Source organism: Notamacropus eugenii, chromosome 6, assembly GCF_028372415.1.
Source record: "Notamacropus eugenii isolate mMacEug1 chromosome 6, mMacEug1.pri_v2, whole genome shotgun sequence".
Taxonomy (NCBI): domain Eukaryota; kingdom Metazoa; phylum Chordata; class Mammalia; order Diprotodontia; family Macropodidae; genus Notamacropus; species Notamacropus eugenii.
In genome coordinates this window covers 344,848,598-344,987,446 of record NC_092877.1, presented here as the reverse complement: position 1 = coordinate 344,987,446, position 138,849 = coordinate 344,848,598, and the positions used below count along the sequence as shown (strand labels likewise).

The 138,849-nt window shown below is 40.8% G+C and overlaps 3 protein-coding genes and 1 long non-coding RNA gene across 9 annotated transcripts in view; 2 read left to right on the top strand and 2 right to left on the bottom strand.

Annotated features, from left to right (window-relative positions):
• The window catches only part of KCNMB3 (potassium calcium-activated channel subfamily M regulatory beta subunit 3), a 17,608-nt gene extending 7,176 nt beyond the window's left edge, over positions 1 to 10,432 (bottom strand). The window contains exons 1-2 of the mRNA XM_072618426.1: positions 10,123 to 10,432; positions 969 to 1,163 (exon numbers count right to left, since the gene is read on the bottom strand). Coding sequence (XP_072474527.1) covers positions 969 to 1,163; positions 10,123 to 10,184 — 257 coding nt within the window. The 5' untranslated portion in view covers positions 10,185 to 10,432. The remainder of the gene's footprint in view (positions 1 to 968; positions 1,164 to 10,122) is intronic.
• A 15,643-nt stretch (positions 10,433 to 26,075) lies between these two features.
• Positions 26,076 to 63,637, bottom strand: LOC140510097 (uncharacterized). The gene is made up of 4 exons (XR_011969088.1): positions 63,549 to 63,637; positions 36,948 to 37,030; positions 26,541 to 26,630; positions 26,076 to 26,164 (listed from the first exon to the last, which is right to left on the bottom strand). It is a non-coding gene; the product is annotated as an uncharacterized lncRNA (long non-coding RNA).
• Positions 63,638 to 63,785: 148 nt separating this feature from the next.
• ZNF639 (zinc finger protein 639) lies at positions 63,786 to 77,614 on the top strand. Of its 3 annotated transcripts, XM_072618424.1 has the most exons (7): positions 63,786 to 63,952; positions 69,713 to 69,800; positions 72,783 to 72,864; positions 73,601 to 73,669; positions 74,612 to 74,722; positions 76,201 to 76,335; positions 76,412 to 77,614. In XM_072618424.1, exons 4-7 carry the CDS (start codon positions 73,612 to 73,614, stop codon positions 77,551 to 77,553), a joined length of 1,446 nt encoding a protein of 481 aa, XP_072474525.1. In that variant the 5' UTR covers positions 63,786 to 63,952; positions 69,713 to 69,800; positions 72,783 to 72,864; positions 73,601 to 73,611; the 3' UTR covers positions 77,554 to 77,614. The 3 variants fall into 3 exon arrangements, with proteins under 3 accessions (XP_072474525.1, XP_072474524.1, XP_072474526.1); XM_072618423.1 differs by lacking the exon at positions 69,713 to 69,800 and having other exon boundaries at positions 63,809 to 63,952; XM_072618425.1 differs by lacking the exons at positions 63,786 to 63,952; positions 69,713 to 69,800 and adding an exon at positions 64,256 to 64,455.
• A 25,561-nt stretch (positions 77,615 to 103,175) lies between these two features.
• Positions 103,176 to 136,631, top strand: MFN1 (mitofusin 1). 4 transcript variants are annotated; one of them, XM_072618419.1, is made up of 19 exons: positions 103,371 to 103,479; positions 104,358 to 104,526; positions 108,288 to 108,408; positions 111,339 to 111,474; positions 115,738 to 115,900; positions 117,116 to 117,240; positions 118,420 to 118,528; positions 119,452 to 119,559; positions 120,320 to 120,473; positions 120,620 to 120,687; positions 126,322 to 126,443; positions 127,362 to 127,488; positions 127,591 to 127,695; positions 128,380 to 128,482; positions 128,774 to 129,003; positions 129,879 to 130,031; positions 131,233 to 131,429; positions 133,719 to 133,853; positions 134,898 to 136,631. In XM_072618419.1, the coding sequence occupies exons 3-19, from the start codon at positions 108,294 to 108,296 to the stop codon at positions 134,965 to 134,967; spliced, it is 2,220 nt and encodes a 739-aa protein (XP_072474520.1). In that variant the 5' UTR covers positions 103,371 to 103,479; positions 104,358 to 104,526; positions 108,288 to 108,293; the 3' UTR covers positions 134,968 to 136,631. The 4 variants fall into 4 exon arrangements, with proteins under 4 accessions (XP_072474519.1, XP_072474520.1, XP_072474521.1 ...); XM_072618420.1 differs by lacking the exon at positions 103,371 to 103,479 and adding an exon at positions 103,714 to 104,123; XM_072618418.1 differs by lacking the exon at positions 104,358 to 104,526 and having other exon boundaries at positions 103,176 to 103,479.
• Positions 136,632 to 138,849: the final 2,218 nt, after the last annotated feature.

Here is a 138,849-nt window from a genome sequence, read left to right as displayed (position 1 = left end):
TCCTACTGACACCAACATCCCTCAGTGACTTGGAAATTGTCCCTGTTAACATTCAATAGGTCAGGTACAAACAAGTGAAGGTGTTGTCTCCAGAAGGCCAAGGGCACTGTATGACCTTCAGTGGGTGACCCTCCCTCATTAGGTCTCAGTTTCCTTAACTGTAAAATGCAGGGGTGGTACTGGATAACGTCAGAGGCCCCTTCCAACACTAGCATTCTATGATTCTAGGCCACTAGGAAATGGCCATGTTTAGATAGTCTGTTATCTTCTTTGAGCACAGGTCAGCTAATTAGCAAGAGAGATTCCAAGAGAATTGATCTAATGGTGGAAGGGCCCTCAGAAGTCATCTAATCCAGCTTCCTTGTTCTACGTAACGCTGTGAAGAAGGGGTGGGGAAACAGTGGCAGAATAGCTCTCCATAGCAGCCAATGCCATCATCGCAATGAATAGTGTTGAACTCAGGGTCAGGAAGACCTGAGTTCAAATTCTACCTGAGATACTTACTGACCCTGGACAAGCCATATAACCTCTCTCAGCTTTTTTCCTCATATGCAATATAAAATTGGGATAAGAAAAGCATCTTCCTCATGGAGTTGTCACGAGGATCCAATGAAATTATGCCTGTAAATGGCTCTGCAAATCTGAAAGTGCTGTATAAACACTAGCTGTTATCCTACGGACACCACCCCTCTCTCCAGCTTTGATGCTCTCTTCTGTACTTCCTCCAGCCTGTCTATGTCTTACCCAAAGTGTGACTCCTGAACACTGCATGCCAGACGTGGTCTGCCCAAGGCACAGCAGAGTGGAGCTTCACTTCCCTTCATTGGACACTAGGCCTTCCTTCATATAGCAGGAATGGCATTGTCACCCTTGGCTGCCATAACTCATAATTGGCTCTTACTGAGTTTGCCCAGCCCACGAGCAGTGATGCACACAATGAGCATTTCCTTTGGCTGTCTGTTTCTTACCTGAGCATGAAAGGTTTTAGAATGGTGACTCCAAGCAAAAAAAACATAAGGACAGAGAAACCCATCATTGCAAACCCCAAGAGAATAGCTCGATCTTCTCCTGCACTGGAGGGCAGTTTTTTCTGTACATCTGGAGCAGGCTCTCCATCACCATGGTTTTTCTTTTTCCTCCTATCATCAGTAGAGAAGGCTGACCTTTAACAAGATTGATTAAAAAATATTATTTTTAAATCATCATTATAATCTTATATAAATATATAATTTACAGTTCCTCCAAAGAAAAGAAATATTCCCATTTGTTGTTATTCCCCAGGTAAGATTATAAATGAAAATAAAGTAAATCCATACACGTATAGGTTATATCACATTGATTATTGTCTTGGGGAGGTTGGAGGGAAAGGAGGGAGAAAAAAATTTGGAACTCAAAATCTTATAAAAGTGAATGCTGAAAACTAAAAGAAAAGAAAAAAGAACTAGGATTCTATGAGGATGAAATGAAGAATAGATTACCTCTGTTCCCACTAAATGGCAACAGAATTCCTACCACAGTGCTTTGCACAATGATATCTAGCTCCTGGGGCAGCTACCCAGAAGCAAAACAACTGACACAAATAGCACTAAATTTGCCTTCTAATCAATTTTATAATTCATGGTGTGAAAGTAATACAACAGATTCAGATGAATGGAAGGGAAAATTGCTTACAAAGGTATCTTAGGGACAGAATCTTATAGGTGGAAGGAACCTGGAGATTTCATTTTTTAGTTTAAAGCAAACTCTAGGGTCCCAGGCTCCATCTCATACAGTTGCATAAAGGAAAATAGAATTGAGATTTTTTATTTGCCCCTGTTGGAACAGGTTGATGCTATCTCTGGAAGGAAGATGGAATTGAGGATTATCTCCCTAGGAAAGAGGGAGGAAATTCTTGTTGTAGCAAATGGGTAAGGTGTCTATAATTTGGGAATTGCTTTATGAACAGAATGGAGAGAAGGGAGTGGCAAGCGAGCTGTAAACCATCACCCCCAAGGTTACCAGAATCCTGAATCTCCTCTTTTCTATCCTCTGAAAATGTTTAACCTCCATTTGGTCTCTGTATAAAGCACATGACATGATAAATAAATGAATTTGGTAAAAATAAATGAAATTTTAAAAGTAAGAATTTAAAAAAAGGAAAGAAATTAAATCCACACTAATTCAGACTAAAGGAGGAGAAGACTGATCTAAATTAATACAAAGTTTTCATCACAGAAATTTTTTTTTAATGAATGCAATTTTGTTCCTTTCAAGAAATAAACTCATCTGGTTGTTTAATATGATATAGAGAAAGAGTCAAAAGAGCCTAGTTCAAATCCCAGTTCTTCAATTTATTACCTGTGTGACCTGGAACAAGTCACTTAACAATGATGAGTCACAAAATGTAAAATGAAATAGTTTGACTAGATGACCTCTGAGGTCACTTCCATCTCTAAATCTCCATCTCTCAGAATCCCTAGTTTTCTTCGGGAAGTTTTTCATTGTATTCTCAGCTACTAGTACATCTATCCTTCCCTCTGCTGAACCTACCCATCACTTTGTATTTATTTTTATATCTTTTTTGAAAATACTTGCATATGTAAATATCCAGTCTAATTTCCCCCCCCAAAATTTCCTTGTGTCTATTTTGTATTTGTATCTCCAGCACCTAACATGATACTTGGCACACAGCACACACACACACAAATACATGTTGATGAACTGATTTTGTACATACTAATATATGCATATGTGTTACCTATTACCCTCCAACTTGACTATAAACTTCTTCAGGAAAAGAATGCGTTTCCTTTTTGTCTGCCCAGCAGAGCATCCCACACGCCAGTGGTTCTTAATAATTGCTCGTTGTGTGATTGATCCTAAGACTAAACTGGCAAATATGACCTAATAATAACAAACAGCTTAAATTTATGTAGCAATCGCAGGCTTTTTATACGATCACTTTTACATTCATTATCTTATTTGTGGTTCCCAATCACTTTGTGGGGTAGGTGCTATTATTTTCCCCCATTTTTTAAGATGAGGGGACTGAGGCATGGAGAGGTTAATGACTTGCCCCAGGTCATGCAGCTAGTATGTGAAGCAAGATTGTAGTGAAGGTCTTTCTAGCTGCAAGTCTAATAGTCTGTCCTCTACGGCACGCTTCTTAGGCATTCTTAGCTTTTTATGGGAGAGATATCTCTTTTCTGAGTACATGTAGTAGGTAATTGCTCCTAAAATTGATCTACCATAACACAAAACATAACAGTAAAAAAAAACTAGATTTTATTATGCTTAGGCATAAGTTCATATCTGAGACAAAAAATAAATGTGAACAAACACTAGGATTCTAATAAGGGCTCTTATAGATAAGATTACATCAGAATGACAAAGAATTAATCCTTTTGCAATCTTGTACATTACTCTAGACCATAAAAGTTAAAGAAACAATAGATTCATAAATGTCATAAAAACTGAAACAAACTTAAAGTTACAATCTCATACATCCCCTGGGGAAACAAACCAAAAGACTCCATTGGTAAACTAAGTCAGGTTATAGATTAAGCCACATTTAGAAGGTTCACACACAATTAGCTGACAGAGGAGAAGATTTACATGTCATCAAGACAAACAAGAAAACTGATGTCAGGGACATTCTTCCTTACACAGGTAGCTAGGGGAACTAACAACTAAATCAATTTGGGGAGCTCCATTTTTGTTTATATCTATCCAACAGTCTTCCCTTAACACTATTATTCCAGAAGTCAGGTTTTGGCCAGGTGAGATTAATATTACACAGGCCAGGCTTTCAGTCAACTAAAAGTTGCACCAAGAATGGCCCTGAGGCTACATAATGAAAATTAATAAAAGGAAGTCAAGAATCAAAAATTTCCCATAACAACTACACTTGTCAATTTTTTATCTAATTCCAAATCAGTGCAAATGACTTTTTAAAATTTCTTTTCTTGAAATCCACTAACTCATTGTTTGTTGAATTATGAATTGATCCAACCATTTTGGAGAGCAATCTGGAATTATGCCCAAAGAGTTATTAAACTACCTATATCCTCTGACCCAGAAATACTACTACTGGGTCTATTTCCAAAGATTATTGGGGGGAAGGAAGAGAACCCTTATGTTCTAAAATGTTTACAGCAGCTCTCTTTGTGGTGGTAAAGAACTGGATACTGCAGGGATTCCCATCAACTGGGGAATGACTGAACAAGCTGTGGAACACGATTGTGAGGGAATACTCCTGTGCCTTAAGAAATGAGGAACTCAGTATTCTTAGAAAAAACATGGCAAGACTTGAATGAAATCAAGAAGGGTGACATGAACAGAACCAAGAGAACACTGTACAAAGTAACAGCAACACTGTTTTAAGAATGACTTTGAACAAATAAATTATTTTGGCCATTATAAATACCCAAATTAATTATAAAGGACACATGGAGGAAGATGCCATCTGCATCTGGAGAAAGAATTGATAAATAGAAGCACGTATAGAATGATTTTACACACACACACACACACACACACACACACACATCTATTTGTATCTAATGGTGGCCACCTCTAGGGTGGGGGGGGGAGAGAAAAATAGAAATTTACATGATAACTTTGTGTGTGTGTGTGTTCATCCTTCGTTACTGAAGAAGATCATGCCATCAGAGAAATGATGACATGACTTGCACTTGACTTTGTTTTGAGTGAGGGAGGGCTGTGCAGGTCACCAGCCTCACTTCTCCTCCAGAGCCATCTGAATCCAGTGACCAGATATTCATCAGGATGACTGGAGATGACCCAGGATGAAGCTATTGGGGTTAAGTGACTAATGACAGCTAGTGAGTGTCAAGTGTCTGAGGTGAGATTTGAACTCAGGTCCTCCTGACTCCTGCACTCATGCTCTATCCACTGCACCACCTAGCTGCCCCTGAAACTTTATTATATATTTATATAATATAATATAATATCTATATTATATATTTAAAAGGAATAGCAAGTTGTATATAGTAGATTTGCAACTTCACGTGCAGTTATCTTTTTTATTATATTGCGTTATAGAAAGGCTTCTTTTATCCTATAAATTAAAAAGAAATACAAATCTGGGAGGAAATCTAGGGTTTATGAGGGCTATTAGTATATTACAGTGATACTCAAGTGACAGCACATAGAGGGAGGTGGGGAGGACAAGGCAGTCTTCCCCCCACCTCTGAAGTTCATAGGATCATGGTTTAGAGCTGGATGGCCAGACCTGAGAGACCATATAAACCAACCCTCTCATTTTAACTAAGGCTGTACTGCCCAAGATCATCCAGGAAGCCAGTGGGAGGATTTGAACTCAGATCCTTGTCAGTGATCTTCCTACTGTGAATGCTACCTCCGGCATCATAGAATTTCAGTTAAAAAGGACTTCAGAGGTAACCTAGTCCAAAGCCCTCTTTTTAATAGATGAAGAAGCACAGACCCAAGAAGGTGATGTGACTTGCTCAAGGTCACAAAAGTAGGAAGCATCAGAAGCAGGATTTGAACTCAGATCCTCTCCTTCTCCAGTGCTCACTCACGAATGCCCTTTCACGACATCACATGCCATGTAAATATACCCTTCCTATGTTTTAGGCAAACCCTGCTACTAGAGCTCAACAGAAACTCTTCGGATAGAATATTTACGGAGAATAAATTTCAGGTTCCTCCCTACTGTGCCCCACAACAACTTCACTTTCATTTTTTCCTCTGGTATATTCCCTCTAGTATGCTCCTTCCTCTTCCCTTGGCAAGATCTGCTGGCTGTAGAGATTACCTCAGGGAACATAGGCAACCCCACTGAAGTCCCAAGAGTCCACCTAAGAAAGCCCTGATTCACAAGTTGACAGGATCCACAGTAATCTATCTATTACAGACCAGTGAGTTAGTTTTGAGATTTTAAAAGTCCCTTGTTTTTCCTTCTTAATCCCACCAGGAAGAATGGGCAGAGAGAGTAGAAGAAAACAAAATTCAAACATTTATACTGCATGAACAGATCTGAGAAGCAAGTAACTTGAGAGGAAACCAGTCTGAAGTTCTGGATCTGATCCCAGATATGAAACTGACTAACTAGGTAACCACAAGCAAGTCCTAAGATCTCAAATGCTGGAACCTTTTGTCAAGACGCTACGTGGTACTGTGGACAGCTCCAGAATTATGCCAAGACCTTTGCAGTGGGTGTTCTTAAAGATCCAGGGTGCATTATGGGAGGAATTATCTCCTAATAAGGTCCTGGTGGTATTCTTAACATTTTATCATGGTATATTCTGGCACCAGCATGACTAAATAACATCTGTTAGGAAGTTATTATATCATGTTCCCCTGTCTAAAATGTTCACCTAAAGGCCTTTTGAGAAATGGTCAGATCTCTGGCCCCTCCAAGTTAATAACATTTCGTGTTTTGTATCCACTTCTCACTAGAGAACTGCAAAACAAATGTTAAATGTCAAAGGGGAGCCCCAGTGAGGGCTTTACATAAAAATTATCACTTGCTCTCTGGGAACACTGGGGTAAGATAGGGGAAGAATATTTTTATGTTCCTTTGGCAGAGTCCTTTCCTCACCATCTAGTACTTTCCCAATCCCTCTGTACTAATTTGTATATACCCATACATGGACATGTTGTCTGCCCTGGATAGATTGTAAACTCCTGATGCAGTTTCTTTCTTCTTTGTATCCCCAATGTCTAAGACATTTTAGGTACTTAATAAATGCTTCTTGATTGACTGATTAACAAAAACTAAAGAATCTGTTGTCTTTGGTTCTCTCCTAGCTTCCCCAGTCTTACTTATGGAGCTGTAACTGGGAATTCTGGCAGAAATTAGGGCAAATCAAGTGAGAGGAGAAGATGAGACACACCTCAAGACCACATTATGTCACAGTTGCCACTGATCTAACCCTAGTTAAGAAAGGCGGGTTCATGGAGAGGCAAGTGGTAGTAACAGGATGCCTGAGGGAGAAGGTGACACTCAGGCCAGATGAGGCAGAAGGAAGTACTTCCTATTCCAAATTCTGACATGGGAAGAGGGACAAAATGATTCCTTCTCATGGCAGTCCATCATGCTGCATGGTCCTTCACTGACCCTACAATGCCCAAGAGGACTATGAGGAGAAAGAAAAGCATTGCCTTCACTACCATCACCAAGTCACCATCCTGGATCAAAGCTCTTCTTGCCCCAGTAGGTTACATCTCTGCTTACTTGAAAAATTGGAACTCACCACTTCTATCATCATAGGATCACAAATCTAGAGTTAGAAAAGACCTAAGGGATTATCAAATCAAATCACCCCATTTTACAGATAAGAAAACTCAGGTTAAGTCACTTGCCAAAGGTCACACAGATGGTAAGTAGCACAAGGAGGGTTTGAACTCAGGTCCTGGGATTCAAATCCACCAATCTTTGCACTACCACACTGCCTCTCAAGAAGATTGTAGCAAGAATATAAGGAAGCATATAGGTAAGTGATTCCATAACAAAGAAGCAAACTGGACTAGGTTTTCCAATCCAGATCTGAGGCCCATGTTGTTAATGGGACATTACTAACCAGATGTTTTCTGATTTCACTGAAAATCTGAGAGTAGGAAGGGACCTAAGTGGTCATGTAGTCTAACTCATACCCAAAGGAATCTCCATTATAACAGACCTGACAAGTGATGGATTTAATACAACTAAGGTGAGTGTCTGAGAACTTCAATAATGTCTTCTAACCTCCTTATCTTAACTGGGTCCTTCGAGGTGCAGATGGCCTCTCCTAGGACCCTGAAGCTTGTTGTTGCTAGGCAGAATAAGAACAAGAATAGTAGTTGTCTGTCTTTACCCCTCTCAGACTCTGGACTTTCCCTACCAAGCCAGAGCAAGCAGTCTTCTTACCCCTTAACGTTTGCTCCATCCATCTGGCCCCTTCTTTTAATTGGCTGAAGTTCCTCTGACAGGTTCCTCCCAGAATCTTTACTTTAAAGAAAGAGCTCAGGTCACTCATGTCTGTACTCCTCTCTGGACTCCCTAGAATTTTTCTATACTTTCTCCTTCCCCTTTTCAACTTCTTTTTATGTTGTCTTTCCCCATTAGATTGTGAGCTCCTTGAGAGTAAGAACTGTCTTTCTTATTGTACTCATATTCTCAGTGTTTAGCACAGGGTTAGGCATAGAGTCAGAGCTTAATAAACATTTGTTGACTTAACTTCCTTTCTGGGCTTATCTTACAAAGATTCAGAACTCCCTCAAAATGTGACCATTTCTTCATTGGGCTCCCTATGGGAGTGGGAGACTTCTGAACAGCTGATCTACTGAATTAATAATAGTTCTTTTTTAATTGTTTATAAGGCATCTGAGACTTTACCTAGTAATCATTTCTATAATCTATTTCCTTAGTTTGAAAAGAAATTATTAAACAAATTCTCTCTTTGGAAAGAGCAGTACAATTCATCAAACTGAATTGGGAAAACTCTGTTGTGGGTTAATTAGTCATTTTGGGAGTGAGAATGACAGAGCATTTGCTTTGGGCACAAGCTTACAACTAATTATATTGTAAGCATCCATCAGAATTGGGGTCAGAATAACAGAACTTGTTTTCCTGCCTGTTTTTCTAAAACTTCTAATGTCAAAGGGTAATAGTGTTCACAGACTTTCTACTTCCCTATCATATAGCAATAAAGGTCACTTATTTTTCAGAAATGTTGTTTTCCAGGATTTGTTTTTATTCCTTCCTCTATCCTCTCTCTGGCTCCTACTTGCCCTTATCATTTTTCTCCAATTTCTCTTTACCTTGCACCCTCCTGCCCCTTTGACTGGGCCCTCTTTTTATCTTTCCCAGTCTCCTATATATCTGTGTCTATATTTAAAGGATAAAGTATGTGATATTCGAGAGGTAACTAAGAGCTTTGGAATCTTACTCATTACTTTCTCTCAGTTGGTCACAGGAGTGAGATGGTTCTTTGGCCTCCAACCCTCCAAGCTGTGTAAGCCTGGGCAAATCACTAAGCCTTTGGAGCTTCAATTTCCTCATCTGTAAAAGGAGAGTAATACAACCTATGCTACACACCTCACAGGATTATGTTTGTAAAGTGTTTTGTCAGTCTTAATGCATCTATCTAAGTAATACTATTTATGAGACATGACCTATTATAGTCCCTCATTTTATACCTAAAAATCCTGAGGCTCTGAAAGGTTATAACTTGCCAAGGGTCATATAGTTGGTAAATGGCAGAGCTGGGATTTGAACTTAGATTGTTCTGCCTTCAAATCCAGTGTTCTTCCAATATGTGATTGGACTCCTAGTTCCATCTTTGGTCTTGACCCACTGATACAATGGGCAAGTCTTATGTTCTTATTCAGGCGATTTAAGGACTAGAAAGTTATGTTACAGGAGCTTAGCTTGTATCCATTTAATGCCTGCCCAACTTCTACATTTGGTGCCCTCCTCCTCATTCTTCTACTTTCCAGTGAGCCTCGTTATCAGCCAAGGGAGTACAAAATGCTGGGACAGAACATGTCTCAAGGTTCTCAGCATAAGGTGAAAGAACCTTGGTTTAGTTGCACTCAACAAAAATTTAAATACCTACTATTTGCCAGACATGGTGCTAGGTGCTGAGGATGCAGGGACAATGACAGAATAGTCCCTGTCCTCAGATATCTTACATTCCTGGGGGGAAATAACATGTACATATGCATAGATAAATCAATATAAATACATATTATATGTAAAAGTTGATCAACACACATTATTTAGTAAAAACCTACTATGTTTAAGACAATGTTAAGCACTAGAGATAAAAGGCAGAATGAAAGTCTGCCCTCAAGAATTTTTACTGTGGTGGGGAAAAACATGCACTGGGGGAAAACCAGCTTCTACATGGATGAGGAATTGCAGAAATTACCCAAAGTCAATTCAAAATAATTTCTGAAGTCCTCAGTTCTGAAGTCGCATTACCCCTCAAAGTGTAATGCCACCAGGATGAAGTTCTTCCTCTATCCTCTCCCCTTCTTCCCCACATAGGAAAACCCATCAACATCCTTTAATGTGCAGAACTGGGGTTAATACAGTCAAGCTCTTCCTATCATTCTTGGCTCTTGTGCAGTTCAATGCCCTTCTGCATCTGGAGAGAATATAGGGTCGCTTACCTTCCCTGGAGCCTTCGGCTGCCCTGCAGTGTGATCTGAATGGGAACGTTGAACGGCTGCATTAGGCTGGAGGCTGGGCACAATGGACTCCTTTCACTTGAGTCATGGCCTCCAAGGGAGCAGGGGAGGGTGAAGTTTCAGACCTAACGGAAGTGCAGTCCCTGAGGAAGCCATCAGTTACAGGCTCCGAAGCAGCCATCAGAAGAAGCCACTGCCTCGCCCAGTTCTGTCCACCTCCTGCTATGTGGGGCTCCTTGGTCTCCTTGAGAAGTATGAACTTCCTGCCTGGACCTTGGCATGCCACAGGTCCCTGGTTCATTCCAATTAGACATTTTCAAAGATGTTCAAGAAGAAAATGGTCAATTTTCTAGACATAAAGCTTCTACCCAATTATTGTCTAATTAAAAGCTGCTTTTCCATCACCTGTGTTTCTGCTCCAGCAACCTGATGCATCACCATGGAAACTAAACTCTTGTGGAAAGTTAGGAGACCACAAGGGACCACTTTGTAGTTGGTGAGGAATATTTTCAACTCAAGTTTAAGGGGGAAGGGACATGTCACCCTCACCACATTAGTCTGTTACAGTAAATAGTTTAGAAGGCACTGCCTCAGAATCACCAAAAATTTAAGAACTTACAGTAGTCAAATAAGTTAAAATATGTAAAGTACTCTGCAAATCTTAAAGTCCTACAAAAATGCCAGCTGTTGTTTGTATTGCTGAGTGCATGGATACAAAGAGAAGCAAAACATATGGTCCTTATGGCCCTTACCTTCAGAGGAGCTCACATTTTTATGAGGGAGACAACATGAAAATAACTTTGGACACACAAGGTATGCAGTGTTCTGTTGCTGTTCAGTCATTTTCAGACATGTCTGACTCTTCATGGCTTCATTGGATGCTTTCTTGGCAAAGATATCTGGGTGGTTTCTCATTCCCTTCTCCAGCTCATTTTACAGATGAGGAAAATGAGGCAAACAGGGTTATGTGACTCGCCTAGGGTCACACAGCTGGTAACTATCTGAGGCCAGATTTGAACTCAGGTTTTCCTGACCCCACTCCTGGTTATCTATCCACTGAACCACCTAGCTGCCCTACGTACAGTGCAAATGGTACATATAGTCTGTAAGAGGCTCTAACATAAGCCCAGCGACCCTGTTGCCATCTCTCCACTTAGGGATTCTGGAGAGTGGCTCCAGGGAGAATAGTGATGACTGTGGTAGACATTCTGTAACTGGTTTGGGTGAACCACTTCCCATGGTGAATGGGAAGCTCTTTGGTTGGCTGCAGAGGCTTTAAAAAGACTTGAATCCGCTTCAGCCCACCTTCTTCATCTCAGTGCTCTTAGGGGACCTTGTTGACCCCTCTGCTCCTCTCCCTAAATAGAGATGCCTGAGAACTTATTCCAACTCTCCCCTCAGGCTATGAGACCCTCTGAAAGGGCCTTGGACCTCAGCCTCCACATTTCATCCCCAGATCATTTTTTTTTTTTACTAAGTGAAAGAGGCCATTCTCTGCCTCATTTCTTACCTAGCCTTAATTACTGAGTGGCCGTTGCCTCAATCAAAGATCTGTTAAAGACCTTAGCTTAAAAAGACCTGGAGTCAGGAAGACCTAAGTTCGAATCTGGCCTCAGACACTTACCAGCTGTGTGACCCTGGGCAAGTCACTTAACCTTATTTGCCTCAGTTTCTCATCTGTAAAATGACCTGGAGAAGGAAATGGCAAACTACGCCAGTGTCTTTGCCAAGAAAATCCCAGTTAGGGTTATCAAGACCCATGAAAGGATGAAACAACTGTACTTATAGAGAAGCGTTGTTCCTAGAATCCTAGATAATTGAGTTGAATTAAGTACCTGCTATGTGCTAAACTCTGGGGGTACTACAAAACAAAACAGTCCTCTCAGGGAGTTTCCATTCTACTGGAGTGAGGAGGGAGGTTAATAGGAAGACGAATGCATCACATATACATACAAATAAATACAAAATCATTTCATGGAGAAACTAATAGCTGGGGGCATTAATCAGACAAATCACTTCTGCCTAATGTATAATGCTGTTGAATGAAACCATATATTAGCTTTATGAAATTTTCAAAAGTATATTTCCTTGTAAATCATCATTTATTTGGTGCATTTTGCACCCTTCCCATTTAGATTCTAATCTCTTTCCTAATTTTATCCCCTGAAAATTCATATTGTGGATTATAAATTAGATTATTTTTAATGAAATTGAAAATAAAATATACAGTGTTAAAACTCTAGGAAGAAGGGCACTGCTCCTAGTGATGTATGAAATCACAATGCCTTCACCAACTCTTCTATGCCTAATGTCTCTACAAGTGACGCTCCCCCCTCAGACCACATTGGGAGAGTGGGTAGACCCTCAGTATTTTCAGATACAAAAGTCAAAGAATAGTCATACTCTTGGACTGCAACATAAAACCTCACACGGCCTCAATTCATTTCCATACTCACTTATAACCATTTATTTTATAACAAGTACTATGCTAAGCAATAGAGATATAAAGACAAAAACACAATATCTGGAAGTAGGTAGTTCAATGGAGAGTGCAGAACCTGGGGTAAGAAGCACCTGAGTGCAAATCAGGCAGTTTTGTGACTCTGAGCAAGTTACTTAACCTCTGCCTCAGTTTCCTCAGTTGTAAAATGGAGTGATAATAATAGCATCCCCTTTCCAGAGTTGTTGTAAGGATCAAAGGAGATAATATCTGCCTAGTTTCTAACAGTGCCTGGCACATAGTAGGTGCTATATAAATTCTAGCTGACTGGATGACTGACTTGGAGCTATAACTGTGTTTGAATCTTGCCTCTGTCACTTACTCCCTGTATAACCATGGTCTAGACACCTTGCCTCTTGATAACTTAATTTCTTCCTCTGCAAAACTCCTGAGATCCAGGACCTCAGAGGCTATCTAGTCAAACCCCTTCATTTTACAAATGAGGAAAGTGAGGCAGATGTTAAAGAGAGCTGTTAAATGAGAGAGTTGTTCAGTAACTTGCTAAAGGTCACATAGGGGCCAAAAACTGGAAATTGAGGGGATGCCATCAATTGGGGAATGGCTGAGCAAGTTGTGATATATGCAATGGAATACTGCTGTGCTATAAGAAATGATGAGCAGGGAGATTTCAGAAAAACCTAGTAAAGACTTACATGAACTGATACTGAGTGAAGTGAGAAGAACCAGGAGAACATTGTACACAGTAGCAGCCACAGTGTGCAAGGACTGACTTTGATATACTTAGCTCTTCTCAGCAATGCTAGGACCTAAAACAACTCCAAAAGGCTCATGATGGAAAATGCCATCCACATCCAGAGAAAGAATGATGGAGTCTGAATGAACATCAAAGCAAACTATTTGCTCTCTCTGTTTTGTTTTTTCTTTCTCATAGTTCCTTCCATTTGTTCTAATTCTTCTATACAACATGACTAATGTGAAAATAATAAGAATGTATATGTAGAACCTATATCAGATTGTACACGTCTTGAGGAAGGGAGAGGAGAAGGAATTGGAGAAAATTTAAAACTTACGGAAATGAGTGTTGAAAACTAAAAATAAATAAGAAGGAAAAAAAGGTCACATAGGGAATGAGCATCAAAGCTGATCTGAATGCAGGTTCCTTAACTGTAGAATCGGGGCTCTGTCCATGGTGGTGCACCACAGCTTCCCGACATGAAGGACCTCTAGCTGTGAATAGTCTCAGAATTACAATGATCCAAGACAGTTCCAAAACTTAGGATGAAAAATGCTATCCACCCCCAAAGAAAGAACAGATGAAGTCTGAATGCAGATTATAGCATACTATTTTCACTTTCTTTTCTCTTGGTCTTTTTTTCTCTATTTTTTTTTTTGTTCCGTGTTTTCTTTTGCAACATGGCTAATATGGAAATGTTTTGCATGACCATACATGTCTGATCTATCTCAAAGCATTTGCCTTCTCAAGGAGGGAAGAGAAGAAGAAATGAGAGAAGGAATTTGGAACTCAAAAATTTCTTTTAAAATGAATGCTAAAATTGTTTTTACATTTAATTGAGAAAAAATAAAATAAAAATGCCCTTAAAAAAAAACAACAACAATGAAATGAATCTCTTGGGTCATTCTAGTCATGAGGATAAGGAAAGAGGAAATGAATCACAAGGGAGAGAAAATCCTCAAAGGATCTGGGTAGGAAGGAATCCCTGTTACAGGGATATTTGTCAAGCAATAAACATTTATTAAGCACTTCTCATGTTCCAAGCACTATGCTAAGAGCTCAGGATACAAAAAAAAAAAAGAAGGTAAAAGACAGTCCTCTCCTCTACAAGCTCATATTTGGAGGAGAAGCAACAAGATGTAGTGCATAAAAAGTTGGACTGGGAGTCAGGAAGACCTGGGTTCAAATCCAGCCTCAGATACCTGCCAAATGTGTGGCCCCAGACAGATCACTTTACCTCTAGATGCCTCAGTTTCCTCATCTATTTAATAAGGAGGTTGGACTAGGTGGCCTCTGAGGTCCTATCCAGCTCTAGAACTACCATGCTAGGATTCTTTTGATTTCTACAATTCTGCTTCAAACCATGAAAAACTTTTTGTTGCCTCTAAGGGAAGGCTCAATGAAGCTGTGGTATCTATGTCTGAGCTCTGTGAACAATGATATTCATAGCTAAGAGGTGCGACGGAGAAAGTGCCAGGGTTGGAGTCAGAAAGATCTGAGTTCAAAGCCAGTCTCAGACACTTTCAGTCTGTGACCCTGAGCAAGTCACTTCATTTCTTTCTGCCTCAGTTTCCTCAACTATTAAATGAAAATGATAGCACTTGGCTTAAAAGGTTATAATGAGACTCAAATGAGATATTGGTAAAGTGCCTGGCACCACATAGTAAGAGTTTAATAAATGCTTATTCCCTTCTCCTTTCCCCTCATATGACTCACCCCACTGATTAGTTCTCTCTCTCTCTCTCTTCTCTCTCTCTGTCTTTCTTTCTGTGTGTTTCTTTCTGTCTCTCTCTATCTGTCTCTCTTTCTGTGTCTCTTTGAAATTACTCTGCATATAATCTGTAGATGCCCTGTGTATTCCCTGTCCACCCTGAGTTGTAAGTTTCTTTGCGTCTTTGTATCCTCAATATCTAATGATTAGGGAAGCTAGGGGTTGCCATGGTGCATATAGCCAGTGGACCTAAAGTCAAGAAGACTCATCTTCTTGAGTTCAAATCTGGCCTCAGACACTTACTAGCTCAGCAAGTCACTTAACCCTCAATTTCCTCATCTGTATAATGAGCTGGAAAAGAAAATGGCTAACTGCTCCAGTATCTTTACCAAGAAAACCTCAATGAAGTCTCAAAGAGTCAGACATGACTGAACAACCTCAAACATCCCCAGTACCTAATGATTAGGGGAGAAGGATTTCACTCACATAGAGAACTCTCTGATGAGGAAATTCTTTTTAAAAAATTAAAGAATGGCATAGTTAGAAGAGCACTGAGAGTTTAGAGACCTGTCCAACATTACACAGCTAGTACGTGTTCAGAAACCTAATCCACAGCAGGTGCAGTTTCTGTGTTTTAGGTAACTCCTGGAGAGAAAACTCCATCCAACCATACAGATCAGCACCTACTCTATGGTTTATAGTATTAAAGAGTTTCTGGGGTATGGAGCAGTTAAAATGACTTGCCCCAAGTCACATGGCCAGCATATATCAGAGGCTATACCTGAATCCACATCATTCTGACTCCAGCTCTCTATCCACTACAGCATGCTGCCTCTCCCAATTAATCCTTTAACCCCATCTTTACCCTGATTTGCACATGTGCAAAATTGGGCAAATACAACTTAAATTGTAGGAAGTGGTCAAGGCCAATTCATGCCTATAAAGTGCTCTGAGATCTCTAGATAAAAAGTGCTTGGCTTGCAAAGCATTGTGGTCAGATGTTGTGTTCTAAATTTTCAGGAGTCAGCGGGCACATTCATCTGCGTTTGGCATATGGTTTTTCCCAGAGAAGTGGAAGACCCCTCCCTCCCTTTCTCTGGGAATGAAGACTACACATGCTCCTTCTTTTTCATTCAGTCCCAACTGCTTCTGATCTATCATTGGGAAGAATGGACTGGTTGTGAAATCCCTTAGTGTTCCTGAGCACCAGTTCTCCTCAGAGTGGCTTTTCAGACAGACAGCTGAGTAATTTAAAAAACTAAAAATTCCTGGAGAGAGGGAGGGGGCGTGTGTATGTGCAGGCAAGTAAGAGAAGCCCTAACTGCTCAATCACTCTGGCATAGTCTCCGATTTGGGCCCATCTGCTTTTGCTTCAGCAAACAACTGAAGCTGTCATAGACACATCCTTATCTGGAGTGTACATTCTCTTTACAGGTAAAAGATAAGCAAGCAGTAAAGGAATATATTCTATGTCCCACAAACATATAGATTCCTGAAAGCATGCTCTTCTCTTTTTGTCTTCACTGGGGAAATGGAAGGGAATAAGTATTTGTGAAATACCTACTATGTGCCAGACACTGTGTTAAGTGCTTTACAAATATTATTTCATTTCATATGAACAACAACTCTGGGAGGTAGGTAATATTATGATCCCCATTTTACAGTCAAGTAAACGAAGGCAGAGGTTAAGTGACTTGCCCAGGGTCACACTGTTAATAAGTATCTGAGGCTGGATTTGAACTCAGGTGTTCCTGAATCTAAACCCAGCACTCTAACCACCGTGCCATCTAGCTGTCTTTGTGGTCCTAACTCATGTGCTGGGAAACTGTCTCTGCCAAGACTTTGAAACCTGGCTTTCTATAGAAATAACCTGATGCTTAAGCTAACAGGATCATTGTGGAGTTAGAGTTTTTGTTTTTCTCAGCAATGGAGAAAAGGTACAATTTTTGCACAGCTGCTGGAGGGTTGAAACAGGAAGTCTACCTTGGGATTAGACTCAATCCCGTATCATCTATACACCAGGAAGCAAAGACAGAAATTATTATTTTAATCAAGAGAGAGAAATAAGAGAGGAAGTTCAGAGCTTGACAGAAAGAGAAAAAAACTGCCAGCAATTAGAGCTAGCCAAAAGAGGCCAGGGCTGCCCTGGGAGGTATTGAGTTCCCCATTAGTGAGTGTCTTAAGGCAGAAACTGGATGACCACCTAGGGATGTTGTAGAGGAAGTTCTTATTTCAGTATGAGTTGAACTAGATGGCTTTTGAGGTACTTCCCAATTCTGTCATTCCATAATTTTGTGTGGGTTTCTACTCTCCCTTCTAGACTGACTATAAACTCCATTCTGTTTCTCTTAAAGAAATGCTAATGAAGTCCTAAGTAAAAGGTGGTTAATCAAAGAGCAATATTTGAGTTAAGTTAAAGAGACCTTTTCAGAGGTTGTAAAACAATTTATTCACAATACCAACTCAAGGAGGCAGTTACTGGGGGCCTTATTACCTAATTCTTTTTTTCCGACAAAATAATTGAGATTGAGGAGATGAAGTGATTTACCCAAAAGGTCAAAAGGTAAAAGGCAAACCAATCCTGAACCAGGAAGAGATAAGAAAATGGACCTTCATCCTTTTTCAGAAATTGTGAAGGTCTAGGGGTGTGGAACTCAGCATCAAGTTTTGAATTAGTTTTGCTGAAGTGACTTTTTTCCCTATTCTCTTTAAAATCTTTATTACTGGGAAGGGAAGAAGAAGGACATATTTGGAAATCATGATCATATAAAAACAAAAGATATCAATACTTTTTTAAGATTAAAAAAACTGGCATTCAAATAAGGTCCAGAGCTATTTCTACTACAATATGGAAATTAGGACAACTGCTATCTTTCCAAACAGTGAAAAACTCTGTCGTACTTTTCAATACCTGATGCATTCAGGTAAAAATGAAACACTAGGCAACCTTTGATTTGCAGTGATAAAGGAGTAAGGACAAAAGAACAGAAGCACAGATGTGAGCTAGCATCTCATATTTTTCAGAAGGGGAAGATGGAGTAATGGGAAGAAGACTGAATTATCACAGAAAAGTTCTGAGTTTGCCTCAGCTCCCCTTCTTAACTACTTTGGGAAAGTCATTTAACTTCTCTGAGATTTCACTTCCTCTTGATCCAAAATAGAGACCAATAAATAATACTAGCTAGAGAAGATGTTGTGAGGAGCAGATAAGGTCATGTATGGGAAGTAACACTGTCAACGTGAAGCACTGCACAGATGTGAGACACTGTTACCATCAATAATCCCCCAAATGTACTTGTATTTAGTTAGGACTGTTTTGTTGATTTCTTTTTAATTAAATATTTTCCTTTTCCCCCCAGGACTTCTCGTATATTCCTGAGAACCCAAGAGTGTAAACATTATTTGGTAGAAGCAATTTAATCTCTGGAAGCTCTTAATAGAGAAGGGTTGTGCATAAAATTACCAAGAAAACTGAATAATTCTGATTTATGCTTTGGATCTCCTGTTTGCTTGTCACCAGAAGGAGAGACTCAGATGCCCTAGGAGCTCACTCTAAACCAACGAGAGATTCAAGAATGGTTTGATGGGATCACGGACTCTACACCATGGAACAGACCTCAGCTCAACCTGTAGTAGGATGACAACCCCATAGGGAGTAAGTTACCATACATAAAGAGCTTTGCAGTTCCATAGACATGCTGGCTATCATCAACAGCAGCATCGTTATTATATATTGGACAAATGGTTGCCTGGTTTCTGCTTAAAGACCCCCTGAGGTAGCCCTTTCTCCTTTGGGATGATGGTAGTTGTGCATATTTGGAATAACCATCCCAAATATTCACACTGACTATCTGTGCCCATTCCAAGCTTACATTGATCTGATCAGCCACAGTCGGATACACTGAAACTTCACTTTATCACAGTGATATCATTTTGGTCCTCTTCAAGAATGAATGACAACAACCAGGTGTTAGGAAGCTTTTTTTCTGACAGCAAGCTTTTTTGCAACTTTTGCCCATTTCTGCTGGTTCTGCTGTCTGGTGTCAAGTAGAACCAGTCCAATTTCTCTCTTCTCCATGATGGCCTTGCAGACATCCAAAGATGGGCTTTCATATCTCCCTCAACCTCTCCTCCATGTTATGAACATCTTCAATGCCTTCAACTAACTGTGACAAGGTCAATGGTCAAAGTCTTTTGCCATCCTGTTGGTCTTCCTTTAAACACTCTCCAACTTACCAACATCCTTCCTAGAAAGTCATGCCTAATACCCCAAATGTGATCTGACCAGGACTGATCAACTAATCAAGAGAAATCAGTGCTGGACCATTCCATAAAACCATAGAATCTGGGCTTGAAAGGGTCTCAGAAGTCATTTAGTCCAACCTATACCTGAAAAGGAATACTGTCCAAGCTGAGGTGTCAAAAACCCGGCCAGTGGGCTACATGAAGGCAGCTCCTTAGTGCCACTGAACCAGATTGAAATGTAATTGGAAAATATTTAGAAAACTAAATAAAAATACAATGGAAAACAGATAATCTTCATTTTCTAAGCCAAAATGCAGTCCACAGAGATCTTTACGTATGGTTTTGTTTTTTGTGATTGTTCAGTCGTTTCAGCTGTGTCTTATTTTCCATGACCCCATGGACTTTCTTAGCAGAGATACTGGAGTGGTTTTACATTTCCTTCTTCAGCTCATTTTACAGATGAGAAAACTGAGGCAAAGAGGGTTAAGTGACTTACCTAGGGTCATACAGCTAGTAAGTATCTGAGGCTGTATTTCAACTCAGGTCCTCTTAACTCCAGGTCTGGTGCTCTATCCACTATGCTACCTACCTGCCCCTATGTGCCCCCCATTTAGTGTCCCCCATTTCTGTTTGCTTTTGACATCGCTGATCTACAATGGTCATCCCAGTTTCCACTTCAAGGCCTCTGCAAATTAAGCATTCACCATCTAAAGGAACCCATTCCACTTTTAGAGAGGATCATAGGCTTTAGAGTGGGAAAGGTCCTTAGAGTTCATATCCAACCTCCCACTCTCATTTTCTAGATGAGAAAACCAAAGTCCAAAGAAGCTAAAGGACTTGCCCAAAGTCATATAGTAGCAAAACCAAAATTAGAATCCAGATCCTGTGGCTCCCAGGTCAGCGCTTTTTCTACTATACCAAGGTGTCTTCATAGTAATGACTCACATTTCTATTACTTTTTAAGGTTTATAAAGCATTTTGATCAGAACAACCATGTAAGGTAGACACTGCAAATATTCTCATCTTGAGCTGTCTTTATGCATCTCATCTCATTGTGGCTTGTATAGAATCCTTATATTGTTAAAGATATTGTATTTTTCTTCTTTTCTTGCCGATATTTTTTCCATTTCTATATTTTAAGTTTCAAATCTGTCATTCTCTTTCAGGGCTTCTACTTTGAAGACATTCTTCATCATGGAATCTGAGTTCCATACCTTGCTATGTGTCTTCTCTAATTCCACACTTAAAGCTCTGATTTCCAATCTAATTTCTACCCTAATATCATCTTACAAAAGTTTTCTCTTTTGAATCATTCTAGAATCTCCCGCTGATGTTCGATGATCTGAGGAGTCCACAGAATTCTCTTTTTCATCAATGTCTTGCTTGTATAATATTTATTCCATGTGTTATGGCTCCTCTTTGAATTTGTGCTCATATTTTCCTCCTAGCTTCATAAGCCTTTCAATTACTTTATATACTTGAGAGCTAGATGAATATCCAGGCTTTCTCTCTTGGGTTGGTTTGGTTGTTTGCCTTTCAGATTTTTTTCTTGTGTAATGAGGGATTGACTAATAAACCATCTTTATGAGCCTGAAGAGCACATCAGTGTGCTGGACTTATGCCATTCTCTCTAAGAAAGAGTTTGGAGGCCTGCTTGTAGGAGAATCATAATGAAATGTAATAGGAGTGTCATGGAGAGAGTGTGGAACATCCTTAGATATTCTGTGACTGGGCCTGGTCTGTTAACCACGTGACGGACAGCAGCCTCTTTCATTGGTTACAGTCCTAAAACGAGAACAAGAAAAATGGGGTGCCTTCTAAACACCCTGACTGGCCCCAGCCAGCCTCTCTCTATTCTTGGTTGGCCCACTACTCCTAGTCTGATTCCTCCTTCCCTGAAAACAATGTTACAAGAAGAGACTTGGTCCCTCTGAGGCCAACACCATGGTTCCATGAATATGAGCCTCAGTACTTTATCTGTTTCAATGTTCATTCTTTCATTTAAGTGAAGAAGATTAATCTGGAGGCTTCTATCCTGTGATTTTCAAAAAGTCAAAAAAAAAAAAAAAAGACTGGGAATCCAACAGTCAAGTCCATGATGAGTGCTGAAGTCAGCTCAGCACTGAGACCTTGAGGAGTGAGGAGCAACCTCCAAGACCCAGTTCAGCAACAGCTGAGAATGCAACTGATCTCTACATGAACCTGGTAAAAGCAATGCTATGTGGAAACTCTACTACATCTGAGTCCATTCTCCCCCAAGGAAAGGATTGATCCCAGCTGGGTTTATTTTCCCTAAGTCATGAAAGTCTCTAGACATTCCACTCTAGGACTCTATACCACCCATCTTTCACTATGACCCCCCCCCCTCCTCCTGTTTGAACTTCCTTTCCTTTCCAGGACTAGATAAAATCAATGTCTTCCATCTCTTGCAGGCTGAAGGGAACATTCAGACTGAGTCACCACTGCCTGCATAAGTGGCCTTGGAAGTTCCAGCCCAAGCCTAGCCTGGGTTAGGATCTGGAACACTGAACAGAAGCTCAGAATATCAATTGTTACTTAGCGAGGCTTTTATCTTTTGTAATGTTACTGTTTTATGGATTTAGCTGTCTTCATAGATGGTGCCTATTTCTTCTTTTTTCAGATTCTTAGTTGAAGTAATTTGCAAAACACAACTACTCTGCTATCTTGCTTATCGCATGACCCCTATTTTCATTTCCCAGAGAAGCCAATTAACATGCCCACAGTCACATGGCTAGTGACTATCAGAACTGCAATGTGCACCCTGATTCCTCAGACCCCAAGTCCAACTGTCTTCTCCAATATATCACACTGCCTCTTACAGCTGTACTTCCTCAGGATGAGTCAGAAGCCTTTCTGTACTTAGAAACTTATTATTAGTGATTCAGCTTTCATAAGATTCAAGTAGTGACCTCAGCTGTGGTTAGAGAAACACTAAGCGTTGCTAAGCACCAGAGGAGCTGACAACAGTGAAATCTGATTTATTATATATAGATGTGTATCTGCATCCACATCTATATATAATCTCCTAAAAGAGAATAAAAAGTTTCTGTTGGAAAATGTGAATTCATGAATGAAAGAATGACTAAGAAGAACAGGATAAAAAAGGAGTTTGGACACGCCCTTCCCAACTCGGCCAATGTTCCCAAAAGCCCAATTATTACCTGTAACGAACACCCCCCCACACATTGTCTTTATTGTGCCTGAGCAGGGCCTCGTCTGAACTTCAGCAACAGCCTTTAAAAAGCGTTTTTGGTAATGGCTTTGAAACTAAGTATCTCATAGTGTTTAAAAGGTTTTTTTATATAGCTCAGTGATTTTTAGAAAAATTGATTATACTTTCTTCTCAGCACAGAGAGAGAGGGCCATGGATGTAGAATACTACATATACTGTCAGATATGGTCCATAGATGGCTTTATTTCACTTGGCTTTTTCCTTTTTACATTTTATGGGAGAGCAGATAATACTGGGAAATGACAGTCTTAAAAGAAAAAATTATGTATGTATATATATATATATACATATACATATGAATGTATGTATATAAACATATACATGTGTATACACATGTGTATGTGTATGTTTTGCATATTATACACACATATACATGTCTGTGTCTTTATCTATACATGCATGTGTACATGCACACATTTTGAAATAGACTTTAAAAGCTTTGGATAGAGACTGAACTCGATGACCTTTAAGTATCATAGATGTGATGGTAAGTGAGCAAATTTCATCCCATCTCAAATATCATATCAAACAATTCCATTTGGCAAACCCTTCTATTTTAGGACTTACCTGGTAGAAGCTTTACAGCTGCTTTTTTCCTGTATTTTATGTCTCTAAATTTCCCCTGTGGTGTTACAACAGTTAATCTTCATTAGTAAGTTTTCTCATTCAGTCCACAAGGTTTAATAACTAACATCAATGTAGCCCCCCTAAAAAAATAGGTAAAGAAATACCTAGGAAGTGTTCTCCAGGGGAGTTTACATGCCTTGGCCAAGGTAACTCAGTAGAGAGCTGGGAATTCAAATTGAGGTCCCCTGATTTCAAATCCAAGGTTCTTTCCACCATACTCCTCGTACATAGTTCCTTACCCTGATGAAGCTTGGCTCAGGTCTCAGAGGGCTATCAAACCGCCTTGAGTTCCTGAAAGACACCCTCCACAGTGCCCAACACTTCTGTCATCTGTGAGGCTGGGGCCAGTCCCATGGGCAGCCTTGCTTCCATAGGAGGGATGTGACAATGGCCACCTTAGCTCCATCCATACAAGCCTGGAAACAACTCACACTAATTTGGAATGCAGGGAGATGGGAAAGAGCTTTAGGCAGTCCATATCTCATCAGTGATCTGGGGAAACAATGCCAATTGCTTCCTGAGTTTCGAATTTACTTCTGCCAACTTCAGACATGGCCAGTCCCTCAGAGCTATGAGCCAACTTCTTGGTAACATTGCTCTGGCGTCTCTGGAGCCCCCTTCTGGGGATCTTGCAGTACAACAAGTAGTTCTGGGTCAGTTGGCCACCCCATGTGTGTTTGGCCAAGGTCAGGCAATGCCAGTAATTAGGTTCTCAGGGTGCTGGGGGCAAGAGGTTGAGATCTGACTTGGGATCCCAGGGAGCATAAAGAAAAGATCAGGTCAAGTTACACATGTGAGGTTTATTGGAGCAAAGAAATTCAAAGGTATAGGATGCCAGTGAGTGAGGCACCTGCATCATAGGTACCTGCAGGGGCCCAGATGGAACCCAGTGGGATCCCACTTCCTCCTCCCATCCACTTAGAGTGTGAGCTCCTCCAGAGCAGGAACTGCCTTCTTTCTATATTTGTACCCCCAGCCTTGACACAGTGATTGGCACATGGCAAATGCTTAATAAATACTTTTACATCAATGCATGGGTGCATTCATTCAATAGCCTCCCAACTGGTCTTCCTGTTTCAAGCTCCATCCCTCTCCAATCCAGCCTCCACACAGCAACCAAACTGATACATAAAAAGGACAGGTCTGAGCACATCACTTCCCTGCCCAAGAAGTTTCTGGAGTTTTCTGTTGTTGCCTTTAGGACAAAATCGGAACTCCTCTGTGTGACACTGAGTGCCCTGAACAGCCTGGCTCCAACTTATCTTTCCAAATCCACACAATCTGCATTCCCACCAGACTCATCGACTTGCCTTCCCTCATACATGGCACTCCATTTCTCCTGCCTCCATGCCTTTGTCCACGTGATCTGCTTAGGTTTGAAGACCCTCTCCTCCTAATCTCTACCTCATGGAGTCCCTATGTCTCTTCAAGGCTCAATCCCAGTGCTACCTCCTGCCAAATGAAGCCCATCCTTATCTCCCCAGTTGTTAGTGTCCTATCTTGAAATTATTCTGTATTTACTCTCTCTATATTTTGTATTTATCTAGCTATGAAGATGTCATTCCTACCTCTAGTCTGCAGTAGACTGTAAACTCATTGAATACAATGGCTATTTGGTCAAAAAAAAAAGTCTGGTTTTTGTCTTTTACCCTGGAATGGTGCCTGGTACAGAGTAAATACTTTCTTTTTCAATATTTCATTTTTTCCAATTATATGGAAAAGCAATTTTTAACACTGATTTTTAAAACTTAGAGTTGCAAATTCTCTCCCTCCATCCATCCTCTTCTCTGAGAAGGCAAGCAATTTGACATAGATTATACATATGCAGGTATGCAAAACATATCTCATATTAGCCATGTTGTAAAAGAAAACATAGACCAAAAAAGAAAGAAAGTTTTAAAAGTATGCCTCAAAAAACCAGTATGCTTCAATCTGTATTCAGACTCTATCAGTTGTTTCTCTAGAAACAGACAGCATTTTTCATCATAAGTCCTTCAGAATTATCTTGGATCATTATTTCTGGGGATAGCTGTCATTCACAGTTGATCATCATACAATAGTGCTGTTACTGTGTACAATATTCTCCAGCTCTTCTCACTTCACTCTGTGTCAGATCACTTAAGTCTTTCCAGATTTTTCTAAAACCCTCCTGGGTTTTAGAAACCCTCATCATTTCTTACTTCACAACAGTATTCCATCATAACATATATCATAACTCGTTCAGTCATTCCCCATTTGATGGGCATCCCCTGAGTTTCCAATTCTATACCACCACAAAAGAGTTTTTATAAATATTTTTATACATACAGGACCTTCTTTTTTTAAAAAAAAAAAATCTCTTTGGGATACAGGGCTAGTGGTGGTATTGCTGGGTCAAAGTTTTATAGCCCTTTGAGCATAGTTTCAAACTGCTTTCCAGAATGGTTAGATCAGTTCACAATTCCACCAACAGTGCATTAGTGTCCCAATTTTTCCACATCTTCGCTAACATTTATTATTTTCCTTTTCTGTCATATTAGCCCATCTGATAGGTGTGAGAAGAACCTCAGACTTGTTTTGATTTGCATTTCTCAAATCAAAAGTGACTTAAAGCATTTTCCCCTGTGATCACAGACAGCTTTGATTTCTTCTTTTGAAAACTGCCTGTTTGTATCCTTTGACCTTCTGTAAACAATTTCTAAAAGCAAGCTGCATTGGATTTAACAGCAAGAGTCTAAGATTTCATGAAGGAGTAAGAGAAGCAGAGAACACAGGGTTTTGCTTCAGTCACCGGTTCCTATGTCACATGGACAAAAAGAAGGGCGCTTTCTTGAAGTCATCTCCATGACCAATCACAGAAATGGGCACAGGAAGGGATGTTTTACAGATGAGGAAACTGATGCCCAGAGCACGGGAAGTGACTTACCCAAGGTCATGCAGGTAGTTAGGATTTGAAGGGAGGTCCCTGGTTCTTATGCCTTTCCTAATTCACTTCCAGGCAGTGAAGACTCCACCCTAGAAAATGTGTCACAATGAAAAGAAGTAGAAGCTCATCAGCTCCCACCACAATACCCCCCTAATGACTCAGGAAAGAATAAAGTGAATACGAAATCAAATTTGCCTCTGGGTTAATCATCAATCATTATTTCAGGCCACCTTCCAATTCATGAGATGTTTAATGATCCACCCTCCATGAACAGCCTCTTCCTGAACACCGGGAAATGGTTTTCCCTTTGAGCCTATCACGTGGTGTGTTTATTTACAGAGTGCACACCACTGGCCCTCAAAGGATCCGCAGATAGTCATCAGGCCCCACAGAGCTGTCAGCCCTGTTAGTTAACTCATCTTACTCATCAGAGCCAAAAGGGCTAGCTAGGATATATCATCTTACCAGGTTAAAGACGGGGAGTCCAAAACAAACCTCCATAGCCTCCAGAGAGCCTGTCTCCCGGTGTCAGAAGCATAGATCCATTACTCAGTCCTGGAAGAAAAAAAAAACAACCTGAGTTTTCTAAGTCCTGCCAACCCTCTTCAGAATCAGAGTCCAGGACTCTGCTGAATGTTTTTAAAGGTCTTTAGGGAGATTGGGGGATAGGGCACCACCTCTCCCTCAGGAATAATTTGAATTTTTCCTTTCAACGTCTTCTAAACTTCTGGAAACTGTAGCTTGACTAACACATGACTCCAAGCACAAAAAAAGTTAACTGGTGTAGTCTTTTCTAAATTAAAGGGCCTGGTCCATGGGAGAGCCATCCTCAGAGCCTCTGTGTGCTCTGCCAGCCGCCAGCCCATGGGAAAGCAGCTGAGGAGCTTGCTTCCAGAAAGATGTGATGATGTGTGCTAGAGTGAGGGTATTGTGGAGATGAGGGTTGCAAGTGGTTACTTGTGGGAATCGAGTGAAGCACACTCGTTCCATCTTGTGACCCCATTCTGCAGCTAGCTTACTTTCCATTCAGTTATGGATCTAGTACAAAATATGCCCTGTGAGAAAATTTTAATTGTGGCAATTGGGGGAAAAGCCTTATAGTACTATTTGAACCTACTCCTGTGTGACTGGGAAGCTGCACCACCTCTCTCTGCTGCTTAGAGACCCTTAACTAAGGACCCAGGTTATTCTGACCAGACCAAAGATTGATGCAAAGAGTCTTCTCACAATGATACTCCTCAAGCAACCTGTATGTCTTGTCTGAAAACTGGTCCCATACTGATCTGTTAGTTATTGTTTCCATGTTCCTTTGATGGTTTACAGACACAGGGAGGTGGGGGAATGGGACACCTCTTTTTCTGAATTCAGGGAATTGCACCTGTTCCCTCTCCCCCTTCCAACTGGAGGGGGAAGGGGCATCTTGTCTTACTGATCTGTATCTTGCCACTGGACTCAGATGATTCCAGGGGAGAGAGTGAGGCTAGTGACCTTGCACAGCCCTGCCTCACTTAAATCCAATTCACTTGTAATTCACTTGCAAGCCATGGCACCACCTCCCTGAGTCTGTAGTCTTCTTCAAGAACAAAGGACAGACAACAACAACTTGGAAAGTCCCCAATCTTTCTTCCAATTAGAAATCAGAAGATCTAACATTGTACTGTTTCCCTTTAATTAATTGGCCTAATTTGATTGTTTTTAATGTATAAAAGACTATCTCTGATTAGAGAGATGCAAATCAAAACACCTCTGAGGTATCACGCCACACCTATCAGATCAGCTGACATGACAAAACAGGAAAATGATAAATGTTGGAGATGTGGGAAAGTGGGAGCACTAATTCATTGTTGGTGGAGCTGTGAGTTGATCCAACCATTCTGGAGAGCAATTTACAACTATGCCCAAAAGGCTATAAAACATGCATACCCTTTGACTCAGCAATACCACTTGCACTATATCTCAAAAAGATCATAAAAATGAGAAAAGGACCCACATTTACAAAAATATTTATAATAGCTCTTTTTGTTTCAAGAACTGGAAATTGAGGGAATGCCCATCAATTGGGGAGTGGCTGAACAAGTTGTGGCACATAAATGTAACATAATACCATTGTTCTACAACAACAGGACTTCAGAAAAATCTGGAAAGACTTACATGAACTGATGCTGAGTCAAGGGAGCAGAACCAGGAGAACATTGTACACAGTAACAGACACTGTGTGATGACTGACTTTGATAGACTTAGCCCTTCACAGCAATGCAAGGTCCTGAAACAATTCCAAAGGACTCATGGGGTCTGAATGCAGAGCGAAGCAGGCTATTTTCTTTTTGTTTGTTTATTTTTTGTTTTGTTTTGTTTTCTTCTCATGTTTCCTCCCATTCATTCTAATTCTTCTATACAACATGACGAATGTGAAAATATGTTTAATAGGAATGTATGTGTAGAACTTATATCAGATTACATGCTATCGTGGGGAGGGGGCAGAGGAGCGAAGGGCAAAAAACTGAAAACTTATGGAAATGAATACTGAAAACTAAAAATAAATAAATTAACTTTAAAAAAAAGAAAATTTAAAAAAGAAATAAACAAGCGCCAAAGGTATCATCCAACAAAGGGAGTAAATAAAAATGTAATAATTATTTGACAGAATCATGTTTTTTAAATTATTTGTGAGACTTCAAAATGTATTCCTAAAAGCAATAAAGAATGGTTTAATAGATTAATAAATTTCAGTACTTTGACAAAAAAGTCTATCTCTTCCTTTATTCAGGGTCCAGCCCTCAGTTGAGGAAGGGTCCTGGCCCCAATTTGTTAAGCAATTGACATCCATTGCTAAATAAACTGATAGGTTCATAAGATATAACCTTTGTTTCCTCAGCCATTTCATCTTCCACCCACCTCAAAAGGCTCTTCTCCCAGGTTTGGAGTGTATACAAGTATCTTAATAGTTTCCAGTCTCCTTACTACATGAAGGAAAGTAGTCTTTGGATTGGTGGTTCACCCAAAGGCTCTAACAAGCCATGATATTTTCTCTTTCCTGGCTGCCTACATTCCAGCAAAGAGTAAAGCCTTCCAGTGGAGACAGTGGCCACTACTATGATCCACAAGTGTGCAGTCTTGCTGTTAACTTCTCTCTTCACTGTATCAATTGCTTTGCTTCTAGGTGAAGGAGACTGGAGGTGACTACAACCTTAGTGAGCTTGGAATACAATAATATTCCATTACATTCATACAGCACAACTTGTTCAGTCATTCTCCAACTGATGCCCATTCCCTTAATTTCTAGTTCTTGGCCACCACAAAAAGGTCAGGAAGAGCAGAAGCCAGAAATCTGGTAGTTGGAATCCTGCCACAAAATTTGCCAGAGGCTTAGCATAGGTGGGGATGTAGCACAGGCCCTGAAAAGTGATCCTCCTTGACTTTCTCCTACCCCTTGGGAGCTGAAACAGACAAATATCCAGTAGCTATACCGCATATGGAAGTGAGCTTTGTCAGACAAATGCTCTGTAGAAACTGCTTTAAGTCTGAGCCCATCCACCTTCCCTATTACCGGAGGTGGTCCAGGGGAGGGTGTTATTTGTACTTTTATACTCACCATAACTTCTCAGTAAATCTCATTTTGTACAAGCTAATTAATATTAATCAGTTAAATGAAACTAATAACTGGAAGGTTTTGATGATTTAAGGGAAACGCTATCACTGGCAATTAATGTTGGAGGAAAACATACTGAAATGGGGGTTCACACAATAGCTTTAGACAATCATGCTCAACCCCCTCAGAGCTGCCCCTAGAACTCTGAGGGGAAAGATGCAGCTGTGCTCTTCGATGGGAGTGGGGAAAAGGCTATGCTTTCATACTTTAATGTATTTGTGATGTCATTGACAAAAGCACTCCCTCCAATAGTACTGATAGCAGTCCATGTCCTACATCTCTTGTCTACATCTTTGCATAAATCTCCTATAAAGGGTCCACCAGGGCAAATACTCCAGGGGCTTTCTTTATATCTCTTGATAGCATGCAGACTATCTGTTGTTTGTCACTTGTCCTCACCCCAGGACTATTCATCTTTTTTCTGGAGGGGGCAGACATTTTTCTGATGACATCCTTTACTTACACCGCCTTCTCCAGTTCCTCATTTGTAATGTGTTTGCCACCTACTTACACCCACCATGCCCTCTGGCCAACCCTCTCTTTCATGGCATTGGAGACAGTAGTATTCAATGACTCAGAACTACATCATATCATTAGAAAAATACAGGGATGAAAAAAATGAGTGTTTCAGAGAGAACCTTGGGGTCATTAAAAGAACTGCATCAATTCCTAATGTCAAGAAATAGAAAATATGGCCTTATACCTTTAGTGTACTGTACTAGACTTTCACTGGACCAAGACCTCATGCCACTGAATTAGACACCCAAGAAGAACCTAGAGCAGATCATCCTCCCCCAGTCATATAGCCCACCATCATCTGCCCCAGACCAGTTTGTGACCAAGGGCAGGTCATTTAACTCCTCTGATTCTCCTTTTTCTTATCTGTAAAATTAGGAGAAGGGGTGGACTCAATGATCTCTAAAGTCCCTTCTTGTTTTAGATTTATGATCCTATAACCCCGAGTGAGTCATTCACATCTGTTCCCTTATCCTTAAAATGAAGAAGTTGGATTTAATGACCTTTAAGGTCTCTTTAAAGCTCTAAATCTATTGTGAAAGATTGTGATCTCAGGACTCCTGATCTATCCTGAGAGCATAATGTCTACCCTGTTACAGTGGAACAAGCACTGGTTCTAGATTGGTTCAAATTCTGCCTCTGACACTAGCAAGATTACAAGAAGTGTAACAAAATTGTAATCTTGGACAAGATGCTTAAATTCTCTGGGCCTCAGTTTCCTCATCTGGAAAATGAGGAGGGTGGAAAAGATGGCATGTGAGTGAACTTCCAATCCTGTTGCAGGTCTATGGTGCTATGATCTGTCAAAAAGGCGCTTGGAGCAGCTGTGCTACCAGCAGGTTGAGGGTTATTTTAAACCGAGAAAATTTCCTTAGCAACATGGGCCTCATTTGCAGCCGCATCTACAAGGTTGAAAATAAAGCTAGCAGGTGCACTGAAGGGCCCTCCAGCCTCTAAGGCTTCCATTAAATGGGCCAGAACTGAAGAGTCAGCATTCTCTGTTTCCAACTGGCTGTAGCAGCAGGCAGCCAACAAACAGCCTGATTTCAGCCACCCATGGTCAGGCCTGTCTGAGCTCGTTTCTCACGAAAGCCTGATTTTCTGGACAAGAAGAGTTGGTTACCCTGCTAAAAATCAGAAAACTATTCCAATGAAAGCATTCTTCTCAGCCAAAGAATTAGCGGATAAAGCTTTAGGTCTGGGGTCAGGAAGACCTGTGCTCAAAGCTAGCTTCAGACACTTACTAGCTGTGTGACCCTGGGCAAGCTACTTAACCTCTGTCTGCCTTGGTTTCTTTAACTGTAAAATGGGGAACATAATAGCAAGTACCTTCCAGGGCTGTTGTGAGGAAAATGATATGTTTAAAAAGTGTTTCTTAGTCCATTTAGTTGGCACTTCATAAATATTCATTCCCTTTCCTTCTGGAAGGAGAATAAAGCTCATGGGACCACGGATACCTGGCAGAGAGAAGGGTCCCAAGTCTTGGGGACAGTCCTCAATGACATACCCAAAAGAAACGGTGAAACCTGAGCTTTCCTTCTTTAAAATCACTGTTTGTCACAAGTTCAGAGCCCTCCATATACACTGACTTTTGTGGACCCCATTCCTTTATCTCAAGAATTGTGTGTTCATCCTTCGTTGCCAAAGAAGACCATGCCATCAGAGAAGTAATGACATGACTTGCACTTGACTTTGTTTTGAGTGAGGGAGGGCTGTGCAGGTCACCAGCCTCACCTCTCCTCCAGAACCATCTGAATCCAGTGACCAGATATTCATCAGGATGACTGGAGATGACCCAGCATGAGGCACTTGGGGTTAAGTGACTTGCCCAAGGTCACATAGTTAGTGAGTGTCAAGTGTCTGAGGTGAGATTTGAACTCAGGGCCTCCTGACTCCTGCACTGATGCTCTATCCACTGCACCACCTAGCTGCCCCCTTTAGAAGAAAGCTGATACAAGATCAAAAGAAGCTTCCTGGGGTGACCAGAGCCTTCTAGGCAGATAGGCAGGTACCACTGCTAACTTTGGAGGTCCTATAGGCAAAGAGAGATTGGAAGATGAAGGGATTCCAGATTTAGAGCTCCTGGGGACCTCAGCTGCCATCCACTCTAGCACTCTTGTTTTACAGATGAAGAACTGGTGGCCCAGAAAGATTAAACAACTCACTCAAAGTCATACAGCTAGACAGAGAGATACAGACTGAGGGAGACATAAAGAAAGAATGCAACAGAGACATATTTTAAGCATTTAATAACGAGGCACTGGGGTAAGTACTACAGATGAAAATATAAGCAAGGTACTACCTACCCACAAAGTCCTTACATTCTAATAGGGGTTTAGAAAAATAGAGTAAGTACAGAGAGGAGAAGGAGTTGGAATCTGGAAAGAGACCAGATAAGAGATAAAACATGTCTGAGGCCCTTCTTAAGATTCCAGGGAGGGAATTCATTCATGAAGGAAGGAAGACCCAGGATAGAGGTTTCCCAGAATGTTGATGCAATACAAGAAAGGACGGAAGTAGAATCCGAGAAGAATTCTGCTCCCCAATCGGCACCCCTCACACATACCACACTGACTCCCTCCTTCCTGATGATGAATCATTAGTGAATTTAGAAGAGTGCATTATCCAAAAGACTCATGATGGAAAATGTTATTCACATCCAGAGAAAGAGCTATGGAGTCTGAATGCAGATTGAAGCAGACTGTTTTCACTTTCTTTTGTTTTTTTTCTTTCTCATGGCTTTTCCTTTTGGTTCTGATTCTTCTTTCACAAGATGACTAATGTGGAAATACATTTAATATGATTGGACATGTATAGCCTATATCAGACTGCACACCATCCTGAGGGAAGTTTTCAGATTCAAAATCTTATAAAAGCGAATGTTGAAAACTAAAAATTAATTTTCTTAAAAAGAAGAGTTCATTATTCCCACAACATCTATTTTTTGGTCTAGGAGGCTGAAAATGTTCCTAATGAGTTATTAAAATGTCAATTGCAAAATGGGATTTGGGGCTTATGTTAATTCATGCCTGAGACTAAGTCCCAAAATGCTGCATTGTAACCCTAGCAAGGACCCGGTGGGATACACAGAGCCTTCCTACTTTAGCTACACTAGCCCCCCCAGAGCTGATAACATAGCAGGAATTTGAGGTTACTTGGAGATTTTCCTTTCTGATTTGTTTTATTTTGATTTAGCTCAACCATGGAAATAAACATGGAACTATAGCACTAAAAGCCATAAACAGCATAAATCTAACATTCTGACAGAGGTGTAACTAGGGTGTGATGACTGGATCTTTTTCCCAGGGCATAACGATAACACTTGTTGTTTTTCAGCAGCATAAAAACAACCTAGCTTACCACTTAGCTAGCATGAATAATTACTTAAATGGGAAGCTACTAGATGGTAGACTGAGATGAGCACCTTCCAAACCTGTTCCTCAACTCATGTTCAATAGCCTTGCGTCAGTAACCCAGGATCTTTATCTTGCCTTTGTGTGGAGGGTGCCACCACCACCACCCCTTTTTCTTCTCCTCCCCCTTCCACTCTTCACACATACACACCCTCCACTCTACTTAAGTGAGGATGCATTTCACTGCACTGGCCCTAAGCATAATTTGCGATACTTGCCCCTACACATAAATTCCTTGGGACAGCCTTGTATTCTAGAGCAATAGTGAGGTACATGAATTAAAGAATTAATTGATAAATTAATTGATGGATTAATAAATCATAGGCATTTATTAAGCACTCAGTGCTAAGTGCTGTACTAAGTGCTGGAGATACAAATCCAAAACTGAGACCACCCTTGCCCTCAAAGAGCTCATATTTAAGTGGCCTCCAGGTGGCGCTCTGGGTCAGGTGAGAAGCCACACTGCAGAAGGTTTCAAAGAGAATGAGATTGTTGTTTGCTCTTCTCCCCAAAGACCACTGGGACATCAGGAAGGTGACACCATGATCTGAGGGTGAAGTGAGTGAGGGATGTGCGTCACCAACCTCACTTTCTCCTCTGGAGCCATGTGGGTCCAGAGGCCAGATAAAGGTCAGGACAACTGGAGATGGTCCCCAAGAGAAAAAGGTGTGAAGGCACCAAGGTACTTTCAGAATTTAGCTGAGAAAGGAGAGAGAGATCCAGGATGCAAGCCGGCTGGGCTAGGAGGATGCAAGGACGGAGGTTTACTTTTTATCTATTTATTTTAAGATGGCAGAACACTCAGGCATGTGTGTAGACGCAGTAAGGAAGAAGCTAGTAGACAGGGAGGGTTTCAAGACTAAAAAGAAAGAGGGGGCGACATAGAAAGCACCTCATTTTTCAGCTGAATTGCTCTCTACAAAGTTATCAGGGATCTCAAAACGCTAAATGTACGGCTTTCCAGTCTTCATCCTCCTTGACTTGTCTGCATCACTGGACACCGTTAACCCTCCTGCACAGTCTCTCCTCTCTGAGTTTGCATGACTCAGCTTACTGAAGGCCAGCTTACTGAAGTCAGAGCGGGATACACGTTCTTCTAGCATGACCTCTAGGATGAGAAGCACCATGAAGCTGGCATAGATTTTGCAATCAAATCTAATCTAGTCAACAAGCTTGTATGCCTCCCAAAAGGACTGAATGACAGCCTCATGACCATGTGATTGCCACCTGCAGGAAAATGCCATGCCACCATCATCAGTGAGCATAGTCCCACCACGATGAACCCCTGAGGAGGTCAAAGAAAAACTTTATAAAGGCCTGTAAACTTTCATCATTAATATGTCAAAAGAGGACAAGCTTGTAATTCTGGATGACTTTTACACCAGGATAGGAACAGACGACTAGACATGGCAGTGGTCCTTGGGAGGAATGGAGTTGGAAACAGCAACAGCAATGGTCACTTACTACTAAAGATTGTGTGTCTCAAGACCTTCTCATCACCAATACTTCATCCATTTACCTGAATGCAATAAAACTCCATGGATGTACTCTCACAGCCAACATTGTTATTTAATAGACTATGTCATTGTAAGGAGAAGAGACAGGCAGGACATGAGAGTGACCTAGGCAACATGTGGCATAGAGCGCTGGACTGATTATAGACTTATCCTCTCCAAGCCAAACATTTGAATTCAACAAAAGTGGCAGACACAAGGCAAGACAACTATCAGAAGACTCAACATCAACAGATTAGAGCACTTCACGTGTGAAGAATTTGTTGCTGACTTGGAGGGAAAATGAACCAACACACAATTGGCAACAGGGGATCAGAAAAAAAGTGAGCAGCTTTCAGAGATTTGGTACATGGCACTGTATTTACTCATCTGGGCCAGAACACTTGCAAACATCAGGATTAGTTTGATGAAAGTGACAGAGAAATTCAGAAGTCACTAATTGAAAAACAAGAATTTCACAGGGTTTACCAGCAGGATAGTTCATCCATCTCTGAGAAGGCGGAGTTTAACTCCATCAAAAGTAAAGTGCTTAGAGTGGTGCAGGATTCTTGGTGCAGAAAGGAGGTGGGTGAGATTTGTTTTATGCTTATAATAACAATCCAAATTACTTCTGCAATGCACTAAAGGCCATTTTGGGGTCAAAAACCTTTCGTGCATCTCAATTATTCAGTGCTGATGGAGACACACTGATCACTGCACTATAAGGACAAGATCCTGGAGAGATGGGTTGAACACTTTCATAGTGTTCTCAACAGACTGTCATCAATCAGTACTAAAGCTTCAGGTTGAAGTCAATCCCTCTCTAACCAAACTTACAACTGAGGGAGAGGTTTCAAATGCCATTAGACTCCTCTCGTGTAGCAAAACACTTAGTGCTGATTCCTTTCCTGCAGAGATCTATAAGACAAGGGGTCCACTGTTCATGCAAAAGCTGACTGAAATCTTCTGGGTTGTATGGCAAGAAGAGATTTTCTTCCAGGAGACAAAGCATGCCTCCAGAGTCCATCGCTATAAAAGGAAAAAAGTTGTCCTGTATCAACCACAAGGGGTACTCTCTCTTAGTTATTGCTGGAAAGATTTGTGCCAGATTTTTGCCTTAATTAGCTGATCCTTCACCTGGAAGATGGTCATCTACCTGAGAGCCAATGTGGTTTCAGAAAGATCTGAAGAATGGTCGACATGGTGTTGCTGCCCAACAACTCCAGGAGAAATGCCCAGAGCACAACAGAGATCTATAAACAATGTTCATTAATCTGACCAAGCCCTTTGATACGGTCAGTTATGAAGGATTGTGGAAGATCATGGCAAAATCCGTTTGCTTGTACACACCATGCTTGCATGAGTTCTGGGTAATGGATAATACTCCCAAGCTTTCCCTGTCAATGAAGTGTGTTTGCTTCCATGATTTTTAGCATGATGTTTCCAGTAATTGTTGTCCTACACCTTCAACAAGGATGAAAATGGCATCAAGGTCAGCTAAAACACTAATGGTAAATTATGTAACTTTAAAATGTTATAAACCAAGACTAAAGTGGAAGAAAAGTTGGTGTGTGACTTTTTATTCACAGCTGATAATGCACTCAATTCAGCCTCTAAGTCTAAGATGTAACAAAGTATGGATTAATTCTCTACCACTTGTGCTAATTTTAGCTTGCCAATTAACACCAAAAAAAAAAAAAAAAAAAGAGGTTCTCCATCAGCCAGCACCACACCATCCATTCACAGACCCAGTGGTTACAGTAAATGGAGAAATATGAATACTACAGATAAATTCATTTACCTTGACAGTATACTTTCCAGGGAGGTATACATAGATGAGGTTGATGCATGCATTGCCAGAGCCAGCTCAGTATTTGGGAAGCCCTGAAGGAAAGTGTGAGAGAGAAGAGGTATTAGGCTGCCTGCCAAACTGAAGGTCTACAAATCTATAGTGCTGACCTCATTGTTTTCTGTCTGTGAAATCTGGACAGTCTACCAGTGCCATGCCAGGAAACTGAATTGCTTCCATTTGAACTGTCTTAGAAAGATCCTGAAGATCACCTGGCAGGATAAGGTACCAGACACTGAGGTCCTTTCTTGAGATGAACTCCCAAACATTCAAACTCTACTGCAGAGAGCACAATTCCAAGTGGCTAGCCATGTGTTTCAAATGTCAAAAGTACGTTTGCCTAGACGACTATGTTACAGAGAACTCGCAGAAGGCAAGTTTTCACATGGAAGTCAGAAGTGATACAGGGACACTCTCACACTGTCTCTGAAGAACTCTGGTGTCATGAAAGACATGAGAGACAGTGGCACAAGATCACCCAGTATGGCATGCCCACATTAAAGAAAGTTCTGGGCTCTGTGATCAAAGCAAAATTGCAGTAACTCAAAAGAAATGTGAGATGTGTACATTTAGAAACATCTCTTTCCAAAATATTCATACAGATTATTTGTGCTCCACCTGTGGAAGAGTCTCCTGAGCTCTTATTGGTCTGATCAGCCACAGTCAAACACTCTGTCCATTGGTCCCAACATAATGATGTCATCTTAGTCCTCTCTGAGTATGAAGGACAACCACACAAACATCTTAAAACCAATGTCCAAAACAGAATCTATCTTTCCTCCCAAAACAATCCCTTTCCCAAATTTACCTATTGCTGTCAAGAACACCACCATCCTCAACAACTAGGACAGTCCTCTTGAAAAAAATTGGATCTGAACTGAGCACTGAAGGAATCTGAGTCAATTTATCCAGATCAACAACCTCTATCCCCCAGCTACAACAGGAATGAGAGCTAGAAGGCACTGCAGAGATTATCTAATCCAGTGCTTCTTAAAACTGTGGGTCTCAACCCCATATGGGGTCCTGTAACTGAATGTGGGTGTTGTGAAAAATTTGGCTATGGTAAAAGGTCTCTGAAAGTCCAAAAACCCAAAATTAATTAAAATCAGATATGTAACGAATCCAAGGTGTTTCTGGTGGTGCTTGCCTGTGTTGTACGACACAACTTCCCTGCAGCCTTGGTTCTGAACACACAACATGCGCACTTTGGACTAGGCATGCTATCATGCCATGTAATGCCAACAAATGCTCCTAGAAACACCTCGGCTCAGATTCAAGACTATTCCATATTATGCATTGCAGTGTTTTTATTGAACATACAAAATCACTAAATTAACTCTGGCTTAGGATGAAGCCAGAATTTCCAATAATTTCTGAAATGGCCCTAAATATATTTCTGCCATTTTGTACTTACATATTTATTTGAAGTGACATTCTCAGCATTGGCAATTATAAAATCAAAATATTGATCAACTCTAAAAAAAACACTGAAAACATCTGGCAGTATTAAATATTCCACCAAGATTTAATTTTTTATGTAAAAATAAAAAAGCATATCCATCTCAGTATGCAAATTTCCTTTCATCTTTAACAAATGGTAAAATTATATGCATACCAAAAAATTGCTTTAAAATAAATTTCTTTATGATTTATTATCAGCAAATGTTTGATTTGTATACCTATTTTATATACCTACATACCCAAGTGAAAGGGGGTCACAAGTGGAAAAAATTTAAGAAGCCCTGACTAGTCCAACCCATTTTACAGATGAGGAAACTGAGATCCTGAGAAGTCAAGTGACTTATCCATTGTACAAGATTATACAACTAACATGAGGACAGAATCAGGATTTGAATTCAAATCCTCTGATTCCACAAACATCACTAATGTTTGGTTAGAAAGTACCTCAAAGATCAGAGAAGCATAAGATTGTTGATCCAGAGTTGGAAGGGACCCTTCCAGGTCATCATTTTCAACCCCTTCATTTCACAGATAAGGAAACTGAAGCCAGGAGAGAGGTCAATGATTTGTCCTGTGTCACAAAGAAGTCAGAATTTGAACACACAAGCTCTGACCCCTGATTTAAGTACTTCTCCAGCTATCCCACTTTGCCTCCCTAGCAGCAGCAGCAAGGAAGAAGGTGGATAATTTGGGGTGCAGCAGCCAGGAAACATCAGACAGTCTGGGCCATTCTCATTTGGGCCTGCTTGGAATTGTTTCAGGAGGGATCCTGACCCTGGGAAGGCAGTCATTTAACAGATTATCTGGCTAAAAGGAATGCTTTTCAGGAAAAGGTGCTGGGCAGCTAATTTTCTCTGGGGCACCAGAGTGGAATGGGCTGCCACAGGAGGGAATAATAATGATAATAGCATTCAGCATTTATATAGCCCCTACAATAGGTCAGGTAGAGAGCTAAGTGTTTCACAAATATCTCATTTTATTCTGAAAACCACCCTGGGAGTTAGGGGCTATGATTATCCACATTTTACAGTTGAAGAAACTGAGGCAAACAGAAGCGAAGTGACTTGTCCAGGATCATACAGCTAAGATGACCATCTGTCAGGTACACTGTATTGGGAGCTCATTTTCAGGTGTGAATTAGGCTGGATAGCCTGTGACATCCCCACCTAACTAAAATTCTGTAATTCTGACTCATCTATGGGTTTGACTAAATAAACTCTGAGAATCCTTCTTCCTCCGAGATTCTCTGACCAGCAGAAAGGAAAGAGGGGAAAAGCAAGCTTTAACAGTCTATATGCTTCATTTATTTTGAAACTTCTTTCCAAGGACAATATAATAGAAACATCTCAGTTTCTTTTGTCAGGAACTTTGCAAACACTCTTGCTCTCCTCATCGAGTCCCCCCAGCCCCTCCAAGTCACTCTTGCTAACCCACTTTTGTAGGTAGGAAATTGAGCCGCTAAAAGGTCAGGGCCCTGGTTCAAGGTCATATCCCAAATCCAAAACAAACTTTGGCTGGAGAAGACTCAAGATCTTGTCAGTTGCCTGGCTCTCTGAGTCACAGTGCCTCCCCTGATTAACCTACATTTTCCAAGCAAGAGATGAAGTCTGAATTTCAACTAGAATACCCATGTTAACAGACTGATAGGCTCCACTCGACAAGAATAAATCTAGCATTTTGTTCAATTGGATACCAAAGGAAAATGAATATTTTCCAAGCTAAGGCACTGCTCCTGTTAAGGCCAAAGGGATTCGCAAACAACCTCAAGGTGACCCAGTCAACCAGTCAGCTACTGCAAAGGTGAGTTTTTTAACCCACTTTCTGGGAAGAATTCAACAACATGACACACAACAAGAACAGGACAGTGGGGATGCTGGACAATACCAAAAACAATTAGACCTCATCTAGATAGCCAAAGGCAGAATTATACAACACTCACTAGATTCTCGTCATTGAGTATTGGGGGTGTTTGAAATAGGCCCATGGTGATTCCAGATATCTGCTGATGGAATGAATCTAAGGGAATAGGTTAAATATAAGGGTTCTGGAATACCTGGAAACTTCCCCCCTCAGACACCTATGGGCTTTGGGACCTCTTAGCCTCATTTTCCACATCTATAAAATGAGAAGAATAATAGCACCTGCCTCGTTGGATTATTGGGAGACTCATGATCTGTTTGTGTTGGGGGGGGCAGGTCTTATGCCTCCCCTCACCATAGGGCATGCTCAGAGTCGCCCTTACCACTTCTGCAAAGCCTTAGGTAAATATCATCTCTTATGTCCCCAACAGAATGAGGACAGAGACTAATTCATGATGCTCTACAAAGAGCAGTGAGCTCTGGAGAAAGTAGGGGAAAGGTGAACTAGAAAGCACAAGATCTGAGTTCAAATCCCAACTCTGCGATCTGTGAGCTTCAGTTTCCCCATCTAGAAAGGGAGGGAGTTGGACCAGGTGGCCTCTCCTGTAACTTCTATCTCTAAACGTGAGACCTTATCATATTGGACACAATACATATTGGCAAGTGCTTAACAAATGCTAAATAAATTAAATCAGTAAAGTAAAAAAGTCATAGGATGGCAGATATTAGAAAGGTCTATACAGAGAGAAAACACTGATTTTGCAGGCAAAGGCCCTAGGTTCAGATTTTGGTTCTGCGACCACTCTGTGAGACTTGAACAAATCTTGTCCTGTCTGGGCTGAGGTTTCCTCACCTGTAAAATAAGAGGACTGGGAGATCAGCCAAGACAGTGGAATCAGAGAAAATGTTACAGCCCAGTTCCCTTGACACTTACACCAAGGAAGGTCTCAGGTCAGAGCCGGGCTGAGTAAATGGAACACAGAAGGTCATCTTTTTAGCCTAATTCAAGTCACACTTGGACAGCAACTAGGGCGATCCAGGACTGAGGAGTCAGACCCCAAGAGAAGGAAAGGACCATGGTGCTATCATCTAAACCAAAAGGGGGGATGTTCAAGCAAGGAGCAGCAGACAACTGCTGCATCCTTGCTCTGACCCCAACAGCAGGACACCAGATAAGACAGGTGAGGATCATACAAGGCCACGGCAGTCTCATCGAAAGTGCACAGAACCTAACCCTAACACAAAGTCCCAATCTGGGAAGAAAGCGTAAACAACAACAACAACTAAACAGGAGCAACAAAAAAGACAAAGGACTATTATGGTGTCAGGAATAACCAAAACACAAACTCAGAAGAGAATGACTCCAAAACATCTACAAGCAAAGAAAGGGAAGGTGGGAGAATACAGGAAGGGGAAAAGGAAAGCTTTCATCCAAACTGGTCAAAAGAGGGTTGAAAATACACTTAATGTAGAAATAAATTCAACTGAACGGAGAAATAGAGAAAGAAGAAAAGGAGGAATAAGAGGAAGGATAAATTCAGGGAGGGGTTAGTTATAAGCAAAACAAACCCTGATCTCAGAGTGGGGGATAATGAAGATGGGTTTAAAAGTAAAGAAAGAAAAGGTAAAAATCTGTGATAAAAAAAGAACCAAGGAGAAATGAAAGGGCAAGTATAAAAGAATAAAATAGAAGGAAATACACAATTAGCAATCATGACTATGAATGTGAAAAGGATGAACCCATTCATAAAATGGAAGATGGTAACAGGATGGATTTCAAAGCAAAATCCCACAAAGTGAAGTGTATAAGAAATATACCCAAAACATATGGACTCTCATAGAGTCAAAATAAGGGGTTGGAGAAAAAGTTATTATGTCTCACCTGAACAACAACTACAAAAAAAGACAGGAGGGGTGATCATAATATCAGACAAGATAATAGCAAAAATTGACTTTGTTAAAAAAGATAAACAGAGAAACTACATATTTCTGAAAGGTACTATAGAGTATGAATTAATTTCAATATTTAGTATATGTGCATGATAGCCCATTATTTCTATACTTAAAGACAAAACTAACTGGGTTACAGGAAGAGACAAACAATAAAAATTATTTTAGTGGGAAACCTCAATGCACTCCTTCTAGAGCTAGACAAATCTGACCAAAAAATAAACAAGAAAGAAATAAAAAGACCTGAAGAGAATTTAGAAAAGTTAGATTTGCTAGACCTTTAGCAGTTATTTAATGGAAATAGAAAGGAGTACACATATTGCTTTGCCATGCAAGGCATCTTTGCAGAAGATAAACAAGTATTTGGACAAAAAATCCTCACAAAAACGCAAAAAAAAAATTCAGTAATGTTAAATACATCCTTTACAACCCATAATGCAATAAAAATTACACGTTAAAAAAGGTAGTTGAAAAAATATTGAAATTAATTGGAGACTAAATAAGTTAATTCTAAAGAATTTGTGAGTCAAAGAAAAAAATCACAGAAGGCATGGATAATTTCACTAAATATCATGACAACAATGAGATAACATGCAAAAATTTTTAGATGTGACCAAAATTTTTCTCATGGGAAAATTTATATCTCTAAACACTTTCCTCAACGAAAGAGAGAAAACATATCAACAAATTTAGCATGTGACTAAAAACACTGGGAAACAGATATTTTTAAAACCTCAATTAAACATCAGAATTGGAATCCTGAAAATTAATTAAGAGATTAATAAAACTGAAAGCAAAAACAGTGCCCTAGGGGTGGAGCCAAGATTGCGGAGTAGAAACACACAAATATGCTACCTCCAAACCCACAGCCCATGAAATATCTGTAGTAAAGAGCTGCCAATAAATTCGGGAACAGGAGAAGCCACATAACAGCAGAGCTGATAAGATATCTGTTCCAGAGGGACCTGCAAACCTCTCGCAAAAGGTCCGTAGCGCTGCGGACGCGGAGCCCAGCCCAGCCCTGCCCCGGCCTGGCACCGAGAGGAGAAGATCCGAGTGGACTTCAGGGACGGGATCTCCAGCGGCCACGTGGGTCCCTCCACCCACAGGTGACGGGGGTCAGTGAGAAGGTCTCTTTGGTGGGTTGAGAGGGGAATGGGGTGCCCCCATACTCAGGCCCCCTCGGGAGGCAACAGCGGAGGCGGAAGCAGACCAGGGCTCACCAAGCAGGCAGGAGCCCGGATCCATTGTTGAAGGTCTCCTCATAAACCCCCTGAGGGAACTGAGCCTGAGAGGTGGCCCTGCCCCCACCTGAACACCTGAACATAATCTCACACTGAATAGCAGCCCTGCCCCCACCCAAAGCCCTGAGGCTGGGGAGCAGCATTTGAGCCTCAGACCCCAAGCACTGGCTGGGAGGATCAGGAGGCGAGGTGGGTGTGAGGAGAATATTCAGACCTCAAGTCACTGGCTGGGAAAATGCCCAGAAAAGGGAAAAAAACCAAGACCATAGAGGGTTACTTTCTTGGTGAGCAGGTTTCTTCTCCCCTCCCTTCTGATGAGGAAGAGCGGTGCTCACCATCAGGGGAAGACACGGAAGTCAGTGCTTCTACATCCCAGCCCACTCAATGGGATCAGTTCTGGGAAAAGGCCATAAAGAGCTCAAAAAATTTTCAAAATTGTGTTAGAGAGGTGGAGGAAAAACTGGGAAGAGCAATAAAAGACTTGCAAGCAAAGTATGAACAACAGATCAGCTCCCTGCTAAAGGAGATCCAAAAAAATGCTGAAGAAAATAACACCCTGAAAAATAGGCTAACTCAATTGGCAAAGGAGATTCAAGAAGCCAATGAGGAGAAGAATGCTTTCAAAAGCAGAATTAGCCAAATGGAAAAGGAGATTCAAAAGCTCATTGAAGAAAATAGTTCTTTCAAAATTAGAATGGAGCAGATGGAGGCTAATGACTTTATGAGAAACCAAGAAATCACAAAACAAAACCAAAAGAATGAAAAAATGGAAGAGAATGTGAAATATCTCATTGGAAAAACAACTGACCTGGAAAATAGATCCAGGAGAGAAAATTTAAAAATTATGGGCCTACCTGAAAGCCATGATCAAAAAAAGAGCCTAGACATCATCTTTCATGAAATTATCAAGGAAAACTGCCCTGATATTCTAGAACCAGAGGGCAAAATAAATATTGGAAAAATCCACCGATCACCACCTGAAAAAGATCCAAAAAGAGAAACTCCTAGGAATATTGTGGCCAAATTCCAGAATTCCCAGGTCAAGGAGAAAATATTGCAAGCAGCTAGAAAGAAACAATTCAAGTACTGTGGAAATACAATCAGGATAACACAAGATCTAGCAGCTTCTACATTAAGGGATCAAAGGGCATGGAATAGGATATTCCAGAAGTCAAAGGAACTAGGACTAAAACCAAGAATCAGCTACCCAGCAAAACTGAGTATAATACTTCAGGGGAAAAATTGGTCTTTCAATGAAATAGAGGATTTTCAAACATTCTTGATGAAAAGACCAGAGCTGATAAGAAAATTTGACTTCCAAACACAAGAATGAAGAGAACCATGAAAAGGTGAACAGCAAGGAGAAGTCATAAGGGACTTACTAGAGTTGAACTGTTTGCATTCCTACATGGAAAGACAATATTTGTAACTCTTGAAACTTTTCAGTATCTGGGTACTGGGTGGGATTACACACACACACATGCACACACACATAGAGACAGAGTGCACAGAGTGAATTGAAGAGGATGGGATCATATCTTAAAAAAATGAAATCAAGCAGTGAGAGAGAAATATATTGGGAGGAGAAAGGGAGAAATGGAATGGGGCAAATTATCTCTCATAAAAGAGGCAAGCAAAAGACTTATTAGTGGAGGGATAAAGAGGGGAGGTGAGAGAAAAACATGAAGTTTACTCTCATCACATTCCACTAAAGGAAAGAATAAAATGCACACTCATTTTGGTAGGAAAACCTATCTCACAATACAGGAAAGTGGGGGATAAGGGGATAAGCAGGGTGGGGGGGATGATAGAAGGGAGGGCATGGGGAGGAGAGTGCAATTTGAGGTCGACACTCATGGGGAGGGATAGGATCAAAAGAGAACAGAAGTAATGGGGGACAGGATAGGATGGAGGGAAATATAGTTAGTCCTATACAACACAACTATTATGGAAGTCATTTGGAAAACTACACAGATTTGGCCTATATTGAATTGTTTGCCTTCCAAAGGGAAGGGGTGGAGAGGGAGGATGGGATCATATCTTAAAAAAAAATGAAATCAAGCAGTGAGAGAGAAATATATGGGAGGAGAAAGGGAGAAATGGATTGGGGCAAATTATCTCTCATAAAAGAGGCAAGCAAAAGATTTTTTTAGTTTGGGGAAAAAGAGGGGATGTGAGAGAAAAACATGAAGTTTACTCTCATCACATTCCACTAAAGGAAGGAATAAAATGCAAACTCATTTTGGTATGAAAACCTATCTTACAATACAGGAAGGTGGGGGACAAGGGGATAAGCAGGGTGGGAGGGACGATGGAATGGAGGGCATGAGGAGGAGGGTACTGAGGTCGACACTCATAGCGAGGGACAGGATCAAAAGAGAGAATAGAAGTAATTGGAAGCAGGATAGGATGGAGGGAAATATAGTTAGTCTTATACAACACGACTATTATGGAAGTCATTTGCAAAACTACACAGATTTGGCCTATATTGAATTGCTTGCCTTCCAAAGGGAGGGGGAGGGGAGGGAGGGAGGAAAAGAAGTTGGAACTCAAAGTTTTAGGAATAACTGTCAAGTACTGTTCTTGCCTCTAGCAAATAAGAAATACAGGTAAAGGGGTATAGAAAGTTATTTGGCACAACAGGATAGAGGAGAGGATGGAGACAAGGGCAGAGAGGAATGATGGAGGAGAGAGCGGAGTGGTGATGTGGGCAATTGGAATGCTCGGTGTTTTGGGATGGGGGGAGGGGACAAGGGGGGAGAAAATTTGGAACCCCAAAATTCTGTGAAAATGAATGTTAAAAGTGAAATAAATTAATTAATTAATATTAAAAAAAAAAAACAACAGTGCCCTAATAACACTAAGTGACTTCTTTAAAAAAAAATAAACATATTAGCTAATTTTGTTTTTTTAAAAAGAAAGACAAAAATCAAATTACTCAAATAAAAAATAACAGAAGAATTCACAACAAATGAAGAAATGAAAGCTATTACTAGAAACTATTTTGTCTAACTGCATGCCAATAAAACTGACTTCAATGAAATGGATGAATTTTACAAAGATATAAAATACCCAAAGCAACAGAAAAATAAGCAGAAAATTCAAACAATGTCAGAATGTCAGAAAAATGTCAGAATGTCAGAAAAATGTCAGAATGTCAGAAAATATCAAAAAAAGAAATTAAACAAATCATAAGTAAACTTCCAAAAACAAAAACCACCAGGACCACCTTCCCCCAATAATCCAATATTGCACAAATTATTTGCAAAAATAACAAAAGAAGGAACCCTATTGCCAGGCCTAGAGGCCTGAGGGCTACCCGAGTCTTCTTACCTCACCTCCCGAGGTCTTCGGTTGGCCAAACCGGATGCTCGTATGAGAGAAAGGACGTTCCAGAGTCGAACAAGGGTTGAGCTTTATTTCAGGGTCTAGTTACAAGTGCAGGGGAATTCTTCCTTAGGAGGGAGTGAAGAATCTCCCAAGGAGGCAAAGATCTTACAATAAGAGATTGGAAGTAGAAGTGTAAGTGGGGAGAGAGGGGGAGGGGAGAGAGGAGAGAGGAAAAGCGGAGCCTTGTTGTCCTGTCCGCTCCGCGCCCCTCCGCCCAAGAGAGCTTTCAGGCTTTCCTGATCCTACTTAAACTCTCCAGCAGCATAGTTTGCATCTGAATACCGTGCTGTTAGATAACAATAGTGTGCCCAGATCCGGGACAATCTCGAGGGCAGGGAGAGCTCTCTCCCATCACGTCTCTCACGGGAAGAGGTGGAAATACACGAGATAGCTCGGTTCACCTCTATTCCCAGTCGTTTCCTGGGGGGTCTCGTGAGAACTCTAAGATTTAGAAGTTCCCACCTTTACCCGCCCGAGACTGTCCACATGGAATTGAGCTTCCATCCCCAGCACCCTATCAACTTTCTCCTGTCATACAAATATGGTCTTAATACCTAAACCAGGGAAAATCAAAACAGAAGAAAAATAAAACAATTAAAGATCAATATCCCTAATAAGCATAGATGCAAAATTTTAAAATACTAGCAAAGAGGCTATAGCAATGAGTCACAAAGATTATACACTATGACCATGAATGCAAGACTGGTTTGATATTGGGAATATTAAACACATAATTGAGCATACCAATATTAAAAATGACAAAAAGTCATATGATTACATCGATTGATGCTGAAAAGGTTTTGGCGAAATAAAACACATTTCTCTTTTTAAAATTCTAGGAAACAAGAATAAATGGACTATTCTTTAACAGGATGTAACTGGGTTTCGCCCATGGCCAGATTACCTAAGGTAGAGGCACCCATGTGGGAGATGACAGAGTCCTGCTTCTGGGAAGGAACATCATTTGGCATTCCCTTACCACATGGAAAGGAACAGCTTCTTGATTCCAGGGTAGATGGTGCAGCTAGCACAGCAAGGAAACATCAGAAACTCAGGTGCCAGGACAAAAGCCCAGGGGACTTTGGACTTGGAACTTAAGGGATCATGCTACATAGGAACAGAGCTACACTGCAGCCCTCCTCTCCCTTCCCTTCTTAGACATGGAGATGCTATGGGGGAATTATGCCCCTCCCCCTCAGCTATCAGGGTTAATATTTGCATTTTTATTCTTGTCATTGTTGTTTGTCCTTCATTCTTGAAGAGGACCATGACACCTGGGAGGTGATGCCATGACATGGACATGAATTGGATTTAAGTGAGGGAGGGCTGTACAAACTCCCCAGACTCACTTTATGCTCCAGAGCCATCTGAGTCCAGTACCAAGATATAGATCAGGATGACTGGAGATGGCCCTAGACATAGTGGGAGACCTTTGAAGCAAATAATCCTTTATAAAAGATGATCTGATTATTAAATGGTTAAATGGAACTGGAATGCAGGAGACCCCTATAATTGAAAGAACACCATTAGTGGAGGCTTAAATGTCAGAGATTAGATACCCTTAAACCCCCTCAAAGGTACTAGAGAACCCTGAGGTAGGGTTAAAAAGTAATAAACCTTGCTCTCAGGCGGTGAGGGTCAGGGTAGTCATTGTTAACAATGGTAAATAATATATACCTAAACCAAGAGCTAGCATTATATGTAATATGATATGTTACATTATACATAATATAATATGATATATAACATATGATAAACTAGAGGCCTTTCCAATAAGATCAAGGTGAAGAAACCAGAACGTACATTGTCACCACTACCATTTAAGATAACGTTAACTATGATAGCTGTAGAAAGAAAATAAGAAAATGACATTGAAAGAATAAGCATAGACAAAGAAAAAAGGAAATTCTCCCTCCCTTTCTTTACAGATGATATTATATTGTAGAGAACCCCAGAGAGCCAACTAAAAAATTAATTGAAACAATAACTTCAGCCCCTTTGTAGGGCACAAAATAAATTCACATAAATCATCCGCTTTTCTAAATATTACCAATAAAACCCAGCAGGAAGAAATTGAAAAAAACACCATTTAAAATAACTACAAAACATATAACATATTTAGGAGCTGACCTGCCAAGAAACTGTGTGAATACACTACAAAATACTATTTACATAAATAAAGACAGGCTCAAAATAATTGGAAAAATATTAATTGCTCCTGAGCAAGACGAGCCAATGTAACAAACACTACAATATAACCTAAATTAACTAACTTATTCATACCAATCAAACTACCAAAGGATTACTTTATAGAATTAGAAAAAAATACACCTGAAGGAACAAAAAGGAACTCCAGGGAAATGATGAAAAAGAAAAGTGGGAAGGAAGGAGACCTGGCAGTACCAAATGTCAAACTATGTTACAAAGCAGTAAACATCAGACAATTTGTGACTGGTTAAGAAATAAAGAGGTTTTTAATGGAACAGATTCATGAAATAAATGTTTAAGCAAATGAATCTAGTGTTCTATAAACCTAAAGACTACAATTACTGGGGTTAAAACTCACTACTTGACAAAAACTGCTGAGAAAAATGGAAAATAGTCTGGCAGAAATCAGATTTAGACCAATGCCTCACAACATACTCTAAGATAAGCTCCAAATGAATATATGACCTAAATATAAGTGTAAGGAAAGAGGAATAGGTCCTTTACATATAGAAGGTGCCCATATGTAGAGAGGCTCCATGTGTGGCAAAGGTTGACATTGTGTGACTTGGAAGGAGGCAGAATAGACATCTTTGGCCTATTCTCTCCCTGCCTCACCCTTTTCCAAAGAAGACATTCATTTCTGTCTGGAAGGGAAGCAGAAAGCTGGGACCCAAGGCCACTCTGCTCTTCTCAGAGAAAGAGGGTACTGGGTTAGCTCCCTTAAATATTGTTCTAGGGGATATGAATGGATTCAGGCTAACTTCTCATCACTCTGTCATTTTTAGGGGGAGGAAGAACTTCTCACTAAATACCAGTTCCACAAAGAATACATTTAGAAAATAGCAAAGAAACTCATTTATCCCAATCAGTCACAAAATAGATATCAGAAAAGTATACATAAAAGAATGCATAGCAGACAATACAAAGCCGAGAATCTTTCCCATTGGGAGCCTGGTAATTCAACCCAACCAGAACAGTTTCCTGAATCTCACTCGGGGAAACTTCCTAAAGTCTCTAGTAGAGCAAGCTGGGAATAGGGACCTGATGGCTGCCAGCTCATCTCGTTTTCCCAGAGTCTTTTCCTTCAGCAGTCTGAAGTGGGGTTGGCTTCTCTATCTTCTCTCTTAAAGCTGAAAGACAGAAGCACCTGAAGCAACTCACTTGAAAAGTCAAGAAGGAAACTCAGAGTTTGAGAAGCCCCTAACAGGCCTGGTCCTGAAAAGTCCCAAAGAGAAACTCAGAAAGGCCCCTCCTGCAGGGCAGGGCATTCATCTCCACCAAGAAGAAGAGCCCCATCCCAACAGACTTGGGCACAGGAATTACAAATGAAGCCACACTGCAAACCAAAGAGAGGAGCAAGAAAGAAATTATTTTTCAGATCTTTGGATAGGAGGGAAAGAAATCATGACCAAATAAGGGACAGAGAGGATTCCAGAAGATAAAAATGGCCAAATTTGACTATATATCTTTTAAAAATTGTACAAATACATCCAATGTGGCTAAGAGTAGAAGGGAAATGGTTGATTGGAGGTGGTGGCAGCAAGTTCATCTGATAAAGATTTTAGTTTCAAAATATATAAGGAATCAATTCAAATTTACAATAGTAAGAGCCATTCCCCTTTTGATAAATGGTCAAAGTATAAACACGCAGTTCTGAAGGAAAGAAATCCAAGCTATTTATAACCATTTAAAAAATACTCCATGTCACTGATTATTTAGAGAAATGCAAACTAAAAAAATTTTAAAGTTCTGCCTCATAGCTATTAGATTAGCAGCGCTGACAAAAACAGAACATGACAAATATCCAAGAGCCTATGAGAAAATAAATACATAGATTCAAAGTAGTTAGAGCTATGAAATGATATAGCCTTCCCCATGTACACATTTCTTTTTTAAAGAAAAGCAGGGTTAAGTGACTTGCCCAGAGTAGCACAGTAATATCACAGGCCACATTTGCACTCAGTTCCTACTGACTCCAGGGCTGGTGCTCGATCCACTGTGCTCCCTAGCCATTCCAGTAGTCATTCTTAAAAGCAATTTGGAACTATAACCCAAAAAGTCACTGAATATTCTCTGACCTTATAAAACCACTATTAAGCCTATATACCAACATATAGACCAATAGACCTACGAACAGAATAGAACTCTATGAAGAGAGAAAAAGTACATAGAGTTTGAATTATGAGCAACTGTTACAAGGCAGACCCTCCTACCTTTTAAAGGAACTTCTGAGACAAGCAGAAATGCTATTTACATTGTTACATTATTTTATTATAGTTGCAATTAACATTCTATATTTTGTCTCTTTTTATCTTTATTTTAGTGGATGGGATCCCCATCCAGGGGATTGTTTCAGAGAATTCCTTCCCTATTTGCTTTCTTTCCAGGTAAGTATTGGTTTTCAAACAAGCTAATGAGTGTAATGGAAATTTGAGTCCATGGAACTGATAATGTCACACTGAGCTTTCTGTTTCTAGGCCAAAACTAATTAGAAGCTATCTCTGGCAAGGAGGAACTAGGACTTTGGCATTCCTTGAGAGTCTAGAAAATGATCAAAAGGTTTGAAATATTTTTTTTAACTTCCTGTCATCTATCTGGCTGGCTGCTGAACAAGGCTTAGAGCTACTTGGAGAAACATGGGTAGATTTGTATGAACTGATGCAAATGGAAAAAGCAGAACCAGGACAATATTGACAATCACTACAACAACCCAACACTGTGGAGTAGTGGAGTGTGCAATTTGGAGTCAGGGATCTTGGACTGGAATCTTGACCCCACTAATGAGGATATATGACTTCAGGCAAGTAACTTATCATCTTTGTTTTATAGCCATTTTATGGATGAGGACTTGTTTCCCTATCCATAAAATGAGGCAATTGCACTAGACAAGTTAGTTGCCTTGCAGCTCTGAATCTGTGTTTCCATGTTCCTAATATAAATTTTAAAAATAACACTAAAGGTCTGCCAAGCCGCTTAATTTCAAAGGTCAATCTCGGTCCCAGAAAACTGAGGAGGAAATACAGAAATGATAAATTGCGGACATGGAATGTTGTATACAGCTGTCAGTCAATGAATGAACATTTATTAAGCCCCTACCATGTGCCAGACACCATGCTAGGCCTTATCAGATATGATCACTGTGTCTATTGGTTTTAACTGTTTTTCTTTGTTGCAGGGTAGAATTCAATCTATGGGTGAAGCAGTGGCCACAGAAATAACTGTGAGGTAAAAACAAAAGACATCAGCAAATTGTTTTTTGAAGGTAAAAAAAAGCTAGTTACTTGCCTTAGATTTATAACAGTGCTTTGGGGTATACCTACATATAGGATTTGGGACATGAATGATGATCCAGCAAAGGAGACAGGAGTGGTCAAACAAGGAGGAAAAGATCCAGGAGACAGCAGTGGCAAGAAAAGCCAAGGAGGAAATTAAGCATTTGTGAATGCTAATTTTATTTGTTGACAGCCTACATGGTGTGGCTTTTTTTAAAAGTTAAGATTAGCTGGTTAAAATCCTACTAAGTTCACACTTCCTAAAATGCATGACATTCATGACCCTCTCAGAAGAAGGAAAAGTCCCAGAGCTCCAATCTCCAGGCTTGGCATTATTCCTTTTCATTATCCTTGAAGACAGGTCCCATAAAACAAAATACCATTGTGTCCATCAGAAGGTCTCATTTTGAGTCTCTCAAGCCCTTACAATCCACTTCCCAAATCATCATTCAACTGAAAGTGCTCACTCCAAGGTTGCCATTGGTCTCTTAACTGCCATACCTGGTGCCTTTTTCTCAGCTCTCATTCTTGGACTCTCTGTTGACCACCATGCTGGTCATCCCCTCCTCCTGGACCCCTCTTCTTTGGGTTTTCATGGCTCCTGTCTCTTCTCCATCTCCTCTTGCCTATCTGGCTGCTCCTTCTTGGTTTCCTTTGCCATCTTCCTCAACCCTTCACTCTCACTCACCCTACAGAGTCAAACTGTTGCCAAATTTTGGTGCTTTTAACTGAACAGTGTGTCTTGGATCCATCCCCTCTGCCCACCCACCTAACCACTATTATAATTTAGGTTCCTTTTACACCTGGCATCTGCCATTGGAATCGGTACCTAATTGCTCTCCCTGCCTCTAGTTTCTCCTCTCTCCAAACCATCCTCTGTTTTAACTCCCAAATTGAAATTTCTGAAGCACAGGTATAACATGTCACTTCCCTGCTCAGACTCCATTGTCTCTCATCCCCCATCAAATTACCTCATACTTACTTTATACATGTAGCACTTCTTGTGAGCAATTCACCTCCCCCCCCAACATGTACCCCTTACCCTCACACATTGGGTCCCTCTGGAGAATGACTTTATCAGATCAAGGCATCCTCCTAAAACATAAGCCCTCTACAATGGGTTCAACTTCAAGAAGGAATCTGAGGACACAACTTAACACAAAAATACTTAACCATAATGATGTAATAAGAACAGAAACCACAAAACATTTCCCCAATAAACCTGAGCCATACTCTCCTATAAATACACAGAACCACACTAGGACAGAAATACTTGTGTAGGGAATATGCATGGCTAAGGCAATTCACACCTCACACTCTGCAGGACCCTAAGGTCACTGTTCCTTCGCATCGCTCCCCATTGAGACAGTGTATCTGCTGAGAAAATTGTTTCACTAGGTGCTGTGGGCAGGCATCTCCTCAGAGCTTAACCCCGAGTGAATTGCTGTGCTGCAAAAGGCCAAGAGCTGGACCCTTCTTCCATAGCTACTTTTCTTCCCAGCTGCCAGTGATGGTGGTCTTCCCAGAGTTTGCTCATGCTTTCTAAAGCCCCCAGGGATTTATACTACAGCCAGCCAATGACTAGGTACATCATAATGCGATCAAATTGATCAAGTAATGCTTCCTAAAGAAAAGAAGTATGGAGGGGCAGCTTAAGTGGTGCAGTAGAGTCAGGAGGACCTGAATTAAAATTCAGCCTCAGACACTTAGTAGCTATGTGACCCCTGGCTAAGTCACTTACCTCAAAACAAAAACAAATAAACCTTTTACAGTAACAGCAACATTGTGCAAAGATCAACTTTGAGCGATAGCTCTTCTCAGCAATACAATGATCTAAGGCAATTCCAAAACACTGCTGATGGAAAATGCCATCCACATCCAAAGAATGACCTATGGAGTCTGAATGCAGATCAAAGCAGACTATTTCTCTCTCTCTCTCTCTCTCTCTCTCTCTCTCTCTCTCTCTCTCTCTCTCTCTTCTTCTTCTTCTTCTTCTTCTTCTTCTTCTTCTTCTTCTTCTTCTTCTCCGAATTTTTCTCTTCTGTTCTAATTCTTCTTTCACATGTATACCCTAAATCAGATTGATTACAGTCTTTGGGTAGGAGGGAGGGAGAAAAAAAATTGGAATTCAAAATCTTATATAAAGTGAACGTTGAAAACTATCTTTACATGTAATTGGAAAAAATAAAATACTATTAAGTGTAAAAAAGAAGTATGAATGCCTCTTAAGACTCTTATCAGGAAGCTTTTCCTCCTGTCAAAGCTAATAATAATAATAATAATAGTAAGTAAATAAAATAGTCATAATAGCTCTCATTTATGGTGTACCTTATTGTTTACAAAGCACAGTACATGTGCTATCTCTTTTGATCTTCACAACCCCATAAGATAGATGCTATTATTTTCCCCACTTTACAGATGAGGAAAGTGAAGCACAGAGAGTATGTGTGACTTGCCCATGGTCACACAGTTAGGGAATGTCTGAGGCAGAATTTGAACTCAGATCCTTCTGATTCCCAGTCCTGTACTCTTTCTGCTGCACCATCCAGTTGCTTAAATTTGAGCCTTGGCACATCCCACCTACTGTTCCTTGTTAATACCTCTGATGTCAAAAAGAATACAGCCAATCCATGTTCCACATGCCTCAGTTTCTTCCATTATCCCTTCCCTCTCAGCATGCTTCCTCTGCCTTTCTTTCTTGCTAAGTCATTCTCAGCATTAGAATTGTGAACACTCCCTTCTGTGTGGCCAGGATGTGATTAAAAGCTCAGATGTGCTTGGCCTCTCTTTGTCAGGCGCTCACATTCTGGAGAATTCAAATGGAGCGAGTGTACAATTATCTGGCAAAGGGTTTCCAGAGCCCTCCCTGAAGAGTAGATTTTCATTCTTTTCAAATGTCATAGGCCACTTTGGAAACTCCCCCTGCTCCCAGCATGCCACCTGCTTGCTTCCTTTGACTCAGAACTCCCCCTAAATAACCTCAAAGAAGGTGCCTGGACTGAGTTATCCGCTCCCTGATACAGCTGGCCTCTGGTGAAATCTTGCTAACACAGTACTTAATGATTCCTACCATCCATCGGTCTCTGTGCTGCCAGTTTCTGCTGTATGCCCCTGCTTTGATGACAGGAGTGCTCTGCCCACAAACTAGTTTTAGTCTTTACTAGGATAGCAGAACTGGATCCCAAAGGAGCTTAGATGTGGTGCTGGAAAAGACCTCAGGACTCATTTTGTTCAACCCCTCCATTTTACAGATGAAGAAACTGAGGCCCAGAGAGGTCCTCAGGAAACTGAACCTCTCAAGTCATGAAGAGAGAAGAATTAGAATTTTACCTCAGGACCTTTGACTCCAAATCTAGTTTACTTTTCACTACACCAAGCTGCCTCCTGTTATGAATATGTTGGGATGAAAAAGGAGGGGGATAATTAGAAAATTTGTAATGATTTTTAAATGCCAAAAATTTTGGATTGTTTTTGGAATAATGAATAACATACTCAAGATGAGGCCACATAGATTGCTCCCCATCTTTGATGCCTCACTTCCACTTCCAAAACAATTTCCAAAAATGTTGTAATCAGTTTTAGAGAGAGTGTGATACAGTTGAAAGGGAACTGAAATTGGAATGAAAGAACTTAATTCCTGTGTAACCTTGGACAAGTCCCTTTACCTTCTGGGGTTTGAATTTCCTCCTCTCCGAAGTTCTAAATCTATGGTATTATGATTTTTGTGTAAAACTATATGTGTATTTGTATATGTATGTATGTATATATACATGTATGTGTGTATATGTGTAACCCTACACACTGAGAATAAAAGATCTATGAATAAAATAGAAGTGAAGAAATATGGTGCGCAAGAGGATTGTAGTAGAAAGATTACAGATCTCAAATTCCAATCCTGCTCCTTCTTAGGTCCCTTCCAAATCTAGAGTCCAAGACCTATCCATGATAAACAAAATATAAGTAAAAAAACTCAGGCTGTGTTACAGACAGGTTGTATTCTGGGTCTTCAACTATTTTCTCTCTATACTCCCTCCATAGGTTTAATTATCATCTCTGTGAAGATGACTGTCATGTCTATCTATCCAGCTATAGTCTCTCCCTGAGCTCTGGGTTCTCATCTCCATCTCCCAAATGTACATTTCAAACTGGATGTTCCATAGACATCTTAATCTCATACATCCCAAACTGAACTCATTGCTTTTCCCTTAAAGCCCACCTTACCCCCTTCAGAAGCTCCCCATTTCTGTTGAGGGAACCACTGTCCTCCTAGTTGGTTGATTAATCTCAACAAACATTCATTAAGTGCCTGCTTACTATGACTCGGGCCCTACATAGGCCCATAGGCTACAAAAAAAAATAACAGTCCCAGCTTTTGAGGAACTTACATTCTACTGGGGAGACAAATTCATACAGAAACACACACATACTTCGTACAGGTTTGAATGTATGTAGAGTTTGGGAGTTATGTAGGAGTATAAAAATATGTGAAAAAGATCTACAAGGTCATTTTTAATAGGAAATGGATTAGAGTTAGAGAAGGGGGAGGAGGGGGAGGAAAGGCCTAAGCAGAAGTTGGCCCTTTTAAAAGAAATTAGTAATTCCAAGAAATGGAGGTAAAGACCCAATACATTCCAAGTGTGCAGGACAGCCAATACAAAGACATGGAGACAAGAGACAGAATGTTGTGTCTAAGAAACAGTAAGAAAGTCAATAAAATTGATCCACAGAGTTCATGAAGGGGAGTAGTGTATAATTAAGCTAGAAAGGTAAATGGAATTTAATGTGATCCTAGAGGTAATAAGTACCACCAGGTGGCGACATAAAGAGGGCATGAAGTCTGGGGTCAGGAAGATGGGAGTTCAAACCTGGCCTCATACACTAGCTGAGTGACCCTGAGTAAGTCACTTAAACCTTTGCCTCAGTTTCCTCACCTGTAAAATGAGCTAGAGAAGGGATTTTCTGAGCAGGATGGTGACGTGATCAGGCCTGAACTTTAGGAAAAACCACTTAGGTAGCTGAATAGAAGACAGACTACAAAATCTCCATTTAAGGAGGGGACCCACACAGTCTCTTCCCCATTTCCCACCAGCTACTCTGCCTTTGGACTTCTTCAGACTTTTCTGTAAAGCCTCCATGTCCCAGGAAATTCACCATTTCATCTTCTGCCTTAGAATTCACATCTCTTCAGGACACTATGCCCCTCTGACCACAAGCCCTCAGACCTCCACTTAAACCAGGGTCCTGGCAGAGTCTCCCCCTCACTTATCACCAGCTGCATTGCTTTTGGACATCTCTGTCTCCATGATGCCCCTTCCTCCCTCTGCCTCTTACTCTTCAGCTTCTTTGCATATGTTGTCTTTCTCCATTAGACTATAAACTCCTTGAGGACAAGGACTGTCTTTATATTTATATTTGTATTCCCAGTGCTTGGCACAGTCCCTGGCACACAGTAGGTACTTGATAAATATTTATTGACTGACTAATTAGATACTATTGCAGTAGTCCAGGAAAGAGGTGCCAAGGGGAAATAAGAGGTTGCTGTGTGAGTAGAGAAGAGATAGAAATGAGGGGCATTGTGGAGGTAGTAAGAGCAAAATCTGGGAAAAGGCTGTCTATGTGAAATGAGTGAGAATGAGGAAACAAGGAGAACACCAAGATTTTGCCCTGGGTGACTAGGAGGGCAGTGGTGCCCTCAAAAGCAACAAAGCTCCAACTTCAAGGTCCTTTGTGACCCCATTTGAGGTTTTCTTGGCATAGATACTGGAGTGGTTTACTCCTTCTCCAGCTCATGACAGATGGGGAAATTGAGGCAAACAAAGTTCAGTGACTTGCCACAGTCATACAGCTAGTAAGTGTCTGAGGCCAGATTTGAACTCATGGAGATGAGTCTTCCTAACTCCAGGCCTAGCACTCTATCCACAACACCACCTAGTTGCCCCTAGAAAACATGGACCATTAGAAAACAATCTCAGAATCCCTATTTTTTCACTTATGATCAAGGAAGGAAACATTAAGTGTAGGAGATAGCCTGAAGCTAATGCTTAGTAAGCCTAGCTAAATGTCCATGTAACAAATGTGCCTAGTAAAGGAAAAGAAATTCCCATTTTGGCCAAGTCCAAAAAACATATGCCTCAGGGAATCGTGTGAACAGTGCAGAGCTAGGGTGAAATGTCAGATGTCTCTTCAGCAGTCAGTTACAAACTGTATCAACTCTTGACCCAACTCTTCTCCTGAGAAGTGCGACCCGTACTCTGCTACCGCTGCTTGTTTTGAAGCTTTTTTGTCAATGTACACGCTTGCATCTCCCACATTCTTTTCTGTACAAATAGCTGTCCTATCCCTGTTCTGCACTGTATGTTGAATAATCTTCAGCTTCTCCATTTGGGGAAACCTTAGACATTATCCAAAACCTAAGTCACTTTACCTCCAGGGCTGTAGGGAGGTGGTGGAAAAAGCCAGAGGGACAATGAGGCAAAAGAGCCTATCACTTTTCTTTGGAAGTCCAGCTTCTTCAGGACTGAGGCTGCTCTGTGAGTGGGTGAATGCATGGTTGGTCTATCAGAGCGGGAGAACCTGCAGCCTCAAGGCCACATGTAAACATCTAGGTCCCCAAGTGTGGCCCTCTGACTGAATCCAAACTTCACAGAACAAATCCCCTTAATAAAAGGATTTGTTCTGTAAAACTTGGACTCAGTCAAAAGGCCACACCCAAGGACCTAGAAGACCCCATGTGGCCTCAAGGCCCCAGGTTCCCTACTCCTGGAAAGATAGAGGGCCCAGTACTCCAACCCCCTAGGCCTAGCACAGATGTGTGTTTGGTATACACCTATAGATGCACATGTTGTCTCATTAGAATGTCCACTCCTTAGGGCAGGATTGCTTTGCTTTCGTCTTTGTACTCTAGCACCCAGCACAGTGCCTGGCACATGGTTTACTGGCTTAATCATTAAAAGTCCACACTAGAGCCTCAGTATTTACATGCATATTGGCCTTGGTCTCATAAAAGACCCCAGGACAGAAGAGGGAGAAGGAAAAGAAATGCAGACAGAACTGAGGTTATAGATACCTCGGGATCTTGGGGAGGCCATTGCATTTATGTGCCCCTCCTCCAGGAGAAAAAGGGCTGTTGACAGGTGCAAAGGTGAAGGATCATCATGGCAGAGGGGCACAATGTGGAGCATCAACCTGGATCTGTCCTTTGTTGTACTGTGAGTCATGTGGACTCTGAAGGTTCCAAGAGAAGGGAGGATCCACTGGACTCCCTGGCAACAGTTAGGTCTTTCCCCTTGTTGGGGAGCCAGGGGAGGCCCATGTAGAGTAATATTTAAATTTGGAACACTGTGTTGGTATGATGGAGGCCCATTGGAGAGGAGAGAGGAGGAAGAATTGTCTTGACTGTTTATAAGCTTAGAAGCAAGTTCTTTGTAGTTCTTGTTGGGATAAGATAATGCCTATCCTCTGAGGCATGTCTGTACTGTATGTGATATCTTGTTATCCTGGGTGCTTACAGGGAGCTTAGAGCCCTTTTACTTTTATGAAGGAGACTGGAAATTCTGATGTTCCCAGAGGAAAGTGAGGGTAAGTGCACAACTAACTATTCTCTCTTATTAGAAAGTTTTCAAGATTGACCCTCCTCCCCCATCCATATTAACTTAGAGCTGCGGTTCTGGGTCTGCCTTTCCTGAAATTAGAAAACTAATCCCAGCTGACATGACACTGAGTACTTTCTAATTTAGGGATATTGTATGGGGCCATTAAACTTTTGTGATTTTTCCTTTTTATTAAAAGAGATCTTTCATTTAGCATAATGTTGTTTTTTTTTTTTAAAAAGTAGATTTCCACATATTACAAAGTGGTCAAAAATGTGTCGTACAGACTCTGTCCTACAGAGTACACAGAAAGTTACATTTAAAGATTTGCTGGGAAGCAAAAAACATGATATAGTGATCCCATTCCACCCCCTTGTGGTTATTAGGTTGGAAGTAAACACTTTTTTTTTTCTTCCTAAAAGAGATGCTGTACTTTCTTTAGTACTTTGGATGCTGTGGAATGTGGATTCATGGCTAGACTTGAGCCCAAAAGTTCCAAGGTCAAACCCATCTTCTAACATTAACCAGTCGTGTAACTCTGTCTGGATCAGTTTACCTTTCTGCATGTTTCCTCCTCAACATAAATGGGGATTATAACTGCAGAGAGCTGCTAAAGAGGCTCAAACAAGAAGATGGATGTCAAGAGTTTTGATAGCCTTAAAGCCCCATGTGGTCAGTTTTAGAAGAGGTCAATGATACCTAATCTGATCAAAACCTGATGACCTCCTTGCTGCTGAATTGATCCTAAATGTAAAAATAGAACCACAGGATGGTTAAGACTAGAAGGGACCTTTAACATAATCAGGTCTAAATTTCTCTTTTTATGGATGAGGAAACAGGGCCACAGAGAACACAGAAATTGATTTGCCCAGGTTTGTATTGCTAGAGAGCAGACCTAGAAGTGCTTAGAACAAGGATCTCCTGACCGACTCAGTACCCAGCTGTTTCCAGTAGTCATATCTACAATAGTCATGACTTCAGGGAAATAAAAAGGATCTTGATCTGAGATCCAGAGCTGAAAAAGACTTGAGATCATTTAGTCTAGTCTGTCACTTTACTGAACCTGAAACCTAGAGAATTTTAGTGATTTGTTCATGTTTCTTTCAAATCTAAAGGTGATCCTTTTTCAAGCTGTTTAAATCAGGTCTGCTGATGTTTATTGGGTAAGCATCTTACAGCCCATCTTATGTGATTTATGCACATTCTGTTGAAATACTGAACACCAGGAGCGTTTTTGACCCCTCTGGGGATAACCCAGGATGAGTGAGGCAGGCCTAGCTGTAATGAAACTTGTGACACTAAGTCACCTTGCTTGTCTTCCACTGCTGCTAAGGCCCTTGGAGATTTTACAAGAAAGAAGGCCTGGAAGAGGCTGGGCCAAATTTGGGCATGAATATTCTTGCCCTACTTTGATATGAACTGGTCCTCTCCAAGGTGCTTTCTTCAACATGTATCTGAATAAACAACTGCTCCTTCTTTCCCTTCTTTATTCCCAAGGAGTAAAAGAGGATGATAGGAAACAAGAGGTGGAATTTTGCAATGGAAATGGCACTGAATTTAATCAGAATTCCCAAGGTTTGGATCTCGAATTGGGACTCATTGCCCATCCTTAAGCAATAATTTCTCCCTCTGAGCCTCACTTCTGTACAGTGAGGGACTAGAATGGGGGCGGGGGAAACCTGTGACCCCCAAGGCCACATGTGGCCTTCTAGGTCCTTGGGTGCATCCTTTTGACTGAGTCCAAGTTTTACAAAACAAATCCTTTTACTAAGGGGATTTGTTCTATGACGTTTGGATTCAGTCAAAAGGCTACACTTGAGAGCCTAGAGGGACACATTTAATTACTGGATGAATTCTGAAGTTCCTTTAAATTTTTAATCTCATGACCCTATGGCGAAAGAAAAAGCTAAGGAGATCTGACGCTTCATAGAGAAGTATAGTGTCTAGAAAGAGAAGGCAGTCAGCCTAGTACTGTCTGGCAGACCACACCTAAATGCTGTCCTTCGGGGGGGGGGGTCACATTTAATAGGGACATTGATACCTTTTGAGGCAGCAGAATGGTGACCAGAGGACTGACTTCCAGGTCAGGAAAATCTGGGTTTATATCCTTCCTCTAATGAATGCTGACTGGATGGTCCCAGTCAAGTCACTTAACTTTTCAGTGGCCCAGGCAAATCTAAAACCATAATGCAAGAGCAAATGATTGCCTTTGGTTGAGGGAGTGTTCCTATCCCACAGATTCTATGCCAATAAAATTATAGGTTCTCTAATTAAAAAAAAAAAACAAAACAAAAATTTGCACTTGTCCAAAGAAGTTTTGCTAGAATGAGGAATGGATTAGAAATCATGCCATAGAAGGAGGATAATAAAAGAAAGGAACTGGATGGCCTGGAGAAGAAAAGACTGGGTCAGAATATCAGCTTTCAAAAACCTCAAAGATGCTCATGTGGAACAATTGTAGGAGTGATACGTCCTGTTCCATAGAAGTCCAGAAGAAATTTTCCCACCTTTTCAAAAATGTAATGAGTTTCTAAATTAAAATATTAATTTGCCTCTGAAACTTATATATGTACATATATACACACATATGTAGTATATAGTTATTTACATTCTCTCTTTAGAAAGTAAGCTCCTTGAGGGACTATTTTTGTCTTTCATTATATTCTCAGCTCTAGCACAATGAATGGCATATGGTAAGCACTGAATAAATGCTTGTTGATCGATAAGAAGATGTTCTAGAGGTCAGAGAAGCTTCCTAAAGATTAATGCTGCCCATATGTCATCTTACTGGGGAGGTGGGGAGTTCCCCCTCACTAGAAAGCTTCAGAAAAAGGCTGGATGACTACTTCTTGAGGATGTTGTAGAAGATCCTCGTTCAAGTAGGAGTTGGACTAGAGGAGGTAGCTATGTAATGCAATGGATAGAATGCTGGACTTGGAGTCAGGAAGACCTGAGGGCCAACCTTCTTTGGCCACTGACTACCTGTGTGACCCTAGGCAAGTCATTTAACTTCTCTGTGCCTCAGTTTCCTCATCTGCAAGATAGGAATGAACAATCTTACCCACTTCTCAAGGCAATTGTGAGGATCATATATGGAAGCTTTTTGTAAATCTTAATGCACTATGTGAAAACTTATTTTTATCATCATTATAAGTGACTTCCCCTAGATGTCAACAGGTAGTAGGTAGAATTCACTAGCAGCTACTGTGGCCCAATGGATGAGTGGGGTTTGAAGTCGGGAAGACCAGATTTCAAATACATCCTGAGACACTTACCTGTGTGATCTTGGGCAAGTCACTTAACCTCTGTCTGCCTCAGTTTCCCCAACTGTAATATGGGGATTATATTAGCACCTACCTCTCAGGGGTGTTGTGAGGATCTAAGGAGATATTTAGCACATAGTAGGTACTACCTAAATACTAGCTTATTAACAGCAGGAGCAGAAACAAGTTCTTCGGCCTCGTAACTGTTTTGCAGATGTAAAACGTTACGGAAAGACGAGTTGTCCACAATGAGTATCAGTACTATCTACCCCTTTGGTCGGTTCACGGACCCACCATCCACCCACCCAAGCTCGCACCTTTCCTGACCATCCCTCGGGCCGAGGTCTCAGATTCCAGGCCTCCGAGTCAGGTAAGGGCTCAGCCCCCACGCGGGCCGTTCACCGCCTCCGGACTCCCGCGCCCGCGCAGGAGGGCGGGGGGAGGGGGAGGGGTCCTGTCCGGAGTGGTCCCACGTGGCCGGGGGCAGGCGCGCGGGCTGGCTGCTCGGCCCCTCCCTTGGCGGGGGCGGGGCACGGGCGGCGCAGCGGCACGGAGGGTCCGGCAGGGGGCGCGCGGCGGCCGCCGCCTGCGCTGGGGCTGGAGGCTGGTGGTCGCTCCCTGGCCGGGTGTGCGTGCGGTCGCCGCGCGCCCCCCCTCCCTCCCGGCAGCCCCTCCCCCGCCCCGTCTCGGGAGGTGCACGGCGCAGGCGCGGAGCCAGGTGGTGAGTGCGGGCCGCGGCGGGGCCGGGCCGGGGGAGGTCTAGGGCGGACGCGGGGCCTGGGCAGGCCGGGGCCTGCGCGGGTGGCGCTCGGGGCGAGGGCCGGGGCCTGTGCGGGCGGGCGGCGTGGCATGGCGCGGCGTGACGCCCTCCCCGCGGCCGGCGGGCGGGCTCAGCGCGTGGCCTCCTCCCGGCGCGTCCGAGGCGGCCCGGGCTGCGCTGCGCCACGCCGCGCGGGCCCTGCCTGCGGGGCCTCAGTGGCTCCATCCGCGGAGTGGGCGCGCAGCACGCCCGCGCCCATTGTACGGATGGGCAAATCGAGTCACCCGGGTGAGGCCATGAGTGGCCGAGGGCTCCGGGCCTGGGCTCAGAGAGACCCGAATTCAGGTCCAGCCCCTGCCACTTACTGACCCCGGGCTATCCCCCGAACCGCCCAGTACTTCGGTTTCCTCGTCTGTAAAATGGGGGACACGCTAATACTTACCTGCCTAGCAGCGTGGCCCTGGGTAAGTCAATCACCCGACCCTGACCTCAGTTTCTTCATATGTAGCATGGACTGGATAGTGGGGGCTGCGGGGGGAGTAGGGCTGACGCTGCGGTCACGTTCCCTCTAAAGCGTTTTGCGAACCTTAAAGCCCCGAGCGTTAGCAGTTGTTGGTATTATTAGTAATGGTAATAGGCCATTTGCCCCAGGTAGCAAAGATCGCTTGCGGTGGAAGCAATTTTGGAGGCCAGGTTCTTTGACCCCCAGGTCCCAGGGCTGCCCCCTGTATGGGGAGAGTGCTCCACAAACCGTGTAACCTCGTGAAAACTGCACTGACGGTTGTTGGTGTTCCATCATCGCCGTCCTCATCCCCATCTCCCCTATCCACTCGGTGGGACGTGCATTAATTAGACTGAGCCGCGAGGCCTGGCCCTGCCCCACTCGTGGCCTCGAGGCTTTGGACAGTGATTTGTCCACAAGCGCTTCCTAAGTGGTGCTCCATGTGTGGCAGCTCGAGAGCACTAGACTCAGGAAGCAAAAAAATAAAAAGACCAAAAAAAAGAAAGCCAGTCCCTTCCCTCTAGGAACTTAAGTATCTACGAGGAGAGGGCTGCGAAATAACTTTGTATCTAGGAGATAGATACAATGTAAATGCAAGGGAATCTCCTAGGAAAGGCACCCGGAAGAGGGATTTGCAAAGGCCTCTGCTTTAAGGTGGGTTGTGAACTGTCTCTAACGAAGAACAGAGAAGCCCGGAGGTGGAAATGAGGAAAGGGGAGCATTCCCAGCATGAGGAACAGCAAGTACAAAGGCATGGAATCAGCAGATAGATGTTCTATGAAGAAGGAAAAGTAGGCCAGGGTTGCTGGATCCTAGAATGTGTGGAGGGGAGTAAGCCAGGTCACTTAGGGCTTTAAATACCAAACAGAGGAATTGATATTTTAACTTGGAAATACTAAGGAGCCATTAGAAGTTAACATTTTGATTATATGGAATATGCCTTAGGAAGATCACTTTGACAGTTGAGTAGAGAGTGGTTTAGAATGGGGAGAGATGGGACCAGGAGACCCATCATTGTAAGTAGTCTCCCATAGAGGGAGAGACACAGAGCAATTTACTATCATGTGGAACTTTGGGTAGAGTCCTTTCTGCTCTGACACTAACTGTGTGACCCTAGGCAAATCACTTAACTTGTCTGCCTCAGTTTCCTCCACTGTAAAATGAGTGTAACAGTAATCTGCTTGCCAGGGTTGTTGTGAGGATCAAATGAGATGATATTTGGAAAGGTTTAGCACAGCGTCTGGCACACAGTAGGTGCTAAATAAATGTTTTATTGCTTCCTCCCCCCCCCCAACATTCCCTGGAAATAACACCAAAAGAAGAGGTTAGCAGAGAGCAAGGGCCCTGGAGGCAACTTAATGAGTGTGAAAGTTAAGGAGTTTCTGAATTGGGAGACTACTGCTTGTCAGAGGAAAAGCAGCCGCATTGGCTAGAGGATAAACTTAGGAAGCCTCCCAAGCCATGTCCTGACCTGTCTGGCAGTCTGGCCCTTGTGGGCATTCAGATAGTGCAGGTCTGAGGCAGCAGTGAGCCTTTGTTTCAGCAGCAGCACAGAGTTGTCTTCTCTTCCCTGTTTGGGAGAATATAAAATATGTGATGGACTTCAGAATAAAAGTAGAGCTGGACTTGGTGATCTGTGATAGGTCCTTCCTGCCCTGCCTGATCCTATGTGTGCAGCTGTTTGTAAGTGTGCAAACCTGATGTAAATGTGAGCCCCTATCATTGCTGCATTTGGACAGCATTGGTGGTGAGCCGGATGCAGGCACATCTTGGGGCCTTGGTGGAGTCTGGCCTACCCAACTTCAATAGCACCTGCTCTGAGCCAGGTGCTCTGTACAACCCACAGGGCAGACGGTCTTCATCCTTAAGCTACGCTCTGCTTAATAACTGAAGAACTTTGAGCTGGGCCCTAAATAACCCTGGGCCTCAGTTTCCTCATTTGTAGATTTGGAAGTTGGTTGAGATGATCTCTGAAGTCAGATGATTGTAGTAGATGAAGGGTTGGTTGTGTGATAATGGCCGAGTGCCAGGATGAAATAACCTGTTTGGGTGGGCCTTTCATCTATTTATTTGGGGGAATAAAATACAAAACTTCATTTTATAATGATAATGGCAAATTGGAATGTTTCTAAGTATAAGGGGTTGCTAGACACATATTTCTGTGGTGCTATAAGATTAAAAAAGCTTTCCACTACCCCATTGAGATGGGTACTGCAATTGTTGGTCATTTTACTGATGGGGAAGTTGAGATTCAGGAAAGTGAAATGAGTCTTCTTCATCCAGCCTAAGGTAGTGGTTGTCAAAGCCTGGTTTGGGATCCATGATTCTCTCACCAGGGGATGCAGATAATATGATGGCTACAGCTTGGCATTTTGACTCAATGCTGCCTTTAAATTCCAGCTTGCTACTTACTACTGTGTCGTCTTGGGCAATTTGGTATTGATTCAGTTCAAACACTTACTAAGTATCTACTGTGTGCAAGGCTTTGAGACCTCATAGAGTAGGAGGTAAAGAGCCAGGTTTGGAGTCAAAAAGACATGGATTCAAGTGCTACCTCTGACAAATACCAACTGTGTCCCAGGGTTCTCCTGGACAATTCACTAAATTGCAGAGAAGCTACTGATAGGCAGTTGTAGAGGGAATCTTATTATCTAGAATTCCCTACACCAATGAAATCAGAGGTTTGATGCCATCTCCATCCTATGTGTTGGGAGGGAACTATGCTAAAACACTAGGGACAGAAAAATAAGCCAGGCCTGTCCTTCATGGGGGGAGGGCGGGAGGCTGTAAGGGGGAGATGCAACACTGAAATAAATACAGTAACTCTGAGAAATGGGATGACACTCACAGGGGCATCAGGAAAGACTTCTCACAGCAAGCAGAACTTTGATGAAAGTTAAGAATTTTGAGAACTGAGGTGAGGAGGAAGAGAGAGCAGCCCAGGGATTGGGGCCAGGCTGACCCAAAGGCATGCAGGCAGGAAAGGGAGAACTGAATTTCTCAAATACCATGTCAGCCACTCTGGCTTTAGTGGAGAGAGTCTGAAGTGAGGTGTGATTTAAAAAGAGTCTCCAAAGGTGGGTTGAAGCCTGATTTCCTGAGTCTTTACATGTAAATGATGGAGGTTATATTTCATCTTGGGGTTCTTAAGTAGGGGAGTGGGTTGGCCAAGTCTGGCTTTAAGAGTGTTCCTAAAAATAAAACAATCAAAAAGTAACCTTGCCGCCATGTAGAGGATGAATAGGAGAAGGAGAGAGACTAGAAGCAGAAACCCCATAGGCAGCTGTGGGCAGAGAAGGGCCTGAGCTATGATGGTGGCCATGTGAGTGATACTGTGAAGGTGGAAATGACAAGACTTGGCATCTCATGGGATGTGGGCAGGAGCTGGAAGAGTCACAGTTGTGAACCTGGGTCCTGTAAGGGTGTTGATGCCCTCAGCAGAAATAGGGAAATTTGGAGGAAAGCTAAGTTTATTGAGGAAGTTAATAAATTCTCTCTGGAAGGTTTTTACTTGGAGACACTCATGGGATATTGGGAGATAAATGCCTGTCACACCCAGTTAGTGATGTCAGTTTGAAGATTAAGAAACCAGAAAGGGCGATCTACTTACCCTTTCTGAGCCTCAGTTTCATCATTTGTAAAATGAGCTGTTTGCCTGAAATGATCTCTGAGACCTTTCTGCCTCTAAGTTTTAGGATCTTTGTTGGTTGGTGCCTCTTCCCTACTTCTTTCTGTCCTCTAACAAAGAGACAGATCTGGAAAGGAAACTTACCTCTGACCTAATTCTTAGTGATTGTGTTGCCTCTTGATCCATTCCCTTCTCCCTCCTCCTTGCCCCACTCTGTGTGGGATCCATTCAGACATTGTCACACTGGCTTATGTGGGCATGACCTCCATTGCCTATGCTGATGGAGTGGTGAGCCGTCACGTCTAGGTCACACAATGACCTAGAAATGCCTTTGAGGATGATGTTGGATGCTCCTTACCACAGTGGTGCAAAGAGGGTTTACATGGGTGAACACCAACTATATTGTTGGAAACATCATATAACTGACTGATGAGAATGAATCAATGAATGAAAACGTTATATTAAGCACTTACATTGTGGATACAAATAGAAAAAACAAAAAAAAAGAGCCATCAGTGAACTCACCTTTCAGGAGAGCAGACCTGCAAAGCCTGTGGCCCACAGGCCATGAACAGCCTGTGGGCCCACCAAAGGATTTCAGACACCCTCGAAAAATGTAGAGGAAAACAGCTACAATTTCCTCAGACTGCCTGAAATCCTTTGGTGGGCCATAGGTTGTGCAGGCCTGCAATTGAGGGAAACATCCTATACAGGAGTGTTCAAAAGGTAACCCCCAATGGTCTCCTTGACAAGGGATCTGATTTGGCTAGAGTGTAGAAGAGATGCGTGCCAGCCATCGATTTAGAGATCATCTCTTCATCGAAAGTTGGTCCCCTGCCCTTCCGTACTCCTGGCTCAGAACACTGGGTTTCACTTTGTTTTTAATAACCATGATTAAAAAAAATACTCATTTCTGTGATACTTTAAGGTTTACAGAGCTCTTTCCTTTACAGTGCTCTATCGGGCAAGTAGTGCAAATGCCATTATCCATATTTTGAAGAGGAAGTGGTAGTGCTCACAGATTGTCACTTGCCCAAGATTATATCATATTAGAGCTGAGATTTGATCCCAGCTTCCCGGAATCCAAATCTTTTCCTGGGCTTTGTCATTTTGCCAGCCTAAATGAAGCTGGAAAGGACCTCCCCCCTCCACCTCCTTTGAGGTTAAGGAGCTTGCGATTTGCCTGAAGTTACCTTGATGGCAAATGATGGTGCTAGAATTGTAACTCAGGTCTTCTGCCTCCAAATCTAGTTTAAAACACTCATTACCTTTGGGCTCAGTGCTGTACTAAGTGATAGGAGAAAAGTGTAGTAACACTGTTCTGTAAACCTGAAAGTGCTCCATACAGTTATTCCTTCCACATCGAGACTTTCCTCCTCAAGGTTTCACTGTATCTTGGGTTAGCATAAGAAATTAAATAGGAATTTGGGGGGCGTTTTATGGAATCCACAGATGACATGTGAAGTCCAGCGGACAACACAGAAAAAATTTAGAAACTCAGAAATACATAAAATATTTGTATAGTGTTGTATAATATAAGCATATTTTGCCTTTTAATACCATAACAATTCAGGCTTCTTCCTTGGTTTAGAGAGAAGGCCAAAAACTTTTACACAGATTTTCCAGATGGTGGAAGAGGAGACATTGTACCTCAGCTCCTCGATGTTGAAGAGATAGCTGTAAGTGCTGTTATTGTTACTGTTGATATACCACGACAGAACAAAAGTCTGACCACCAGAAGCTTACATTCATTCTGTTGAAAGAGCCAATATTCTGTTGAAAATTTCTGTTGAAAGAGCACATACGATGTAGACAAAGAAAATGGGAGGTACTTTGTGGGCAGGAGTAACATTAGCAGCCTGAGCCATTAGGAAGAGCCTCCCACAGAGGAGAGAAACTAGGGATTGTAGGGGTTGGGAAGGAGTGCATTCCAGGCATGGAGAGAGGCCTGTACAAAGGCATGGAGAGGGGACCCAACAATGCCATGAGTACAACAAGAAGCTGGTTAATTGGGTTGAACCACCTAATATTCAGAGGTAGATAATAGGTGATGAGGCTGGCAAGGTCAAAGCCAAGTCTTAAAAAACTTAGAATGCTAGAGTTTGTGTTTGGTCCTAAAGTCAGTAGGAAGCCACTGGAACTTATTGAACTGGGGAGTGACGTGGGAAGAGCTGTGGTAGGAATGTATCACGTTGGCAGTTTCATATAAAAAGCATCTACAATGTGCCCAACTCTGTGCTGAGGTCTGAGATACAAAAAAAGTCAGTTGTATCTTTGTATCAAGCGCTCACAGTTTAGTTAGAGTACAAACACAAGTTAAATAACAATAAAATATCCAAGTAGTTTGACAACAGTAGCATAGGAGCTTACACATAGTAGGTACTTAGTAAATGTTGAACTTCACTGAAGTCTGTGTGACTGTTTTAGGATTAGTTGAGATGAGTCAGAGATCATGGAAGGTGGGTAGGTATGGTTAGGAAAGTCTTAACTATGGATGATCAGATTGAACTGAATTAAAGGGGCAGCTAGGTGCTGGGCCTGAAGTCAGGAAGACCTGAGTTCAAATCCAACCTTATATACTTTCCTAGTAGTACGCTCCTGGGCAAGTCATTTAAACCTCTTTGCCTCAGTTTCCTCAGCTGTCAAATGAGCTGGAGAAGGAAATGGCAAACCACTCCAGTATCTCTGCCAAGAGAACCCCAGCTGGGATCATGAAGAGTCAGACACAACTGAAAACCAAACAATAACAAAGAATAAATGAGTTCAGGGATCAGGGCTGAACTACAAGTTTTTGGTCACTAGGAATGGACACATTATTAACCATTGTGATGAGTCTGTGTCTGTCTCTCTTTTGCTCTCTTCCCCCTGTTTTCTCTCCCTCCCTCCTCTCTTTTTCTCTCTCTCTCCCCACCTCTCTTCCTCATCAGTTCTGCCTCCAGGATCTCTTAAATCCCTCCCCTTTCTCAGTCTGCCCAGCCTCCACTTTAGTTCTGATGGTCATCCTGGTTCACTGAGACTTCCAAAGGAGTCTGTGAATTCATTGCTCCCCTGCTTCCATTCTGTCCCTTCCCTAATCTGTCACACACAAAGAATCTTCCTAAAACACAGGTCTAGCCACCTTGTTCCCCTAAGGATCATCAGTGTCTTTCTGTTGCCATCTACAGCCTGACTCTATTACCTTTCCAGACTAATTATTTCCAATTCCTTCCCATAAGCCCTCTCTGCTCTTCTCTCCAAATGGTCCATTTGTTTATTTCCCAGACTCAACCTTCCCTGCCCTGCTCTGCCTTTGCACAGGCTCTCCTGAATATTTAGAATGTAATCTCTTAGAATCCATTCATTCATTAGAATCCTTAGCTTTCTTTGTGCTTCTGGGTTTTGATTCCGATTTAACTGACCTAGGGAAATCTTCCCTCATTGCCTTCCTCATGTCACATGATATTTTTAGTTTTACTCACTCAGTACAATGTTAGCTCCTTGAGGCCAGTGATTGTTTTTCATCTTTGTTTTAATATCTCCAATTCCTCACATATTGTAGGGGTTTAACAAATGTTTTTTGAGTTGGATTAAGTAAAGGAGTATTAGTATGCATTTGTATCTGTGCCCTAAATGGAAAGCCTCTCTTGTTGGAATGGTTGCGTTGCTTATCTCTTTCACTCAGTTGAATGAGCATTTATTAATTACCTGCTCTTGGGCACCTAAATAGAGGCTGCTGCGTAAGGCTAGGTGCTGGGGATACAAAGGTGGTGGGAAAAATTGTCCCTCACCTCAAAGTCAGTATGTGTAGAACTACATAGTTTAAGTTGTAAAGTGATGTGACTGCCCTCTTTAAACCACAGAAGAAAAACCCACCTGTCTTGCATGTGCAGCAGGGATAAAACATGGATTTAGTCTGATCCAAAATGAGAAGCCCTGTTTCCTGCTCCAAGAGGTTGTTAGTGACAATCCACTTAGTCAGGTGGTCAGGTTCTGTCAGCTTCAGAAGTCACTTCATGATGGTTAGATAAACAAGCGGGAGTGGAATGAGCCATGATTTCAGAATAATAGTGATCACCTCTGTGTTGTTTCTTCTTCTTGTGCTTATATGTGTATGGCCTAATAAGCTATATACCTTCACAGGGTCTCAAGAGGTTGAGTGTTGAGAGTGAGGGGAATGAGATGGAAATATAGTTCTAGGTGAGGGGACAGTGACAAAGCAACAAGAAAAGTTGTGTGAGAGCATATAGATCTCTGATTTGATCACAGGTTCCTAGATTTAACACTGGGCAGGGCCTTGGAGGTCGTTTAGTCCAACAACTGCTTTGTTTTACAGATGACGAACATGAGGCCTGGAGAGGGCAAGTGACTTGCCTAGGGTCACACCACTAGTAAAGGCCTGAGGCATGATTTAAACCCAGTCTTCCTGACTCCTAATCCTGTGCTCTACCACCCACCATGCTAATAAGTCTAGACCCCCTCTACTAAATCCTCAAATAAAAATTATACTTGTTTGACTTTTCTTCTAATCATTTGGGTGTTTCAGGCAACCTGGTTTGGGATTCTGATGGTTTTCTCATATCTTGGAAATTTCTCTTTGTTTTTGCTATAGATGAACATATTCTGGCAATCTGTGGTGCTCTTGTGGTTTCCTGACCTATTTGTTATTTTTTTTTTGTTTACAGGTATTTTCCCTACTTGTGGAAATATTATAACATAGCATTCCTTTGTTGTTCTTCCAGATTCCATTATTAAGAATTACACCAAGTAAGTTAGTTGGAAAGGAATTCATCCTTTTTACAGCAGTTTTGGTAAATGTAATGTTTCATATCGATAGTCCTAGCATTGAATGGTTTCCACATGGACTGCCTAGATCACTAGTGGAATGCTGAATATGACTTCATAGTTGAGCAAAGGAATTTTCTTTAGAACAACTTTGTGTTCCCTCTAGTTCTGGGAACCAGGAATCATTGTGGACTGGTTCTGGTCATTTTGAGGGAAATCTTAGATGAGTTTGGAGTCTGCAGTAAAAATTCCAGATTTTATGAGTTTTATCCATGGAATTCTCTGCATAATAACTAATGCATCATCGTGGGCTTAGGAGTATTTTTTTAATTTGTAATTTTTATTGAGTTTGAGGATTTTTAATGAATTAAAAGCACTCTTTATAACAGATAAACAGCTTGATATAATATTTTGTAGTTGATAGAAGTAGTTTTAACATATATGTATATGTATATAGAGTGAGAGAGCATTTCTCACCCAAACTAAGAAATAAAACTGCAGCTGATATCTTGATTCATTATTTGGAAAATAAATAGAAAATATAAGCAGAAAATTTTAATATTCTTCTTTTATGAAGTAGGTTATCAGTTGGCCCACAGTTTCTAAGTTTCTTGTTTCCTTTTTTTAAAATTGCATGATAGCAAAAAAATCTTTATTTCAACATTAGCTGCTTTTCACCAATTCCCTGTTTCAATTAAATTATTTTATTTATTTTTAGATTAAAAAGATATGAATGAACATCCTAAAAAAAGAAAAAGGAAGACTCTACACCCTTCTCGTTATTCAGGTCAATATGTAATTTGTTTATTTTAAAATTTATTTATAAATTAATGCAATTTTCCTATGAAATCTTATCCCGGCCTCTGTTGAAATTAGATAAATGTTGTTATATAAAGGTTGAAATGCAAAGACGATTTATGTTATTTATCTGAGTGTTTATAACCTAACTCATACAATATGTTGTTCATCTATTTCGTGTGTGTGTGTGTGTGTGTGTGTGTATTCTTTTGCAGGTCAGTGTTTCTTTTCGATAGAAGATATTTTGCAATCTAAATACTTTTATTGCATCCTAAGAGACAACACAGTCCTGTGTCAGTTATTTTAAAAACCTGAACTCTTTTGTTGATGATGTAATTTTGGCTTCTATGGTTTAATTTGGTCCCGTACTGCATCAGCAGGGGGTGACATAATGACCAGCGTGATTTGGTCTGTTTGGTGTGTAGACAGCGGCGTACCTAATTCTTTCCTTTACGTGTCGCTGTTTGTAATAGGCCCAGGCCTGTCAGTTGAACCTGAATAACCCCAGAGTTCTTTATCACTGGAGCAATATGGCTCTTTCTGTTGTTTCCACATCCCCTAAGTACTCTGGTCAGAATTGAGAGGCCTCAAAGAGCCTTCTGTCCCTGAGCTGATGATGCTCAGGGTGATCCCTAACCATGTAAGCAGAGGACTTAAGGAAGCTCTGAGGGACTTCAGGTCTTCTTTGTGGTGAATTCATGTAGGAGCAAAGCATTCTCTGGTACATTTATGGGCAGCACATCCAAGTAAAAGGTAAATGTATTTTAATGGTATTTTACTAATTTTTTCCAATCCCCTACATGAACCTTGATTAGAAATACTAGAGTTGTGGAGCTGAACAGATATCTAAAGAAAATAGTAATGCTTTTTGAAGTTTACAGATTACTTAGCATAGATGTAACATGGATACATCATTTTTGTTTGTATTCAGATTCTACTGGAATAACCAAAATTGCAGACGGATTCAATGGAATTTTCTCTGATCATTGTTATAGCGTCTGTTCTATGAGACAGCCAGATTTAAAATATTTTGAGAACAAAGGTAAATATTTGAAGTATATTTTAGCTGAAATATATTTATTTAAAGCCCATGTAAATATTTCTATTTCTCACTTGACTTGAAAATGTGAATGACAGTAGTGATTGAAATCATTCAAATGAATTGAAATTTTAAAAATTTATCTTTAATATGTACATACAGATCTTACCTGACCCCTTGACCAGTTACCCAGTGACTGAATGGCAAAGGCCCAGAGAGTGGATGCGGGTCATGGTGAATTACTTACCCTTAGTTCCTCTGGTTCTCATGCCCCACCTTCTCAGCTTATTGCTTCGTTTTGTTAGGCTGAAGGAACAATGAGAATATAGAGCACAGAGTGAGGGAGTCATTCAACCCTCTCAGAGTGTGGCCTTAATGGTCTCGAGTGGTTCCCTTCTACTTCCCAAGTCTTATTATTCACTGTTGAAATTTCAGCAGGAAAGAAGAACAGTTCTGCAGTACAGTCTCCCATTTCTATCTGTAGATTTGGAGAGTTTTAAATCAGGAAGGAACTTGAAAGATCTAGTGTGCCCCACACCCATTTTACAGATGAGGAAACTGAAGGTCACTGAGATTGAGGGATTTGGCTCTGGTTACTTTAAAAAGGTATGGGCAGCTAGGTAACTCAATGGATAGTATGCTGGGCCTGGAGTCAGGAAGATTTATCTTCCTAAATTCAGATCTGACCTCAGACACTAACTGTGTGACTCTGGGCAAGTCAATTAACCCTGTTTACCTCCGTTTCCTCATCTGTAAAATAAATTGGAGAAGGAAGTGGTGAGCCATTCCAGTATCTTTGCCAAGAAAACCCCAAATGAGGTCGTGAAGAGTCAGACTTGACTGAAACAACTGAACAACAACAACATAAAAAGGTAACTTCACAGCAGGGACTAGAACCCAGACTTATATCATTCATAGACCTATAGTCTTTCTGGTACACTATGCCACTTCACCCAGTCTGCACCTGTGATTTCATTAGTAGTAATGCAGTGAGGAGATCCACTCATCTTATAGAAGGCTGCCACTTTTTTACAGCATGGGATTGTGAAGAATTTCCTGGGAGCTCTGAGAGGTTCATAGTGACTTCCTCAAGGCCACCCAGACAGAGCTTGTTGAGGCAGGCCTTCCTCCCCAGGCCTGCTTCACATTCATTATGTCCTGCTGTTCTAATATGGATGGCTTTAACCTATTCCAGCCTGAAAATTTCGGGGCAGGAGAGTAAAGATGTACCCCATGCTCATGGATTGATTAGAGCATCCCTGTGTACCACAGAAAACAATGCAATTCAGCATCTTTTTTATGGAGGGAGAGAGGAAAGGTAGAACAAAGAGGGAGAGAGAAAATGTGAATCTCTTTTCATGTCTGTTAATGAATCTTCATGATGTATCTACTTTAATGCTTTAAATCCCTTGTAAGAAAATTAGTCCTTGAATGTCGTTCTGATGGAAATTATGGCTATTTCTCCCATTTCCTTTTTCTAGATGAAGATTCTGATACAGAGACATCAAATGACTTGCCTAAATTCACCGAAGGGATTAAAGCAAGGAGCAGAAATCAGAACCACCTGGTTCCCAGTCCCGTGCTCAGGATCCTAGATCATGCTGCCTTTTCTACAGGTTAGGAAAAGCTGATGTTTTCGCATTTTCTGGGGGCTCATTGTGTTTTTATTACCATTTTGTCTTTCTCCTTCAGAGAAATCTGCAGATGTTGAGATCTGTGAGGAATGTGACTCTCCAGAGTCAGCTGGCCAGCAGCTTCGTGGGGAGAGCCCAATCGAAGTGCGCACAGCTGAAGATGTACCTATCGCTGCCGAGGTGCATGCTGTCTCCGAGGATTATGATGTTGAGGCCGAACACCTGTCCTCAGAGAGCCTTCAGGACCAAGTAGACGAGGAACCCCCTGCCAAGCTGTGCAGAATCCTGGACAAGGGCCAAGCTCTGAATGTCCCTGCTCAGCAGAAGTGGCCTTTACTGAGAGCCAATAGCAGTGGCCTCTACAAGTGCGAGCTGTGCGAGTTCAACAGCAAGTACTTCTCTGACTTGAAGCAGCACGTGGTCCTAAAGCACAAGCCCACAGCCGCCAACGTCTGCAGAGTCTGCCGAGAGTCCTTCTCCACTGATGTACTCCTGCTGCAGCATGCCAAACTGCATGAGGAGGACCCATACCTGTGTAAGTACTGTGACTACCGGACGGCACTCCTGGAGAGCCTGAGCCGCCACATCACTGATGCCCACTTCAGCCACCACCTGTACTGGTGCGAGCAGTGCGACCTGCAGTTCTCCTCCAGCAGTGAGCTCTACCTGCACTTCCAGGAGCACAGCTGTGATGAGCAGTATCTGTGCCAGTTCTGTGAGCACGAGACCAGTGACCCTGAGGACCTGCACAGCCACGTGGTCAACGAGCACGCCTGCAGGCTAATGGAGCTGAGTGGCGCAGGTGAGCACGGCCGCTATAGCCTGCTGGGCAGGATCGCCTTTGACAAGTGCAAGAACTTCTTTGTCTGCCAGGTGTGTGGCTTTCGAAGTCGACTGCATACAAATGTGAACAGGCATGTGGCCATCGAGCACACAAAAATTTTCCCCCATGTTTGTGATGACTGCGGGAAGGGCTTCTCAAGCATGTTAGAATACTGCAAACATTTAAATTCCCATTTGTCTGAGGGGATTTATTTATGTCAATACTGTGAATATTCGACAGGACAGATTGAAGATCTTAAAACTCACCTGGATTTCAGGCATGCAGCTGACTTACCTCATAAATGTAATGACTGCTTAATGAGGTTTGGGAATGAGAGGGAACTTTTAAGTCACCTTACAATCCATGAGACAGCTTGATTGTTTTTTATCTTAATTTGCAGAGTGTTGGTGTAAAATAATAAATTCACCTTTTATTAGAGAGTCTACAACTGATGCTTTTAATAATGATACCGAGGAGGGTTAGAGGAAGTCGTATTTATTTTATTTATTCTGGCATTGAGGGCTTTTTCTGGCTTTAGTGTGTAGATTTTACAGCATGTGAGGGCATCTTAAAGGTGTTGTTGTCAGTTTTGTCCCCTTAGATTCTGGATTGCCTGCCAATAGCCTGTGCTCTTAGGCATCAAGGAGAGAGGCAGGAAATGGGAGGCTTGGGGTGGGAAGATAAATAAGCTGTTATTATCCCTTAATGAGTTTAACTGCCTCAGACTTTTGAAAATACAAAAGTAAACATAGTTGTTCAGTTATCAGGCATTTCTATCCTAAGAAGTCATCTAAGTCCCTAAGTACAGGAGAGATAGGAAAGATAAAGGCAGCGTGTGTGTGTGTGTGTGTGTGTGTGTGTGTGTGTGTGTGTGTGTGTGTGTGTGTATAGGTGTACATATATATGTACGTACATACCTCTGTATATATAATTAATCTATTTCTAGAACGAGGACCCAGACCTTCTACTTACTCTCCCCTCCAGCCATCATTCCCAAGGCATCCATTCTATGTAAATCTAAAATTATAGAAATGCTCTTAGCTGTGGTGGTAAAAAAAAAAAAACAAAAAAAAACAACAACCCACATCCTTCTGCCCCATCCCCCAGGTTAAATTAGTTTTGAAAAGTTGGTGTGAGATGAAGGTCAAGTTTTTGTTTTTGTTTGGTTAGGGGTGTTTGTTTTGTTCTGGATCTGTAATTTCAACAAGGTAGAAAACGGTGTGGAAAATTTTAAGCAATATCAAGAGATACACTAAAACCCTAGGACAGTGTAAGTATAACACTACCTGATGGTGACATGAAGAAAGTTTTGCAAAAGAGATTGTAAATATACTTAATTGGAGCTCATAAATATTTGGCTGAGTGATGGTTAACCAATGCATTTCATAGTTTTCAAGTTCAGCATTTTTGCAGTGTAGTTTTTCCACACCATGCTTGGCTCTTAGTTGTCAAAGTCTTTCACAATCCAACTCCATTTCTCATCTCTTTCCACCTTGGTAGTGTGTCTTCTGATTTCACCATATGTGGTACACCTACTTGCCCACCTCCAGTTGTGAAAAACCAGCATCTCAGGGGCTTCTTAGGATCAGAGACTTGGCATTTCAGAATGTTAGCATTAAATCCCTACCTTAGACAGCATTGAGCCCCTTCATCCTGTTATTTCTTAGCCCAAGAAAAGTAAGGTGATTTATTCAGTCACACAGCAACTAATTGGCAAAATTTGGCCTGGAATCTGAGTTTCTTGCTGTGCTTTTTCATGTTCTTTGCTCAGCTCACCTAACTTTTCGTTAGTTTTGGTACCTTGGCTTCATCCATCCACCATGCATGTACAGCCCAATGGAACTGAACTGTAGGGAGCAGAACTTTTAAAATGGTCATGATAGTTAATGCTTTATATTTTTACATCATACAATTTTGGTCACAAACCATAACTGTTGGTAATCAAGAACTTGACATTGAATGACTAAGGATTAGATAGATGAGTCCAGTGGAAAAGTCCTAAGAAGTACAAGTAAATCTGTGTTACAAACTTTCTGATGAGCCTAGAATTGAGGTCCTCATGGTCAGGCTCAGATGGGACTTTCTTGGCATTGTCCCAATTTTCAACTGTCAGTCTTTATTTGACAGTAAACTGCTGACAAAGCCTAAGATACATCATTTGATTTCTGGTCTGTAATTTTCACTTAGTGAAATTATTTGGAAAACCATGCTTCTTTTCATTTTCCCCCTAAATGCAGACCTAATTTTTACTGTGTCACTTGGTCCTTGGCCATGTTTATTTATACTCCAGGGGCACGTGGTTGATCATGTTTTATAGAAGTCAATACAAAAGAATTCTGACTAGAATCTTGGCAGCAGAGTACGGTAATATGGTGTGCTTGCCTAAGGAAAACTTGGCTTTATTTGTTCCCTCTCTCCTTCTCTCTCCCTCTCTTTCTTTCTCTGTCTTTCTCTTTCTCTGTATCTTTCTCTCTGTGTCTTTCTCCCACAATAAAATCGTTGAGTTTTTTTAGAGACATTATTTTTTAAATTACAAGGGACTTCTGCACTCTGTGAGTTGAGGAAAAGCCCTTCTCGAGCCAGTTTTTAAGTTTACTAGTTAAGTTGTTAGGTCTCAATTTTGACTGAAGACTGAGTCACTAAATCCTGGTAAGTTTTTCATTCTCTTTGGCTTTATTTAGAAGATACTTCATACTGTAAGTAGTATGTTATAGGCATATCAACATACTTTTTTTTAAGCACCACACAAAAATATAGTACAAAAAATAGCTCTATAAAAGCCACTCATTTCTTCATCTCAGCATTCTATCATTAGTCATATGATAAAATATAAGAGGCTGGATCTGTCTATTTTATATCAGCCTTTTATGAGATTCTCCCTTGGCTACTGAAGAGTTTGTGAGGTATGGTTCACATTTGGCTGCAAAAGTAGCTTCTGACTACTGTTCACCTGAACTGCTACTATTAAGGGAAAAAGTCTGATTCATGTACCTCCAAGGCATTAGTGATATGTAAATTATGTATAGCTTTTTTTAAAAAAAATAGTAGAGAGCAAGATCTTTAGAAATCAGAATGAGATTCTAGATAAAGAAAAGATTAATCATGGTCTTATTTTCTGATTGTTGCCAAATTTAATGATCTAAGAGTATTTGTTATGTCAGTGCTTACCTCCTGGTTATACATTCCACTGCACACACACAGTAAATGTCAATGTCCACCCCCAATGGTTGTCTGAAATGTAGAAATGAAACTAGACGTAATGGTTTTAAATTTTCTCATCTTTAGCTCATAATTTCAGCCAGTGAATGAATCTCTTGAGAATTATTTATGAGTGTGAATTAAAGGAGTGAAAATTAAATACATTTTCGTAACCTTTATACTTTAAAATTCTGCCTCATCTTTACTTACATTTCATGTACAATTTTTTATACTGCCATAGTTTTCTGTTTGAACAACTCTTAATCCAAGAGTAAGAGAAATAGAGAAAGCGCATCATGGTAATTACAGAGTGGAAATGGCAGCCAAAAAGCTTGTAAATTTTCTATTTGTGTTGAATGTATTTATTAAACAGGAGATTTTTATATAAATCCATATTTAAAGTATTTATACTGTGATATTGTCTTGTTAATATAAAGTTACAAAATGAACATATGCTCATAATACTTAATAGTTGAAAAAGGTTGATTTTAACCTTTTATTCATTGAGTTTGGGGATATGATTTTTCAATGATCCTCCATTGTGTATTAAAAAAAATGTTCTGAATAGTAAATTCCAACATGGAAGTACCTTGAACTATTTTTGATGGTGACATTCTCTTCTGATAAGTACTACCCATATAAAACTACTGGAAGCCTGAATAAAATGCAAACAACAATTCTTGTTTTTTTAATTTCCTCTGCAGTATAAAAATAGGAATTATGAACTACAAATATTTAGATGCTAGTTGTAATTTTTAAATTGCAGCTTTAATTGCTGATTAGAAACTTTGTTAGTTTGTCTCAGCATACCAAGATTGTATAATTTTAAAACAAAATACTCTTGCTCCCAAATAAATCATAGAACCCAAAGCTGTGAAGAAAATAAATCTGTTGAACAATGATTGTTAACCAAGTGTATCATAATATAATCATCTCATTTCCATAATTTCAAAAATAAGCACCAATGATTTCTAAAGGGAATTTTCAACATAATAAGAGCTCTTACAAAGTAATAGACAGAAGCAAATGATTTCAAGCTATCATAGTATGGGCAGAACAATGAATTTGGAGCCACGGGACTCAATATCCTGGCTGTTATTTGTCCCCCTGTGATTCTGAGCAATTCAAACTCTCTAAGCCTCAGATGTTTTTGTAAAATGAAAGATTAGTTAAGCTATAAGGCCCCCAAAGCTTTCCCCTTCCTATGATCTGATGATCTTTGTACATCTCAAAGTTTCAGGTGAAAAAGACTGTAACCTCACATCATGATGAGGTGTAGTAGCCGAGAACTAGTTCTCTATTTTCATGAGGGTCAGTTAGAATCCCATGATTCCTAATCTTCATCATTATAGCCAGTTGGCATCAACCAGTAAAAACAATTCCTGTGAAATATTTGATGCATTTTTCCATTTAGAATGCTAATGAGTAGAGTAATTGGAATCACCTTGACCAAACTTGATTTTGTGACTGCTCATTTTAATCATGTGCTTTTACAAAATCTTTTCTCCAGCAGGTTTCCTGGGCCTGCTTAGCATACTTGTCCAGCACTCTTTCCATGGTTGCCCCATGTACTTTGTTCAGTTTTATTTATTCACTACCCTATTATCCTTACCATTCCTCATGTTACTAGACTATAAGCTATACCTTAGATCTTCCTACTTTTAACTCAAACTCTCTCCCAGCCATCTTTTAAGAGTTTCAGAAATTCTCCAGAAAGCCAAAAGCATATCCTAATGATTAGTCATTTTTTAATTTGCAATTTTAAAAAAACTGATTGTTTCCTCCCTCCATTTTCTGAATCTCATTCACTTTGTACCCTATACCATGCCAAAGACATTTCACTTGTATATTATGTAAATACATACAGTATTATACGTGTATATATAAATATATGATGTCTGTACGGTTTTGCCTTGCCACGTTTGGCTATGTCAAATGTGTTTCATTGTAGCTTGTGAATAGTGAGCTAATTTGTTAAGTATACAAAAGAATACCATGCAAGTCTTAATAAATACTTTTAAATGAGGAAATGTAGCAATTAAATTACTTCTAATCAAAACTCATTTGTCATATAATTGGCATCTTCATGCATACAATTCCCAGATCTTTATATTTCTTAGTTTTCATGCCTGTCTGACTTCTTTCACACCTTCCTTTGCTGAATCTTCATCTACTAGGCTACACCCATTAACTAAGGCCCCCTGCCACCCTCAAGGCTCTCTTCTAGGCCCTCTTCATTTCTCCCTCTATACTATTTTATTTGGTAATCTCATTAGCATCCCAGGATTCAGTTATCTGTAGGTAGATTATTTTCAGTTCTGTGTACCCCATCCTAGTCTCTCCAGATTTTTAGCATCACCAATTTGCTTTTGGCGATAAAAATTTGTAAGGAAAAGAGCCATTCCCCTATTGATACGTAGTCAACGGATATGAAGTGACATTTGTCAAGTGAAGAAACCCACTTTGACTTCCAGGAGCCAAGATGGCGGAGTGATTGGTAATTGCTATCTCCCTCCCCTTGTTGACCTTGAAGAGTCCAGAGAATGTCTCCCCAGGAGAAATCCTGGAACAGTGGGGAGCAGCAGAAGGGGTAAACAGTCTGTTAGTCCATGAGGCTAGGAAAATCACTAAAGAGGGTCCCTCTTGCTGTGGCTGAAGGAGACCAGTACAGGACCAGAGCTGTTCCAGACAGCCCCACCTCAGCAAATCAGGAGAAGATCCTTCGCCCCAAGGGGGTGAAGCCCACAACTGCCAATACCAGGACCCCAGATGTGCCTCAGCGCCCCAGGGGAATCAGGAAAACACTACCACAGACAGGAACACCAACCGCTGAGCTTGCCTATGTTCTAGCTCAGCAAAGGAGACTTCTTGTGGCCAGACCAACCCTCCCCCACACTTAACACAGCCAGCTCCAGGGTAACTGAGGGGAAACCCCAAAAGACTCCACCTGGCCTCTGTTTTCCAACACCAGCCAGCTCAGCACCAGGTAAGCTGCAGCATTTTAGCTTCTGGCTGAAAAAAACAGAGGCCACAACACACAAAGCCTCAAGTTTTAGGCACAAGAACTGTGGGACAGAGCTCCCTGTGCCCCAGATGCAGAGATCTACTTTAAAAGCCAGGAAAAGGGTGATCATTACGAATAAGAAGCAAAGCAGAAAAGACCATAGAATCTTTCTATGGGGACAAGGACCAAAACAGGAATACCAAAGAGGTCGGCATTGAGACTGTACTCCCATCTGAAACTTCAGAAGGGAATATGAACTGGTCTGAAGCACAAAGAGCATTCTTGAAAGAGCTTGGGAAGGATTTAAAAAGCCAAATTAGAGAAACAGAAGAAAAACTGACCAATGATTTTAAAAATATGAAAAAAGAAATCACAGAAGAATTTAAAAGGAAAATTGGACAAATTGAAACGGAAGTACAAAACCTAACTGGAGAAAATAACTCCTTAAAAGGAACAATTGGACAGATGGAAAAGGTGCAAACGTTAACTGAAGAAAACAATTTGATAAAAATTAGAATCAGGCAACTAGAAGCTAATGACTCTATGAGATATCAAGAATCAATCAAACAGAATCTAAATAATGAAAAGGTAGAAGAAAATGTAAAATATCTAATTGGAAAAACAACTGACCTGGAAAATAGATCCAGGAGAGAAAATCTAAGGATTATTGGTCTACCAGAAAGCCGTGATGAGAAAAAGAACCTGGACAATATCTTCCAAGAAATCATCAAGGAAAATTGTCCAGAAGTCCTAGATCCAGAGGGCAAAATAGTCATAGAAAGAATCCATCATTCACCTCCTGAAATGGATCCCAAACTAAAAACACCAACGAATAGTGTTGCCAAACTCCAGAACTATCAAGTGAAGAAGAAAATCCTGCAGACAGCCAGAAAGAAATAATTGAAATATGGAGGAGCTACAGTCAGGATCACATAGGACTTTGCAGCTTCTACATTAAAAGATCAGAGGGATTGGAATACAATATTCTGTAAGGCAAAGGAGCTGGGACTACAACCAAGAATGGATTCCTAGCAAAGTTGAGCATAATATTTCAGGCAAGGAGATGGACATTCAATGAAAGAAGGGATTTCCAGACCTTCCTGATGAAATGGCTAGAGCTCAATAGAAAATTTGATCTTCAAACACAGGTCTCAAGACAGGCATAAAAAAGGTAAACGAGAAAAAAAAATTTGTTATTCAATATGGGCAAACTGTTTACCCCTCTATAAGGGAAGATGATACTTGTTAATCTTGAGAATTGTATATTTATTGTGATGTATAAAAGGGATATACATAGATAGAGGGAGTGGTATAAAGTAAATGATGTCATGATAAAAATGTGACTTAAGAGTACAAAGGGATTGTAATGGAGGATGTGAAAAGGAGTAGTCAGAAGAAGGTAAATTACATCATGGGAAAAGGTACAAAAATATATTACAGTAGAGGGAAAGGGGGGGGAGATGAGCATTGTTTGAGAGTTACTCTCATCTAATTGGGTTCAAGGAGGGAACAACAAACTCAATTCAGTATAGAAATACAACTAGCTCTATAGGCAATCAGGGGAAGGGGAAAAGAAAGAGAGGGAAGAAGTAGTAAGGGAAAAGGGATTAAAAGGGGGGCTGTAAGAAGGGAGGAAAGACTGAGGGAGGCAATGGTCAAAAATTAAAACTTGTGAAGGGGAAGGGAAAAGGGAGAACTAAAAGCATAAATGGGGGGAAAGGGGATGAAGGGAAAGACACAGATAGTTTTCATAACTGTGAATGTGAATGGGATGAACTCTCTCATAATACATAGATGGATAGCAGAATGGATTAAAAGTCATAATCCAACAATATGTTGTTTACAAGAAACACAATTGAAATGGGGGCATATACACAGGGTAAAGATAAAAGGTTGGAGCAGAATATATTGTGCTTCAACTGATGTACAAAAAGCAGGGGTAGCAATCCTATTCTCAGACAAAGCAAAAGAAGAAATAGGTCTAATCAAAAGAGATATGGAAGGAAACTATATCCTGCTAAAAGGCACCATAGACAACGAAGCAATTTCATTACTAAACATCTATTCTCCAAGTGGTATAGCATCCAAATACTTAGAGGAAAAGTCAAGGGAGTTACAGAAAGAAATAGAAAAACTGTACTACTAGTGGGGGACCTCAACCTCACCTTCTCTGAACTTGATAAATCTAACCTCAAAATAAACAAGAAAGAAGTTAAGAAGGTGAAGAAAACTTTGGATAAGATAGATATGATAGATCTCTGGAGAAAATTGAATGGGGATAGAAAGGAATACTCCTTTTTCTCAGCAGTACATGACACATATACAAAAATTGACCATGTACTAGGCCATAAAAACCTCACAATCCAGTACAGAAAGGCAGAGATAGTCAATGCATCCTTCTCAGATCATAATGCAATAAAAATTATATGTAATCAAAGGTCATGGAAATATAAACCAAAAATTAATTGGAAACTAAACAATCTAATCTTGAACAATGAGTGGGGTAAACAACAAATTATAGAAACAATCAACAACTTCATTCAAGAGAATGACAATAGTGAGACAGCCTACCAAATCTTATGGGATACAGCAAAAGCAGTTCTTAGGGGAAGTTTTATATCTTTAGAAGCCTACATGAATAAAATAGAGAAAGAAGACATCAGTGAATTGGGCCTGCAGCTGCAAAAGCTAGAAAAAGAACAAATTGAAAATCCCCAAGTAAATACCAAATTAGAAATACTGCAAACCAAAGGAGAGATTAATAAAATTGAAATTAAGAAAACTATTGAACTAATAAATAAAACTAAAATGGTTTATGAAAAAACCAATAAAATTGATAAACTTTTGGTCAATTTGATTTAAAAAAAGAAAGAAGGAAGCCAAATTACCAATATAAAAAATGAAAAGGGTGAACTAACCTCCAATGAGGAGGAAATTAAAACAATAATTAGAAATTACTTTGCCCAACTGTATGCCCATAAATTCAACAATCTAAATGAGATGGATGAGTATTTTAAAAAATATAAATTGCCCAGATTTACAGAAGAGGAAGTTCAATACTTAAATAACCCTACCTCAGAAAAAGAAATTAAACAAGCCATCAAGGAACTCCCTAGGAAAAAATTTCCAGGGCCAGATAGATTTACAAGTGAATTCTATCAAACATTTAAAGAACAGTTAATTCCAATACTATATAGACTATTTGGGAAAATTGCCAAAGAAGGAATCCTACCAAATTCTTTTTATGATACAAATATGGTTCTGACATCTAAACTGGGAAGAGCCAAAACAGAGGAAGAAAATTATAGACCCAATTTCTCTAATGAATATAGATGCAAAAATTTTAAAGAAGATATTAGCAAAAAGAATACAGCAACTTATCATGAGAATAACACATTACGATCAGGTAGGATTTATACCAGGGATGCAGGGCTGGTTCAATACTAGGAAAACTATTAGCATTATGGATCATATCAACAACAAAACTAACAGAAACCACATGATTATCTCAATAGATGCAGAAAACGCTTCTGACAAATACAACACCCATTCCTATTGAAAACACTGGAAAGCATAGGAATAAATGGAACTTTCCATAAAATAATAAGCAGTATCTACCTAAAACAATCAGCAAGCATTATATACAATGGGGATAAGCTAGATGCATTTTCAATAAGATCAGAGGTGAAACAAGGATGTCCATTATCACCACTGTTATTCAATATGGTATTAGAAATGCCAACTGTAGCAATAAGAGAGGAAAAAGAAATTGAAGGAATTAGAATAGGCAAAGAAGAAACTAAGCTATCATTCTTTGCAGATGATATGATGATATGTTTAGAGAGTCAGGTAAAAGAAACTACTTGAAATAATAAACAGCTTTGAGAAAGTTGCAGGTTACAAAATAAACCCAGATAAATTATCTGTGTTTCCATATATTACTAATAAAGCCCAACAGCAAGAGACAGAAAAGAGAAATCCCATTTAAAGCTATGGTAGACACTATAAAATATCTGGGAGTCTACCTGCCAAAACATACCCAGAGACTATATGAACACAATTATAAAACACTTTTCACAAGTTTGTCATGGGTGGGCAGAGCTAATATACTAAAAATGACAATTCTACCTAAATTAATTTACTTATTCAGTGCCATACCAATTAAACTACCAGATAATTATTTTCTAGAGCTGGATAAAATAATATCAAAATTCATTGGAAGAACAAAAGGTCCAAGAATATCAAAGGGACAAATGAAAAGGAATGCTAGGGAAGGTGACCTAGCACTACCAGATCTCAAATTGTATTATAAAGCAGTAATTATTAAAACCATTTGGTACTGGCTAAGAAACAGAAGGGTAGACAAGTGGAATAGGCTGGGTACTCAAGACACAGTAGGCAATGAATATAGCAATTTACTGTTTGATAAACCCAAGGACCCCAGCTTCTGGGATAAGAACTCATTGTTCGAAAAAAATTGCTGAGAAAACTGGATAACAGTGTGGTGGACAGTAGGCATAGACCATGCCTGACACCCTATACAAGAATAAAGTCCAAATGGGTACAAGATCTAGGGATAAAGAATGATATCATGGACAAATTGGAGGAGCAAGGGATAGTGTATTTATCAGATTTATGGAGAAGGGAAGAATTTTTGACAAAAGAAGAGATAGAAAGCATTATGAAGTGCAAGATGGATAATTTTGGTTACATTAAACTGAAAAACTTTTGCACAACCAAACCCAATGCAACCAAAATTTGGAGGGATGTAGTAAATTGGGAAAGCATTTTTACAGCCAATCTCGGGGATAAAGACCTCATTTCTAGAATATATAGAGAAGAGAGTCAAATGTACAAGAATACAAGTCATTCCTCAGTTGATAAATGGTCAAAGGATATGAGCAGGCAATTTTCAGAGGAAGAAATTAAAGATATCTATAATCATATGAAAAAATGCTCTAAATCACTTTTGATTAGAAAGATGCAAATCAAAACAACTCTGAGGTACCACATCACACCAATTAGATTGACAAACATGACAGAACAGGAAAATGATAAATGTTGGAGAGGGTGTGGGAGAGTTGGAACACTAATTCATTGTTGGAGCTGTGAGCTCATCCAACCATTCTGGAGAACAGTTTGGAACTACACCCAAAGGGCTACAAAAATGTGCATACCCTTTGACCCAGAAATATTGCTTCTAGGACTGTATCCCCAAGAGATCATAAAAATGGGAAAGGGTCCCACATGTACAAAAATATTTATACCAGCACTCTTTGTAGTGGCCAAAAACTGAAAATCAAGGGGATGCCCATCAACTGGGGAATGGCTGAATAAACTGTGGTATATAAATGTAATGGAATACTATTGTGCCATAAGAAATGAACAAGAAGACTTCAGAGAGGCCTGGAAAAACTTATATGATCTGATGCTGAGTGAAAGGAGTAGAACCAGGAGAACAACCACAGTGTGTAAGAGTTTTTTCTGGTAGACTTGGATCTTCATAGCAATGCAAGGACATTAAAAAAAAAATTCCCAATGGTCTTCTAAGGCAAAATGCCTTCCACATTCAGAGAAAGAACTATGGAATTCAATTGCAGAATGTAGCAGATCATTTGTGTGTGTGTGTGTGTATGTGTGTGTGTGTGTGTGTGTATGTGTATTATGTTTTGGTTTGTTATATGATTTCTCCCATTTATTTTAGTTCTTCTACACAGCATGACTATAATGAAAATGTATTCAATAGGAACATATGTGTAGATCCTATATTGAATTATATGCTGTCTTGGGGAGAGAGAGGGGTGGTGGGGGGTGGGTAGGGAGAAAAAAATCTAAGTTTTATAGTAGTGATTGTAGAACATTAAAAATAAATAAAATGAATATATTAAAAAAAATAGGGGAGCAAGGAATAGTGTATTTGTCAGATTTATGGAGAATGGAGAAATTTATGACCAAACAAGAGATACAGAACCTTATGAAGTGCAAAATGGATAATTTTGATTACATTAAATTGAAAAGTTTTTGCACAAACAAACCCAATGCAACCAAGATTAGGAGGGAAGCAGAAAACTAGGAAAGAATTTTTGCAACTAGTGTCTGTGATAAAGGTCTCATTTCTAAAATATATAGAGAACTGAGTCAAATGTACAAGGATACAAATCATTCTCCAACTGATGAATGGTCAAAGGACATGAACAGGCAGTTTTCATAGGAAGAAATTAAAGCTATCTATAGTCATATGGAAAAAATGTTCTTAATCACAATTGATTAGAGAGATGCAAATCAAAACAACTCTGAGATACCACATCACACCTATCAGATTGGCTAACATGACAAAACAGGAAGCTGATAAATGTCGGACAAGATGTGGGAGAATTGGAACACTAATTCATTGTTGGTGGAGCTCTGAGCTCATCCAACCATTCTGGAGAGCAATTTGGAACCATGCTAAAAGGGCTACAAAAATGTGCATACCCTTTGACCCAGCAATATCACTTGTGGAACTCTATCCCAAGGAGATCACAAAAATGAGAAAGGGGTGCACATATACAAAAATATTTATAGCAGCTCTCTTTGTGGTGGCCAAAAGCTGGAAATCAAGGGGATGCCCATCAATTGAGGAATGGCTGAACAAGTTGTGGTATGTGAATGTAATGGAATACCATTGTGCTATGAAAAACAATGAACAGGAAGACTTCAGAGAGGTCTGGAAAGACCTATATGAACTGATGCTGAGTGAAAGGGGCAGAACCAGGAGAACTTTGTACACAGCAACAACCACAGTGTGCGAGGAATTTTTCTGGTAGACTTAGTACTTCATTGAAATGCAAGGATTTAAAAAATTTCCAATGGACTCTTGAAGCAAAATGTCTTCCACATCCAGAGAAAGAACTATGGAATTGGATCGCAGATAGAAGCAGACCATTTTTTTTTGTATTATGTTTTATTTTGTTTTATGGTTTCTCCCATTCATTTTAATTCTTCTACACAACATGTATTTAATAGGAATGTATGTGTAGAACCTATATAAGATTGTATGCCATCTTAGGGAGGGAGTGAGGAGGCTGGGGGAAAATATCTAAGATATATGGAAGTGATTGTCAACACTGAAAACAAATAAAATAATTTAATTTAATAAAAAGAGAAGAAACCCAGGTATATCTATAGCCACATGAAAAAAAATATGTTCCAAATCACTAATTGTGAAACACAAACATAAGCAGTTCTGAGTTTCCACCTGACACCCATCAGATTGGCAAAAATGAGGAAAAAAGGAAAATGGCAACGAGGTGCTATGGAAAAACAGACACATTGATGCACTGGTAATAGACCATTCTGGCAAGCAATTTAGAATTAGTCAATAAGCATTTATTAAGTACCTACTATATGTTAAGCACTTTATGAATCACTAAGGATACAAAAGAAAGGTAAAAGATAGCGCCCTTAAAGAGTTCACAACTTAATGGAGAAGATAACATGCAAAAAGCATGTACAAATAAGCTGTGGACAAGATGAATAGGAAATAATCAACAAAGAAAGGCACTTGAATTAAGAGGGATTGAGAAAGGAATTGTACACAATTAACTAAACAGTGTGTATCCTTTGACCCAGCTCTACCACTGGTAGGCTTATACTCAAAAGAGATCAAACAAAAGAAAAAGGTCCTTTGAATCCAAAAATGTTCATAGCAGTTCTCATGAAGGTAAAAAGAAATAAAACAAAACTGGAAATTTAGAGATTGCCCATTAGTTGAAAAATTACTGAACAAATTATATATGAATATGATGGAGTACTGTTGTGCTCTAAGAAATGAGGACATAGATGATTTCAGAGACATGAAAACACATTTGTGAAGTGATTCTGAGGGTAGTGAGCAGAGCTAGAACAATTTGTGCAAAAATAACAATGCTGTAAACTTTGAAAGATGTAGGAACTCTGACCAATACTGTGACCATCCATATTTCCAGAGTCCCATTGATAAAGTATGCTATCTACCTTCAGACAAAGATAATGGATTCAGGTCCAGAGTGAGGTTTTGTTTCTGTTTTTGGAACATGAGCAATGAAGTTATTTATTTTGTTTGAGCATGCATAACATTGTTAAAAAGGAATTCGTTTTTCTTTTCCAATGGGGTAGCCTGTGGAAGAAGAAAAAATAGTTTTCTGTTCATTAAAAATATATAACTTAGATTTAAAAAATGTCTTGTGGGCATCTCAAATTCAGCATGTGCAAAAAACACCACCAAATAAATCTCATTATCTTTCTCTCCAAACCTGTTTGTATTTCTAAACGCCCTATTCATGTTGAGGGCACCAACATCCTCCCAGTCACCCACACTTGTAGCCTTAGTGTCAACCCCAACTCCTCACTTTCACCACACCCATGCACGTGCGTATTCAATGTGTTGACAAATTTCATTTTTCTTCCTTCATGGTATCTTTCCTATATATCCCATTCTCTACATTCACATCAACCACTACACTGTGCACTACCTTGTTACCTTATTTTGAGATACTGCAATGGTCTTGTGGTTGATCTTCCTACCTCCAGTCTCTGCCTAATTTTTTTTTAAATTTATTTATTTAACTTTTAACATTCATTTTCACAAAATTTTGGGTTCCAAATTTTCTCCCCATTTCTCCCCTCCCCTCACCCCAAAACACCGAGCGTTCTAATTGCCCCTATCACCGATCTGCCCTCTCTTCTAATATCCCTCCCTTCCCTTGTCCCCATCTTCTCTTTTGACCTGTAGGGCCAGATAACTTTCTATACTCCATTACCTGTATTTCTGATTTCCTAGTAGTAAGAACAATACTCAACAGTTGTTCCTAAAACTTTGACTTCCAACTTCTCTTCATCCCTCCTTCCCCACCCATTCCCTTTGGGAAGCAAGCAATTCAATATCTGTGTAGTTTTGCAAATGACTTCCATAATAGTCGCGTTGTGTAAGACTAACTATATTTCCCTCCATCCTATCCTGCCCCCCATTGCTTCTGTTCTCTCTTTGGATCCTGTCCCTCCCCAAGAGTGTTGACTTCAAATTGCTCCCTCCTCCCACTGCCCTCCCTTCCATCATCCCCCCCACCCTGTTTATCCCCTTCTCCCCCACTTTCCTGTATTGTAAGATAGGTTTTCACACCAAAATGAGTGTGCATTTTATTCCTTCCTTTAGCCAAATTGATGAGAGTAAGCTTCATGTTTTTCTCTCACCTCCCCTCTTTTTCCCTCCATTGAAAAGTCTTTTGCTTGCCTCTTTTATGAGAGATAATTTGCCCCATTCCATTTCTCCCTTTCTCCTCCCAATATATTTCTCTCTCACTGCTTAATTTCATTTTTTTAAAGATATGATCCCATCCTATTCAATTCACTCTGTGCTGTGTGTGTGTGTAATCTCACCAACTACCCAGATACTGAAAAGTTCAAGAGTTACATATATTGTCTTTCCATGTAGGGATGTAAACAGTTCAACTTTAGTAAGTCCCTTATGACTTCTCTTTGCTGTTTACCTTTTCGTGCTTCTCTTCATTCTTGTATTTGAAAGTCAAATTTTCTTTTCAGCTCTGGTCTTTTCATCAACAATACTTGAAAGTCCTCGATTTCATTGAAAGACTACTTTTTCCCCTGAAGTATTATACTCAGTTTTGCTGGGTAGGTGATTCTTGGTTTTTAGTCATAGTTCCTTTGACTTCTGGAATATCATATTCCATGCCCTTCTATCCCTTAATTTAGAAGCTGCTAGATCTTGTGTTATCCTGATTGTACTTCCACAATACTTGAATTATTTCTTTCTAGCTGCTTGCAATATTTTCTTCTTGACCTGGGAACTCTGAAATTTGGCCACAATATTCCTAGGAGTTTCTCTTTTTGGATCTCTTTCAGGAGGGGATCGGTGAATTCTTTCAATATTGATTTTGCCCTCTAGTTCTAGAATATCAGGGCAGTTTTCCTTGATAATTTCATGAAAGATGATGTCTAGGCTCTTTTTTTGATCATGGCTTTCAGGTAGGCCCATAATTTTTAAATTGTCTCTCCTGGATCTATTTTCCAAGTCAGTTGTTTTTCCAATGAGATATTTCACATTATCTTCCATTTTTTTCATTCTTTTGGTTTTGTTTTGTGATTTCTTGGTTTCTCATAAAGTCATTAGCCTCCATCTGTTCCATTCTAATTTTGAAAGAACTATTTTCTTCAGTGAGCTTTTGGACTTCCTTTTCCATTTGGCTAATTCTGCTTTTTAAAACATTCTTCTCCTCATTGGCTTTTTGAACCTCTTTTGCCAATTGAGTTAGCTATTTTTCAAGGTGTTATTTTCTTCAGCATTTTTTTTGGTCGCCTTTAGCAAGGTGTTGACCTGCTTTTCATGCTTTTCTTGCATCTCTCTCATTTCTCTTCCCAGTTTTTCCTCCACCTCTCTAACTTGATTTTCAAAATCCTTTTTGAGCTCTTCCATGGCCTGAGCCCATTGAATATTTATTTTGGATGTTTGGGATATAGAAGCCTTGACTTTTATGTCTTTCCCTGATGGTAAGCATTGTTCTTCCTCATCAGAAAGGATAGGAGGAGATATCTGTTCACCAAGAATGTAGCCTGCCTTCTGTGGTCTTATTTTTTTCCCCTTTTTTGGGCATTTTCCCAACCAGTTACTTGATTTTTGGGTCCTTTGTCAAGAGTAGGGTATACTCTGGGAATCTGTGAAATCTCAGTTCCTCCAAGGTGGCACAATCAAGCATGTACTGGTCTGGACGCAGAGAGGGATTTTTATGCCCAGAATCTTAGCGGATACCTCTCCACAGCCACTTGGCCTCCAGTTCCCAAGTCAGCACTGGGGGTTGATTTTCAGATAATCTGAATGGGCAGGGCAGCCATTCAGTGTGAGACAAAGACCAGCTAGGACATGGCCTCCACCCAGGGGGCAGGCAAGACTCAGCTCTTCAATGCCCCCGGGGGTTTTTACGCTCCAACAATGGAGCTTCTGTATGGGCTGCTGTGCAGGCACTGTGGCTGCTGTGTGCTGCCAGAGCTATGGGAAAGCTCTTCTCCCTTCCTAGCCTGCTGATTAAACCCCATCACTGACCTTTGGCACCTGTAGGCTGAGGGATCTGAGGCCCTGCTACTGAGACTGGAGATTCCGTTCCAGAGGTATCCTCCTCCCAGAGTCTGGTAGCACCACGCCGCTAGGCCAAGGCTGGGCTGCGCTCTGCACTTGGCTCCATGTCCAGCACAACCAACATTTCTGTGGGCCTTTCAGGTCACTGTGGGCTGGAAATCTCCACTCTGTTGTTCTCCACTTCTGCTGCTCCAGAATTTGTTGAGAGTCCCTCTCGATAGGTATTTTATGGGCTGTGGGGAGGACCCTGCGTAAGTGTGTCTTTCTAGTCCACCATCTTGGCTCTGCCCCACCTCTGCCCTAATTTTATTAAAACTTAGGTCTCACCATGTTCAGTGTCACCTTCCACCCCCATCATACACGCCATAAACTCAGTGGCTCCCTACTACATCTAGGATTGAATATAAAATCCTCTATCATTTCAAATCCTTTCTAAATCAGTCTTCTTATACCTTATTCCCCTCCATGTACTTCTATGACCCAACAACACTGGTTACCTTGCTAATTGTTGTTTATGGCACTCCATTGCCTAATTTTGTGCCTTTTCATTGGCTCACCAGTTCCTGAAATGCTCCCCGTTCCTATCTCTGCCTTCCTTCAAGACTCAGCTCAAATCCCACTTTCCACAGGAGGCATTTCCATGTCTTCCTCACTGCTAGTGCCTTCCCCTGATTACCTTCTATTCATCCTGTACATAGTTCATATTACCTCTTTATTTATCCATCATCTCTGCTGTTAGCATGGGAGCACTTTGAGGGAAGGAACTTTGTGTCCTCAGTACTAGTGCCTGGAATAGGTGCTTAATAAATGTTTGGTGACTGATGATAACATGCCAGGATGATGGACAAAAGTATTTGTGAAGGAAGAAGCCAATTCCCAAGAATGGGAACTTACTGTGTCTCCATTTCTCTTAAAGGGAAAATCAACTTTGAAAAATGCATTTTATCTCAAAATAAGGTTTGTTACTGTGAGAGGCAGCATGGTATAAAAGAAGGGATGTCCAACTGAAAGAATTTGAATTCTAGCTTCACAGCTCATTTGCTTTTGTGACCATGAGCTGATCCCTTGATCCATGAGTCTACTTCTTCCAACTATGATGTATGAGAAGTTTGAAAGACATAATGTCAGAGTAATTAATCATGTTGTTAAGTATGGCTAGTAAGTAATTAACAAAATTGCCATCATTTGGCTATCTCTTGTAAACCAAAAATGACATATGACAGATCTCTGATAGCTTGTATGCCCTTGGAAGAGCAAGTATTCCTGACAGGCATCAGTCAACTCTGATTGTTAAACCAATAAGAGAATGAATATTATAATGAGAGGTGGGTTTATTCTAATAGGGCTGAGGGATATGACTGATCACTCAGTCTTGGACAAAGAGACTTATCTCTTCCCAGACCACCCCAGTCTAGGGCAATCTAGATAAAAGGGGGATCCACTTTCACTCAGACCTGTCTGACTAAAACATAATGGGTCAGAATTCACCAGTTCACCTAGACTAGAACTTTTTTAACTTTTGATCAGATCTAAGTTTTCCCAGGTGGGTGAGTTTTGCCCAAGATTTCATCTTATTATCAGTCTTGCCCTTCAAAGTCTGGTTGAATAATCTGCAGGGTCTGATTTCTGAATGAGAAAACAGAAAGGTGACAAACATTAATCCTAATTCAATAATTGGTAATTAATATGAGAGAAATAATCATTTCTCTCACCTCAGATGAGAATCCTTTTCTCGTAGAATTGGTGGTTTGAGAGAAAAGACAATGGAGTTAGAAGTAAAAAAGCTGGGTTCTATAGCTTACTGAACCCTTACTGATTGTCAGACCATAGTAGGCAATTGACTTAATCTCTTACTTTCAGGTTCCTCAGTTGTAAAATGGAGATGATAACAATGGTACTACCCACCTCATAGGGAAACACTTTGAGCTATGAGTATTATCCAAAGCTTGGTGCCCTCTGCTCATTCTCTGTACTTTTAATGGACTGGCCCTTGAAATACTTCTGATTTCCATGGGAGGAGGACTTGAGCAGAATGAAGTTGACTAGAAATGGAGGTGGAAAAGGGTAAGGACAAGAGCAGAAGCAGAAGGTAAAGGACCTGAAGAGGAGGACTTTGATCCCACAAGAAAGAACTTGGAACAAGGGATAGATGTTGCAAAGGGGCAAATTTAGATTTGAGGTAAGAAAAAGAAAAAACTTCTTAATAATTTGAGCTATCCAAAAATGGAATGGGTTGCCATGGGAGGTCATGGGTTACTTCAGTGAAGATCTTCAAGCAAAAGCTAGTTGATTACTTTAGGGGCATATTATAATAACTTTTTCAAGCATGGTTTGTATTACATGGTTACTGAGGGAGGGAAGGAAGGAAAGAAGAAAGAAAGGGAAGGAAACATTTAAAGAGCAACTGAAAGTTTTCAAAGCACTTTACAAATATTATCTCTTTTGGTTCTCACAACAACCTTGGGAAGTAGGTGCTATTATTATCACCATTTTACAGCTGAAGAAACTGAGGCAGACAGCGATCAAGTGACTCATCCGAGGTCACACATAGTCCATGTGAACATCTGAGCTGTTTCAATTCTGCTTTGCTCATGGAGCACAGCACTGTTTCTGATGTGGGCACACCATGCTGGTTGGTCCTGTGCCAGTGTCTCCCGTGGCACACCATCAATTCCAAAGTTCTTGAGAGAGACCTTGAGATTGTCCTTGTATCTCTTCTCCTGACCACCATGCGATCACTTGCCCTGTGTGAGTTCTCCATAAAATAGTCTTTTTGGCAATCGTACATTTTGCATTCAAACAACGTGACCAGCCCATCAGAGTTGCGCTCTCTGAAGCAGCGTTTGAATGCTTGGCAGTTTAGTTCGAGTAAGGACCTCAGTTCCTACGAGGTAATCTTCAGAATCTTCCCAAGACAATTCAAATGGAAGTGATTCCGTTTCCTGGCATGGCACTGGCTGACTGTCCAGGTTTCACAGGCATACAACAATGAGGTCCCAGGCACAAAGAGTTCAAAGACAAAAGTAAGACAGTTCTGGTCCTCTAGGACCTTACATCTTAATTGGAGAGATAATATATAGAGGGGGGTAGTGAACAGGGAAGGGAATTATGGTAAAGGAAGACACGATCATAGGTAGTGGACCAGGTTGTTTGTTGTTTGTTCTTTGATCTCGATCTCGAAAAGGACGGTGACATCAGGGAGGTGATACCATGACATGCAGGTGAATTGGATTTAAGTGAGGCAGGGCTGTGCAAAGTCACCAGTCTCACTTTCTCCTCTGGAGCCACCTGGTTCCAGTGACAAGATATAAATCACGATAACTAGAGATGGTCATGGATGCAGTGGGAGGGCTTAGCCTTTTTCAGCTAAGGTCTTTAACAAGTCTCTGTTTGACTGGGGCAATGCCCATTCAGTGATTGAAGACAGGTAAGAAATGAAGCATAGAATGGCCTCTTTTACTTATTAAAAAAAAAAATGATCCGGGAGAGAATAACCTCAGGGTTTGTGGACAAAATAAAAACAATTACTATTTACATTCACTCTGTGTCAATCAGGGGCCAAACAATGACCAAGTCAGGGCTTGACCTGGGACTTATTGTTGGCCAAGTAAGGAGAGCCAATGATTTGGGTTTAACTCCCGGTCCTTAAGAAAACAAATCTAGGTGGTAAACCCCAAGAAATCGAAATTTACATTCCTTTGGGGAAGGAAGGAAGGAAGGAAGGAAGGAAGGAAGGAAGGAAGGAAGGAAGGAAGGAAGGAAGGAAGGAAGGCAGCTACTACTACTACTACTACTCACAGAGGCCATGAGAGTACTGATCGGTTATGAGAGCAAGAAGAGAAGAGGAAGATGGTAGAAAACTGGTTGAAAATGAAGGATGATTGTTCCAAGTAGGACAGACTCAGTGGCTTATGGTCCATGGTGGTTTGGTTCACATAATATGCAATGTCTGAACTTCTGCCAAGGCCAGTCAACCACTCCAAAGTACAAGCTGACCTCCCTACCAGGCAGAAGTGAGGTGAGAACAGTTAATTCAGATGGTATCTCAGAATGGGATTAGGGCTTGTGGGCCACACTTAGGAATAACCGGCTCCTTTCCAAGGATGGCATATATGTAACAAGGACTGGTGAGATTGTGTTTCCTTGCACCTGGCCAATCTTTAAAGACTCTTTCTTAAAGAGACTTTAAATCTTAATCATAGGATCTTAAGTCTGGAGCTGGAAGCAGAGAAGGATATAAATTCAGGTGAGGTAGTCCCCTCCAAAAATTTAAATTTGGTTAGGAGATAAAATGTATTCACAGGCAAGACAGGACAATCAAAACTGCCAAACCCTATCTCCTGCCCCAGTCAGCTCCCTTTGTATGTTGTTTTCTCAATAGAATTTGATCTCCTTGATGTCAGGATAGTCTTTCTTTTTGTTTGCATTTGTATTACCAGAATTTAGCATAAGGCCTGACTTAATAAATACTTGTTCCTTCTTTCCTTCCTGAATTTAAGAAATTAGGGCACCTACACAGCACAGTGGTAGAGTACCGGGCCTGAAGTTAGGAAAGCCTGAGTTCATATCCAGCCTCAGACACTTACTAGCTGTGTGCCCCTAGCAGTCACTTAACCCAATTTGCCTCAGTTTTCTCATCTGTAAAATGAGCTGGAGAGGGAAATGGCATACCGCTCCAGTACCTCTACCAAGAAAACTCCAAATGGGGTCATGAAGAGTCTGACACAAATTAAAAAACAAACAACAAAGGTTTGCAGGAGACAAAGGGGAGGATAAGAGCATTTCAGACATGGGAGAGTATGAGAGTTGAAAGTCAGGAGATAACGTCTTATTTAGAGAATTCAAACAGAACTGCTTAGGTAGAGTTTTTGATGGGGAGTAATATACAACTAGTCTCCATTGGTAACTGTAGCTAGATTATGAATAGTTTAAAATGCCGAACAGAAGTTGTTTATCTTAGAGGAAATAGGGAACCACTCAAGTTAGTCAATTAGCAAGATGAACTTGAGGTTCTAATGCAAGGAGGCAACCTTTTCCCTATAAGTGTTATTGAGACTTGATGGAATGAGACATTGGAGTAGGGAACATAACCTTGGGCTCACTCTCTTGACCTTTACTTACAGAGACAAGTTGGGGTCCCCAAAGGTGCTGATGACTGCTTTTCCAAAGGTTCTATGTGTAACCACAAGGAGTTGGAGCTTTCAGTACTTAACCCCCACTGTATTCCATATTATCAATCAATTAGGGGGTGGAGCCAAGACAGGGGAGAAAAGATAGGGACTCCCCAGAGCTTTCCCAAATTTTCCTCTGAATAATTTTAAATAATGTCTCAAAACAAATTCTGGAGAGGCAGAACCCATTAAAGGATGGGGTAAAATAATTTTTCAGCCCAAGACAATGTAGAAGGTTGGAAGGAAAGGTCTTTCACACTGAGGTGATAGTGAAGCACATCTATACTAGCACAGTCAACAAACCAGAAGTAAGCCTTGGGGGTGAGTGAATCAGCAGTGGTAATAGCAGGAGCTGTTTCCAGAGCTCTTGAGCTCTCAGGCTACAAACTGGGAAGGGGTCAGACAATTGATCAGAAGGAGATTGCAGAGGTCCCTTTACTGGCACTGGGTGCAGGATTCTGTTACTTTTGGGCCACAGACCCAGGGCAAGGAGGAGCACTAGCATACAGAACTTGTGGCCACAGGCGAGTGGAGACCCTGTTCACAGTTCCAGGGCAGAAAAGAATGCTTGTGGTTGCTCACAGACCAGAAGAGTAGTAAACACACCTCTCCTTAGATCATACCAACTTGGAATAACTGAAACCTTACAGACCCCCACAACTAGCTGCGAAAATAACTGTACAAAAAACCTGAAGCTTGAGATATTATCACCTCCGCCCCAGGACAGAGCCCAACTTTAAACACAAACTCAGAAGAAGACAGCAAAACCAAACTGCTATATCCAAAGCCTCAAAGAAAAATGTGAATTGGTCTCAAGCTACGGAAGAGATCAAAAAAGGATTTTAAAAATCAAATAAGAGAGACAGATGAAAAAATGGGAAAAGAAATGAGAGTGATCATGAAAAAAGAGTCAAGAGTGGTGAAGGAGGCATAAAAAATACTGAAATAAATAACACCTTAAAAAGCAGAATAGACCAAATGGGATAAAAGGCACAAAAATACAAATGAAGAGGAAAATGCCTTTAAAGCTAGAATTGGCCAAATGGAAAAAGAGGTACAAAAGCTCAATGAAGAAAGTAATTCCTTAAAAATTAGAATCAGGCAAGCGGAAGCTAATGACTCCAAGAGATATTAAGAAGCAATAAAATGTAATCAAAACAATGAAAAACTAGCAGTCAGTTGAATTCCATCTGCTTTTAGGAAAGAGATTTACTGAAAAGTTGTAGCAAGAAAAGGAGTTAGAAAAAAATCCACTTGAACACAGGGTCCCTGGGGAGAATAGACTCAGACTGTTGCATTCCAGAGGTGCCGAGAACCCTTGAAATTCAAAGGCAAAAGGTGCAAGTCTCCCTTGAAAAAATTTGACTCAAGCCTTCTTTTAGTCAGAGATAAGTTTTATTAAAACATTTGTTGGAGTAGGCGAGATTCCTAGTGAGTCTGCACTGTTGGCCAGATTTTAAGAATCTAAGCAACTTATTAATGGAGGGGGCACGATGAACCTTTTATACAGACTGTGGACCTTTTATAAAGACTGTGGGAATGTTGAGGTCTGAAGGGTGTTGGGGGACCCTGAAATTAGCCTTCTTAAAGCCAAAGAAAAACAAAATTTATTAAAGAATTGCCATATTGACTTGACTCTTAAGGAGCCTAAGCATTTGTAACACTTGTATTAACTAGCGGGTCAGATATCATCTCAGTTAGACAGAGTCTGAGCTGGATTAAATTTAAGTGCCTTCACGGAGGCAAGATAGAACTTAAATACAGAAAAGACTGTAGAAGGGATCTGGGGGTGGTCTGGTAGTCTAGGGTGATGGAAGGAGGGGTTTACGGAGGGTCTGCAGGAGAAGTCCAAGGAGGACCTTAATGGGACTGGGATGACAGGTCAAAGGATGGAAACAGCTGGAGGCAATCAGGAGATAGCAGACCCTGGCGGGCTAGGGTGGGAAGCAGGTGGGGCAATCCAGAGATAACAAAGGAGGACCAGGCTAGGTTAAGGGTGACAGATATGCCTATGAAAGACCAGATGAAGTGGGAAGATTCAAGAAGGATCCCAGAGACTGTACCCCATCACAGCCATAGTGATATCTAAGATCTCCGAATTTCTAAAAGTACATATTGGTGTCATACAACCTAGAACTAGTTTTATTCCTTCTTTTCAATTCGATTGCAAACTCCTTGGGATTTATTAATGTGATTAAAATTCCCTTTACAATGGGCTCTGGGAGGGCCAGTTTGTTCGCTTGAATAAAAGGAATTATTCCTGGGTAATAAAATGTTTTTAGCTATCACATGTCTAGCATGCAGGGGCAGAAGATGGAACTCAAGCTCACATTCTAGATGGGCGAAAGAGAAAGTTGCTTTTAAAAAGCGCTTTGAATTTTCTGGGGGAAAAGGTCTGCTCTTCTCCTCCCAGGTATCCCTCAAGGTACGTATATTTTAATTGTGCATTTAAGTGGGGTTTTTCCAAGGTTCCAGTTTTCAGGCGGGGGAGAAGTCAGCTTTTAAAATCTAAGTCCTAGGCGGAGAAGTTCGGAGCTCTTCTCTCGGAGCCGGAGCGGGGCACCCGTGGGCTCCCGGCCCTCGGCGTCCTCAGGTGCGCCCTTGGGCTCCGTGCTAGCTTCCCAGAACTTTTCCTTTTCTGGTGGGACGGGACGTTCCGGGTTGGTAGAAAAAAAGGGCTGCATTCATGGCCTGTTTTCCTCTACCCACCCCGATCACCAGGGCTGATTGTTTGGGTGTTTCAAAATTAGGCAATCACATGGCACGAGCTCTTCCGAGGACATTCCCTGCGCAAGGTCCTTTCTAGGGGCTGACTTTTCCAAGTGGGAAGCCAGTTAAGTGCCTTTCCTTAGCTAGGAGGGACGACGCTGGAAATGCAAGTATTCCTGGAAAGGGGAGCGGTGCGGAACGCGTTCGTTAGGCCGGTAATCGGGCCTTAACATCGGCCCGGAGTCCTGGGGGCGGCGGCCGCGCTCACCTCGGCTCGCCTCCCCTCAGGCCTCGGCCCGCCGCCCCCTCCCCTCGGGGGCTGCCCTGGTCCCCTCCTCCCTCCCCCTCCCCCACCACAAGTGGCAGACGGGCTGGGACGGTTCCCAAGAGCACAGATTGAGGCCTGGAAGGGACCCAACAGGTCCAACCCCTTCCTGTTACAGAGGACGAAGCCCGGAGGTCAAGCGAACTGCTCAAGGTCAGCATCCGGCCCGGGGGCTCCAAGGTCGGCCCCCATCCTGGGCGCTCCCTTAACTGGAAGGGCTGCGCCGTGCAAGAGGCCTCAGGCTAGTTCAAGGGAAAGTGAAGCCCCGAGAAACTTTCTAGTGCTTCCGTAGTAGTGAGTTCCCCAGCTGGAAAGCCACGGGTAGCTAGAAGCGGGAAAGAGATATCTCTTTGGGAGGACCGCCGAGATCCCCCCCCTGACTCCGCCCCCTGAGTCGTCCCGTGACTCACTCCCAGCGTTCGCTGGCTCCGGCCACGGACTAAGAGGGAACATGACGTCAGGTCCCGCCCCCCACAGTCAGGGTCACTTGGCAGGGAGTCCCGAGGAGACGCTGCCCTTTTTCCGCCCTCAGCAAATATGGCGCCCAAAAGGCCGCGCACTTCCGCCGCTAGGACCACCTAGAGCCCGGACTCGGGCGGTGGGGCCGGAAGCCGCTCTGCCCCTTCCGGTCTTCGCCCCGCCCTTCCCCGACCTAGGCCGCCTCCTCCGCCCCGCCCCTTAGCCGGGCCTCGACTTTTCCCGGCGCGGGAGGATGAGGCTCGTCGGGACCCGTGGAGCGGCGAAGCTGCGGTTCCCGTGCTACGAATAGGGCCGGGCGAGCCGCCCCAGGTCAGGCCCCACCGCCGTCCCCCGTCTCCGATCCCCGTTTCGACCACGGGCGCTCTGTGACGGGTCTCTTCCCTCCCCCCCCCCCCCCCCGCCGCGGTCCCGTGTGGGAGTGGGTGGAGGGAGGGGCGCCGCTGGCACCTGGCGGGGGGCGGGGCGGGCGCCTCGGGAGGGCCGTTGGGGCCTGGGTCAGTCGGGCCCCCCCCCCTCCCAGGCCCGGCCTCCCCTGGGCTCGGCTAGCTCGATGAGCCCCTCCCGGGGGCGTGGTGGCAGAGTGGTCGGACCTCAGAGCGAGCCGCGAGAGGCTCCCGAGGCCCGGGCCCGAGTTCTGGTCACGGTTCTGTTTCTGGTCCTGGGCCCAGTCCCGGAGGCCCGGGGAGTCGAAGGGGCTTGGCCCAGCTCCCAGAGGTACCGGGTGGGTTCAGTTTGCACGGATGCCGAGCTTGGCGAAGCCTTGGCACGCGGTTAAGTGACTTGTCCAGGGTCTTGCGGCGAGGCGGGGTCCGAGGTGGGCTTCCTAGTCCAGGCCCTGTGCTCCGCCCCTGAGCCCCCTGCGTGCTGCCTGAGGGCCCTTTCCATGTTGTCTGGTTTGCCCAGGGTGGGCTGTGATTAACCTCATTTTACTGCTGAGCGAGAGGAGACATTCAGTAAGTCCCCGAGCTAGGCCGGGGTGGGGGGGGCAGGCTTTTAAGTGACTTCTCTGACTTGGGCTCCACTTCCCAAATGTTGGCTGCTTAATTGATTTGAAACACTTGCCCTGCTGCTTAACCACCCAGTGTTTCCAGGCAAGGCCCTTAACCTGCTTGCCTTGTTTCTGACCTGTTTCTTATCCACCCCTTTAAACTTTCAGCCTCTAAACTTTTGACTAATTGATTTCTTAGATTCCAGTTCTAAATGTGGTTCCAGTTGTAAATCTGGGATGCTGTTCCAGCTCGGAGGATCTGTGCCATCTTTTGCCTTTGTGCACATGTTGTAATCTCTCCTTCCCTGCCTGGGTTCAGCTCTTGTGCTCCGGTCTATGGGAAGGAAGCCTTTCTGTGCTCCCATGGGGTTAGTGATTCTCTCTCCTTAAAATAAATGTGAATACGTGTATCTGTTTACATGTTCTCCTCCTCTTTCTCCATTTCCTCAGAAAAGTGTAAGCTTCTTGAGGACGGGATTACTTTTCCCTGTGAATTCCTTGGTTATCCAGGGGATCTTAAAAATGCAGCTTAGTTGGGGAGCTTTGTCCTGTAGTAAGTCTGTCGTCACCCAGTGCAGCGCTGTCTCCTCCAGAACCTCATCTCTTTGTTGAAGGGATTGTGAAGGGACTTCACCTTCTAACTTTATCTGTCTGTGATTCTGCTTTTATTTCTGCCTCTGCTGCCCAGAATTAGACTTGAGTGATAGGGATTTGCCCTTGGTGACTTTTCAGTGGGGAAGAAGCCAAGAGAGTCTTTTTACATTCCTTGAAGCAGTGAATGGACTGACTCTAAACTTCACTACATTTTTTCCCTGACTGTCCTTGTTTTGTTTTGTTTTTTGTAACAAAAGTGAATGTCATTTGCCTTCTTGTGTTGCTTCTAAGGCTCAGGAATAAAGTTGTCCAGGCAGGCCCTGTCCCCTTTCAGAAACTTTGTGAATAAGTTATTGTTTACTAACTTGTTTTCTACCTTATCCAGTGCCCTTTAATGAGTTGAAGTCTCCTGAATTAAAATTAAAATGAATTCTTATCACAAAAGGTTATAGTAGAAAACTTATGAGAGAATTAGAGCCAGCTTGACAAAAATAACTCCCCAGCTTTCTCTAAAACTTCTCTCATTTAAAAATAAATGTAGTCTTTAAAAAAATTACTTTGACAACTTTTCCCCCCATTAGTCCCATTAGGAGAGAAATAATAGCATTGAAAAATGATCACCAGATTCTGTTTAAAAAAAGGCAGAGGACTTTTTGTCTGCCCTAATTACAATTAAATTCTTGTAAATTTTGATATAGATTTCCTGATACCCTGAAAAAAATTGGGAAAATGTTCTCTTGAATCCTCCATAGCTTAAGGAAAAAATAAAATCATGGAGCTGGAAAAGGACCTTAAATATCACCTGGTCTGGTTGGCATCTAGCTAAAATTTCTATGACTGAAAGGTCTCCTTAACCCTATAAACTAAAAATAAAACCCTTTTTCCACATCTTCCCTCTCTTTCTCTTCCCATACCCAGTTGCTTGAGACTCCTCTGTGAGTGTGAAATTTTTGTTGTTTTTACTACTTCACAATATAGACCAACCCTAGAAAACATCAATCAGGTCTGGCCCCATTGGAGCTGAAGAAAGTAACATCTAAAGAGGTAGGGGGGTGGGGAGGCAGGGACTTGCCTGTCCCAATGCAAGCATGGGCAGAGCCGGAATGGCAGACCTGCTCTTCTTCCTCCTACTCTCTATGCCATGGTGTTGTAATTGAAAGAAACTTCATATTTTTCATTCCACTTCTACCCTAGGACCTGCTTTTGTAGAGTACAAAGAGCACTGGCTTTGTAGACAGAAGACCTGTTCAAATCCAGTCACTTACAGATACTTCCTGTGTTACCAGGGACAAGTCATTTCACTTCCCTGCAACCCAGTTTTCTCATTTTTAAAATGAGAGGATTGGACTAGCAGGTCTCTAAGGCTTTATCTAACTCCAAATATTAGGTCCTGTCTAGTCCTGTGTTCTCAAAGGCTAGGACAGTAGATTGAAAGCTTCTACAGTTCCTGCTGTCAAAGGTGGAAAGGTTACAGATGGATTGTAGGTTGGCCACCTTGGTAGAGGCTTGTCACTGGAAGGCCTTGTAACCTAGTCTGCCTAGGGAAGGAGGAGGGAGGACCCACCCACTCACTCTGATGAAATCCCGGGCCTTCGCTTGTATTGAAGTCCAGAAGCAGTAGGCACTGTGGAGCGGAGCACCAGCGTACACCTGGTCTCCTTTGGCCATCAGCTACAGATGAGGTCTACAGACATGTTCCTTCATGTTTGTTATAAATTGAATACTTGAAATTAAACCTTGAACTTTATATTTGACCTCTTCCACTCAGTCAGGAAACACTCATTAAACATCTGTTGTGTGCCAAGTACTGTGTTATGTGCTGGGAATAAAAGAAAGGTAAAAGACAGGCCCAGCTCTCAAGGAACTTACAATCTAATGGGGAGACAACATGCAATTAACTATGTACAAGCCTAGTTCTGTCTGGGATATATTGGACATGATCAACAGAGGGAAGGCACCAAAGTTAAGAGAGATTGGGAAAGGCTTCCTTGTAGGTGGAATTTTAACTGGGACTCAGGTGGCCAGGTAATCCAGGAGATAGAGATGGGGAAGGAGGGAATTCCAAGTAAGAAGGACTGTCAGTGAAAGTCTCCCAAGTCTCTGGATAGTGTGTAATTCTGTTTGCCTTCTTCATCTGTAAAATGAGCTAGAAAAGAAAATTGCAGATTACTCCAAGAAAGCCCACATGGGGTCATGGAGAGTCAGACTTGACTGAAACAACTGGACAGTAAAACTGGAGCAGACTCATGTCAGTGGGTCGCAGAGTATCTGGTAGTTGTAAGAGGGCCAGATTTGTGAAGGGCTTTGAATGTCAAACAGAATTTTATATTTGATCCTGGAGGTGACAGGGAGTGACTGGAGTTTTTTGAATTGGGGAGGGGAAGAAATGATACAATGAGACTACATTTTAGGCAGATGAGTCTGATGGCTGAGTACAGGAGGGGCTGCAGTAAGAGAGACTTGTGGTAGCTGTCACAGCCTTGGCATGATGAGACCTATCATCAGGGTGGTGGCAGTGTCAGGAGAGGGAAGGGGAAGTACCAATATAGTTGACAGGCCTTATCAACAGATTGGATACGGGGGAGGGAGAGAGAGAAGCGATAGAGCATGATGCATAGATTTTGAGCCTGTATATATATGACCTTAACTGGAATAGATAGGAAAGTTTAGAATTTTGGAGGGAAGGATGAGTTTAACTTTGGACATATTGAATTTAAGATGCCTATGAGATATCTAGTTCAGTATGCCCAATAGGCACTTGGAGACCAGAGGCTGTAGGTCAGGAGACAGTGTAGGGATGGACAGATAGACCTGAGATGATAATTGAATCTGTGGAAGTTGGTGAGATCATCAAGGGAAATAGCATAGAGGGAGAGGAAGACCTGGCACAGAAAGGTTCTCCATTACTTCTCACAGACTTTCCTCCATTCCCATCCTCTCCCTCCTCATTTCTGCTTCCTAGCTTCCGTGATGTTCTTCAGGTCGAAGCTAAAATGTTCTCTAAGAAGCCTTTTCTGATTTCCCTGTAATGTTAGTACTACCTTGTGAGACGGCGTCCAGTTTGCCCTGTATATAACTTGTTTCCCACAGTTATTTGCGTGTTGTCTCCCCATTAGACTGTGAGATCCTTGAGAGCAGGGACCATTTTTTGCTTTCTTTATGTCCCCCAATGGTTGGCACAAAGTTTGGCACATTGGAGACATTGGCTGGCCGTACTTTGGAACTCAGCCTCTTGTAACAGAAGCATTTTCTGCCCTGCCCTGCTTTCTCTCTAGATCACCTTTTTATCTGTTATGTAACTCTAGATATCTCATTGATATCTCTAGATGTCTCGTTCATTAGAATGGGAGTTCTTTGAGGTCAGGGACCAGTGCGTTTTTGACTTTGTATCCACCCGGACTAGCCGTGTGGCTGGAACATTTCCACACCAGCAAAAAAAGGATTTTACATGTTTTAATAGCTTTATTAAGCCATACTGAAGTCTTTGTGCTTGCCTTTCCCTTAGCCATCTTGGTAATATTTATCTTTTTCACAGTTAAAAATGGCTGAAACAACCACTTCTCCACTGAAGCACTTTGTGTTGGCTAAAAAGACGATTACTGCCATCTTTGACCAGTTACTGGAGTATGTCACAGAGGGCACAAATTTTGTTGAAGGTTAGTTGTTATAAAGTTACTTATGTAGCACTGTGTTAGAAGTTTTTGTATGAAGGACCCTTGTGTATGTGAATTTTATTTCCAAGCTTCCAGAAAATTTTGTTGTTAGAATATATTTTTTTTACCTACCTAACTTAATGTAAACCTAAATATACAAAATACTTTTGTTTTCCAAGTTTGTATTGTTTTAAGATGTATTTGGAGGAGCGAATGTGTTGTGTTGAAGGCGTTTGAGGATTACATTTTTGAAGCAGAAGAAATTTGGATTTATAGATACATGTCATTGAACCAATTCCGGGCTTCAGTTTCCTTATCTGTGAGAAAAGGAGGATGATGTGGCCTAGGGGTGGGGAACCTGCAGCCTCTAGGTCACATGTTCCCCATTCCTGGTATGATAAAAGGTCCCTTCTAATTGTAATTTTTTAATTTAGAGCTTACAAAGGTTGTGCCTCTTATGATCCTGTTTTGCAGAGGCGCACAAGTGGTGCAAATAGTGGTCACACCACTATTTAATGTTTCTGAATTCTCTAGAAAGGTGTTCCAGATCATAGCAGAAGAAACTGTTTAATAGGTCCCCATTCCTTCAGGGTTTGAATATGAAATTGACATGAAAGTGGAATGTGTAACAGGTTCATTATAGACGGTCTTCTGGCTTGCCTCGGAATCAATAGTGTGTTCTGATTTTTACATGCATATTATACATGGATGTGGAATGGCACAGATGTGTATGTCATTCTAGATATTGCAATGAAAAGAAATCAGAAGTAACACTTTTCTGCAATGAATTACTTTGTATTTTTTGCTTAAGGTAAAAAAGGCAAAATTAGCTTGGTCCCTTTTCAGATATTTCCCAGGTCACTAGTTACTTTGATTCTACCTGGAGCGGGGGGAGAAGAGCTAAAAGAGTTGGTTTTGTTTTAATTGTTCTATTAGAAATTAAGGTCAAGATTGCAAAACGAAATGGCATATGACATATGAGTCCTAATTGTGCATTTTTGATCTCTAAATAATAAAGAACCTTATCACCCCGGCTATTTCTGAGTCTTTGATAGTGCTGGGATTCCTCAAGGAGATTTATTGGATAGAACCCCTACAGTGTCAGGAACCCTCCACAGTAATAGAAGAATCCTAATGATGTTGGCTTTAAAAACCCATTTTTCCAGTTTGGAAAAACTTTGGCTGCTAGCATCTAATGGCTTCTGGTTAAAAAGGTATGTATGAAAAGATCATGAGAAAATGGAGCTGAAAGAATGAAATTGGGAAGATTGGGGGGAAAAAACTGAAGAAAATAGGTGGAAACAGTCATCTACACTAAATCGAAATTCAGCCAGTTTTTACCATTGGACTCTTTATTTATATAGCTGAGAGAAAGATGGTAAGGTCTCTCATGTCTGGAAACTTGTCAATGCCAGGTAAACACTCAGTTGCCCAATATATGTAATGGGAAAAATGAGAACCCATCTTAGGTCATTCAAGCCACTAGGGCCACTAGTAATACAGGTACTGATTTACTAAAGAGCAGATTGCTGTTGACTTAGGCAAAGAGTTACAAACCAAACTCTAAAGGTTTTTGTGAGGCCTTCAGAAATTTGCTTGGAAGACTTTGAAATACACTTGAGCATGACCCATCTGGCCATTAACAAATATATCCCATTCCCTGGACGGACAGATTTCTATAAATAAGAGCTTCAACATACTCTATAAATTTGAGATCTCATTACCTTATAAATGTCTTGTTAATTATATGAGTTAAAGTAAATGTAAGTGCAGGGAAGCTAGGTGGCACCATGGTATGTAGAATGCTGGGCCCAGAGTCAGGAAGACTCATCTTCCTAAGTTCAAGTCTGGTCACAGACACTAGACAAGTCACTTAACCTTGTTTGCCTCAGTTTCCTCATCTCTAAAATGAGCTGGAGAAATGGCAAACCACTCCAGGATGTCTTCCAAGAAAACCCCGAATGGGGTCAAGAAGAGTCACTACATGAGTAAAAACGATGAAATAACAACAAGTATAAGTACAATCCTATTTTTAGGAGCTTATTTTTTTTAAATAAATTTTTATTGATATATTTTTTATCATTGTTTCCCCTAATATTCCTCCTCCTTCCCTTCCCCTCTAACAGTATTTTTTAGAAGAAAAACAAGAAGATGAAATGTTATCATAACTGATCAGTAAAGAGTGTGACAAGATGTGCAGGGTGTCACTCTTAGGCACCTTCTCCCTCTGTAGCAGGGTAGCTTAGGCCTGGGTCTCCCCACAGCTCTTCTCTGGAGCCCTGCTTGTTCTTTACAATTTGACACATTCATTTTTGATTTTGTGGCACATGTGTGTTTCTGTTTACGTTGTTCTTCCTAAATTCTAATGCTTGTGTGTCATTTTCTAGACTTGGCTTATTTCATTCTGCATTTCCAAGCTTCTCTGTGTTCGTTACATTCGCCATTTTGTACAACACAGTAATGTCCCATTACATTCATATATACCATGATTATTGTTTTTTTAGCCATTTGCCAACTCATGGGCATCAATTTTGTTTCCCATTCTTTCCTATCACAAAAAGCTTGGCTATAAACATTTTTATGTATATGGGGCATTTATTTTTATCAAAGACTTCCTTGGGGCATAAACCTTGTAATGGAATCTCTGGATCAAAGAGTATGGATAGATATTTTAGACAATTTGTTTGCCTAATTCCAAATTGCTTTTCAGAATGGTTGTAGTGATTCACAGCTCCACCATCCATGTACTATACTAGTGTGCCTGTCTATACAACCCCTCCAAAATTGCCTGTTTCCATCTTTTTTCATCTTTGCCAATTTCTGGGTTTGGGGCAAGATACTAGGGCTATAATTAGTATGTAAAACCTATTGTATTACTAATCTAGAATGCATTATGTCTTGTTCTGAGTACTAATACTTTCTAAATTTTATAGCAACTTATAAGAATCCAGAACTTGAACGGATAGCCACTGAGGATGATCTGGCAGAAATACAGAGCTATAAAAATAAATTATCAGTGATTGGTGAGGTGCTGTCCCGGAGACACATGAAAGTGGCATTTTTTGGCAGGTAATTAATTATATTTTTCCTATTAAGTGTCATATAGTTTTTAAAATAAACAAGAATTCATTTCCTTTATTGAAATGATCTGTTAAACATTAAGGCAGAAATTGCTTTTAGCTTTGAGATGAAAAGAATTTGAGTCATAATATATGAATTTCATTGTTTTTTTCTTCTGTGTTCACTAAGAAGTACCTGGCACAGTATAGTGCTAGTATTTTCAGGTATTATATTGTTGGGGTGAAAGTATGGGGGTGAGGAGACTCAAAAGGCATCATAACCCAGAGAAGGATGTTGATTAACTTAATCAAGTGTTTGCTGTAACATGGAGGACAATATTCTTGTCTGAGTGCCCCCACTAAAGTACTTTATCCAGAATGCTAATACTTCTCATTCATTAACTATTTTCCCATGTATTAGGTCAGTTCATTCTTAAAACCAAGTCCTTAGACCTATTTTACTGATGAGAACAGTGTAGCTCAGGAAGATGGTTTACCTTGAGTCACATAGCTCGGAAATGATAGGGACAGAATCGGAGGCTGCATATTTTGACCTCTGATCGTTAATTTCTCCACTGTCTCACACTGTACTTAAGAACATGATGCTGAGTACTTGGTATGTTACACACCTAGTAGGCCTGGGCTATTTTACTCACCCAGATCTTTTTCCCTTCTCCAGCCTCTGGTTCCTTCTTCAACTTGCCGTAGACTTTAATTTCTTTCCCTCTACTTTTCAGAGCTCATGATTACCACTCTTTCTCTGTCTTTTTTAAAATTTTTTTAAAGAGGAAGGGATAATACTGTTCCTTGCTAAAGCTAGTCCTCTTCTCTGTGCTCCTGATCCTACCTTTTCTTGCCCCCTGCAGCGGTTCCTTGCCTTCTAACTACGTACGTTCTCAGGTCTTCCCCAGCTCTAAAAATCCTTCCTTGATTCTTCAGTCCTCTCCCAGCTTCCATCCTCTTTCACTTACCCTTCACCACCACACTTTTTAGAAAGCTTGTTCACAGCTAGTCACTAGCCACTCCACTCAATCCATTGTCTTCCACAACTCTGCTGAAACAGTTTTTTCAGGGATCACTAGTAACTTCCTCATCTCCAAATTTAATAGCCCTTTTTAGTAAAGTTTTTTTTTTCATTTCTCCCTGATGTCTTGGTCACATTTATAACTGCTGCCTGCACTCTTCCTTCTAGAAGCTCTCTCTGGGGCTCCTGAGACACTATGCTGTTCTGCTTCTTTCTCTCTCATTTTCTCTTAATGCACACTTCCCTTTGATAATCTCATCTGTTCTTAGAGCTTCAGTTATAATCCAAGTATATATAATTCCCAAAATTTATGTTTTTATTCTTATCCTCTTCCCAAACTCTAGACTGACTTCTCCATTTCCGGATGTCCTGCCTGCTCTGTTTGTCTTAAATCTTGCTCCATCTCATCCCTTGTACTACCATTCTGGCTGTTCAGTTCAGTTCAGCAAACGTTTATCTTTATTTTTTATGCTCTCCTCCTGTCTCTCCTCACATACTTGTATATACTAGAAAAGGCAATTATTGGGGACACAGTGCCCTTTGATCAGCAGGAGGAGGGAATGGAGTACCCTTCGCTCATCCTGTTTCTGGGGTCTAGCTCTGTGCTAAGGCAGGAGGCCAGGAGTAAAGCTCACAACTGCTTGTAGCCAAGTGGGGAACTGGACCCCTCCTCTTGTCCCAGATGTGCACAGGATCCGACCATCCAAAAGTGAAACTACCTTAGCAGTTGTCTGCTTCAGCTTTGTCATTTTGTAGACAGGAGACTGAAGTTCAGAGACAGAAGGCAAAAGCCTACCCTGGGTCACCCAACTGTGTTAGAGCTCATGTACACATGGGTCTCTTGTGGCTTGAAAAACAGTTTGTGGTATCTTAACACCAGGGATATCGCACTCAGATATAAATGACAACCACTTTAGGCTGCATAGTGACTGAATTTTAAAATGTATTGTCTATATTTTGTACTGTTTTAATTTATTTTGTTAAATATGTCCCAATTATATTTTAATCTTGTTTGGGCCACCCGTAGGAGTGTTCTTACCTGGCCAGGAGTTTGTGGGAGTAAAGACATTCAGCAGACATTGAGTGTCTACCATGTGCTGGCCATTGTGCTCTGCAGTTTCAATACAAAGGCAATACAGTCCTTTATCTTTAGGAGTTTATATTCTGTGTTCAGCAAGGAAGGTGACTGATAAGCCAGGAAAGGCAAACTGGAGTCAGCTTGTGAAGGGCTTTGTAATCTTCCAGGTTAAAAGGAATGAGGGCCCAAACTAGGGTGGTGGCCTTGTGAGTGGAGATAAGGAACTGGATGTGAGATCTGTTGTGGAGATTGAACTGACCAGGCTTGTTCACAGATTGGATATGAGCCATGTGAGAGCTGAGGATGCATCTGATGTTAGGAACCTGGATAACTAGCAGCTGAGGCAAATCCACAAGCATTTATTAAGCACCAGGCATTGTGTTAAGTACTGGGGTTACAAAGAAAGGCAGAAGACAGCCCCTGCTCTTAGGGAGTTCACAGTCTAATGGAAGAGACAGCATGCACACCATCATATGCATACAGGTCATAGAGTCAGTTTGAGGTAGTCTCGGTGGGAAGACATTGCTGTTCAGAAGGACTGAGAAAGACTTCATCTAGAAAGTGGACTTTTAGCTGAGACTTGAGTGAAGACAGGAGGCAGAGGGAAGGACAGGCACTCCCAAATATGAGGGACAGCCAGTGAAAAGACAGAGTTAGGAGGTGGAGTGTTTTATGCAGGGAACAGTCGGGAGACCAGTGCCACTGGATGGCAGAGAGTGTGAAGGAAAAGAAGGCACAAGGAAACTGGAAAGCAGGAAGTATCCAGATTATGAAGAGCTTTAAAAGTCAAACAGAGGGTTTTGGTTTTGGATGCATTGAGTAGGGGGTGACATGGTTGGGCTTGAGCTTTAGGAAGATAATTTGACATCTTGAGGGAGTATGGACTAGGGATGTGAGGCTGGCAGACCACCTGGGAGGTCCAGGAGTAAGGGCCTGCAGCACAGTGGTGGAAGTGTTAGGAGAGAAGAGTGCGGATCAGATGCTGTTGTGAAGACTTGGCTGAAGATTGGTTGAGGAGGAGGCAGAAGTGAAAGTGAGGGGGTGATGAGAATGGTGGTACCTCAGCAGGGACAGGAAAATTAGGAAGAAGGGAGGGCTTGAGGGAAAAGAGAAGGAGTTCAGTTATGGGCAGGTGAGTTTAAGATGTCCTGTAAACAGAAATGTGAGCATGGAGGTCAGGATAGATTTGAGAACGATTTGCATAAAGATGATAATTCAAGCCATGGGGGTTGGTGACATCACCAAAGGCACCAATGTATATAGAGACAAGAGAGTGAAAGGAAAGAAAGTCGAGGTACTGATTGGAGACAGAGAGACATAGGGTAATAGCTAGTAGGGGTAGACAGATTCTGTGAAGGCTTTTTTGAAGATGGGTGTCTTGGCAGTATTTTTAGGCATCAGGAAAGTAGTAGATTGTGAGAGATTAAGATTATTGAGAATGTTAGGATGGTAGATGGAACAATCTGCTAAAGAAGACAGGGTGACATGGGATCAAGTGTGTGTGTATAGATAATTTTGCCCTGGCAAGAGGAATGGCTGCCTCTTCACAGGAGATGGTGAAGGCTGAGATAGTGTGTGAAGAAATCTGAGTAATCTGAAATGAGGGAGCTCAAGGTAAATGGCCTCCATTTTTTTCATGAAGTATGTTATGACTCAGGGTTCTCAGCTGAGAATCTTCAGGGCAGGGAGGCATTGGAGACTTTAGGAATGAAAAGGTTTAGAAAAGCTGGGAGAGTGAATCCCTGTATTCCAGTATTGAAGGATTGCCTAACTTCAGAGAGCATCCAGTTGAGAACCTGTACAGATTTGTAGTGGATCCTCTCTACACAGTTTCATGATTTTCTCCCCAGTTCATTAGTCAGAGAACTTTATGAAAGAGGCATAATTTGATGTTCATATTTTAGATTTCATCCCCTTCTCTGCCTGCCCCCCACCCACAAAAAAAACCAAAACCTCATCAAACTTTAATATTTACAAATTTATATTTATAAATTTAGAGGAATAAGAATGAAAGGGGGTATGGGAATCTTACCTCTGAGACCCAGTGGTCATACAGTTTGACATTTTGAGTCCTCAAATCTTCCAGGCCCCAGATATCTTTGAAGAGGAAGATTTTTTAATTTCTACAAGTATTTTTCCGCATCTCATCCTCTTGTGCTGTCTTGCTTCAGGACAAGTAGTGGCAAGAGCTCTGTCATCAATGCCATGTTATGGGACAAGGTTCTTCCCAGTGGCATTGGCCACACAACAAACTGCTTCCTGAGTGTGGAAGGAACGGATGGGGATAAAGCCTATCTGATGACTGAAGGATCCGACGAGAAGAAAAGTGTGAAGGTGGGCATTGATAGCAAAGAACTTGTTGAGAAGTGTTAGCTTTTTCAGCTTTGTTCTGTCTACTTTCTGTATTGCTGATAAGGACTAAGACGTTTTCTGTGGAAATGTTTATCTTTGTAATAATTGATAGCTGATATTTTGAATTCTTAAATTAAGGTTTTCCATTTCAGTGCCAGGAAATCTATACATAAATGCAACAGCACAAATATACCTATTTAATCTCCTTTTTTGTTACTTTTTTCTTTTGGTCCTGACCTTTTATTAGGAAAGGGTATAAGGTTCTCCCATACTGAAGACCAGCGACTCCTCAGGTACTTAGCTTAAGAGAGTTTGGTGCCTGGGCCTCTGAAAAGTGGCCAGTGTTGCCCATGATTTCACAGTTGTCAGGTGTCAGAAGGTAGAATTGAGCCCCTAGTCTTCCTGATGCTAAGGGTGGCCCTCTAAAATACTCCCACATATGACCTAAAGTTATAAAGCTCAGCACTTAATCTCAGGGAGGAAACTTACAGCCAGTTGCTGCCTTACTCATCATTATGGAGGTTTTTTTAAAGATACTGAAAATTCTTCTGAATTGTCAGGATGAAAGCTGGAGGCAGGAAGGCTTCAGGTTAACCTGATGCCAAAATAGCACAGAGTATATGTGGTTTTTACCCACATTATCTATCATTTTATATCTAGATCTAAATATTTTTTTTTCAATTTTAAGCTTTTATTTAATATTTTCCCCCAGTTACATGTAAAAACCGTTTTTAAATTTTTGAGTTCCAAATTCTCACACAATAGTATTCTATTACATTCACATACCACAATTTGTTCAACCATTCCCCAACTGATGGACATCCTCTCAATTTCTAATTCTTTGCAAAAAGACCTACTATAAATATTTTTGTACATGTGGGTCCTTTTCCTGTTTTTATGATCTCTTTGGAATACAGACCTAGAAGTGGTATTGCTGAGTCAAAGGGTATGCACAATTTTAATAGTCCTTTGGGCATAGTTCCAAATTGTGTTCCAGAGTGGTTGGATCAGTTCACAACTCCACCAAACAATGCATTAGTGTTCCAATTTTCCTACATCTCGAACATTTGTAATTTTCCTGTTTTGTCAGTAGCAAAGTCTTCTTGAGATGCAGGAGCAATGACTTTCTGCTATAGCGGAAGGAGTAGCTTGATTTCTGTAGTTCTTAATCTGGAAGCCATCTTGTTTTCTTTTTAGACTGTGAACCAACTGGCCCATGCCCTTCATATGGACAAAGACCTGAAAGCTGGCTGTCTTGTACATGTATTTTGGCCTAAGGCAAAGTGTGCACTATTGAGAGACGACTTGGTTTTAGTAGACAGGTAAGACTGGGTGAAAATGTGTTGTTTTGTTGATTTTTATCAAAGAGTATCATTTAATCTAGTATGGAGAAAAAGCTTATATGGTTAAAAAGTGGAAAGGTTAAAGTGTTGGGGGTTTTTTTGTTTGCTGTTTGTTTCAGGAATGAGCTATCAACCTTGGTTGGTCTAACACTTTTTTAAAAAAAAAAATATTTTTTTTCCCCAATTACATGTAAAGACAATTTTAAAAAATTTCTGAGTTGCAGATTTTCTCCCTTCTCTCAGATCCACTCCTCTTTGCAACAATTTCAAGGAGTTACAAATTCTATCATTCTTGCTTTGGATTTTGTTGAAAATATTACATGACTGCATTTGAATATGACTCATCTTTGTACCATAGGGATATATTCATGTTAGCCAGCACTGGAGTTGTTCTTTGACCCAATTTTTTCTGAATACCTGTAGCTGAAAAATTAATTACATGACTTGTCTAGGTGTCTGTTAATTATTCCCTTTCATGTTTTCTCCATTTTTGCAGAGCCTTTTTAATCCGTACTCTATAGTGTATTTAAAATAGCCTAAATCAATTGATTGTGCCCTTTACACTAGTGTTGAATAATCTTAGCCATAAAAAGAAACCATAAAATTTACTGGGTGCTGCCAAAACCTAGTGTTCCACAATACAACTGTTCATTGTTTATGAACCATAGATACCTCTTAGTGTGTTAGGAATAACTTTTCAAGAAGTAGATTACAGAACTAACTTGGTTAGAACATTGCACCTAAGAGACCCAGATCAGTCACAGCTTTACTTTCTTTGTGTCCATAGTATGCTGCTATTAAATAGAAACCACGTTGAGTTGTCAGCAGTGGAGCCTGATTATAACTAGAACAAACACAATGCAGATTTCAAGTTTTCAACTTACTGTAACCAAGGCAATAAATCTGACTTTTATAGATAAGAAAGAAAGTAATTTAAATCTGAGGCTTTGAGCTGATTGCTACAAACCAGGTCTTTATGGAAATTATTTTGGATGATTTACTGGGACTACAGACTAATTTATTTTAATAAGTTAAACTATTACAACTTAGTATTTATGTCTTCAATTTATAGTATAAAGGTTTTAAAAATTAATTCTTTGACTTTTCACTCAAAAATATATTTTGTTGTATAACCACGTTTTTATTTTACCCCAATAGTCCAGGCACAGATGTCACTACAGAGCTGGATAGCTGGATTGATAAATTTTGCTTGGATGCTGATGTCTTCGTTTTGGTGGCAAATTCAGAGTCAACATTAATGAACACGGTAGGATTTGAGCAAGTTACTGTCTTTTAATGTTGGGAAACATTCTGCTGATGTTAATTTTGAAAAGTGGTAGAATTAGGAAAAAAAACCCCAACAACTTATTTTAGGGAGCTGTGTGGAAGTTAGTAGCTCCCATGTCATGAGGACTTGCCTCTAGGAGGATTTCTAAGGCTTTAGGTATTCATCCCTTGGCCTCTTGTGACCATAGTGACCTGGTGTCACAAAGGAGTTGAGTTTGGTCTTTGGTAGAAAGAGAAAGTGAAGGAATCAGAACAGAAAGTTTGCCTTTGTCTTCAGAGAAGGCTCTCTGACCACATGGGCAATCTGGGACTGGGACTGGCACTGGGACATGGCTGCTTTGCCCAGTTGTTGAGCAGGGTTTGAGGCTAGCGTGTCTTGTCTTTCATTGAGACATAGAAGTGGTGTTGAATTAGATTGGGTTGGTCTTGAGTAAAATTTACCAGACAGACAGAAGTCTAATTAGAAGTTAGTGAAACACTGTTAGATTCATGGACAAAAATTATTGTCATGCTTTCCAAGTTACCTTAGCTTGCTCTTCAACTCCTTTCTAAATGTATACAGAGACCTAGGATGATATAATCCTAGGACACATGGGATTCAGCATACAGGCATTTAGGGTGTTCCTTAGATCTGTCACTCAGAGACCAGTGTAATACTTGTGTAAGTGCAATTCTTAATTTGCCCATTTACAAATTGGTCTTATTAGAATAATATGCATGTGACATCATTTGAGAGCCTTTTACTGTAGGTATTGGAATATTTCTGAGAGATCCAAAATGTTTGCATCACAGTAACTAAAGTTTAGCTTTTACATGTAAATTGGCAATATGTGTGTGTGTGTGTGTGTGTGTGTGTATGAAATTTGAAAAAGTGAGGGTTCTGTGTCTTTTGGTCTCTTTTAGGAAAAACACTTTTTTCATAAAGTAAACGAGCGACTTTCCAAGCCTAATATCTTTATCCTGAATAACCGTTGGGATGCCTCTGCCTCAGAACCAGAATATATGGAAGATGTGAGTTATGTATCCTTAATTTCTGAAGTCATCACGGAAGCATCGAATTATCAGCTCAGGAAATCTGTCAGCATTGTAGAGCCAAGTATTGTAAAAGCTCAGTCTTTGGCTCGTGAACATTGATTTAGAATAAAATGAAGCGTATGTGATCTGGATCTGACAAGAAGAGTAGAAGATGTTTTCCTTTTATTTCTAAGTAGTTTTACTTCTGGAGATTTTGAAGAAGGTACTAAAGTAATAGAGATTTTATTGCATTTATTTTATAAGTACTTTGAGTTTTACCTCATGTGTCATACTTTTTCTTGCATATCTTAAAGATCTTTTCTACTTTGATCATAGAGGTTGAACTTATATCCTCTTGGCTACTCCTTGCTGCCAGGGAAGGGAAGTTTCTTAGACTTGATGAGTTATGTTGAAGCAAATCACTACCCACTGTCCAGTAGAATTTAGCATAAGATTGTTCCACATGGGACTCTGATGTGAGGGAACTGCCACAATGTGAAGCCCCCTAATTTGGTAGCCTTGTCTAATGGACCAGAAGGAACATGATGTGGCTCTGGAGAGCAGCCTTGGTAGATGTTGGGGCTTTTAGGTATGAATGTTCTCAACCTCTGTAGAGGAATGATCCCAGAGCCAGCAGGGCAGTGTTAGAGATCATGAATCTAACTCCAACAACCTGGTTTTTGCGTACAACCAAACTTGATTTGTCATTGTTATTTCTTCAAGGTCACAGGTTTTTCAAAGGTCTTACTTTCTGCAGGTACGACGGCAGCACATGGAGCGCTGCCTGAACTTCTTGGTGGAGGAGCTCAAAGTCGTGGATCCCTCTGAGGCACAGAATCGCATCTTCTTTGTTTCAGCAAAGGAAGTTCTCAGTGCACGAAAACAGAAGGCCCAAGGAATGCCCGAGGGAGGTAGGCAGCACTCACCTAAAAGAGTTTGACATGATCCCCATTGACTATTATCTGTTAGCCTGAGCTTGTTATCTTGGCATTATTATTTATTTATTATTTTGACTTTTTAATCTCATCATTATAGAATCTTTACCTAAATATTACAGGTGGGGCACTTGCTGAAGGATTTCAGACAAGATTCCAGGAGTTTCAGAACTTTGAACAAATCTTTGAGGTAGGATTTGTTTGGATTTCCAACCTGTAGGTAGGTGGTAAAATGATCCCAAACCTTTGCTGTTGTTTCCATTAATTCTTTCCAATGTCCTGGTCAATCAGTTCTTGCATATCACAGAAAGGCCAGAGAAAAGAGAGGAAGAAGCTGGGCCCCAGTTAACTTGCAAGCTTCGAGAGGGGAGAAGGCAAGAAGGATGCTTTTTCTTCTTTCTGTGTACTTTAAAGAAAATCCATGCTACGTTTTATTCCTCATCTGTGTTGAAGAAAAAATATTCACATTGTACTCTGTTTTAGGGTCAACATTATTCGAGTATCCAAGAATTTCTAGTTTAAAAAGGACAGTGTTTAAATCAGCATCCTTCCATGCTCTTGGACATTTCTGTCTCCCCTAAGATGATTTGAGGTGGCATTAATTGGAAACTTGAACAAGGAAAATGTTGAAATATGCTAAAAGTCCAGTTTGAGGTTAACACTCTACTCCAAATAGAACAGTAGTCACCTAATGACTATTCCTTCCCTGACCACATGCCCTTCTCCCTCCAGGATTGAAAGGGCTTCCAAAGGAGACAGAGGGCACTTTGCTCTGAACGGGAATAGTCATAGTCCCTTAGTCCCTTCAGGCATTGGGGAAGGCAGTGGCTTTAACAAGACTGATGGTACTCTTTGTTCTAGGTTTGTTTTCTGCCCTTCATCTGTCTCCCTGAGAAAGGCCTTTTACATACTTTGAAAAGTCTGGGAGGGTTTTTTTAGATTAGAGGAATATTTATTTGTTGCTATTTGTAGAGAAGATGAAAAGGAGATTCTGAATATGCTTCCTGCACATGCTGTCAGACCACTTTGAGTGTTATCATTTACATTTTTTCCTTCTAAAAGTGTGTAAATCTTGTCTTTGTCTAGTGGCTGTGGTTGGTTAGACTACAAAAGGCATGGGAAAGTCAAAGGGGGAGAATCATCCTTAATTCCCTGTTTAGCTTCTTTGTGATCAGAACTAGTAGAGGGATCTAGAGAGCACAAGAAGGCATCTAGAAAAGCAACATAAAACAAGAATTTTACTGCAGCATAAGGACATAAAAACCTCATGTTTTATTGGAATATGATATTTTGACCTACAGAAATGAGATTTTGAAACTCCAGAATTGAAGGCCCTCTCCAGTTATATTGGTTATATCTTATTACAAGGATATAGCTATGGAATTTTACCTTTACCTTATGCTGACCTTGTGTATGTAAGGTTTTGATCTCTTTGTGATTTTTTGTCAAACCCTGAGCTGTTATGGTATGTGTAAGGATTTTTCTCCCCATAGATCACTTCATTTAGAGGTAGGTAGTTTGATATAGTGGATAGAGTCAGAAAAGATTGGGATTCCAGGACAGTTTCTGATAGTGTGTGAGGCCTTGGCAAGATACTTAAGCTCATCTGGTTACTTGAGGAGGCTGCTATCCCAAGTGTATGGGTTACAGAGAAGAGGCAGATACGCATGGGGTTGTGGACATCAAAGGGAGAGAAAGTAATCTGCATTTAGAGATTCTTAATTTGTAATCAAGGGAGATGTGTGGAGTGTGTCTGTATAGTAACAATTCAATTAAATTTTATTCTAAGACTTCTTTCATACAGAAAAGCAATCAAATCAAAGGAAATGCTTATTCTGTTAGCACTGGCTACACTAACACAACACACGCATACTTGAGAACATGAAAACCAAATAAGAAATCTCAGCCTTTAAAAGATTATGAAATGATATATGGTAAAGACCAGTATCTATAGCTGATCAGATATATGTGCAGACAGGATACGGGTGATGTATGATGCAGACAATTAACTGCATCAGAGAATATCTATTGGAAAAGGATAAAAGGTACCAAATGTTTCCTCGGGTATACATTATTTGACTATGGCGGGTAAAAGATGAAATGACTGAGGAAACAAAGGTTTAGCCTGATGACCTATAGCAGCATCTGCCAATTGTGTAACAGATTAGGACCATACCTCTCAGCCTAGGGCTAGACACCAAGTACAGAGGAGACAGATTTTTGTACATTAAAAACAATTAATCAAATAAGGCCAATTAATTAGAAGGAAACAGTACAACATTAGGTTGGTGGTTCCATTTGGTTTGTTTTTTAGCCTTGGATAATAGCTTTCAGGATATTTGTGTGGCTGATAATTATGTGACCTGAAAACAACTCAAGCATTTAATCATATCCTAAACAGTGACTTTTTTTATACTTTAGAAATGCTTGAAATTATTGCCATAAAATGAACACCTCAAATACATTACTTTTTTTTTTTGCCATGGACTTAGGTAAGCAGTTCTGAGGCTCTCTGTTGGCCCATGAACATCTGGCTTTTCTGTAATGATTTATGGAGAAGGTGGTGGGGGAGAGTCCATAGGATTCATCATGTGGTTTGATAATTAACAAAATAGCTAATATAGAAGGGAATGGATCTCTTAAAATATGATGACTGACCTTTCTTAGGAACTAGTTTGGTCCTAAATGGAGTAAGTTGAATATTAGTAAGGATCTTGACTTACTCTGTTCTGTTACCTCCCCATCCCAATTCTGATTGGGGACTATTAATTATAATTTTATTGGTAATTTTATAGTTATTTCTAGTAAACATTTTGGGCAGGTACTCAGTGGTTTAAATACAAGTTTGAAATCTGAGTGTTAACAGTTCCTTTTGTTGCTTAAAACTAGCTCTGTTGCAGCTTTTGTCCTCCCTCTGGGTGCTCGGTGGACTGCTCTGCTCAGTCACCTACTGAAAAAGGTCAAGTGGGATTTGATTGAGGTTTTTCAACTTCCATCTCTGTCTCACCTAGAAATGAAGTACTGTTTGACGTTTGCCAATATGCCTTGTGAAATAGATTTCCTAAACTTAAAAAGAACAAAACAAAACAGGTAGCTTTGGAAGGCATGTTCCCATACTGGGGATGGGGTTGAAGGGGGGCTAATTGCTCCTCCCAGCTTGATGTCTGCTACCTCTGTTGAGGCAGCTAGGTGGGTCTACTTAGGGAGCTAAGTAAGCAGTGAGCTTTGGAATCCTACAGTAACTGGTCTGCATATGCTCTTTTCTGAGATTCCTTGAAGTTCTAAGAGTTCCTAAAGAGGAGGGTGGTTTTTAGACCAAGAACACAAATGTACCTGAATGAGTGGATAATTTGTTAATTTGCTGATGTTGGCCTTCACAAAAGTGTTTGTTATATTGTGTTTTGTTTTAATGAATACATAAGGGATGAGTGGAAAGTTTTATCTTATTTGTTTTTGAAGTTACTTAAAAAAACGCAGGTGATAGTCTTGTTGCAGAGAAATTTGTCTTCTCCTATTTTTGGTCTTTTTTTAAACTTAATCTGTCTCTATTTGTGTCTCTAACTTTTGGAGTTCTTCTTTCCTTCCCAGTCTAGCTCTTACATTGTGTTGTTCCTTATGAAACTGAGTCTTCATGGCTGAAATCTAGATCTGCTTCATCGAGGAGCACGGCCTGCCTTTTAATCATTCTTTTTGGTTTTGTTTTTTTCTCTATTCTGCTTTCATCATAGAATTTAACTTGGGCGGCGTACCCATAGTTGTCTGTAGGAGGTAGTTTACAACTCATTAGACATTAGCTATTCTCATTTTTAATGTTGACATCATAAACTCATCTACCCATTGCTGCCAGTTTTAAAGAAATAAAAACATTTAATTGTTTAGGACAGAGGTGTCAAAATGTGGACAGCTCCCCAGTGTAGCTGATCCAGATGGAAATCAATTGAAAAGTATTTAACAAAATTAATAAAAATACAATAAAATACAGAAAATGTTAACATAATGGTTTTCTAAGTCATTCTGTGGCCCTCAGGAATCCTTAGCCATTTTTAGTGGCTCCATTTTTATTAAAATTTGACATCTCTGGTGTAGGCCACCTGCTTATGTTAAGAATAAGTATGGCACTCCCTCTCACACCTTCAAACTTCCTGAGATGAGGTGAGGACAAAGGCCTTGATAGCAAAAGGAATGAGTTTCGCCTTGATTTAGAGTGGGATCAGGCATTTATGGGGGGGCAAATAGTTGTTATTAATTAGTTAACTAATAGTTATTAACTCAGACTTCATCAGCTAATCATCAGCCAAGACCCAGGAAAAGGATCCACTCACTAGTCATCCTAATTTGAAGTTTTCAGTTCTAAGAATCCTTTACACCACACCTTCATGTCCTCCAGCTGAGTAGTTCTTGCTGTACTATACAACTAAGACAAGACAGAGGGATATGGAGGGAGGGCAGACTAAAAAGATTTTGGAATATTCTGGCTAAGAAAAGGAGAAAGTTAAGGGAAAATGGTCAAAGTTTTAAAAAATAATGAAGAGGGAGTGGGGTAGCCATAGAGTTATTTACCACATTGTGACACCAGGTCTAGTGGGTGTCTCTTGAAGTGTGAAACCAATCCAGCAAGCACTTTTGAAAGAGAGGGCTTTAAGACAAAGAAATGGAAGACACCATTTTTATCCAATCATAGACAGAAGAGTGGATAGAGAGAGACCAGGCTTCAAAACCTGGAAGACCTCCTTTCAGATCCTGCCTCTGACTGGCTATGTGAGTGACCCTGGGCAAGTCACTGAACTTGAGCTGCCCTAGACAGCTGTCTGAGACCAAAGCCCAAGTTGGATAAAAGATGCCAGCCGTCATTGGTAGGCAGAAGCCTAGTCCTTTTCAGTCCTTATCTTCCCAGCACTCAATAGGGAGCTCATTTTAGCCTCTCAGGAAGTCATATAGGCTGAAAATCTATGTTGAAGAAGTTATGTTCATGAAAACTAAGACTCTTTGGTAAATCCCCATTTGTTCCAAGCCAGTGTCACAGAGGACAACAGTATTCTTCTGCAAAACATACTTTCATGTCAGACTATTTGGCCTACTGCGGTGTTTCATGTACTGTTTTGAAAACAGTACAATCATAGCTGTATGAATATGAATGTTATTAATACTAACCTCTACATTGAGTTAAAGGTAAAATAAAACCAACTGATTTTGGCCTTAGATTTAGGAGAGTAAATCGTGTTGGAGTCATATGATGACACTATAAGTTGTCTAAAACCAGACATAGTCATAGTTTAGAAAATTACTAGAATTTTGTGAAAGTCTTCAAAATTTTCGTTTGGTTTGAATCTGTGATTCTAGGCATTTTCACACACAGCATACTGCAGCTGAAGTTTTTAAGGGGTAAAATTATGAACAAAATTAAAGGGAACCCCCCCTCCCCCTTGTTAGAAAAGATTTTATGCTTCCTGCTAATGTATAAAATTGGACTGCATCAGTTAAAGAAATTAAATAGGTCCACAGTAGCAAGAAATTCACCCAGTGGAAATTACTGTGCTTCTTTATGTTGAAATTTTTAGCCTGTTACGTGTCCATATTTGTCTACTTTGTTTTTACAGTCTTTATTTTATGCAGTTGACAGTGCACATTACTGTGAAAAGATACACATATACAGGCTTGCTGTTCAGAATCTTTTTACGTTTTGAGTTTACAGATGCTTGGTACTTTTATTTATTTACTTTGCGGGGGAGGGCTTAATTTGATAACAGCAAGTTTTTGTGTTTTAAATTCCTGAACATGTTGGGATGGAATTACAGTAATGTGTTGTGGCTTGGGCCCCTCGCAGGAGTGTATCTCGCAGTCAGCAGTGAAAACAAAGTTTGAACAGCACACTATCAGAGCTAAACAGATAATAGATACTGTGAAAAACATAATGGATGCAATAAACGTGGCAGCCGCAGAAAAAAGGTATGAATTCACTTTATTCCAATGAAAGAGTGATAGTTTTTGGTAACCACTTAGATTTCAATGGTCAAAAATATTCCAACATGTCACATTCCAAAATTGTCTTTGATTTACTAAGTATCTTCTTGTGCCTTTATGTGGATGATGACATTCAGACTGATCACAAAGGAATCACGGCTCAAATGGAAGTTTTGGGCACACAGAATCAGTTGTCATTGATATTCCTATTTTTTTGTAAGGCAGAAAATATATTTTCAGTGGCCAGAATATCATCTAATATAGTAGGATATGAAAGGACATGAAGGAAACCAGGTCTGCTCGTAGGACAGTCAGAGTTTCTTAGGAGTAGAAGCCTGTTTCAGTGAAAGGGATCATCTTTCTTAGGTATAAACTCTGATTTTTCTTAGATCATTGTATAGTGCCATATAATTAATTGAACTAAGGAAATCTGAGTCTTATTGTAACAACTTGGTAAAAATAAGAATTATTGTTTGGCCTGTATCAGTAAATTAGATTCCTTCACCCTTTGTGGATTTCCCAAGTGCTTCTTTGAAAACAAAATATGGTTTATGCCAGACATCAGCTGATTCACCCTATACTTCCCCGTTGCCCCGTTGGTTCTGGCATTATGGAACATGAGAAAGGAGGGTGGCCCTAGCGCAGAGAACCTGCGACCTCGAGGCCACTAGCATCTGTGGAGCTTAGCTTGTTAGTAGTAGCAATGACTGAGTTAAGTTTATTTTAAGCATTCCAGTTTCTGAACATAATCTAACCTATTTTGAACATAAATTGTTAGCTGTTATTTTTTTAATGCCTTAAACCATTGGATACATTTTTGTGAGCAAATTTAGACTAGCTTAGTTGCTTTTCTTCCTTTGTCTACACCTTAAATGTATATGTTGTCCCTTAATGCTACCTTAGGATTTATTCTTTGGAGGAGAGGGAGGACCAGACTGACAGATTGGACTTTATTAGAAATCAGATGAACCTTTTAACACAAGATGTTAAGAAAAAAATCAAAGAGGTTACAGCGGAGGTAGAGAACAAGGTATGTTTAAGAATAGTTTTGAGGGTCTCATTTTTGGGAGTGGAGGTTTTCTGTGCTGTTGAAGATGTTTCTGAGCTGAATAAATCATTCTAATGCTTTCAGGTTTCATGTGCTATGACAGATGAGATTTGTCGTCTTTCCCTTTTGGTCGATGAGTTTTGTTCCGACTTCCATCCTTCTCCAAGTGTGCTCAAAGTATATAAAACTGTAAGTTTAATGGCCACAGTTCTTTGGAATGATATTTCTTTATGTTATTTTGTACTATTGGGATATAATCTTTGCTATATGGTGTGGTACCTCTTAGTAAGGCTCTTAGGAAAGGCCAATTTCACACTTTAGCTTCCACGTATCCTTTATTTGCTTTTAGTCTTTGTTTCTGTATGTCAAATGTAGAAACTCCTTGCCAAGTTAGTAATTAGAAAGGACACCCACCCAGTAGGCTTCCAACTGTAATTGTCAGTGGACTAGAGTTCATTCTTCCATCTGATATCTAACTTGGCTTAAACATTTTAATATATTTGCAATTTTAGAGCTGTCACACATTCAGTTGAACTCACTGCCGTACATATTGGTGTATACTTATTTAATTTAATTGAAGTTAAAGCAGGGAGAGGCTTTCCTCCTTAAGTTAGATGGTGGTGGTCTTACATCTTGGTAGTATATCAGCTGGTGATGAAAAGCAGCAGGAATCCTCTTCGAGGCGTGCATGTGCACATGTGTTAGGCACCTCTGAAACTATGGAGAAAAGCAGAACAATTTTTAATCTAAGTAAAAATTTTTATTAGCTTTCATTTTATAGTCTTGAGAGATTCACATTATTATAAATGTTTTATAGCAGACCTGGGATTTTAATTGGCCATGAAAAATAATAATATATCAATGTAACAACAGGAACTAAACAAGCACATAGAAGATGGTATGGGAAGAAACTTGGCTGACCGCTGCTCTGCTGAGGTCAACGCCTCGATGCACCAGTCGCAGCAGGAAATGATTGGTAATGCTTTTGGTGTCCTGAGATGGAGATTCTTATTCTTAAACTTGTAGGGTTTATTTTGTCATTTGGTAAGAATTTTATACTTATCCTCAAGTATTCTGTTAAGTTTGGAAGTTAGGTTACTATGAACTCTAGTTGGTGAGAGTTTACACATTATGGTGGTTTTTCTGCTTTCTCACATGCTACTAAGTACAAATATGATCTTACAGTATACTTGTTGTAGAAATTTAAAAAAAACACCCCAAATCTGCTCTTACTTAAAAGGAGTGGTTTGTTTTTTCTCCTTTCCAGAAAACTTGAAGCCATTGCTTCCTGCTGGTATACAGAAGAAGCTCCATGTATTAATCCCTTGTAAGAAATTTGATCTCAGCTATGACCTGAACTGTCACAAGTTGTGTTCTGACTTTCAAGAAGATATTGTATTTCGTTTTTCCTTGGGGTGGTCATCCCTGGTTAGCCGGTTCTTGGGGCCTACAAATGCCCAGAGGGTTCTCTTAGGATTGTCAGAGCCCATTCTACAGGTAAGATGAAACTTGTTAAAGTTCTGGTAGAAATTAAAGAATCAGAGCTAGTATACTGATTTATTTGTGATACTTTTAGCAAATGGACCAGTTGCTTTCAATCTGGCTACGTGATTTGATTGCCAAATAGTTTCTGTTTGTCAGCTGTCTTAGAGAAAATAGGCCCTTGAACAGGTGTAAATTTGAGTACTCAATCCTCCTTAAGCTTTGCTGGTTCTCTGTGTCTCTGGAGATTTAATCTCTGGTACACATTTAGGGGAGAATGGGAGTAGTGTGACTGTGGGCACTGACCCCCATCATTGGCACTTGATGTTTTATTTGCCTGATTTCTTGAGCACCTTGTGCCTTTGTGGTCACAGACTTGTAAGATGCTGAGGAAAGATGCAGAAGATGTGCTTGGATACTGTCTCTTGCAGAGAGATAGCACATAGCAAGGCCACAGAATAACAGGCAGCCATTGATATCTTGCAACCCCATGAGAGTGTGAGATGATCTCTTCCTACTCTTGATTACTTAGGACTGCTTGTCTGTCTTTCCGTATCTGCAGGGAAGAGAAACAGTCTGGAGGGAGGCTGCAATCCTGACTCTCCCAGTCCCAAACACTTCTGTTGACTTTGTTCCTCTTCAACCTTTATAATTGCTGGAGTTAGACTGACTGTTGTAGCATGTGAAGTAGGGCTCGTTTCTCAAATTCTTTTGAGGGTGGGATGGATAGAGAAGAGTGAACAGTTCTTTTCCTTCTGAAATTGAACATCTTTTAGAGAACTAAAGATGGGCTCTCTGTTTGCCCAACTGGGCTGCCTTAGAGAACCAGAAATGATTATTTAATAAGAGTTTTCTAACATTTTGTTCTGTTGGTTGTCCCACATTGCCAGGTGCCTCGATCTATCGCTTCAACTCCCTCTGCTCCTCCTAACCCTGCAACACCAGATCTTGTGTCTCAGGAAGAACTGATGGTGACTCTGGTAACTGGCCTGGCATCGTTAACATCACGGACTTCTATGGGCATCATTGTCGTTGGAGGAGTGGTAAGTACCAGGGCTCTGTCTTTGCACTACATCTAATAGGAGTACCTTGTGGCTTAGCAATAACATTTGGAAGTTTGTAGGTTTAAAATATGCAATTGTGATAAGTAGAACTATCTTTATGAAATGTACACTGTATCAGATAGTCTTCAGCATTAAAGAACTTGTTTCTAAATTGTATGGCTAGCAATATGAAAAGTAATGAGTTTTTGGAACACTTTGCTTGAAATGAGCTTTTAAAATAAAATACCTTGAATAATTTTATTTTTTGTAGCTCCAAACCCCATAGGTTTGTTGAAGTAATAGACCCCCAAGATTTGCAGCTCTTGGGACAATTAGTCTGTCAGATTTTCAGATAAAGAAAATGAATTTACTTTTGAATTTAATTTGTTTTAGAGACAATGAAGTTTAGAAGCTTGTCTGTGTATTAGTCTAGCATATGGGAACATTCAGTGCATCCTAGCATACTTGTGAGAGATCTCCTTTGTCACAGAACCACAACATTTGAGAGTTTGGAAGGACTTTGGTGGCCAAAAGCTCCCCCCATATGTGAAAAGCATCTCTGACTTATCTAACAAGTAGCCAAATAGGCCTCATCCCTTCTCTGTGATGGCTCTTCAACCTCTCATTGGCCTCATCATTGTCATCCCACCCAACCCTTAACCCCCTATTCACAACATTTCACTTGATCTTTATGTATGTGGAATCTAGACTTTCACCATCCTGGTGTGTCCCTCCTTGAACATTCAAGGAAGACCAGGAAGCTTGTTGGAACACTGACCTCAGAAATGTCCCAGTTCTTCTCCAAAAATGTTAGCATGTGTAGTTCTTTAATTTTGAAATCATAAGGAAAAAGTCTGTTTGTGTCACTACACAAGTCCCCACTGATTCCAGAATTGGGTAAAGGTGACCCTGCAGAGGAGAAGAGAGGTACTGGTACAGTATTTGTACTCCTCTGAAGTTAGCAGTGGCTGACAGGTTGGGTGTAAGGTAGAGAAGTCCACCTCAGCTCTCCCCCCAAGTCAATCCTTCGCACACAGAGGAAAGTGGCTTGGATTTCACCTATAGATTCCTGCGTTGTTTCCACCTTGGTGGGATTTGCAACAATAACCATGCAATTAAAATGGTCCCATGTAGTACCCATTTCTGTTGTTTGTTTTCTCCAAACTCTGTTGACAGTAATGGATAATTGCTCCCCTTGCAGATTTGGAAAACAGTGGGCTGGAAACTTATAACAGTTTCCCTCAGTATGTACGGAGCTTTGTATCTATATGAGCGGCTGACGTGGACCACTCGAGCAAAGGAGAAAGCCTTCAAGCAGCAGTTTGTCAACTATGCAACTGAAAAGCTGCAGATGATTGTTAGCTTCACGAGCGCTAATTGCAGCCATCAAGTACAGCAGTAAGTCACAAAGTGTGTGTTCTAGCAACAGTACTGGGGTGACAGGGTCTGGGCCCCAAAGAAGCCTCGGGTTCAGTTCTGTCACTGCATTTCACAGATGAGGAAACTGTGACTCAAGTTCAGTGACATGTCCAAGGTCACTGAGGCCCAACAATCAGAATTCTAATCCAGGGCTGCAGCTTTGAAACAAATGCTCTCTGCTCTTTGTAAGGCTTAGGTCTGGTACTTCTTCTTTCATGGTGTACAACCTGAGCTACTCCTAGGTGAAAATAGTCTCTCTCTTTAGGTCTTCTTAAATCATGTTGCCTGGATCTCATTGTTATCCCTTTCATAGCATCTATGAGCAAGCATCTGATCAGTGGAAGCCAACGAAGGTTGAAAGTGCCTCCAGTTAAGATTTTTTGGTGTGTATTTGGATTTCAGAAACAGCTTTCTGCAGTGTTGTTCATTGGTAGAGAAAAAAATATTTATTGACTTGATCTCACATTTTATTGTTGATGGATAAAAATTACTCAGAATCCATAGTGTCTAAAAATTAGGCTTAGGCACCCAGTACCTGCATTGGATTGTAAGCTTCTTGAGGACAGGAAATGTCTTTGGTCTCTTTTTGTATTCCCAGCATTTAGCAGCATGCCTGCTGAGTAGTAGGAGCTTACTAAATGTTTGTTAATTGAATGCATGTAGGAGTGAGGGGATCCAGGAGACATGTCTCCTGCCATAGGTCCCCTAGGGGTGGGACTGGGGGTAGTAGTAGAGAGTGTGGGCTGCTTGTCTCTGGATACCAGTACTTAGAATTGAGCAAGCCACATGCCCTTACCACCAGAGCTGGTGGGCTGGGGCCTGGGGGCCAAAACTTGCCAGGTCAAAGACCTGCCCTAACAGCAGTGGCTTTTGAGTGGGAATGGGGGAGAAGTAATTCATGCCGTGGTAATGAGAGCTGGAAGAAGGGGTTGAGACCCCTACAAAGACCAGGGTACCAGGGGCAGGTCACCTGGAAGGAATTTGCAGACTCAAGCATTGTTGAGATCAAGGTAAAGATTTATTATGCTTTTCAGTGGGCAAGAGTTGTTAAGGAACCTGCAGCCTTAGAGGGGTACAGGTGAAGTTTATGTAGGATATTCTATAATGAAGCACGGGCCAGATATGCCAACTGGGTGTTTTAGGGGGGCGTTAGGGAGTGGTTAAGGAGAGGTCAGTTCTTAAAGGAACATGCACTTTTGGTATCTACTGTGAGGTATTTTACCCAAAATTCATCAGAAAATAGCTCAAGAGTGAGGCTACATGGAGGTGTGGTTTTAGGCCTGAAACGTCACTAAGTCAACCAACAGTCAGGGCTGGCTGAGAAGTAATCCAGGTTGCTCTCATCAATGTCTTGTTAGACAAGACATATGTAAGGGAGTATATGTATGTCTGAGTCTAGGATACATGTGATTGGTCAGTGAGAGTCAATGTCATTGTGACCCAGTGCACAGCCGGTTCAGCCAGCACACAGCTGGTTCAGACTAATAAGCTCTCTAGGTGTAGCTGGCTGCTGTGGCAGGAAAGGACATAACAGTTATTGTTGCTGGGGCAGGCTGTGTCCTTGGGCTGGGGAGAAGCTGCCTGAGATAGTATTTTGAGACTACAGAGAAATGTGACTTTTAAAGAGAAATGTGATTTTAGAATTGGGGCCCAAGCACATGCACCCATACACTCCATCAGTAATACCGTAGGGTCCCCCAAAGCCCTGTTAAGATGTGTTACCGTCTCCATTGTACAGGTGAAGACCCTGTCAGTCCGGTGAATTTCCCTCCCCAAAGAGCTAGTCAGGGTCAGAGCAGAGATGTAGGAACTCTTGGTTTTTTGACCTTGGGGTCAATGAGTGCTCTTTCCTCTGGCTAGTATGTCTGTCCTTTGTGTTAACCTGGGTGGTTCTAGGATTCTGTTCTTCATGTTTCTGATGAACAGTCCAAGTTGTTTGCTCTGCAAAGCTGCAGTTAGTTTCAGACTTTATCTCCTTTGAGAGAGGAGTGCTGCTCCATCTTGTGGCATTTAAGAATGTTGGTTTTTAAAACAATGTTGCCACAAGTATCTTTAAGCAACAAAAAATAAGTCAAGGAGGGGGGACATGTTTGGCTGGTGGATTCAGGGCTCAACTTCTTTCCTTTAGCTGTGCGGTTTTATCTTATAGTTTTCCCATGATTGGTTGCCTTTAATATAAACAATTTTAAATCTCTCCTCAGTGCTATCTTCTAAGTAAAGCTGACTGACCTAAAATAGTTTTCTCCCTAATTTTTCTTTCTTAAAAAGGGAAATGGCCACAACTTTTGCTCGTCTGTGTCAGCAAGTTGATGTTACCCAGAAACAGCTGGAAGAAGAAATTTCTAGGCTGTCCAAAGAAATAGACCAGTTGGAAAAGATACAAAGCAATTCAAAGCTTTTAAGGTATGAGTCGTAGGAAAAAGTGTTTCATAACAAAATGCAACAATTTTTATGATCGTTTTTAATGCAGAAGGCCTCGTTTTAGTAGGAGGGTTATGTTGACATTCCCTAGTTACTTGGTGGTACAATATTTAATTTTCTGTGCTGCTATTGGAGTTGGGGTGAATAAGCTGTTTTATCAGTCAGAAAAAAAGTTGTTAGTCACATTCTCAATATTTAGAAAAAATTATCTTCTTAACTCAATATTTTGCCTGGGCAGTTAAAAGCAGTTTAAATGAGTTTTTGTACTCAAAATGGCAAGGTCACTTCTCCGGGCTTCATTGGCTTCTGGGCCATTGACCAGAGTGATAAAACTAGTAGAAGTAGAAGCATTTCCAGCAGCGTTAAAGGTCAGCTATTTCTTAGGATTGTGGCAGTATTGAAATGTCACGTTGGAGTTGAGTGCTGAGTGAAGCCTTCCCTGGCTTTATAATCCAGCTGTTGTTGGTGCGTACCAGATACGCCCACATGTATGTTCAGAGTACACTTGAGGACGTTGAGGAAAATTGTTATGGTTGTCTGTTTCCATAAATGATTTTCCAGATAGGCAGAAATAAAGTTGGATTTTGTATGATGGTGAATGGTAAAGCTGTGATTCTATTACTAGAATGTCACATCATTTATCTCTTTGCAATCACTGGAGAAATTCCACAGTTAGAATTGTTAATGGTTCCATGCTGCATTAGGCTCTTATTGGAATAGCCTTGTATCCAAGACTTGGAAAACTTGGCATGCTTCATTCTGACAGCCTTGATGAGTGGCCAGAAATGTATCTTGCCAGTTGTTGTCTAATTTTATTAAGACTTTGTCCTTTAGCCACCTGTGGAGCAGCTACATATATGGTAATATAATGAAATACTCTGAAAGGGTTTGCTAACTGCTGAATCTCTTCTACATAGCAAGAGCTCTCGTAATAGCAGAATTTTTGTCCTAAAGTATTGAATGGAATGCATTTTCATGAATCCACATGCGAATTTTCAGTAACTTTTTGTGTACTTTTAAAAACAGAAATAAAGCAATTCGACTTGAAAATGACCTGGAGAATTTTACGAGGCAGTTTCTTCATCCAAGCAAATAGAAGAATCTCAGCAGAGGGCTCTGGTGGCACCAGAGGAGAAGCAGGACTTTGTTTCTTGTGTTGATTTACATGAAAAGTGACTTAAATATGAACTATATTGACTGTTGCTTGCTGAAAATTGCAAATCTGGGTTTAGATTCTGGCAGTGCACTATCTCAAGGTGTTTGCATTTCTTAACAATGGTTACATGGTGTGTTTGTATCCTTAGTTGTAATGAGGGGTGGGGGAGGTAAAGAAATAATGAATTTGTGAAGCAAAGTACAACTAATTGTGAGAACTGTGACTGGGGAATGGGCTCTTGAGCTCCTAAATAGGGTTTTGTTTAATTCAGAAAAACCCTGCTTCCTGGCATCCAGGAATTAGAAAAGCCATTGCAGCCCCATTTTTCCAGGATAACTTTTTCAGTGTCCTATTTTATTGAGAATAACCAATCTTTTTATTTTTTTAAAATACTCATTTAATCTATTAGCCAAGGAGAAGAATTTCTTAAAAAGTGTTATTATTTATGCAAATAATGAATCATTTTTGTTAACACATTCATAAAATTTTCACTGTTGCCCATTACAACTACCTGATCACATCACAAGAAGGGAATGCTTACCTGTATTTCATTTGACCCTATGTGAATGTGCCAGCTTAGACAGAAGTTGGAATGGTTTGTGTTTCATCTTACCAAGGTTTTCACATGCTTGAGTATATGGTGAATAATCCAGTTTGCTTTATGTCCAGAATGGGTTGACAGTTAATATAGGAATGAAGAAAAATTCTATTGCTCTTGGAGGAAAATGTATTGGCCAGGTTTGACACTTTCCTGGGGAAAGAACAGAACTTCAGACTCCCCTATTTTAGGTACCAGAGCTGAGCTCTTTTCCTTGGGCTGCCTGAGCAGTTTTCTGTTGAGAATATTTTACTGTAAATAGGAATTTTGGGGGGTTATTCATTCACTGCTTCCCTTATTGTGCCTTTAAGGCTTCTGAATGCTATTTATTATTAAACCTTCTCTAGGCATGTGTGCCTCTATTTTTAAAGAATAAATAGCATTGTTTTGGGCCATTAAAAGCCTTTCAAATTATTTATATATTTTTATGCAGATTAAACGTTTAACAGGATAAAATATAAAGGTCCAGAATTGGATGAAAAGTTCTTAGTTGTACAGACTGCTAATAACTCTCACAGGGCCCAACTGAAGAATGGGAAAAGTGGCCACACTGGGTGGTCTTGGGTTAGAGTTCACACTCATCTACGCAACAAGTCGGCCCCCAGTGTGAGCCAGATCCCTGTATGCATGTGGACAATGCATTGGCTTGGTTGCGTTGCATTGATTTGATCAGTAGTCATCAGTTTCCTTCGGTACTTTGAAATAAAGAATTGCCACCTGATTGTTTGGATATCTGTTCCGTGCATGTTGGAAATAGGAAAGATGGCTTAAGAAACCAAAATCATCCTTCTCACCCTCCTCCCCATCCTAAAGTCAGCCCAAGCCTACGACTTGCACAGAAATTATGTGATTTTAGTATTAATGTGGTTCAGACTTGATGTTTATTTTCTCTATATGTTTGCAAGATCATTTATAAGCTTTGTATAATCCTCAACTTTTTACAGTTATTTTATAGCTGTTCAAACTTCCAAGGGAAAAATAAAAGCTATACTCATTCTTTGCCTGATGATACAGAAAACATTTACATTGGTACCAAATTCGCAAGAGGTACCAGCCTCTTGGGAAGACCCCTGTCCCCTTGCTTCTTCCCCATGGGGATCTTGGCAAGGGCTCTGACCTCTTGCCACTTAGCATGGCTTAGTTTTGAAGAGTACTCTTGGAGAAAAGGACTGGCATGTGGCAGAACTGACGAACCTCTACAGCAGCCGAGCTTGATTGGTAATACTCAGACTTCCTGAGCAGTAATTAATTGAACATGTTGCATTTGAGCCTTCAGGAAAAGAGGTGCTGCACATTTTGACTGAAGCAGTTGCTAGTTTAGGGGAGGTGGGGTACACTTATAACAAGGCTAAAGGCCACTAATTAACATTTAACTAATATGTCCTGAAAACCTTCAGCCTCCCTTCTTTACCTGGGAGGAATGTAGGTGTCCCATCTCTTGGGAAGTCAAATGTATTCACTGACTTTTCTAAAAATTACAAATAACTCCCCTGGAATGCTGTAGCATAAAAATGAGCTACAACACTTCAAATATTCATTCAGCTTAATTCACTGTCTGCCCACATTTTGGCCCTTTTGATGCTACAGTGTACACTTAAGAAGAAACCAGAACATTGCAGCCCTATCAAGAAGGACAATTACCAGTTACTTCTGGTTGGCTATATAGGAAGCTACGGGGGAAAAAAATCTCTGCTACAAAGAGTGGTTAAAAGCACTTGTTTATTGGTTACAATATCAACTCATGGCAACATGTTTCACTGAGCCACTGTACAAATACAAAGATCAAATCCATTGGAAAAAGCTATGAACAGAAGTTCATAGCAAGTGACCATTTCACAGGGAAGTCATTGATGCAAAAGCACTATTGGAGAATGCACGGCACAAGTCCCTGGTTTTTATTAGCTTAAATTAAAGCTGTTAAGACTTATCTGGATAAAGACACACTCCAAAGGCAGTGTGGAATCAATTCATTTTTTTGTAATATTTACTGACTTACTGGTCCAAGTCAGCACAGAGTGTGTAAAACAAATATTCTAAGATGAGAAGAAGTATATTGGAAATTTGACTATTATACAGTGACTGCAAAACAAAAGTTTTTAAAAACCAATTACATTTGGACTCCTTTGGATGTAATATGTAGTACAAGTGTTCGAATGCCTCTTTGAAAGGAGAAAAAAACACAGAATAGAGCACCATTGTGTAAGTAAAACAAAGGCTTGAAATATCTAAAGACTATTCCACTGAAGTCCGTATTAGTCAAAAACCTAACATACTGTGTGTGGTACAAGATTTTGTCAGGCACATTTAATCTGTTATCAGTTATATCAATTAGTAACACTTTACACATTTTTACCATTACAACACTGCATTAACATTCTGCATGTATTTTACATAACCAGCAACTGGATAAAAAGGCCTGTGGTGCCTCCAAGGTGTAGGAAGAAATTTTACCAGCATGCATGCCAGGTTACTGAATACAAGGTACACCATCAGCCCATGCTTGCTTAATTTGTACACGAAATGCGATCTTAAAATCAGTCGTTCTGCTATAGAACACAGCAGAAAATGCATTTGTTTTTACTAATTCATACCTATTCTAACCAGTATTTTAAAGTGTAGCACTAAAATCTAGTGAGTGGCATTGACTGTCCTTTGAACAAAGGGAGGAAAATAGTAATGGAATGTTTTTCATGCTCTTCTTATGAACAAGACATGATGTCACAATGAGACAAGTGGTACATTTTTTAATTTTAAAGGTTAAAATGTACTGTAGATCTGCTAAGTTCATATAGCATTGCTAATCCAAACTGACAGGAGGCGTTGCTAATTCCATAATTTTATTTATCGTAATGGGATGTTAGAAATAGAAGCTTCAGACGTCACTCTTGTGCCATTCACGCTTACACTGTCTTCTAAAACATGTCAGGAAAATTCTAGAAAGAAGCCCTTTGTAATCACCAGAATCAAGCTTACAACTTCACTGTTTGGTTTAGTCCCATTTGGGGGATGAATCAATCCATTTCCTTCCGAGCCTACAACCATAGTTGAAATTTCTTATTGAAACCATGAGGCACACATCAAGAAGCAGAAAGGGCTCCCTTCAAACATCACAAAGAAGTAAATCAAGTTTATTTTATATCACTGGCACAATATTCCATGACTATCAATAATGAAAGTGACACCATCTTAGATTCCTCCTGTCACCATGGATAGAGCAGCTCTTC

Excerpts from the sequence above, each read along its gene's own strand:
- ZNF639 (XM_072618424.1), top strand. The coding sequence starts at position 73,612 with ATGAATGAACATCCTAAAAAAAGAAAAAGGAAGACTCTACACCCTTCT. Across the intron at positions 73,670-74,611 it reads ACACCCTTCTCGTTATTCAG|ATTCTACTGGAATAACCAAA; the intron begins GTCAATATGTAA and ends GTTTGTATTCAG. Across the intron at positions 74,723-76,200 it reads AAAATATTTTGAGAACAAAG|ATGAAGATTCTGATACAGAG; the intron begins GTAAATATTTGA and ends TCCTTTTTCTAG.
- MFN1 (XM_072618418.1), top strand. The coding sequence starts at position 108,294 with ATGGCTGAAACAACCACTTCTCCACTGAAGCACTTTGTGTTGGCTAAA. Across the intron at positions 120,474-120,619 it reads CCAAGGAATGCCCGAGGGAG|GTGGGGCACTTGCTGAAGGA; the intron begins GTAGGCAGCACT and ends TAAATATTACAG. Across the intron at positions 129,004-129,878 it reads TGTCAGAGCCCATTCTACAG|GTGCCTCGATCTATCGCTTC; the intron begins GTAAGATGAAAC and ends CCACATTGCCAG.